The sequence below is a fragment of the Rhinichthys klamathensis genome, unplaced genomic scaffold, assembly GCF_029890125.1.
Source record: "Rhinichthys klamathensis goyatoka isolate OS25496 unplaced genomic scaffold, OSU_Roscu_1.1 h1tg000006l_1, whole genome shotgun sequence".
NCBI lineage: Eukaryota > Metazoa > Chordata > Actinopteri > Cypriniformes > Leuciscidae > Rhinichthys > Rhinichthys klamathensis.
Genome location: NW_026606559.1, coordinates 3,514,404 through 3,658,582, shown reverse-complemented (window position 1 = coordinate 3,658,582; position 144,179 = coordinate 3,514,404). Strand labels below are relative to the sequence as shown.

Genomic DNA, 144,179 nt, shown 5'->3' with positions numbered 1-144,179 from the left:
CACCGTGGAGACGGGTGTCGGATTGTCTCGAAGCCTCGGCACAATAAGGCACTTTTGATTCAACGGTTTCAGTGTCCCACGAAGCCTCGATCTGCCCACCACTGCGCTCACATGGGCAATTGCAAAATACTAACAACTGCGCAACTGATAAAAATAAAATAAGCTTAAGAGTAACCGGATATTAAACTGGCTTTAAACTCATGCCATGTTCAGCGGGTGCGCTCCTCATAACAGTCATATGATTAGTTTGATAATAACAAACTTATCACAGTGGATAAGACTCGAGTGACATTGTTTTACTCAACCGTATGATTATAGGTTCATGTATCTTTCTATTCAAGAGACTCGTTGTGGCCAGTGATCTCCCAGCTCGAATAAAACTATTTCTACAAAGAGCAACTTGGGAGCCACGTCAGGCATATGCTGCATATCTGAGGAATGGATTCTATGCTTAAAACAACGGATCATGAAGCATCATTGAGGGATCGATAGTATCTTCTTGACGGGACGCTGTCAAGCTTACTTCAGGTAAGCATCGCATTAAGTCAGTTCGTCTGTGATATTAGCATTAAGAAATTCCACGACATATGGTTATACGAAGGGTGTATGTCCGATCTCAGATTCGGATACCCGGATCAGTAAAGGCCAGATAAAATTATTAAGCTCACTCAAGCTTCATTTCATCTGCGCTTCACAAAGTTTTCTATAGCCGTCGCAGCGTCTTTCGGGGCTTGACGTGGTCTCTAAACACATGTTGCTCATGCAATGAAGCAAAGTTGCCATCATAAGACAGATCTTCTGTCAGACGATTATGCTAAATAAAAAAAATAAAAAATTTAAAAATAAAAGGGGGTGCCGGTACACTCTTGTATTGGCAATCATGACATTTGAGTTTTCTACAGTGGAAAACAAACAGTTACGGTCAGGCGGTAGCTGCAAGCATCAGACGAGAAGCGAATTCTGATATGGCGGGCCGACTGCTTGCTTCACGTGATTTGTGAAGATCTGAAGTCAGTCATGTTTTGAGAAATAACAGAAATTTAAAATTAGAAGATCTGCTCAATCCAGCTAGATCGTACTTCACGAAGGTACGGCTCCCTCCACCTTAAAAGCTTATACTTCTGCTTGGTTCAGTTTATAACGTTTTGCTTTTCTTCCAGATTCCTCTAATTCCCATCTCAATAATGGCCGGTGGTTCCTTCCTCGTCTTCAATTACGGAAATCGTAATAAAATATTCTCGCATTCGTAGATTGCTTGCAGGTGTTCGAGTAATAAGTGAATGAAAGTTTGCAGTGAAAAGACTCAGGAATTAGGATTGCTAACCTTACGTAAAATCGAAGGCATAGATAAATCCTCTAGCACCTCCAGATAAACACCTGTTATTACCTTGGTCTTTCTCGATGACTAATTTTCTCTACCTACTATAATCCCTATTTTTTATATACATATTCTGCTAAAAGCAGTGTTTTATCTGCTCTTACGGCTTCACGTGTCTGGGGATTTTAATTCATGAAATTTTATATTTCGATCCTGCTGTGCTTTTCTTCTATTATGCTTCTCACCTATTTTTTTTTTTTAATCTTCTTTAGCACTCTAAGAATGACGGCCAAGGCTCCGGCATCACCCTAACACTCCAAATCAGTAACAATTTTTTTTTCCCTTCACATCTAAATTTAAAATTCTTAAAATCCACCTAGAACTTCGGAGCACCTCTTTCTAAGGCCTGGCTCAGGACTCCTTTATCTATCGTCATTAAAGCTGCGGTTTATCCCCCTCTCCCTATACCGACCATTTCTCCAGAATCGGGGCAGCTACTACTGCAGCTGAACCAGGAATCTCTATACCAGCTATTAAGATCATGGGCAGATGTTCCGTCCTCTGCATCCAAATCATATCCATTCTTGAAGCTCAGCAAGCTCTCCAGTAATAAAGCAGGTAAATACCAATACAACTACTGGTGGTGGTGTAATGCTATTTCATTCTCATTACAGGCAATGAGTCATCGTGTATGCGCAGCTAGTGGACTGTCGTCTATGTCTGGCAGTGGCCTGTCCCAGTGAGGCCCTGTCTCTATGTGGCTATAAAAAAATAAAAAATAAATAAAATAAAAAGCGTACGATATACGTTCAGCGTGGTCTACTGTGACCATGTAGCCAAACGTGGCATTGTCCCGCGGCCTTGTGGCCAGTTATGGTAATGGTCTGTGTGGCCTAGTGGCCGTTGTCTTTGTGTGTCCTCGTCTCGGTGTGGGCTCACGATATCATGGCCCTCGTGGCCTCATTCTATGTTCAGTGTGGTCTATCGTGACCGTGTAGCCTAACGTGGCTTGTCTTGTGGCCAGTTATGGCATTGGTTCCATGTGGCCTAGGGCCTCGTCTATGTGTGTCTGTCTCTGTGTGGCTTTAGCAGCCCCGTGGCCCAGCGGGCCTAGTCTCTGTGTAGGTCTTTAGTCTCTGTGTATGCCTAGTGGCATATCAGTGACTTATCCTTAAAAAAGATGCCTATGGTTGGCCAGTGGCCCTTCGGGGTATACGTTCTGTGTGGTCTACCAAGGCATCGTAGCATGTATTGCTTATTAAAAAAAATAATAATAATAAAAAATAAATAAATAAATTATATAAAATAAAAATAAAAAAAAAAGGCTGGCTGGCCTTCGTTTTACATGTTTCGTCTAGTTTACCGCGTCTTCATGTGGGATTGGCGGCCGTTGTGGCCTATCGAGGCCTCGTCTATGTGGTCTATCAAAAAGTGGCCTAACGCGGCACTGTTCTGTTGGTCTAACGAGGCCTGCTATGTATGGCCTAACGTGGCACTGTTCTGTTGGTCTAACGTGACCTGTCTATGTATGGCCTATCGTGGCAGTGTTCTGTTGGTCTAACGTGACCTGTCTATGTATGGCCTATCGTGGCACTGTTCTGTTGGTCTATCGTGACCTGTCTATGTATGGCCTAACGTGGCACCGTCCTGTTGGTCTATCGTGACCTGTCTATGTATGGCCTATCGTGGCACTGTTCTGTTGGTCTATCGTGACCTGTCTATGTATGGCCTAACGTGGCACTGTTCTGTTGGTCTATCGTGACCTGTCTATGTATGGCCTATCGTGGCACTGTTCTGTTGGTCTAACGTGACCTGTCTATGTATGGCCTAACGTGGCACTGTTCTGTTGGTCTAACGAGGCCGTCTATGTACGGCCTAACGTTGCACCGCTCTGCATGGTCTTACGAGACCTGTCTATGCATGGCCTATTCGGCACTGTTCTGTTTGGCCTAACGTGGCTCCGTTCTGTTTGGTCTAACATGGCACTGTAAATGCATGACCCATGCGGCACTGTTCTGTTTGGTATAACGAGGCCTGTCTATGTATGGATCAATGTGGCACCATTATGTATGGCCGAACGCGGCACGGTTCTGTATGGTTCATGCGGCCTCGCCTTTGCGCGTCCTAGGAATGGAGCTGATAATCACGTAAAAAGTACATTGAATTCTACGTAAATCGCCGGATAATGCCCGGCTAAATGAAGAAATTTTTCCATGGCTCCACATTGTACCTTACAGGTCAACGTTTTACAAAACTTAAGCGGCTTCCTCGTCTAAAGGAATCCATGCACATTCAAGGTCCATCATGCTATTATGGTAACCCCCTTTTCTATTTTTCAGGAACCACAGGATTCACGACCGGTGGGTATACTTCCGTTACCATTTTTTGGGGGTTGGCTGGCCCCGTCCTGGTGGATCCATAATCCACCTACTTTTGGGGGGTCTGCTGCGCCCGAGTCTTTCTGGTAGAAATGAAAGCTTCAGCATAAAGTTCTGCCAGGAAGACTTAATTATTACGTCACTTATTACCTTCACATCTATCCAATCACGTCCTTATACTCGCTGTATAAAAGATTGGTACTTACACACGTTTGAGTTCGCAGATGCTGTCGCGACAACTACCTCCATCCTCCCCACCACCACCAGGATGGTCCCGTCCATAACTCCCAGGGGGGTCTGCTGCGCCCCTGCCTTCATCTTCAGGGAGGAAATGCAGATCCGCTACCCTCGGATCATGAACTACGGACGGGGCCTACGCCAAAGAACTTTATAAATAATTGCTTGCTGGGCTGTCAATAAATGTATGCTTTGTTATACCATTATATCTCCCGAGTCTTTCTGGTAGAAATGAAAGCTTCAGCATAAAGTTCTGCCAGGAAGACTTAATTATTACGTCACTTATTACCTTCACATCTATCCAATCACGTCCTTATACTCGCTGTATAAAAGATTGGTACTTACACACGTTTGAGTTCGCAGATGCTGTCGCGACAACTACCTCCATCCTCCCCACCACCACCAGGATGGTCCCGTCCATAACTCCCAGGGGGGTCTGCTGCGCCCCTGCCTTCATCTTCAGGGAGGAAATGCAGATCCGCTACCCTCGGATCATGAACTACGGACGGGGCCTACGCCAAAGAACTTTATAAATAATTGCTTGCTGGGCTGTCAATAAATGTATGCTTTGTTATACCATTATATCTCCCGAGTCTTTCTGGTAGAACTGTTGTTTTTGAAATCAAGCTGCGCGCTCGTTTTCCGCTGCTATCAGTGTCATGGATACAGTGTTCTCTGTGGCTCGCGCAGTCTTCAATCTATCGCCGTTGTGGAGACTCCAGTGAAATCACAAAATAAAATGCACACAAATGTGATGAACATATTGGGTTTTGATGAGAGAGAGAAAAAACTATACGAGTGCGGTTTAGAACCCGTAACCTCTGACACGCTTGGCAAAAGATCTACAGAACTCAAACATAAGATCTGCGGATCGATGCATTTATTTACGGGTTGAGCAGAGAGGCTGCAGTTTGACCAGCGGGCGGCAAGAACTTGCAATGTAGCTATTTATCAGACCGGCCCTCGCGGCCTCGAAACACTACCGGACCACCGGTAAAAGTCCCGACTCACCCGATTGCCACTCCGCCCGTGCACGCCATTAAAAAAAAAAATATGAATAGATTTTTGGAATTCTATGAATCGATTCTGAATCGGTAAAGATTGAATCGCGATTCAAATGTGAATCGATTTTTTTGCACACCAGTAGTATTAACATAAACCATGTGTCAAAAAAGGTGTTTTATGACTTTGATTTATGGTTCTGAGGTTCCCCTGTCTCTGATTTATGATGGGTCGCTGACAGGCTCCGGTATGTCTAGGCTGCGCGACGCCATGTGACATCCTCCTGCGTTGACATCCTGGCCAGAGTTGTAAAAGAAAGGTGTCTGGCCCATGGCCTTCCGGGTTTTATTGGCCGTCTACCTGCGCGATATAGGTGTTATGTCGTTGTGTATTCTGTCTGCTGGGGAGGCCCGTTCTCTTACGAGAGTATCTCTCGTACTGCGTAATAGCTTACGCTAGGGGAAAAACTCTTTTCCGCGAGATATTGAAGCCAAAAATTATCCTTAATTTTTTATTAATGTAAAACGCTTTGCAGCAGCAAGCAGACATAGGCGAAACAGCTCGCGCGCCTATTGGTTGCTCTGCAGCAAATGCAGCAGCCTATCGAGAGAGACTCTGCGTGACGTAATGACCAATGGGGGCAATTCGCGCCCATATCGTCACGTCCCGCCAGAAGGGGCGTGGTCTCACCCTATAAATATGCTCGTTAGGCTGATACAAGCTGATTTTTACCTCTTCAGCGAAGCACACGCATCGCTGGATCCGGAGTGAGAAGCCGCGCCGTCGAAGCAAGCCTTTCAGCGGGACGAGCTCTGGAGTCGCTGGCCTCGCCGCCTTCAACTGCCGTACCTGCTGCGCTTTCCGGCGTTCTATATCCTTTTCATACTCTGTGTGTATTTACTCTGTTGAGAGTGTGCGCTCGCTTACTTGACGCGACTCACACTTCTCTCACAAAAAGAGCTGCGTCTTTTTAAAGATGCCTTCCTGTGGCTCGTGCCGCGCCCCGCTCAGCGATGGAGACCGGCACGTCATCTGTGTTTCCTGCCTGGGTGAGAATCACGCGGCTCTCGCGCTCGCTGACGGCGGATGCCCTCATTGCGAGCTTTTGCCCATGGTGACTCTGAGGACTCGCCTGGCATCATTCTCCGAGCCTTCACCGCAGCCCGCCGTGGTGCCGCGCCGCAAGAAGCGCCGCGCCCAGCGCGCTCCCGAGCTTTCTCCAGCCCGCCAAAGCTCGCCGGTTCGCCCGCCAGCTTCGCCGGTTTCGCTCGAGTCGCTCACTGACGGACAACGGCCGCCGCCTGCCGCCACGTCCATCCACGAGTTTGACGAACCCACCGAGGCGTGTTCTCTTCTGGCATCCGATAGTGAGGATTGGGCGAGCTCCGTGGATCTCCCCTCCGCTAGCGTTTCCCGCCAGCCCACTGGTAAGAGAGCCGGCATTGAGACTGAGCTGATGCGTCTGCTCTCTCAGGCCGTGGAAAGCATCGGCCTCGATTGGGAGGCGCCCGCGCAGCCGCCGCGCAACAGAATGGACGGACGCTTTCTCGGAAATGACGAGGCTCCGACGAAATCGCGGCCCGCGCCCTTCCTCCCGGAACTTCACGAGGAAGTGACTAAATCGTGGAACGCCCCCTTCTCCGCCAGGCTGCGTACCTCTGCCTCTGCTGCTTTCTCCTCGGTGGATGGCGCGAAGGACAGAGGATACCTTTCTGTTCCTCCTGTGGAACCAGCTGTAGCGTCTCATCTCTGCCCGCCCTCCGCTGGACGGCGCGCTCACACGACGCTACCCTCTAAAGCCTGCCGAGTGACGTCAACCATGCACGGTCGCGCTTACACCGCCGCCGGGCAAGCAGTTTCAGCGCTGCACACTATGGCTATCCTGCAGATCTACCAAGCCGACCTTCTCCTTAAATTGGACGAGGAAGGACCCGGAGCGATCTGCGTGGCGGACCTGAGAAGCGCTACAGACCTCGCTCTTCGCGCTACTAAAGCCGCTGCACAGGCCATAGGACGGAACATGGCCTCTCTCACCGTGGCTGAGAGACATTTATGGCTGACGCTGTCCGAGATGACGGAAGCCGAGCGCTCTGTGTTCCTCGACGCGCCCATTTCACAAGCGGGCCTTTTCGGATCTGCCGTCAAAGATTTCGCGGACAGATTCATGGAGGTGCAAAAGACTTCGCAGGCCATGAAGCACTTCCTTCCGAAGCGCTCGAGCTCCGCTGCAGGTCGCTCAAAACAGCCGTCTGCTCGCAGTTCTCAGCCGCAGCCTGCACCGCCCGCCGCCGCCGCTTCACAGCGCCGCCACGCCCGAGACCAAAGACCGCGCTCTCGCTCTGCCGGACGCCGCCCCCCTCAGCGCGGGCCCCGGCCGAGGATTGAGATCAAGCCCGAGGCCTCAAAATCTTCCTAGCCATTCTAGGAAAGCGACGGTGTTCAGATCCCGCTGCGGCCGGATTTCCACCAAAACTTCTCGCTCGGTCAGTTCCAAACATCGTGACTGTCCCAGTGTATTTCGCAGTGAGCCAGCCGGTGTCTCAGCCTGTTTGCCTGCGCACAAAAGCCGTTTTTACGGCTACCCAGATAAATCCAATAAAGAGTGCATTTTCTGGTGTTCCGGCCTCGGCCGATGGTGTTATAAGTGTTGTAAGAATGCCCACCCAGTGCCCATTCACACACACAGACACAGCCCGCCACGGTGCAGGGCTAGCACAAATAAAATCGACTCCGGTCGATTGTGCAAACAATGTAGTAAACGCGCCCATGTCACCATGCCCGCTCACACTACATGCTGAGTGTCCCTTGGCTTCTGTAAAAACGAAACCAACACACATTCAGTCGGCCATGAACGACAGTGTTTTCAGTGTAATAAATGTGCCCGCAGCCCCGCGCCCACATTTAGTCACAGACACGCCGATTCCTACGGGATCTCCCCCGCTCGCTTTTTCTGCACAATCTGCCATAAAAAAGCTGAGCGCGGTCAGGCCGCCCGCTGTGATCAGCGCGCCCCCCGCCTCGAACGCTGTAAACACGGTGTTGTGTTCCCAGTATGCCCGGGCTCTCGAGCTGCCGTTTTGCCGCGACCAGAGCCCGGATTTCATTCTGCCCCTAGCTATTCATGCAGATGCGTGGTCAAAGCTTCCCGGGGTATCAGAATGGGTGCTGAACACTATAAAGAGAGGCTATTCGCTACAATTCGCTCGACGCCCGCGCCGTTATACGGCGCGCGTCGAAACTACGGTGAAAGACGAAGTGTCTCATCTACTTCGTGCCGAGATAGCGAAACTACTGAGCAAAGGGGCTATAGAACCTTTATCTCAGGCTCAGAGCGAAGGGGGCCTATACAGCAGATATTTTCTGGTACCGAAAAAGGATGGGGGTCTCAGACCCATTTTAGATCTACGACAGCTGAACAGAGTGCTTGTCAAACGCCAGTTCAGAATGCTTACGACCAGGAAAATCCTCGCGCAAGTGCGCCACGGGGACTGGTTTATGTCGATAGATCTGAAAGACGCCTATTTCCAAATACAAATAGCGTCCCATCACAGGCGATTTTTGAGATTCGCCTTCGAGGGCCAGGCATATCAATACACAGTCCTGCCGTTCGGCCTGTCCCTAGCACCTCGTACATTTACGAAGTGCATGGACGCGGCGCTCGCACCCCTGAGACTTCAGGGCATGCGAGTCCTGAACTACTTGGACGATTGGCTGATTCTAGCTCGATCACGATCGGAGCTCATAGAACACAGGGCCGCATTACTCGAGCACCTCGAGGAGCTGGGCCTCACAGTCAATTGGACGAAGAGCTCACTGTCTCCCAGTCAGAAAATTTCCTTTCTGGGAACCGTGTTGGACTCGCTGTCCATGACAGCACGCCTGTCACCAGAGCGCGTGCTAAATATTCAGCGCGGCGTGAAATCCTTCCGCCATGGCGCGATAGTTCCGCTCAAAAGGTTTCAGAAAATGCTGGGGCTGATGGCCTCAGCAGCCTCTGTACTCCAGTTGGGCTTGCTCCGCATGCGCCCACTGCGGATGTGGCTGAAAGCGCGGGTTCCACCCAGGGCATGGACAGCGGGTCTGTTTCGCCTCAGGGTCGACCTTCAGTGTGTTTCAGCTCTGGAACCTTGGAAAATAACCGACTGGTATCAGTCAGGTGTGAGTCTGGGGACCGCTTCGAGTGTGAAGGTGGTGTCTACGGACGCCTCCACCTCGGGGTGGGGAGCGCTGCTCGAGGGCAGACCGCTAGCTGGCCTGTGGTCAGAACGGGAAAAGCTCCTTCACATAAACTGCTTGGAGATGATAGCAGTCGACAAAGCGCTACGGCGTTTTTGTCCCCAGGTAACAGGCCACCACGTCTTGGTCCGGTCGGACAACATGTCAGTGGTGGCATACATAAATCGCCAGGGCGGCGTCAGGTCACGAAACCTTCACAGGCTGACGGAACGCCTTCTGGTCTGGGCTCAGCACAACCTGCTCTCACTGAGAGCGGCGCACGTGCCTGGTCACCTGAATGTGGGACCAGACAGACTGTCCAGGAACAATGTTCCAGCAGGGGAATGGTCGCTGCACCCGCAGACGGTCCAGCTGCTGTGGAAAACGTTCGGCAGAGCACAGGTGGACCTATTCGCGTCCCACGAAAACGCTCATTGCCCGGAGTTTTTCTCGAAAAGCAAGGACGCGCTGGCTCATGTTTGGCCCCGCTGCCCCCTATATGCTTTTCCTCCTGTCTCGCTCCTGCCTCAGGTGTTGGAACGAATCAGGGAGAACGGATGCCCAGTGCTGCTCGTAGCTCCGCTCTGGACAAACCAGACGTGGTTCCCTGCCCTGATGCAGCTGACCAGCACTGCCCCATGGCCTGTACCATTGAGGAGAGACCTCCTCTCTCAGGCGGAGGGCTCGATTTGGCACCCTCGCCCGGAGTTGTGGTCCCTGCACGCATGGGCCATCAACGGGTACCCGCTAGCCTCCCAGAAGGAGTGTTAAACACGATCGCGCAGGCTAGAGCTCCGTCTACCAGGCGGCTCTACTCCTCGAAATGGTCTGTTTTCTCTGCATGGTGTCAAGCCCAGAGCTTTTCACCTGTGGAATGCGGGGTTTCGGAAGTGCTTTCCTTCCTTCAAGAGCTACTGGATAAGGGCAGGACCCCATCCACGCTCAAAGTATATGTGGCGGCCATAGCAACGTTTGCAAAACCGGTGTCTGGCCAGTCGCTGGGGAAAAACGACTTAGTCGTGCGTTTCCTTAGGGGAGCTCGGAGGCTGAACCCTCCCAGGCCCCCTTCAGTCCCGACGTGGGACCTTTCCACGGTCCTGGAGGCCATGAAAGGCGCCCCGTTCGAGCCAATCCAGCTGGTGGACATGAAACACCTGTCGTTCAAAACAATGTTTCTCATGGCTCTCGCTTCAGTGAAGCGCATAGGGGACTTACAGGCGCTTTCAGTAAGTTTGGGCCTAATGACTCGAAGGTCATTCTCAAACCAAAGCACGGGTATGTCCCGAAATCCCTCAATACACTGTTCAGGGCCCAGGTAATTTCCCTGTCCGCCCTTCCGGTTCTCAGTGAGGAGGAGGATGCGAGTCTCCTTTGCCCCGTCAGGGCATTGAGAGCTTATGTGTCACGCTCGTCTGTTTTCAGACAGACGGAGCAGCTTTTTGTTTTGTTTGGCGGGCGTTCCAAGGGACTCGCCGCCTCAAAACAGAGCCTATCCAGATGGATAGTGGATGCCATTGCGCTCGCTTACTCTGCGAAGGGCCTACAGTGCCCCTTGGGTGTCAGGGCGCACTCCACGAGAGGCGTGGCCTCTTCGTGGGCATGGTCGAGCGGGGTTTCCCTGCAAGATATCTGTACGGCCGCGGGCTGGGCCTCGCCGTCTACATTTATAAAATACTATAACCTGGAGGTACCCGCCTTACAAGCTAAGCTTTTGGCGGTCTAAATTCAGTGCTATCTGCCCCGCTGTGCGGCCCAGATGCTGAGTTTACTGCAGCCCCATGAGTGTTGACACACGTATGGCCACCCAGATCAGGCTGAAAGCTTTCACCCTGGCTGCGCGTTTTATTGTCATATAATAGCCCCGCTGGGTGCTTTTTTATAGGGAATGACGCTTCCAGCCTCTCTTCCTCCACTCTATGTGAGTTTATGGTGATTATGCATTACATGAGCCCTGGGCTTCGGCCCCCGGGACTTTGGTGTTGGATCCCTGTACGCACGGCGTGTTGCATTGTGTTCCCCTAGCGTAAGCTATTACGCAGTACGAGAGATACTCTCGTAAGAGAACGTACTCGGTTACTAACGTAACCTCGGTTCTCTCTAGAGAGGGAACGAGTACTGCGTATCTTGCCGTGCTTGGAATACGCTCTGGTTCGCTTCAGTGATAAAAACCAGCTTGTATCAGCCTAACGAGCATATTTATAGGGTGAGACCACGCCCCTTTTGGCGGGACGTGACGATATGGGCGCGAATTGCCCCCATTGGTCATTACGTCACGCAGAGTCTCTCTCGATAGGCTGCTGCATTTGCTGCAGAGCAACCAATAGGCGTGCGAGCTGTTTCGCCTATGTCTGCTTGCTGCTGCAAAGCGTTTTACATTAATAAAAAATTAAGGATAATTTTTGGCTTCAATATCTCGCGGAAAAGAGTTTTTCCCCTAGCGTAAGCTATTACGCAGTACTCGTTCCCTCTCTAGAGAGAACCGAGGTTACGTTAGTAACCGAGTACGTTTTCACACTTCGCCAAAAGCTGCGTGTATAAATGTGTGTTGAACGCGAGCACAGTCACTGAAGCGTACTAGTGTGTCGTGTCTCGTGTCAAGCATCACCGCTGTTTATTCTCGTTCTCAAACTATTTTCCAAGCCATATTGTGTTGTTGGAATCGCGAGTGCAAGAAGATGGAATCCAGTCTTAACAGTAAGTATTTTTTATTATTTAGTAACATTGTTAAGGATGATTATTTATTTATATGAGTGTCGCTGTTCTATTGCGTTACTTAAGGTTTTATCTGCCCGCTTCAGATGGTGATAGTTTGAGTCTCTTCGATCTTGTTGAGGAGATTAATTTCCTAAATCAAGCCGGCGGTACGTATAATTATGTTTAAATGTTGCATACGTTGTGTGTGTGTGTGTGTGTGTGTGTGTTTGTGTGCGTGTGTGTGACGGATGATGTTTTTGTTTTGTTTTCGCCAGGAGGCGAAACTGGTGCTACGCACAACGCTGTTGCCTCTTCACGAGCGATCACGGAAGCACTTGTGCCAGGTATTGTTAAATGTTGTTACACCCGTGTTTAAACAGTGTTGTGGCTGTGTGAAAATATCTTATCTTCTCTGGGTTTTTTGTTTTTACCAGGGCCGAAACGCGTAACTATCAAGGCCTTAGTACACGGACCACAGCAATGCAGCGAGTCTGCTAACGTTGGAGTTATTCCCCTGGGTAAGTGCATTGTAATTTGGCTTTATCAAACAATGTTATGCTGCTATGGTTTGTTGATTTTGTTTTAAAACTTTAACACATGTATTTACAGATGGTTTATCAAACGTTGTGAGCAATGTCGGTGTGTCTGAATGTGTGAATGACCCAGATAAGGTTAGTTTGAAGGGGGTAGTGGCCAAACCGAAAAATAAGTTGAAACGTAAAGCTGCAGTGGTGTCCCATGCGGACGCAAAAGCTTCTGCTGATGGGTCATCGAGAGACGTACCACAGACATCTGTCCCAAAAAAGCCAAGACGATCAGCTGATAAAAGTAAGTAATGAACAAAAGCTGATGGATTGTTTTCTCTTCACACTAAATCAGAAAGATAAATATTGTTTATTTGAATGTGATAGTGAGAGGTCGAATGTGTTTGTGGATGTATAATGTGCCAATACGCTAGTTTAGAACTGTTGTTATCATACATTAGCATTAATTGTTGGAAAAAAAAACATAAAACCTGCATATCTCTTAGAGTAGGTGATTATTTATAATTTTAGGTGACACCATTGGAGAACTGTGTGTAAAAAAAAAAAAAGTGTAGACATGATGATTTTAGGCTGCTGCGCCATTCCATATTAGCATGGTCTTGTTTGATTGTTTGTTTATATATACGTATATATATATATATATATATATAGAGAGAGAGAGAGAGAGAGAGAGAGAGAGAGAGAGAGAGAGAGAGAGAGAGAGAGAGAGAGAGAGAATTTGACACTACGTATTGTTTTTTAATGTTACATTAGTACCAGACTGATTTTTATTTTATTTTTAGTCTTAGAAAACATAGTTAATATTAATATTACTGTTATCATTATAATATTAACACACATTTGTACTAACTTTTTTTGTTTGCACCCTTTTCTACTTCTTAACAGAGGTGGTCGTAGTTCCCGATATAAATGATGTTCAGAGCTGGAGTGAGGGTCTGATACAATCGTGGGACGGCTGCGTATTTACAAACGACCCTAAAGAAACACCGCAGTCTGTTCCAACCAGCGAACGGGTCGTGGTCGTGGAAGAATCCGACCCTGAACAGCTGCCTTCAAATCAGGAGGCTTACAAACAGGAATCACAACCCGTTATAGACAATCAGCACATAGCCGGACTGATACAGGACTCTGTCAAGACCGCATTGAATGCCTCCGAGGTACGTTTTGACAAACGCCTTAATGCCATTGAGAGACGTTTAGATGCTTATGAGTCAACACAACAACAACAGGGAATTTGGCTTAAACAATGCATAGCAGCGCAACGGTTGCATAGTGGTACTGTTCAAAAAGTTAGCCAGAGAACAAGGCCTGACTACAGAATTGTTAAAGCAACTGGTGCTCATGCTTAAAAAGAAACTTGGGTGAGTTGACAACATTTTATATATATATATTTTGCATACTATGTTTTTTTTTTTTTTTTTACATTTGTCACAGTTTTTCATTCTATCTTTTTTACTGTATGGACACAGGGTTTATTATCCATAGTTTTTAAGGTGTTGCTACATGTGATTTAAATAAATAAAATAAAAAAGATCTGATTTAAAAATGCCTAAACGTTGTCGGGAGCCAGATGGTTTTGATCAGGGTCCGGTAGCTAGGTTTAGACGAAACGATGGTAGCGTGGTGCCCCTCGAACAGTGCAGTAACACAGAAACATTGCTCTATTTAATACAGACTGTGGAGGATATGAATAGGTCTGAGTCTTCAACTGATACGTTGGTAGAATTATTAAACATCGTGAGATCAATGTCCGATGAGGATCCTGACCCAAATAATGATTTTGAACATGTTGTAAATACCCAACAAGCAGGAGAGGTGTTAGAACCTCGTCCAGAACCAAATTCTGCATTTGATCATCTTGTGTCTTTTCACCAGTCAGGCGAGGGCCCAGGTACACAGACACATCGCACACTCAACCCTGAAGCGCCCAATATGGGTCTCACAGATAGAGATATAGAATCACTTGTAACAGTAGGTGGTGATGTTAGTGGGTACACGGTACTGCCACGAGCACGGTTCAATGGTCTGGAAGTCCACAGGCTTATAAATTTGCGAGAGATATCTTCGACAGATTTAGCAGCCTACACAGTGTTTTTACATGACACACTTTCTGAAATTGTGGAGTTTTCCAAACTGTTAGGCGGAGACGGGTGTTTAATCAGCATCACGTTGAGGGGATCGAGTTTGACATCAGATGTTAGTACACTTTTGACGGGTAGCAATGGTTATAGTGTAGATCTATTTATAAACGACCTTGAAAAAATAATGCAGAGCAACTCTGACGTACAGTTTGATGAGAGATTGAATTTAAGACTGTCGATAGCGAGAAGTAAACACGGCGGTGTTTATCGAAAGATCCGTGATCTTGCCCACAATGAAGTGATTACCAAAAACAGACTTAATCTGTTCTGTCCCACGAACATTTCAAACAATCTTTGTTTTGCAATCTGTCTGGCACATTTCCTAAATCCACAGAAACCACACGTAGAGCTTGAGTCTGTAGCATCTTCAATACAGAAGTCAGCTGGCTATGGTGATCAATACAAGATAGCGTTTAATGACATCAGACGGTTTGAACAGATGCTGAGCGTTAAAATAGTTGTCTTCTATCGGTCTGATACGGGTGTTTTGGAGAAGTATACAAACACAGACGATCCGCATCCTAAAACAGTATTTTTGTACCTGCATGACAATCATTATTTTATGATTAAAAATCTACGTGCATTTATTGGCACCCCATACGTGTGTGAGTTCTGCCACCGAGGATTCACCTGTAGGAGAGATCACAGATGTCGGTACATCTGCGATGTCTGTAATGACCCGGAATGTCATAAACACCCCAAAAAGCCAAAACATTGCGGCGACTGCCTGCGCTACTGTAAGTCTGACTATTGTTTCGAGATGCATAAAAAACCACCTCGGGGTATGCAATACGCACAGTGCGACGTGACTAAATATTGCGGTAAATGTAATAGACGTTACCATGTCAGCGGTACTAAACCCAAACCCCATAAATGCCCTGCAGATCGTTGTGTGCACTGTGGTGAGAGTTTGGTCACCGATGGTATGCATCAGTGTTTTATCCAACCAGTTAAGCCGGAGATGCCGAACGATCGTTACATTTTCTACGATTTTGAGACCCGTTATGAAAATGGTAAACACGTTGCCAATTTTGTATGTGCTATCACGTTTAATGGCGAGGAATTCGTGGCTGAAGGGACCGATTGTGTGGATCGTCTCGTTAAAAAATTCAGACAACCACGTTACCTTAATTACACATGGCTTGCGCACAATGCAGCAGGATTTGACAATTTCATAATTTTGGAATTCTTTACTAAGATGGGGATTGCTCCTAAAATCACAATGCAAGGTTGCAGGCTAATCTTAATGTATGACACAGCTTTCAAGCAACGTTTTATTGATACATATTCCTTCATACCCATGCGTCTGGCCAAGACACCCGTTGCATTTAATCTGACTAATGCAGAGAAGGGGTATTTTCCGCACCACTTTAACCGCGTTGAAAATGACAACTACATAGGCCCGTACCCTGACAAGAAATTTTACGGGTATGCAACAATGTCGAACCAAGACAGGGCTGCGTTTGATGATTGGTACAATACCATATCTGACAAAGTGTTCGATTTTAAAAAAGAACTCGCGCTTTATGGTAAAAACGATGTCGTTTTGCTGAGGGAGGCATGCATGAAGTACCGCGACGAATTCATTTTGTGTACAGGCCTTGATCCATTTAATTACACCACTTTGGCAGCAACATGTATGGCCACATATAAAACACACTACATCCCAAAAGACACAATAGCTCTGACACGTAACAATGCGTACACCAACCAGAACAAAACATATTCGAACATTTCAATTGAATGGCTCGAATTCATCCGAAAATCACGGGGCATAGAAATTCAACATGCTTTAAACACCGGTGAGGCGTCATTTGGGAAATACTATGTGGATGGTTTCTACGACGATGGCTTTGTGAAAAAAGCATTCGAATTTCTCGGGTGTTTCTTTCATGGTTGTGAACGATGTTATAACCCCAACGACCTAAACCCTTTATCAAAAGTGCCTTATGGCGTTTTGAGAAGACAATGCGACGACAAGATTGAAATTTTGGAGCGTGCGTACGGTCTTCAGGTCGAGGTGATTTGGGAATGTGCATGGATGCGCGCTAAACAGAGTGATGTTGCAGTTATGGATTTCATGTCCACTTACAAACACACTGAAAGATTGAAACCCCGTGAAGCTCTATTCGGCGGCCGAACTAACGCATTAAAACTGTATCACAAAGTTGCGGAGGGCGAGCGGATTAGGTATGTTGACTTTACATCACTATATCCCTACTGTCAGGCTCGAAAATGTTACCCAATTGGGCATCCGGAAATAATACACAAGGATTTTCAAAACCTTGAAGATTATTACGGACTCGTCAAGGCAACAGTCCTTCCGCCACGGAAGTTGCTTCACCCCGTACTGCCTTATAGGACCGGGGGTAAGTTAATGTTCCCGCTTTGCAGCACGTGTGCTGAACAGCAGAACCAGACACACCCGTGTGTGCATACTAATGAGGAAAGATCAATTCATGGGTGCTGGGTTAGCATTGAACTGTTAAAAGCCGTTGAGAAGGGTTATGTAGTGACAAAAATCGATGAGGTCTGGCATTTTCCCCAACGCTCTGAAACATTGTTTTGTGGTTATGTTAAAACATTTTTACAGTTCAAACAGGAAAGTTCAGGTTTTCCAAAAGACGTTGTGACCGACGCCGACAAAGAATCGTATGTTAGAGATTACTTTGAGAAAGAAGGGATTAAGCTGAATCTGGACAAGATTGAGTTTAATGCTGCACGTAGATCCATCATGAAGCTACTGCTTAACTCTTTGTGGGGGAGGTTCAGTATGCGCGAGGAGTTACCGACAACCGAAATACTAACAGACCCCGAACAGTTTGCCCGATACATTTTTGGCACTGAGTATGACCTCAAGCATTTCTCATTTGTGTCAGACACTGTTGCAATCGTTCAGTGGGCTTACGCAAATGGGAAAGGGACCCAGACTCGTGACATTAACGTCTTTCTCGGGGCTTTTACAACGGCCCACGCGCGGTTAGAACTTTATGATCTTATGGACAGGTTGGGTGATAGACTGCTTTATTGCGACACAGATAGTGTTGTGTTCACGTCTAAAGAGGGTGAATATGAGCCCCCACTGGGGCCATATCTTGGTGACCTCACTGATGAAGTTGGGGATGGAGACCATATTGTGGAATTTTCGGCAAGTGGTCCGAAAAGTTACGGGTACAGAACTGCTAAGGGTAAGGTCTGTATGAAGGCCAAAGGCATCACACTGAATGCTGTAAACTCCGAGACCATTAGGTTAGACACATTAATTGGGCTTGTCGATCAATATGTGAGGGGGCGGGGTGACAGTAATCACATTCTCGCGTACACCGACAGTATAGTGAGGAACAAAAAGCAGTTCACATTGCACAACAAGTCAGTTGTGAAAAAATTTAAAGTCGTATACAACAAGCGTGTACTGCTACCCGACCTAACTACGCTACCATATGGCTACTGACAACGTTTTTGGGCACCGGGGTGTGGTAGACCCGGATGGTTTTGATTTTAGATTACAACATCCTTTTTCATGTGTGTTAAGCGGTCCTTCTAGCTCAGGAAAAACATTTTTTGTAAAAAAGTTGTTGGAAAATGCTAAAAGTGTAATTTCTAAAAAAATTGAAAACATTGTGTACATTTATGACTGCTGGCAACCTATGTATGATGAATTGTTGAAACTGTATGATATTAAATTTATTGAAGGTATACCGCAGACTCTGAATGATGATCGCTTGTTTCCCACCAACAAGACCAATTTTGTGATATTGGATGATGTTATGAAAGATGCTAGCAGCAATTCAGAAGTTGAACGTTTGTTTACTAGGGGTGGGAGAAAAAATCGATCCATCGATGCATCGCGATTCTCTCTCCAACGATTCTGGATCGATTCTGAGAATTCCAGAATCGATTCTGAGCTTAGTTTTTAACCAGATGTGCGATGACGTTGAGTTTGCTTTAGAAACACCCGTATTCTGGTTGCTTCCAATTCCTCACACACATACACCACTCGAACCTTCCGTAAATAATCTTTCATAAAGTTCGGAAAGGTTGAAGCTAATTACAAGGACATTCACAGGCTTCATTGCACAGGATACGCTGTGAGAGACGCGCGCTTTCTTTGATGTTACACTTGAAGTGTGCTGTCTCGCCCGTCGGTATTTTCCTTACAAATGCTCTACGAAGTCATCATTTATGTGGTTTGGAATGCAGTGGACTTTATATTTAAAATATGAACCTCACTAACAGAAGGCTGCTTTCAATTTCAAATGCTGACGCGCGCTTTGTTTGTGAGACTGCTCGCGCATGCGGCTGTGCGACTCCGCGACTCCGTGTAGTGGTTTAATGTAGCCTACTTGTGCAAAATTAACGTAAACACAGCCAGTTATGTCTTAAGGGATTAAACGGACAGGACACACCGCATTACTTCTTTTATTTCAAAAGAGATGCGTGCGTGAATGCAGCTTAATAGATCTCCCGCAGTCTATGATGTCATAGTAAAAAACAACAGTAAAGATGAAGAAAAATCACTCACAGTTCTTGAATGGAACGTTCAGATAATCTATAGGCTACTGAAAGCACTTTTTGTTTGTTGTTTGTTATATTTTTCTATGCTCCTCTTTATTATTTGTTATATTAGTTAGCCTATATTAGTTTAAAATTCTTAACATACAACTGTTTTAATAAAAAAAAAATTATTTTGTAATTATAAATGGGGGGGGGGGGTTGGGGGTTGGGGGGGGGGGGGGGGGGGGTAGATAAAGAATCGTTCTGGAATCGGATCGTGACTCCCAGAATCGGAATCGGATCGGATCGTGAGGTGACCAAAGATTCCCACCCCTATTGTTTACCAACTATGTGCACCATAGAAGCTTGAGTGCAATATATATATCGTACAAAACTTATTTTTTCAAGGTAAATCCAGTAGGACTATCAGTTTGAACACTAATTATTTGGTATTGTTTAAAAACCCTAGAGACAATACCCAAATTAATGTCTTAGCGCGGCAGATGTACCCCAGGAACACAAAATACTTTATGGAGTGTTATGAAAATGCTACCAGCACCCCTTTCGGGTATCTATTGATTAACTTTAAAGCGAAAACACCAGAACAGTACCGTCTCAGAACAGATATTCTGTCACAACATCCAGTTGTGTACATTCAGAAAAGAAAACATTGACAGAGAGATTTGAAAATGTCTGCAAGACTTTTAAGAAACCTACCTCTTTTAAAATTGTTATTAAAAGCCACGCCTAAACAAAGACGCGTTATTTTAGAGGCGGCTGCAGACGAACTCATTGTGACATTGTGTGAAGTAGCTCTTAACGTAGTCCACGGTAATATTCCGCTAACACCACAGCAATATCAGAAACTGAAGAGAAGAAGAAGTGAGATCAAAATTGTTGCAGATAAAAAGGTTGGAGTTAGACGTAAAAGACGATTAATCAACCAACAAGGAGGATTTCTACTACCTTTGCTAAGTGCGGCAATCCCGTTTATAACCAGTTTGGTTACATCTAAATAAGTTTGGTGATGGAGTATGCCGAGAAGATGTTTTTAGTACCGCAACACCAGTTGGATAAGCTGAAATCCTCTAACACCCGTGAGTCTATACAACAGGTTGTGGAGAATGACCTGGACATGACTATAAGAAATATTTTGCACAGGTCTGATCTGGATCACCATGAAAAAGCTAAGATGTACACAGGTGTTTTGCAGCGGTTTTTAACACTCACTAGACAAGGGGATAGAGAATCCGGTACATTAACATTAAGGCTACCACAGCCTAGTAATGTTGAAAAAGAAGACCCACCCGCACCAGGCCATGCGCGTGCCCATGACGATTTAGGTGATTTTGCAGATGAGATTTTAAAAAATATTCCACAGAGGAGTGTGAAAAATGTTCGTTACATTTTAGATAAAATGTCTAAAACTAAAGATGTTACTTCATGGACTGAGTCGGGAGAGTTTGTGTTTAAAGGCAGAACAATCCCTGGTTCACACATGCTTGACTTAGTTAAAAGCGTCACGGCTCCACAAAAGATTGTTGACGAGCGGAGACCTGGCGGGTGGCGTGAATTTCTGGAGGCTTTTGCTAGTTTAAATTTGCCATACTCTGTGGTACCAAACCACAATGTCAGACATGCAATTAACTCTTTCAAAACCAAATCGACCACGTCTATAACAGGATCATCTAAGAGGAGTAAGAAACAGAAAGACCCGAGTCGGTGGTTAAGTTTTTAAACTAACAGTTTGTATGTATTGTGTTCTGAATTTCTCTCTTTTTTTTTTTTGAGAACTTATGATGTGATGTATGTGTAATAAAAGTGGGGATAAAGAAACAAAATTCCATTCTTTAGTTGTTTTTATTAAAATATTAAGCATGAGACATGAACATTTCACCCATTTGTACACACTGAACACATTTGAAAACATTTTCACTACATGGTGCTTGTTTTAGTTTTCTCACAAATGCTGACACCTTTTTGTCATTTTTAATAAAATCGTTGGTATACAATTTCATCACATAATCATAATCAAATCCCTTTGCCATGTGGTAGAGAAAGAACACACAATGTTGTCCACATGTATCTGATGAAAAATCTTGGACTTGCACAGTTGAATGTAGTACTTGACTAGAGTTGAGCTTTAAAAAGTTTTTGATAATCGGCGGAAAACCATGATAATCTGGTTTATTACCGAAGCTGTCGAAAAAACATCCTACACCATCCTCATTTATGTAGATAGCCAACCAGTGTTCCCCTGGGAGTCCTGAAGGATGTGTATTGATCCTACCATTGCTGGTAGTTTTCTTAAAGGGGTTTTTGGTAGGTAGTCACATGGTAGAACTCAGAGAAAATAAGTATCGCATGAAACCTTATCCATGACAGCCGTAAGCTGTATAGTGTTCATTTGAATGTATTAGTAGTAATCAACCAGGACCTGTCGACGATTTGACACTTCAATCAAACTATCAAACAATGCATAAACAATTAAGTTAATCGTACGTGGTAGCAGCTGTCTAAAACGGGCTTCTAGTCTAATATTGCCACTTTTGATAAGCGATACGTGCTGGCTACACTCCTGATCCGGTGTGAAATTGAACGCATAGAGTGTATAGCCGTGCAGAAAATCCTCTCTATCGATACATAGAGGTTGGTTTTTAAGATGCCTTCCAGAAGCCAGCGCTAGCTGGTAAAACTCCCGCACTGCAGAACCATTTTCATATTCAGGTTGCAGGGGCTTCGCTGGGTACTGTTGCCCATCCAGATAAATGGCCAGAAATTCTAAATCATAGTTTTTAAACGCAAATGGGTTTTTATTATAGGCACCCACAAATGCATCATTATCAACCATAGCTAGAACCAGAGATTTTGGCAGAGTTCCTAAGAACAAGTTTTCTTGATTGCAGACACGTGAGCCTGCAGGTATTGAGAAGTTTTTCAGACACACTCTGTCGATGGGGTATTTGGCTGTGGTTGAGAGTAGAGCTTGTGCATGCCCCAGTCTCACAGCTGGCGACACAGACACTTTTTTCACAAATAGCGACGCAGACAGGATGTTTAGTTTATAGGCTGTAGCGTTGCTCCTCATCAGGCAGAATTCATCCTTACCTCTAGTCATTCTAATTTTAAGATCTAATCCATTAAGTAATAGTTTTTCCTGAAAGAAGATGTCACTGTGAACAGGTGCGAGTAGTTCGACCACATTACTAGCGTTGGTGAAGGCTGCTCTCTTTGTCAGCCCGCGATTTCCCCCAGCCGGGTCAGCCACATCCATATGGCCCGCAGTGTCCAGGTAAAAGAGCCCTGCTGAGAAAAGCGTTTCAAGGGCGTCTTTACCATAATTGGTAAGACATTCTATCATACAGCGGTATGGGTATGTGCTAGAACTCTGTGATATAAGCCGATCTCCAAGCGACACATCCACTTGTGAAAAAATCGTAGATCCAGGATAGTTCACAAGACCTACGGGATCTCCGTCTGCAATATCCGTCCCATCAGCATTGGTGATTTTGAGGCGCAAAAAAAGTAATGTGTTGTTTAGATCTATGTAATCCTCCCCATTCCCCGCAATAAAAAATTCCAGCGGAGATGTGTCGAATATCGCTGATAGTGGGGGAACTTCTATATAAGTGTTTTTTTCAATTGCTGTTTGAGTTAGTGGTACAGTAAACAGATCCAGTTCAGTCTTTAAACACTCTTCTGACATGTTGTGTAGTAACGCCATGATTTAAAATATTGTTTTAACAGAGCTCCTTGATCTTTTTGAAGCAGTACGCTTAGCTGTCTCCTTGCGCTTGCGTTTTACAACTGATGTTTTCTTGGGAGGTTGTTTTGTTTTCTTCTGCTTCTGGCCACTCCTCCGCACCCCTGGCGGCCTAGATGCTCTTTTGCGAGCCATTACCATTAGTCCGGATCCGTCTTGAGCATCATAGTTGTTGTTAAAAGATCTTGATAACGTATTACTAACAACGTCACTTAGTATGTTTTTTGCAGCTGATTTAAGATGCGGCTTGGCTATGCTAAATCCTCGTTTTAGTAGGGGTATAGCCATTCTAAAGAGCCCCCGAAAAATCCCCCCCAAACCGGCCCCATACATGACTCCACCTCCTGCATACCCGGGGAGCCCGCTGCCTGCCTGATTCTGGTAATAGGCAACGTAACGCATAGGGTCAACATTGTGATTGTTGAAATATGCCATTTTAAACAAAGTGTTTTACAGGCCTGAAGTGAAGTTTGATGCACACTTTCCCGTAAGAAAATGGGACGTGCTGGTTCTGATCGTCCTTCACTTCTATAACGATATCTGCGATGACTGATTTGTTGATAGACGCGTAGTGAGGTTTGTCGTATCGAACACTGACTGTGCTATTGTTGTCCCCTGTTATTTGTACACACTCCAGGAGCGGTACAAAAGCATCACCCACGGACTGGTAACGGATAATGTCCGTGTAGATATAAAGAGTATAGAAACCACCGTGTATGTCCGACTGATGCATTGAATATGTTATAATATCCTTTTCATAATTAGTTTTTTCAGGGTTTGTTTTTTGCAGAATATAATCTCCTATAGGGACGCCTGGTTTCAATCCTAAAATAATGGCTAGTTTTCCATGGAAGGTCATTGAAATGTTAGGTTTTGCTTTCAGAAATACTTTGTTTTTTACGCGGTCATAACCGAATTCCCCCTGAGGCGCTACTAAATCATTTATTACACTAACTAGGGATGGGACATTGTCGTAATACCCTGTTTTTATTGGTATGCGTAGTTTCGATAAGCTGGTCTTCTTCACATCTACACCATGGCGTAAGCTGTTAGTATACTTTTCACCATCGGTCGTGGTGGGTCCAATGTTTATCTCGAAAACGGCGTCGTTGCTGTTAAAGGTGTACCAGCTTCTAGGATATTCAATTTGAACAAGCCCCACCTCCCATTCTCCTTTTATATTTATAGTGGTAGCCAGTCTTGTTCTATAATTAGAGATTTTATTATTAGGGTATACAGACTGCGAAGCGTTGCAGGGTAGTGTGACATAAAATCCACCCTGTGTGGTTTGTATTTATGGCTTCTGTACATCAACTAATTCTTTCTGGTCGATCCATGACGCAAACTTCGCTGGCCATCCGAGCCACTGCACCAGCACTAATGTTTTGCGACCCTTCGTCTTCTTATCTAAAATTTTTTCAACTTTAAATGTCTTGTTTTTACTGACAAATATTTTTTGCAATTCTTCCGCATAAAAAACGCCGTCGATAACATCCCCGTCGTAATCACTCAATCTGTAAACAGGGGGTTCTCGTGGGATACACGCTGATATAGTAAAATACTCTTGTGTGTAGTTTTCCTCATACCCTTTTGCAAACGGTCCTCTGACTTTAGAAATTCGAACCACGTCACCAATCTTGTATTTAAATACGGGGTTAACACTATGAGGTCTGGTATCACCATATAGGTTATGCAGCACCACAGACTCGTTTTCTTTCCCCACATCAATCGGCCTCATCTTGATGCTTCTGTGATGGCTCGCATTATATCCTTGTGTAATGTCTTGAAGTATGTCGATGTAACGTTTGGAGTTTGTAGCAGTTAAATATCTCCACATTCTACCTTTTAAGGTTCTATTAAACCGCTCGACAACACATGCCTTTAATTCTGTGGCTGTTGCGAAATGGGCTATATTGTACTTTTTTTGTTACATTTTGAAAATGTTTGTTAAAAAACTCCTTTCCTTTATCTGTCTGTAATTTCTGTGGTACGCGTCCCTCTTTCAGTATGGATTCAAAAGCTTTAGAGACCTCTACACCACTCTTGTTTTTTAAAGCCCTTGTCCATGCATATTTACTAAAGAGATCGATGCATGTCAGCAAAAAATGGTTGTTGTCATTTACAGACATGCATATGCAGACATATCGACTAGATCGGCCTGGAACTCCATGTCGATACCGTAGACAAAAACCCGATTCCTTTTGTATTTTAGTGGGGCCGTTCTGTGTAGTGTATATGCATCCTCGCCAGCGAGCCAGTCTGAAACCTCTTTATCGGTTAAACGAACACCCGTTTCTTTTAAAACAGCTTCTTTTAAGCGTTTTTTCCCCCCTAAAGAACCAGGGTTAGAAGGTGTGTAATAAGTCTTTTTCATTTCTTCTGACATGTTTCCACTTCACGCTCCACAAAAAGAATAACACAGATGGTTTAAGTAATTTGGGTTTTTATTTCTTAAACAGTAAAAGGAAACAAAGGTATCATACAGCATCAATGTAGTGTAAAAAATTTATACACATCACTATGTTTTTTTCAAGAATGTAATCAACCAGGGTTTCAATAATTTCACAAACATCAGCATGATTGTTTCTTGTCAATATGTCTACACATAGATCAGTCACATATGTACACAAGCACAATATATCAGCTATTCTAATACAGCTGCCGCATTCAGTCATCAGGTCTAAAATCTTTCTGATAGTCACACAAATTGGTTCACCAGCATTAACGCATAAACGCATCAAATCTGTCCATTCATTTGACACAGTTCTTACAACAGACATTTGTTTCATGAGGTTTGTAAAACGATTGGTATCTACAGCACATCTGTTTACAGTAACAGATACATTGGCACATTCATTAATAATCTTATACAACAAGCCGGTCATCTCACATCTAATACGTTGTTTAAGTAGACACTTTGCCAGACCTGTTGCAAAACACGTATTCCCCATGTCGGTGTTACAGTCACTCAACTTGGACAATACCTTTCCAGCTGTCCACAGCGTCATAGACAATTTGTTCGCTGCTGACGTCCACAACTTTCTCTCTGACTTCACGAAGCTTTTCCACAATGAAAACTTCGTCACGCAGTTCATGTAAAATAGCCTCCACTGAACCTTGAATCCTCTGGGGGTGAACCCTTAAACCACAACGGCTCAATGCTTGAGCAACGATGTGCTTAAGGTCCGGTTTCACCAGATTACGTGTCAGTTCCTCAAAGTAGGCGTCAAAGAAATAGGGACCCGGTTCAAACAGGCAGGAATGTCTAATCTGACTGGGGTGATCCACTTCACAACCCAAACAGATTTCTTTCAGCTTTTTGTTGATGACGTGTTCCAGAAGGACCACAACAGTCGCTTTTATGATTTTGAATCCGTCCGAGCGGATACAACTGTCTGTGTTGTCGATTCCAGCAAGGGCCGCAGCTCCAGCTATTGCACCAGTGTTGCCGTATGGTGTTGTAAGGAAGGTCATGTTGTGATATCCAAGATCCATGCAAAATTTATCCAACCAACTGTTGTCGCAAGTTTGTGGGTGGGGCTCCAGCGGCGTAGCATTGTCATCAGGCATCGCTGGGGGAGCCTCAGGGTTGTTGGTGTAGCAGTAGACTGTTGTAGATTCTTGAGACATGGTGAATGAATGTAGCAATTGTACCGATCTGCAGGCGTTTTTAATGGCTGTAATACGTGGGTGGGGTTAAGAGGCGGTCTCCAGCGTTGGTAACGCCCTGCTCAGGGTGAAACAATTTAATCTTTACAGAACTGTAACGGTCATACATGTCGCACCATCTAAACATCTTGTCAATGCATGTAAATACGTTGTCAAGCGCACGAACATCTTTCCACTGAAACAAAAATTTCATGTCGTAGCACAAGTGATGCTCAGATTCACGAACAGGCCATGCACGTTCGCAGAGCTTTGTCTTGTCGTTGCAGCAGAAAATATAAACACAATCGTCTGGTAACTTTTTACTATGGTCCCCGACCACACGAAATCTTGTGTCAGGAATTGAGCCATCCCACTCGGCTACGTACAACGGATCATCACCACAGTCGTTCAAATCTCTCCAAACGTAGTTGAAAAACAGAAACCAGTCCTTCTTGTGGAAAATCACACATGGGGTCTGTGATGTATAATCGTCTTCAACATCTGTTGTGTAGAGTTTCACAGTACGCATCACCTTGTCAAACACATACCTCACCACACGACCACCAGACATTGAGAAATCCTGTTTCACAAGAGCACTGTCTTCATGAAGAAATCTTGTCAAGCTAACATTTAGCTTTTTCCTTGGAGCAAAAGTTAGATCTTCTCTCATTTCAACAGGTCCTCTTGTCGGCGAAATACACATAACCTTTCTAGGGGTTTTAGGAGTTCTCGGAGTAGCCATTGTATCAGGAAAGTCGTAGAATGTCTTCTGTGTTCAACAGTGTAACCCCTAACCTTATTTAAAACTGCAACAAAAGACGTAGGTAGTGACGTAGTTGTGAAAAAGGCACACCTCATACCATAAAAACTACAATGGCAAGTTACGAGGTGTGAGTTCATTAACCCAGTCGTAAAAACCAGTCAAAAATTTAACATCTGTTTGATCTGTTTGTTTGTCTTTTAAAAGTACCCGGACATCGGCACGGATGATGTCACATGGCGTCGCGCAGCCTAGACATACCGGAGCCTGTCAGCGACCCATCATAAATCAGAGACAGGGGAACCTCAGAACCATAAATCAAAGTCATAAAACACCTTTTTTGACACATGGTTTATGTTAATACTACTCACACCCCTAGTTGATATATCGAAATCGTCTTCCATTGCGATTTAACGTCTTCCATTGCGATCTAAAAATGTTTAGATCTTCATAGTGAAAGGTAACACTTCCGAAATCTCTGTGTAAACAATGAGTGACGTACACGCGCGAGAGATCACTTCCGGCGCTTGCGCAGACCGAAGCGCCCGCGCCCTCAGATCACTTGGACGTGGCTGTGGTTACAAGAGGAAAAAAAGATATAATTACTGTTCGTTTTCTCACACAAACCGCTCATTTCGTGTCTTAGGCCATCAATGTGTACTTACATTTACGAGTCATTAAATCATGTTTAATTTGGACTTCTCTGTGCATGCTCTTTGAGGTGGTGACCATAGACCTGCATTATATGATTGACAGACAAGAACGGTTTGACCTAAAAATATCAAAATTGAAACTACTGCGGAAACTAAGACACCTACATCTTGGATGCCCTTGAGGTAAGCTAAAACATACCAAAAATGTATTTCCAAGTGAACTATCCCTTTAAAATAATACAGTAAAAAGACAGTAATTATGTGATATAGATGTTTCCAACATGTTTTATTTTGTTACACTTATTGGTGTTCAACTAAATACTTAAGAAACATGCATTGAAAAAATTGCACGCATGCTCAGCTCATCGGTTCTCAGTAGGGATGTCCCGATCAGGTTTTTTTGCCCTCGAGTCCGAGTCCGAGTCATTTGATTTTGAGTATCTACCGATACCGAGTCCCGATCCGATACTTATATAATACTCAAAAAAAGAATAAAGAAGAGAGAAAAAACAGATCCAGGATGTTCCTTATTTTTTATTTAATTCACCTTATTTTAACATTTAACAACTCTGTTAACAAACAGAGCACTTCTGTGAGGTAGCTTGAACAATCAAGTAATAAATAACATAAAATCTTCACTTTTGGACTTTAGTGCAGAAGTAAATATAGAAAAAGTCTAATATAAAAACAAATAGCACCTCAACTTAAAATACCCGGCAGGCATGTAAACAAAAAATAAAAATGTTTTAAAAGTGTATAAAAAAATTATGAGACTATATATATACATTAGGGGTGTAACAGTTCACAAAATTTGCGGTTTGGTTCGATACGATACAGCAAAAAGAAAGAAATGCCAGAGAAATTTCCTATTCATTAAAAGAAAAACTATTTTTAAATAAGTTTGAGTTTTCCTACATCTTGAAACTTTCAGGTTTATAAATGGGGGTAATCTTTGAAGGATGAACAAATAATGTTTTGGTAATCACATTAAAAATAACATTTAAATATATATTTATATAATATTTGAGTTTTGAAGTGCAACATTAAATCCATGTTCATTCACGGCACAATGTTTCTCCTGGTTCCCACGTCAGCGCTGTTTGATCTAATAGAGATCTACGGTTAATAACGGAGAAATTTGAATGTTTCTCACTAGATCTCGCAGCGATGTTATTACTTCAGTGGCGAACTCAAATGTTTTCTTCACTGGATCTCTTAGCACAGTGTCGCTTGATCTCGCGCTGCACAGATGTTGCTGGTCCGAACTGATAAACGGTCCGTGAAGCACAATATAATGAGTAGCGCAGTTTCGTTCCGCTTTCATTACGTTTGCCATTTGATGTTGCGCAACGTTGTGGTGGTCGCGCCAGCGCGGATTTTGTCTGCAGGAAAAATGGTCCTAGGAATCGTTCGGTTTGTATGCGTACCGAACCGGAAGCCTCGTACCGAAACGGTTCAATAATTACGAATACATGTACCGTTACACCCCTAATTTACATATATCCGAGTCCTGATCGGGAGGTAACGTCCGATTCCGATCGAGTCTGAAACCACGTGATCGGGCCCGATTTCCGATCGCGTGATCGGATCGGGACATCCCTAGTTCTCAGTATGTCGAACGTGTCCGAAAGAAACAGTTCTCGGTTCTGTACTGGTGATTGAGAACGGCTGTACCCATGCGTTCGGTAGTATGTGTATGCTCAGTATCAGCTGCTTGTGCTCATCACTTCTCTCAGCACATGTCTCAGTTCAGTGAACTGTTGGAGTTACTGGAGTAACATATACTCCAGGATATTGGTTTATTTCAAGTCAGATGTGTCTGAAAGTGAGTAGTTGTGGATGCGCTGACGCAAGACGCAAACTGTTTTGCACGATTCAGTCCGATTTGGTGTACCGGTTCACTAAAGTGTGCCGACCCGTGTCCCAGATATTTGACACCGGAGGATTCACACGATCTGTGCGTTTTCTGCCTGGGAGAAGAGCACGCGAGGGAAGTTCTCGAGGGAGCTTCCTGCGCAAACTGTGAGCGTTTTTCTCTGAAAACTCTCCGTTCTCGTCTGTCCCACTTCTCGAGGGAAGTGGGCGCGGCATCTGAACCCCGCGGTTTCGGTCCCGCTCGGGCTGAGGCTCAGCGGCGCTTGAGCTCGTGGGGCTCTCAGATGGAGCTGGCAGATCAGCTGGAGAGCGGCGTTAATCTCGCGGATGATCTGCCAGCTGACGAGGATGAGGTCGATGTAGAAGAGGTTCTTTCTCTTTCTGATGGATCTGTAACTGGTTCTCTTCGGGCCGGGCAGGAGTCGGCTGCCGATGATATCAGTCTGGTTAGGACTGAACCATCTCAGCCCTCCTGCCCAGTGTACGCTGAGCTGGTGGATGTTATGGGGCGCGCCACCGACAGATTGCAGCTGCAGTGGAGGCGCGTCCGGGAGGAACCTGCTCGTGGTATTTTGGACGATCGGTTCCTCCCCACCCGTAAGCCACCGGCTCGGACGAGCCTTCCATTCCTTCCCGATCTCCACTCTGAGATCGAGAAGGCATGGAAGAACCTGTTCTCCGCGCGCCTTCATCTGCACCAGCGGGCTTGTTTCGTGGCTGTGGAGGGGGCCGCGGAGCACGGGTATGTGTCGATGCCACCAGTGGACGAGACATTGGCTAACTATCTCGCCTCTGGTCGGTCATCGTCACTGGGAGCTCCGACCCTGCCATCCAAGCCACTTAAGACGACATCACGCTTGAATGGCAGAGCGTACATGGCAGCAGGTCAGGCAGGTGCGGTTCTGCACACCCTCGCGGTCCTTCAGATGTACCAGGCTGACCTGCTGCGGGACCTCGATCAGGGGGCCAGCCTGTCCCCTGACGCGGTCACAGAGCTGCGCCGCACCACGGATTTGGCTCTCCGGGCCACCAAACAGTCCGCCGACGGAGAGGCATCTGTGGCTCAACCAGGCTGACATCAGGGAGAAAGAAAAAACCTTTCTCCTCGATTCGCCGGTTTCGCCTACCGTACTTTTCGGACCTTCCGTCGAGACGGTAGTCGAAAAGTTCAGGGAGGCGAGGGTGCGCTCTGCATACCGCGGAGGTCCTCCTCATAGAGCTGCATACCGTGGAGGTCCTCGGCCCAGCCCAGGCAGGCGGGAGGGCTTGGTCCGTCGTGGTCTGAGGATCACAGACAGACTCAGAAGGCCAGTGTCGCTTCCCGTGCACCCCCTCCTCCTAGCAGGGGGAGCAGGGTGCGCAGGAGGCGTAACTCCCGCTGGAGGCATGATCTTAGGGAGGTGATCCAGAGGAACTGTTCTCTCACTGAACGTTAGACATCACCTCCCTGGATCTTGTCTCCTAACCACCATCGCTCCCAGGCTCCTCCTACATCAGGCCTGGGGCGGGGCCCATGATGAGTTCAAGAATTCTCTGATGGCCCGCTTCAGCTTGGTTGATAGGAGCGCCTTCCCTTGGCTTGTGAAACAGTAGAACTCAGGTTTCTGAGTTCCTGAGTCCTGGTGTGCTTCATTCCGCACGCTGCAGGTTTTATGTTGAGTGAAAATGTTTTTTCTGCGCAAATAACATTTTTCTCTTCTTTTTCAGAACTCGTCTCCTGTACAGAGCCGGGGACATGTTTGGCAAGCAAAAGGTAATGTATTGTAAGGTGAGCTGAGCTCCCACATGTTGTGGTCGCCAGGTTACAGGCCTCACCAGGACTTCCAGGCTATGAGCTTCCATATGTCAGGTCACAGGCCTTATCCAGCCTTCCTGAATGTGAGCTCCCACATACTGTGGTTATCAGGTTACAGGCCCCACCCGGCCTTCCTGATATGAGCTCCCACATACTGTGGTCGCCAGGTTACAGGCCTCACCGGCCTTCCTGGTTATGAGCTCCCACAGACTGGGTTTCAGGTTACAGGCCTTACTAGGCCTTCCTGAATATGAGCTCCCACACACGGTGGTCGCCAGGTTACAGGCCTCGCCAGGCCTTCCTGGTTATGAGCTCCCACATACTGTGGTCGCCAGGTTACAGGCCTCACCGGCCTTCCTGATATGAGCTCCCACATACTGTGGTCGCCAGGTTACAGGCCTCACCTGGCCTTCCTGAGTATGAGCTTCCACATGCTGTGGTTGTCAGGTTTCAGGCCTCACCGGCCTTCCTGATATGAGCTCCCACCTTATATGCTCGCTAGGTTACAGGCCTCGCCAGCCCTTCCTGATATGAGCTCTCACCTTCTGTGCTCGCCAGGTTACAGGCCTCACCCGGCCTTCCTGGTTATGAGCTCCCACATGCTGTGGTCGCCAGGTTACAGGCCTCGCCAGGCCTTCCTGGTTATGAGCTCCCACATGCTGTGGTCGCCAGGTTACAGGCCTCACTGGCCTTCCTGATATGAGCTCCCATATACTGGGTATCAGGTTACAGGCTTTACCAGCCTTCCTGATATAAGCTCCCACATACTATGGTCGCCAGGTTACAGGCCTCACCCGGCCTTCCTGATATGAGCTCCCACATACTGTGGTCGCCAGGTTACAGGCCTCACCGGCCTTCCTGGTTATGAGCTCCCAAATACTGGGTATCAGGTTATAGGCTTTACTAGGCCTTCCTGAATATGAGCTCCCACACATGGTGGTCGCCAAGTTACAGGCCTCGCCAGGCCTTCCTAGTTATGAGCTCCCACATGCTGTGGTCGCCAGGTTACAGGCCTCACCGGCCTTCCTGATATGAGCTCCCATATACTGGGTATCAGGTTACAGGCCTTACCAGCCTTCCTGATATGAGCTCCCACCTTCTGTGGTCATCAGGTTTACAGGCCTCACCGGCCTTCCTGGTTATGAGCTCCCACATTCAGTGGTCACCAGGCTTCAGGCCTCCTCGGCCTTCCTGGTTATGAGTTGTCACATGTCAGGTTTTCAGGCCTCACCAGGCCTTCCTGAATGTGAACTCCCACTCACTGTGGTCGCTAGGGTGTGGTTGTGAGCTTTCACATGCCAGGTTGTAGGCCTCATCTGGCCTTCCTGATCATGTTAAAACCATACTTATGGTAAGTCACACGACGGAACGTCTTGTGTACTTTCTAAAATCCATTTTCATGGTAAGGGTCATGCGCTGTATGCTTCGGTCCCTTCCTATGTAACCCAGACCCCGGTCTTTCACCTCAGGTCCCACTCTAGATGTGTCCTGTCGTCAAAATTTGCTACGACAGACACCTTTTCTGATCCAGGCCTTTCTGGATTCGGAATGACTAAGTACACGCACTTTTGTTTCATGTACTTTCTAAAATCCATATTTATGGCCTTTCTGAAAGTAGCCCCCACATGGTGTGGTTGTCAGGTTACAGGCCTTGTCAGGCTTTCCTGATATGAGCTCCCTCCTACTGTGGTCGTCAGGTTACAGACCTCGCCGGCCTTCCTGGTTTTGAAGCTCCCACATTCAGTGGTCACCAGGCTTCAGGCCTCCTCGGCATTCCTGGTTATGAGTTGTCACATGTCAGGTTTCAGGCCTCACCAGGCCATCCCGAATGTGAACTCCCACTCACTGTGGTCGCTAGGGTGTGGTTGTGAGCTTTCACATGTCAGGTTACAGGCCTCATCTGGCCTTCCTGGTCATGTCAAAACCATATTTATGGTAAGTCACATGATGGAACATCTTGTGTACTTTCTAAAATCCATTTTTATGGTAAGGGTCATGCGCTGTACGCTTCGGTCCCTTTCTATGTGGCCCAGACCCAAGTCTTTCACCTCGGGTCCCACTCTAGATGCGTCTTGTCGTCAAAGTATGCTACGACAGACGCCTTTCTAGCTAACTTCCACATTCTAAACCAGGCCTTTTCTGGACTCAGAATGGCTAAGTACATGCACTTTTGTTTCATGTACTTTCTAATGTAGCCCCACGTGGTGTGGTTGTCAGGTTACAGGCCTTATCAGGCCTTCCTGGTTATGAGCTCCCATATTCTGGGTATCAGGTTACAGGTTTTTCCGGCCTTCCTGATATGAGCTCCCACATATTGTGGTCGCCAGGTTACAGGCCTCATAGGCCTTCCTGAGTATGAGTTTCCACATGCTGTGGTCGTCAGGTTTCAGGCCTCACCGGCCTTCCTGATATGAGCTCTCATGTACTGGAGCTCCCCACATAGGGGGTAATCAGGTCTTTGGTCTCAGCAGACCTTCCTGGTTTTGATCCCTCTCTTACTTCCTCAGTGTTCAGAACGAGCACTGGGTAGACCCATGGATTGAGTGGACGACTTCCGTCATTGCTTGAGGTTGAGTTACACTCTCCAGGTGGTCCCGTCTCTGTGATCCGGAACTGAATGGTTTCTGCCAGCGTTGCAGGCCTTCAGTTTTGGATGCCTTTTCCAGGGCAGTTTCCAGAGGCTCTGTCTCGGACAGACAGGCAATGGCCAGACTGTGCGTCTTAGTATAGATCACCAGGCCAGCCTGGTGGCATGTCAGGAGGCATGCTCTCCTGAATAGTGACTGGCTGGGAGTCCCTTGAGTCCCCTAGCCACACTCCCTAGAATGGACCCCTTCTATTAGGAAGTTGTGGTCCTAAGCCTTTGAGCTGGCCCAGATATACCTCCCATGAACTATGTTCTGGCAGTTTTATCTATGCGGAGTGCTGTCACTGACATCCCAACGTGACCTAGGGTGAGTGGTTTTAGTGTCATTTGTATTACTGGTTCTGACAGTTGTCACTGCCATTGGGCATGGACTCCCCTCAGTATGGCGGCGTGGGTATTTCATTCCCCATAACGTCGATGACGTATTGTTGAGTTCCCTTCGAAAGGGAACGTCTCAGGTTAGGACTGTAACCTATGTTCCCTGAGAACAGGGAACGAGACAATACGTCTCCTTGCCATACCTCGGGGCCTGCCTGCAACAGTCCCTTCAGACGATAGGATGTTGTCACGGTTTCAAGGCACCCTTTTTATACATCCAGGTTGCGCGCTCATCATTCGAGCTGATGATGCACGGGCTGTCGCCAGTAAACATGATTGCTGTGAGTTGATACTTGATTTCAGACACCTGTCAGGCCTGAGGCGTTCCCCATAACGTCGATGACGTATTGTCTCGTTCCCTGTTCTCAGGGAACATAGGTTACAGTCGTAACCTGAGACGTTTTCACTGTCTATGTGGATATATTTAATATATGTATATTTCATATGTGTACATATATTACATTTCTGTATGTTCCTTACACAAACGCATGACTTCACAATCACTTCAGAAGGCCGTTATTAACCCACTGGAGCCATATGGATTACTTTTATGGATGGATGCACTTTTTTGGGCTTCACATTTTCTCCAGTTATTTACTATCATTATAAAGGTTGGAGGAGACAGGGCATTTTTTAATATAACTCTGATTGTATTCGTTTCAAAGAAGAATGTCATATTCACCTTTATTCTATTATTAATAACTTTATTTTAGAGCTGCCATAAAGCCAAAACAATCTGTTACTTTAATTTCCTATTATCACTGTAAGCCGCTTTGGAACAATTTACATTGTTAAAAGCGCTATATACTGTAAATGAAGATGACTTGACTTGACTTGACCTAGGAGGGCTTCAGGGTGAGTAAATCATGGGCTAATTTTCATTTTTAGGTGAACTATCCATTTAAGCTGGACTATGACACTATTTTCTTCTAGATCTGCTGTACAGTCAAAACAAACTTTGTTGCATTAATTTCCTGTTATTACTGTAAAGCTGCTTTGAAACAATATTGTAAAAAGGGCTATATAAATAAAAGTGACGACTTGACTTGACGATGATGTTCCACAGAAATAAAGAAAGTCATGCATTTTGGAATGACATGAAAGAGCGTAAATTATGACAGAATTTTCATTTGGGTTAGTAAGCTTAAGTGGTTGTTCTGGTAATTTAAAATAAAATGCTTTAAAAATATATATTAAAAAAAATATAAATGTAGAGCGGCAAGCATTAGTTTGAACCCTTTGAAAATATCTGGATTTCTGCTGCATTTGGTTACTATATATAATATGTTATTATACCAAACCATATTATATAATATGGTTTGATCTTCATCTAAAGCTGGGTTCACACTCTACGGTTTTGGCCATGATTTGTCCGTCTGAGAATTGCTGAAATTGATGATACATGAAAGAAGCTCTTTCAGAAGTATTTTCTTACATTAATGCACCACTAGATGGCCCTCAAGTTTCTTTATTTAGTGATTAGTGTGAAGTAAGAAGAGGGAAGCTGTAGGAGGAGAGAGAATGCTGAGCATGTGGGTGCATGTAACCATGCTTGTTCAGGAGAGTTAATAAAGTTTCCTAAGTATGATGTCCACAAATAGAGGTTGGATAGTACCATATCACATCTGAGTTTATTGAGACACAGACAAACAAAGCGCTAATATACAAAATATTACTACTGTTTCCATACGGTTGATCCGCTGAGCTTCCCCCCAGTTTCCCAGTCGCAACTCTGACTTGAGGGGGTGTCCCAGTTAAAAGTTTCTACTGGGAACTAGGTATCTGAGGACAAATGCAACGCACCATGAAGTATTACGGAGCTAAACCATTTAGTGCTTTGTAAGTAATCAGCAATATTTTAAAATGTATAAGATGTTTAATAGTGAGCCAATGCAGTGTTGACAGAACCGGGCTAATATGGTCATACTTCCTGGTTCTGGTAAGAACTCTAGCTGCTGCGTTTTGGACCAGCTGTAATTTGTTTATTAAGCGTGCAGGGCAACCACCCAATATAGCATTACAATAATCTAGCCTTGATGTCATGAACGCATTAACTAATTGTTCCACATTTTTCAATGAGATCGTATGAGGTAATTTAGATATATTTTTAAGATGAAAAATGCGGTTTTACAGATACTATTCACGTGACTTTCAAATGAAAATTTGCTATCAAAGAGCACACCCAGGTTCCTAACCGGATGTGATCATCCTCACAGTTATCCACTGCATCACTGACGCTCATCGATGCATCTATGGAAATAATATAATCATAAACATTTTTACATTAGTACTTAAAATACATCATGAGAATTAATATATGATGGCACACATACTTAAACAGAACAGTGTGTGAGAGAGAGATGCATTAAAAACGAGACAGTATACACACAATCTCTATCCATGTAGGTCAATATCAATATCTGAATGAGAGATGTAACTAGGTGGCCTACAAGCATCGGCAATATCTGTTACTTACAGGAATAATGTTAACTATTGTAAGACTCTAATGTACCATAATATCGTGTAGTTTCATGAATATTCATTCATTCATTCATTCTTTATTTCAGACCCTTAGGTTCATATCACAAAGTAAAAGAAAAATAAGAAATATTAAATATATAGGTGGGCAATGGTAATCATGCAAGATTCGTTGTATTTTGTTCGTTTGTTCATCTGCTCGTTACTGATCTTAAATGTATTTATAGAATGCACTTCACAAATCTAACGTTAGGCTAACAAGCAATGAAGCCTGAATCTGACAACCTGTTCAGCACCTGGAGTGACTTCTTTACGGGAACATCGTAGCCGAACCATTTCTCGGGGTAAGGGTGTCCGTCAGTCGGCCATTGCCTCAGGTGCTCCTCGTCTTTAGGTGGTGGGTGTAAATTGTAAAGTGCACCACAACACTCCGCTTCAAATTATGTTCGTAACACCGTTGGTTCAATTGTTCTCTCCTCTTAATCCAATTGTTATGGCAGCCCCTAACTGAGCATATAATACTTGACATTTAGGTCCCTTTCAGCCGGAAGTAAGATGACAAAAACGAACACAATCGTCACCCTTGTTGTGGTGGAAAATAAGGTGAATACTTAACTAAGAACATTTTGGGAAACACGTATTAACGATAAGGGACAGCTTAAGGTATAACTTTAGGTATAAATTTCCTGATAATTTACTCACCCCAATGCCATCCAAGATGTTCATGTCTTTCTTTCTTCAGTGGAAAAGAAATTAAGTTTTTTGAGGAAAACATTTCACACATGAAAACATTTTTCTCCAAACAATGGACTTCAACGGTAAACAAATTGTTAAAGTCCAAATCAATGCAGTTTCAAAGGGCTTTGGATTGCTTCAAATGGCTCTGCACGATCCCAGCTGAGGAAGAGGGTCATTTTCTATTTTTTTTTTTTTTTAAATGTATATACTTTTTAACCACAGTTGTTCGTCTTGTGCTGGTCTGCAATGTGCCAGGCATTACATAATCACGTTGGAAAGGTCAAGCTGGACGTAGGCGGAAGTACCGCCCCATTGTTTTAAACATCCAGGATACGCACATGAAATGACCATTTTAAACAATAAACTAACACAAAGACATAAATATGTCATTGAACATACAATAAAATTTGAACGATCATCCTTCTCCACGCTTGTAAACAACATACTGGGCCTGAGGATAAAAACCCAACCTCCTTGAATGATCCAAGTTTTTTACAGCCCTGAAATTGACTTGCAACTGGGGTTACACCTACATGGGAATTTGAGCACATTCTGAGGAGTCCTCACTACCTACAGTCTAATTGCCTAGCAGAACATGCAGTGTGATCCACCAAACATCTGCTGGAGATGCTATTGGGAGCATGTTTACATACATGCAGCTTTACTCCATCTTCGTAATCTTATTCAATATAAGCCTGCCATCCCATGCCCAATACTCTCCAGGCTTACAAGAACCTTTATTACTGAGCTGAAGGGCAGGCTTTTGTATGTTTGCAACCAGGTCAGACAGTAAGGATGCAGACAGCTTGGGGTTTTGACCAACTGGCAGTTGTACTTTACTCTTCAATCCAACAGCTATGTGGTTGTCAGGTGTGGCTGTAATGATGCGCACGACAAAGGAGATAAAAACAAAAGAGTCTTTATTTAATAAATCCATAATGGAAAACTCAAGAGATCTCCGGAGAATAAACATAACCACATTAACTAAGAAGTTGACAATACCAGGCAGGGAACAAAGGAAAACTCAGGTCTTAAATACATGTGGGGTAATCAGGGAGAACAGAAACCGGCGCGATGAACTAATTAACAATCTAGGAGACTAACTAGGGAACAAAGGAAAATGGGAACCCAGAAACTAAACGGAAACAGAGGATAGTGGTAACCTCTCAACGAACACGGTACATTCTAATTTGATGTCTCCCTCTCTATGATCAAGACCCACTGAATGTTCAGAAGATGATTATAATCACCTCTTGCCATTTTAACCTGATACTACACCAGCTTCACTTGTATTAGCATCTCAGAGCCAAGTACCTGCCAGTGTTACCACTGCTGCTGCTTATAGTGACTTGCTCGGGGAGAGTGAGCTATCCTAACCTTGCCCGGGTGGGTTAATTATCAGGTGGATTAATTATCCTAACCCACCTGATCAGTACAAATTAAATAGTTTAAAGGTTATCCTTCTTAATGATTCAGTGTTTACATGTCATCCAACACATACCACAATCACTTTATATCCGCCTACAATATCACAACATTTTACCACATGGGGAAATCATGATATCATTTCAGTAATCTACTAATTTATTTATAGTATGTACAGGTGAAATTCACAGTCATAAGAGGTCATTTTAATAAAGGCTAATCGATATAGCTCTGGTGAAGAGAATGCAAAACAAGTATCTCCACAAAACCACACACAGTGAGAGCCATACAGAAGCCCTCAACTAATATAACATTGAGAAAAAGGTGAAAATAAAAAAGGGGTTTAAATTTACTAAGAAATGAGAAAAGATAGTTGGAGACACAGTTAAAAGCATACATTTCCGGTAACACTTTATTTTGATGGTCCCCTTTTGAAACATTCTGTTGACTATAAGGAACTTTGCAGCTACATGTCAACTAACTCTCATTCGAGTATTAGTTGACTCTCTACTTAATACCTGCTAACTCTTTATTGTGTTGGTCCCCCAACAGACATTCTACAAACTTTAATAACTTTGCAAGTACATGTCAACTTATTCTAACCCTAAAGGCTATTCTTGATATACTTGAGGTTATACTTGATATACTTCAAGCGAAATCGAAGAACTGATGTGACGTAATTTCGAACAAAATCCGGCCAAAACGAACTTCGTTTGGAGTTCGAAATGGGAGTTCGAAACAGCTTGACAAAGGTAAACACCTTAATACTACCATTGGTCCATGGCAATAAAAGGTAGGTGTGCACGAAGGCTCCGCCTTCTTTCACGTGGAAATATTTTCCTGTTAATTTCTCCTGTTCCAGTCTGTCGAGGAGATGTGACTCGCGAGTTAAAACATGAACATGCTGGAAAGCTGCTTTATAGTAGAAAATGAAGTTGTACTTCTGACGAAAAGAGACACTGACACTGTTTTTCATGTTTATGGTAAAGCTGCTTAATTTCAAGCAATCTATTGTATAAAGTGCTATAGCCAACTGAATTGCAGAACTCGTGCAAACAATTACCACGTTTTAATGGTCAGATGCTTTTCTCATGCTTTATTAAAAAAATTACTGTTTTCTCAATTTTATTGTGTGTTTATTTTGTTATTGAGAGAGGTAAGCCCGCAGCACATATTTACATATGCATCTAACCGTTGCTCTCAGCAGTGTTGGCGGCGTCAACTAACAGTATATCGCTGCCCACGTATTTTGAACTTCGTTTTAACCCAAAACTAAGAACGAAAAAGAACTTGCTCATGAGTATATCGGGGCCTCAACCCTGTCTACTAATACTCTACTAACACTCTAACGAGAGTTAGTAGACATGTAGCTGCAACGTTACTTATAGTCAACAGAATGTGTTAAAGGGACTATCAAAATAAAGTGAACATTTTCTCATGCACTTTCACAAGACAAAAAGGCTAAGATACACATGGAAGGTTAAGTATCAAGTTTTAGGCTGAGGGACATCTTCCTCTGGTTTTCCTGGGTTAGAAGTAATCTTTAAAGCCATATCCTGTTTGTGTTCTGTTGCCACATCTTGTGTTCTGGTAAAAAAAAAAATGATTTGAATGATTAGGTTGAACTGAATAAACAGAGTATATTGTTATTGCCTATAATAACAGTATAGAACGTCTCGGTTACGGATGTAACCCCCGTTCCCTGAGTAGGGAACGGAGACGTTACGTCGGATGACGGAGAATGGGGGTTTCGCCAGAAAGCCTATCACCTTCGAGTATTAAAAAACGAGCCTATGGCAATGAAATGCCATGGGTCTGCGGAATTTGCATAATGTATCTCCGCCCCACCGCGTGGGTATTTAAGGAGAGACACCTGCAACAGCAGATCATGTCTTCGCTGAGGAGCCGAGACTGAACTCAGGCGTCTACCCAGCGGTACAGCGGAAGTGGCAGGGAGACGTAACGTCTCCGTTCCCTACTCAGGGAACGAGGGTTACATCCGTAACCGAGACGTTCCCTTTCGTAGTCACTCCGAGTTACGTCGGATGACGGAGAATGGGGGTCCCCGTGTAATCACGCCACCTTCACAGCTGTCTTCCAGTGCCCTGCGAAGTCTGACCTCCCTGTCGTGATATAGGCACGGACGAAGGAGTCCTACTTAACACAGGAATACCAAGGTACACTGGGAAGCATATCTCAGGGGAGATATGCCGCAGCATGCCTACCCGTAGGGAGGACTTAAGAATACACATATGGCCCGAGGGGGCTACATATGGAGGAACACTGGAGTGACCAGCCCGTGGGGTGGCATCTACTTTCAACTCCAGGAGTGGCAAGGTGGCTTGCCGAGGGAAAGACACATGCTCAAAGAGGCTTACAGTGGAAATACACATGTGGGGGTTGCTCGGAGGAGGAACCATGCACACGGAGGCACCTAGCCGACGCACAGGCAATAGACACTGGCGGCAGCGTCAACAGTGCTGGAGGAACTCAGGGCTTCAGAGAGGAAGGCTACCTGAGGAAATATCGCACGTATACAGTCCGTGGAGTGGAGTGGCGAGCAAGCGAAGACACCTAACGGTTCACGTGTTAGCTTGAAAAAGACAGTACACAGGAGGAGCTGGCTCCACTCTGAGATTGAAAAATCTGGCGAATGTGTTAGGTGTCGCCCAGCCTGCAGCTCTGCAGATGTCTGTCAGCGAGGCGCCACGCGCTAAAGCCCAAGAGGACGCCACACTCCGGGTGGAGTGGGCGGTCACACCAAGGGGGCATGGTCGACCTTGCTGCTGGTATGCCAAAGCAATGGCGTCCACTATCCAGTGAGACAACCTTTGTTTGGAGAGAGCCTTTCCCTTCAGCTTCCCACCATAACAGACAAAGAGCTGGTCTGAGGTCCTGAAACACTGCGTCCTGTCTACGTAAGCACGGAGTGCGCGTACTGGACAGAGCAGTGCCAAGGCTGGGTCTGCCTCCTCCCGGGGCAGCGCTTGCAGGTTCACCACCTGGTCCCGGAAGGGAGTGGGAACCTTGGGCACATATCCAGGCCGGGGTCTCAGGATCACGTGAGAGTGACCGGGCCCGAACTCCAGGCACGCTTCGTCAACGGAGAATGCGTGCAGGTCCCCTACCCTCTTGATGGAGGCCAACGCAACCAGGAGCGCTGTCTTCATAGACAGGATCTTAAGCTCAGCTGATTGCAGAGGCTCAAAGGGAGCCCTCTGCAGGGCATTTAAGACCACTGAGAGGTCCCAAGAGGGAACGAGAGGAGGGCGAGGAGGATTCAATCTCCTTGCTCCTCTCAGGAACCTGATGATCAGGTCGTGCTTTCCAAGAGACTTACCTTCAACTGCTTCGTGATAAGCGGCGATAGCGGCCACATACACCTTCAGGGTGGAGGGAGACAGCCTACGCTCCAACCCGTCTTGCAGGAAAGAAAGCACGACACTGATCGAGCATCTCCTGGGGTCTTCTCGGCGAGAAGAGCACCAGTTGACGAAGAGGTTCCACTTCAACGCATAGACATGTCTCGTGGACGATGCTCTAGCGGAAATGATGGTAGCCGCCACCGCTGGTGGCAGGGTACTCAAACCTGCCTCGTCCCGTCCAGGAGCCACATGTGGAGTCTCCAAAGATCGGGACGAGGGTGCCATAGGGTGCCCCGTCTCTGAGAAAGGAGGTCCTTCCTCAGAGGAATTGGCCAAGGAGGTGCTGTCGCGAGGAGTATCAGTTCGGAGAACCAGGTCTTGGTGGGCCAGTATGGGGCGACCAAAATGACCTGCTCCTCGTCCTCCTTGATCTTGCACAGAGTACGTGCGAGAAGGCTCACTGGGGGAAACGCATACTTGCGTAGGCCCTGCGGCCAGCTGTGCGCCAGTGCATCCGTGCCGAGCGTGCCCTCGGTCAGGGAGTAATACAGGGCGCAATGGGATGAGTCGTGGGAGGCAAACAGATCTATCTGTGCGTCCCCGAACTGGTCCCATATCAGCTGGACCGACTGGGGATGGAGTCACCATTCGCCAGAGGTTGGCCGGAGCCGTGACAGCTCGTCGGCTGCAAGGTTCCGCTCTCCTGGAATGTAATTAGCACGAAGGGACCTCAGGTGCTTCTGACTCCATAAGAGGAGGTGGCGTGTGAGTTGCGACATACGCGAGAGCGTAGACCAGCCTGACGGTTGATGTACGCTACTGTCACAGTATTGTCCGAACGGACAAGTACGTGTTGACCCAGGAGCAGCGCGTGGAAGCGGTGCAGGGCAAGGCGTACTGCCAGCAACTCGAGGCATTTGACATGCATGAGGCGCTGGGGTCCTGTCCAGGAGCCCGCGGCTGCATGTCCATTGCACATGGCGCCCCAGCCCGTGGCAGAGGCATCTGTGGAGACGACAACATGCCTGGAAACTCGTTCTAGGGGAACTCCGGCCCGTAGAAAGCTGAGGTTCCGCCACGGGGTGAAGGTCTGACGGCAGGTCGGAGTTATTGGAACTCTGAGCGTACCGCGATGCCATGCCCACCTCGGGACCCGATCGCGAAGCCACAGCTGAAGCGGTCTCATATGAAGCAATCCGAGTGGCGTTGCCGCGGCTGCGGATGCCATATGCCCCAGGAGCCTCTGAAAAAGTTTCAGTGGGACCGCACTCTTGCCCTCGAACTGTCGAAGACAAGTCAGCAGTGAGTGTGCGCGCTCGCTCGTAAGCTGCGCGGACATGGCGACCGAGTCTATCTCCATACCGAGAAAAGAGATCCTCTGCACGGGGCAAAGTTTGCTCTTCTCCCAGTTGACCCGAAGGCCCAGACGGGCTAGGTGCCGGAGCACTAGGTCTCTGTGTCAATGAGTGAGAGTCCGCTCATCCACACCCCGATCTATATACGACATGCACGAGGGTAGGGCTGATTCAGGGCTCATCCTTGAGCTGCCTGCCGTCACCGACCTTGCTCTCCGAGCGAGGTAGGTGACCGCACGCTCCCTGAGTCAGGTGATGTCCACATAGGTGGTCAGACACCTCTGGCTAACCTGGTTGATGTGCGCGAGGCTGAGTGATTTCGCAGGAAGGCGCCCCTGCCCGTACCGGTCCCGCAGCCCCGCCAAGGCCAGGCTTGCGGAAGCCTGGCCTTGGCGGGGCTGCGGGACCGGTACGGGCAGGGGCGCCTTCCTGCGACCACCTCCACGGTGCGGCCCGGTGCTGCTGGGGGCCGGGCGGGAGGGGGCGGAAGTCGCAGGAGGGCGCATTCGGCAGCAAGCGGACTGGGGCGTCTGAGCCGGCAGCTGGAGGCAGCAAAGCCGCGGGGTCAGACAAAATAGCCACAGTCCACTTCTGAGAACTGTTGGGCAGAGTCCTCGACCGCGCCGCCGAAGAGGCCAGCCTGGGATATGGGGGAGTTGAGGAAACGAAATCACTCAGCCTCGCGCACATCAATCAGGTTAGCCAGAGGTGTCTGACCACCTATGTGGACATCACCTGACTCAGGGAGCGTGCGGTCACCTACGTCGCTCGGAGAGCAAGGTCGGTGACGGCAGGCAGCTCAAGGATGAGCCCTGAATCAGCCCTACCCTCGTGCATGTCGTTGAACACCCAGGAGGATGGCAATAACACGCAGTGAGGTGGCAGCCTGCCCCGCAGCTCTATAGGTCCCCGCCACCGGAGTAGACAAGAACCTACAGGCATTGGAGGGGTGCTTAAGAGTCGCCACGCCAGGTGGAGGCGCTGTGGGGACACATAAGTGTTGCCACAGAACACTCCACAGGGGGAACCCCAGTGCACCCTAGGCCGCGGCCTCTACAAGGGCAGAGAAGGCGGAAGAGGCCACTGAGCAGTCGCGAAAAGTCAAGGAGACTTCCACGATCTCATGATCTCTTCATGCACGTCCGTGTAGAAAGGATTTGGGTTCGCCACCCCCAAAAACCAATCACCCGGGAAGCATAGCTGTGCACTCTGGATCAAACTCGTTATGCTAGCACATCCAAGGACGGCAGCACAGACGAGCCATCATCTCTAGAGGACTCCAGCTCACCTTGTGATGCGGTGATACATGATTTCATCAGCCGGGGTACCGAATGAGACCGCGGGCCCGCGGGCGGGCCGGCGAACTCACCTGGGACCACGCAGGTTGCAATGTGAAAGACGGGGTGTGGACCGAGGAATTTTTCGTCGGTTTAGTTCCAGACCTGCCGTCTTAGGTCACCCTGGCCACCAGCCGAAGTATTATCTCACGTGGAGAAAAATAGATCGGGGTGTGGATGAGGGGACTCTCACTCATTGAGCTCATCGAGTCTCGACCGTTACATTGCGATGGTCACGTTCCCAGTGAGAGAACGTGACACACCCACGAGCGCTGTCTGAGCGCGATCAAAGCCCAAACACTCAAAACAGCGCTCGCGCCCATCAGCTGAATCTATCAGAATACCACACTCAGAAAAACACGGGCAGATCGTCTTTAGAAAGACGCGTCTTTAAAAAGACGTACCGCGTGCAGCTCTTTAGTGAGAGGAAAAACTCCGCGGATGTTGAAGCGACCAGGGAGAACACACAGACTGGCAGACCACTGCTCAGCTCGCAGGCAATGTGAAACTCGCTGGATACCGCCGTCACACCAACACCGGAGAGTTCGCTCGTCTCGAAGAGATGTAGTCACTGAGAAAACTCAGGATTTGGCTTGTGGAGTGAAGAGATGCTCTTGGCTCCGAAGCGAAAACATGATCTGCTGTTGCAGGTGTCTCTCCTTAAATACCCACGCGGTGGGGCGGAGATACATTATGCAAATTCCGCAGACCCATGGCATTTCATTGCCATAGGCTCGTTTTTTAATACTCGAAGGTGATAGGCTTTCTGGCGAAAACCCCCATTCTCCGTCATCCGACGTAACTCGGAGTGACTACGAAAGGGAACTAAATAGCTTGCCTTTGTTACATAGGCCCCCACACACACACACACACAGAGAGAGAGAGATACACATATAAATACATATATACATGTATGTAGTGTGTATATATATATATATATATATATATATATATATATATGTATACACCCACCCACACACACATACACACACACAGTGTTGATCTTCACTGACATAGTCCACATTATACATGTGTATTATTTGAAACACAAAGTTAATCTGAAGTTAAACCTATGGGGTTAGGATTGTTGGATTATTCCAAATAAATAGATTGAGATTCATAAACAAACGAAAAGAGATACACAAAAATGTATAAAATTCACAAATAAATAGATTAAGATCCACAAATAAATGTAACGAGTTTCACAAAAAATTATAAAATTTACAAATAAATAAAATGAGATTTGCAAATAAAAATATATATTTGTCTGCACATCTACGCTAGAAGTGTTTCAAAATGCACAAATGCGTGAGAGGATTTACAAATGCACAAGAAGAGTTTCACAAATGTGTGCAGTGATTTACAAACGCACAGAAAGCGGTTCACAAATAAATGCCAGGCAGAGTTGTGTTTGTGACATAAAACACATTTGCAAATCTCATTTTATTTATTTGTGAGTTTTATAAATTTTTGTGAAACTCTTTACATTTATTTGTGGATCTTAATCTATTTATTTGTGAATTTGATACATTTTTGTGAATCTCTTTACATATGTTTGTGAATCTCAATATATTTATTTGGAATAATGCAACAATCCTAACCCCATTTAAACCTGCCTCCTGGTAGGTTTAATTTAAGCTTCAATTTATATCAGGAGTAGCTCTAGTCTAGTTACCCTAGTGTGGAACAACTGATTAGTGCAAATTTTTTTTATTTTTTTTTATTCAATGCTCATGTGTGAGCTGAGAGTACAGTGTACTATGCTGATGATTCAATTTTCCTAACCCACACTGCACGCATCCCTTACCATACACATGTGCATATAAAGTACATTGAGCTCATAAATTGTGGTAAATGGAAGCTCAAACACGCTTGCTTGTTAACCATAAGGTTTGTTCTCACATGTCACAAGCAAGTTTAAGCTTCCACAAGAATCAACGAGATTTGTTCTCACATGTCAAGTACAGGTGAGCTTCCTTTTTTCTATACCTCATGTGCTCAATGTAATAAATAATTCATAAAAAAAGAGTATGGTTTTGGTCAACTGTTCTTTTTTTTCATGAGCAAAAATATATTTCCTGACTTTTTAAAGTGATTTAATTTATCCTTGTAGAGTTGATTTTAGAGGTTACTGGGATTAAGGGTTAGGGGTTAGAGGTCATGAATCAAAGGTTATTGAAAAAGTTGACCTGGGCTCAGGAGCAGGTCGGATACTTGGCAGGACATCCCAGCTTGAAGTTAAGCTGTCATGTTATGAGGAGAAACAATCATATCACCAATCACAATCCATCAAAGTAATCACAGACAAACATTATAAAAGAATGTTAATGCTAAAGAAGAAAAGTTTGAGTTGATAAATCCCATCACATAGAGCCTCTTTCACCTAGATATCATCATATAGAGACTGTGTCTGTTCCCCGAATTTGGAAATCCAAAAAACGTCAGGTTAAAAATTTAATTGATGTTCAACAAATAAAAAACAGATATAATACAGATGAGCAAATGATAAAGCTTGGGTTGCTGAATATTCGATCCCTTACTTCAAAATCTCTCATAGTTAATGATATGATTTCAGATTATAATCTAGATGTGCTGTGTTTGACAGAAACCTGGCTAAAACCAAACGATTACATTATTTTAAATGAGTCAACCCCACAAGATTACAGTTATAAACATGAACCTCATCTGAAAGGCAAAGGGGGAGGTGTTGCTGTGATTTATAGTAATATTTTCAAAACCACTAAGAAATCTAGTTTTAAATATACTTCTTTTGAAGTATTGGTGCTTAATGTAAAAATGTATAGTGTAAACGATAAATCACATTTGAGAATTATGCTGGCTACTGTATACAGGCCACCAGGGCACCATAAAGATTTTATCAAAGAATTCGCGGACTTTCTATCAGAATTAGTATTGGCTGCAGATAAAGTACTAATTGTTGGTGATTTTAATATGCATGTAGATAATGAAAAAGATGCATTGGGATTGGCATTTAAAGACATTGTAAACTCAATTGGAGTTAGACAACACGTGTCAGGACCTACTCATTGTCGTAATCATACTCTAGATCTAATATTATCACATGGAATAGATGTTGATGCCGTTGAAATTCTGCAGCAGAGCGATGACATCTCAGATCATTATCTCTCATGTAAATTACATTTAGCCAAGGCTGCAAAGCGGACTCCGTGTTATAAATATGTTAGACCTATAACTTCTGCCACTAAAGATTGCTTTATCAATAATCTTCCTAATCAGTTTCATCATCTCAGCATCCCGGATAGCTTAGAAGAACTTGATATTGCAACAGAAACTTTTAACTCTCTCTTTTCCAGCACTTTAGACGCAGTTGCTCCGTTGCGCTTAAAGAAGATTAAAGAAAATAGTCCAACGCCGTGGTACAACGAGCACACTCAGGCCCTTAAGAGAGCAGCCAGAAAAATGGAGCGCAACTGGAAGAAAACTAAACTAGAGGTATTTCGGATTTCATGGAAAGAGAGCTCGATTGCTTACAGAGAGGCTTTAAAAGCTGCTAGATCTGCTTATTTTTCAACCCTATTAGAAGAAAATAAACATAATCCAAGGTATTTATTTGAAACAGTGGCTAAACTAACGAAAAAGAAAGCTTCAAGCTCAGAAGTGTCCAAGCAACACAGCAGTGATGACTTTATGAACTTGTTTACTTATAAGATTGATAATATCAGGGACAAAATTATAACTATGCAACCGTCTACAGAATATCGCATCAGTATCGCAGTCAGGGAGTGCATTGTAGTCTCCCTGAGGAAAAATTTGATTCATTTGTTGCTATAGGAGAGGAAGAATTCTGCAAACTCGTTAATTCATCTAAATCAACAACTTGTATGTTAGATCCTATACCGACTAAGCTACTGAAAGAGATGATTCCAGAGGTCATATATCCTCTTCTTACGGAGCCCCCCTAGTCCCACTTTGTCAAAAAAAATTATTATAACTATCTCGTGGCCTCAAGATAAGTAACTCGTGGCCTCAAGATACTATCTCGTGGCCTCAAGATAGTAACTCGTGGCCTCAAGATAAGTAACTCGTGGCCTCAAGATAGTATCTCGTGGCCTCAAGATAGTAACTCGTGGCCTCAAGATATTAACTCGTGGCCTCAAGATAGTATCTCGTGGCCTCAAGATAGTATCTCGTGGCCTCAAGATACTATCTTGAGGCCACGAGATACTATCTTGACGCCACGAGATACTATCTTGAGGCCACGAGATAGTATATTGAGGCCACGAGATAGTATCTTGAGGCCACGAGTTACTTATCTTGAGGCCACGAGATAGTTAAAATAATTTTTTTTGACAAAGTGGGACTAGAGGGGCTCCGTATCTTCTTAATATCATTAATTCATCTTTGTCTCTAGGATACGTACCAAAAACCTTTAAACTGGCTATGATAAAACCGCTTGTTAAAAAACCACAACTTGATCCTACAGAATTAGTCAATTCCAGGCCGATCTCGAAACTGCCTTTTCTGTCAAAGATATTAGAAAAAGCAGTATCCTCACAACTGTGTTCCTTTCTAGAAAGAAATGATATCTGCGAGGATTTTCAGTCCGGATTTAGACCGTACCATAGCACTGAGACTGCTCTCATTAGAGTCACAAATGATTTGCTCCTATCATCCTTTCGTGGTTGTATCTCTCTATTAGTGTTACTCGATCTTAGTGCTGCATTTGACACAATTGACCACAACATTCTTTTAAATAGACTAGAAAACTATGTTGGCATTAGTGGAATTGCACTTGCATGGTTTAAATCATACTTAACTGACCGTTATCAGTTTGTAGCAGTAAATGAAGAGATGTCTTATCGATCACAAGTTCAGTATGGCGTACCACAAGGCTCAGTATTAGGACCGTTGCTGTTCACTCTGTACATGCTACCATTAGGAGATATCATTAGGAAACATGGAGTTAGTTTTCACTGTTATGCCGATGATACTTAGCTGTATATTTCTTCAAAACCTAACGAAACTTACCAATTCACAAAATTAACGGAATGCATAGCTGATATAAAAAATTGGATGACTAGTAATTTTCTACTACTGAATTCTAGACTTGTAGTCGAGACCGCCTAAACCGAGACCAAGACACTACCAAGACCAGATGGTATCGAGACCAAGACAAGACCAAGACCAAGACCAAGACCAAGACAGACCAAGTCGAGACCAAGACCAAGTCGAGACTAAGACCGAGACCAAGTCGAGACCGGAGGGGAAAAAAACATTAGTGTTGAAGCTAAGCAATAACTTGTCAAATGTTGTTTTGCATTTGCCTGCCTATCTCTGCTGATTTTGAAGTCTCCAAATGAACCCATTCTGCAACTTTTAAATACATAATTATATTTTTAAAAACGAAATTATAGGCTTAAGTGCAGGATCCGAAAGTTGGTCGTTTTTGTCGCTATGGTTACACACACACACACACACACACACACACACACCATTGGCGGTGCGCTCAAAGTCATCTGTCAGTTGTGCAGTTACCCAAAATCTCCTGAAGGTAAAACCCATCATGTCACTGATATGTGTTTTACTAAATATTAATATATCAAAAACTGTACATGATATGTGTTTTTTAAATCAAGTGATCAAAGTGCTCGTTGCCGCTGCGATCAGTGGCGCGGATACAGTGTTTTCTCGCGTGGCTCGCGCGCACCGCACTGTCTTCACTCGGACGCGCGCTTCAATACGTTGCGGATATCGTCGTGGATATTGTAGTATTGTATTGCTCAATCCCCTGACCACTATGTCGGTCTGAGACAGCGAGACCTAGACAAGACCGGGAGGTCCGAGACCAAGACAAGACCGAGACCAAAGACCGTCAAGGCCGTGACAAGACCGAGACCACGTAAAAGTGGTCTCGAGACCGGTCTCGAGACATACATCACTACTGAATTCTGAAAAGACAGAGATTCTAATTATTGGACAAAAAACTTCCACACGTAATAACCTAGAATACTGTCTAACACTTGATGGCTGCTCTGTTAAGTCTTTGTCGTCGGTTAGGAACCTGGGTGTGCTCTTTGATAGCAACCTTTCTTTTGAAAGCCACGTGTTTAGTATCTGTAAAACTGCATTTTTCCATCTTAAAAATATATCTAAAATACGCCATATGCTCTCATTGGGAAATGCGGAACAATTAGTTCATGCGTTCATGACCTCAAGGCTAGACTATTGTAATGCTCTACTGGGTGGTTGCCCTGCACGCTTAATAAATAAACTACAGCTAGTTCAAAACGCAGCAGCTCGAGTTCTTACCAGAACCAGGAAATATGACCATATTAGCCCGGTTCTGTCAACACTGCATTGGCTCCCTATTAAACATCGTATAAATTTTAAAATATTGTTGATTACTTACAAAGCACTAAATGGTTTAGCTCCGCAGTACTTGAGCGAGCTCTTAACGCATTATATTCCTTCACGCCTATTGCGATCTCAAAATTCCGGCCAGTTGATAATACCTAGAATATCTAAATCGACTGCTGGCGGTAGATCCTTTTCCTATTTAGCACCAAAACTTTGGAACAGTCTTCCTACCATTGTCCGGGAAGCAGACACACTCTGTCAGTTCAAAGCTAGACTAAAAACACATCTCTTTGACCTAGCATACACATAATACATTATAGACTTCTATAATTCAATGTTAGGCTGCATAGATTAGGTCAGTCGGAACTGGGAACACTTCCCTTAAATCTTGATGTACTCGTTACATCATAAGAATGGCATCTACGCTAATATTAGTGTCTTTGTTTATCCCGAGGTTTTCCCGCAGCCTGCCGGATCCAGGCCGTATCCAGATCTGACGAAGGAGATTCGCCTGGACCCGATGACAATGCAGTGATGAAGTGTCAACTATCCTCTCCCAATGGAGGATCCCTTTCCCACTCTACAGATAAAGCGTTGTGAATTTCGGTTTGCGTACCCCGAAGTGATCAAATAAAACAAAATTCTGTATCAAAATTTATAGGCAAGACAAGTAGTTTGTTTAGGCATGGGTTGTATGGAATTACAAACCTGCGCACATATTTTCAAAAGCACATAACTATAGAATCAATTCTGAATGTGCATGTGAACGCCGTCAGCGTTAATCACAGGTTCGCGTTTAAAGTCTGATCATTTCGACGGAGGTGAATCAATCAAAATTAACTTTAGCTGGAAATAACATTATTCAAGAACCGCTATAAAACCAAAACAATCTCTGTTACCTTAAATTATATGTTTATCTCTGTAAAGCTGCTTTGAAACAATCCATTGTTAAAAGCGCTATATAAATGAAGATGACTTGACTTGACTTGACATGTATGTCCTGTGTTTTCCCCCTGCTTTGTGTTTTTGGTTCAGTCCTGTTTCCCAGTTTTCCCGCTGCTCGTTAGTCTTCAGTTATAGCACCTGTGTCTTGTCATCATCATTTCTCTCACCTGTGTCTTCATCATGTTCCTTTGTTCACCCTTGTATTTATACCCTGTTGTTACGGTTGTGTGGTAACCAGGAAGCCCGAGGAATAACTGGAAACAGGAATTTAATCTTCAAAAACATAGGAGACACAAAAACCACGTTATACATAAACGAGAACTGACAAAGAATGTCAGTTCTCGCCCCCCAAGCAAGAGACTGTACATGTGATGCCCGCCGAGCTAGAGCCTTCACTGCTGCTCCCGTCCAGCCTAGAGCCTTCATCGCTGGTCCCGTCCAGCCTAGAGCCTTCATCGCTGGTCCCGTCAAGCCTAGAGCCTTCATCGCTGGTCCCGTCCAGCCTAGAGCCTTCATCGCTGGTCCCGTCCAGCCCAGAACCTTCTCCGCTGGTCCCGTCCAGCCCAGAGCCTTCTCCGCTGGTCCCGTCCAGCCCAGAGCCTTCACCGCTGGTTCCGTCCAGCCCCGAGCCTTCACCGCTGGTCCCGTCCAGCCCAGAGCCTTCACCGCTGGTTCCGTCCAGCCCCGGGCCTTCACCGCTGGTCCCGTCCAGTCCCGAGCCTACACCGCTGGTCCCGTCCAGTCCCGAGCCTACACCACTGGTCCCGTCCAGCCCCGAGCCTTCACCGCTGGTTCCGTCCAGCCCCGGGCCTTCACCGCTGGTCCCGTCCAGTCCCGAGCCTACACCGCTGGTCCCGTCCAGTCCCGAGCCTACACCACTGGTCCCGTCCAGCCCCGAGCCTTCACCGCTGGTCCCGTCCAGCCCCGAGCCTTCACCGCTGGTCCAGCCCAGCCCGGAGCCAGCGTCTCCGCCACGGCCACCCAAAGGGCGGGACGACAGCGGTAATGGCCGTGGCCACCCGAAGGGGGGTCTCCTGGTTAACCTGAGACATTTTCATTTAAACCATCATTTTGTTTGAGAATGACATTTCACTGTTTAAAGTTTGTTGTATCAGCATTGAAATTTTACTGCAGCTTTCTTAAAGATTTTTTACCTTAAAATAATGTTTCCAAAATCGTTTCAGTGGTTCATCAAGTCGTAACAGGGTGAAAGGCACTTATGCCTCCGCTTTGCAGTCCTTTGTCTGGTATAACCACACTATGCAAGTTTGCCAGACCGGGTCGCGTTTCTGTAGTTCGAATGAGACATAAGAAAACTACAAATTTGACTTGCTTTGCGTCAAGCTTTACAATAGTCATTATTTAGTTTTTCTTCGTTTCTGATGTCGCAATACATCATACTTTCATAAAATCATGCATCATACTCTACCTTGTCTGTGGATATTGTTCATTTCAAAGCCGGTGCTGGATAAACAGCGAGCGTACCTGCGACAGTAGGCTGCGGTAGGCTAAATTATTTACAACAGCGGTAATGGACAATTCCGCTTCCAACCAGTAGGGCAACTGCAGAGGAAAAGTTCCTTAGTGTTGCTTTAAGGTCTTTATCACTTTATTAAAATTAAGCAAAAGAGACGGACAAATGTTTACTTTTAAGAGCGGTCACATATTTCGACCGATCTTCTGGGATTTGAACGATTCGATTATCTCAAGTCTGCATTCGATGCATCATTGATATCAAGAACACATCCGGGTACTTTCATGCGTCCTCTGTACTTGCGTTCTTGAGTATTGGAATTGAACTTCGACGTTTGATGATGACGTAGTACGAGAACACAAGGACGCAAGATCGCTGAAGAACGCATAATGAGAAACTGTCTTGTTTGTTACCAAAGTGATTAATCATTTTCAGGTGTACCTTGTTAACTTCTTGCTATCCTGTGTATATTCCCCTGTGCTTTAGTCTTGGTTTGTTGGTTGTTGTCTTTACAAGTTGTGTGAAGCTGTTATGCTCCTGCACTTTGGATTATGTTCCTGTTTTTGCTCATGTTCCTGTTTTTGACCCTTTGTTTGGATTATCTTTGTTTTTGTTTTCAATAAATACTGCTACAACTGGATTCTCATTTCTCCGCTTCGTCTCTGCCACTACGTAACAGCAACCTAACTGAGATTCTGCGTTAGGGTATGTAAGAGTTATTAAAGGGATTGTGCACACAGAAAAAATAATAATTCTATCATCATTTACTGATGCTCAAGTTCAAACCTGTAGGAATTTCTGCTGCAGAGCACTACAGAAGAAAAGCTGTTCTTTCCATACAATGAAAGTGAAAGGGGTCCAAAAACAACACTGAACCCCAGTGTCTTTCATTGTATTGACCAGAAATCCATCAGAATATTTGTTTTTAGATGTATGCATTTCTTTAATGGAAAATAAATGAATATATGTTGGGAACAACATATGGGTAGGTAAATATAAGTTTTGAGTAAACTGTCCCTTTAACTCAAGAGCTGAACGATTCAAATGAGTGTCTTACTACAAATGTGCAGTAATCCACAAAACAACAAACCAGTTTAACAAATTGAAAGTAACCGAACTGATCAAAAGATTCCTTTGCGAACTGGATATCGCTATGACTGATCATAAAATATTGCTTTCTGTTATTTTTTTGCTCTTTGCAGCTGCAAATGTAACAAAAGTGTTTGGACAAATGTATTGGAGTAAAAGTATAATTTTTTCTTTAATATGTAGCAAAAGTAGAACTCGAGTAAAGTACAAATATACAAAAACTGTACTTGACAGAATTTTCATTTTGAAGTGAACTATTCTTTTATTTACTCACCCTCAAGTTGTTTCAAACCTGTATAAATTTCTTTATTTCAACTGTCTGGTTACCGACATTCTTCAAAATAACATCTTTTGTGTTCAGCAGAAGAAAGAAATTCATACAGCTTTGTACTTAAAATTGTACTTCATTATTATACACCACTGCCATATTCAAACCACGATGGGCATATTCAACCACTTTACCTGATTTTCTTTTCTAATTCACTGGGGGTATGGTTTTGTGGTGGATCTTCGGGTAAAGCAGTTGAAAAACACATTGTAGTTTGAAAATGCCCACTGATAAAAACACCTGTAATGGTTGCATGTACACTTCTCAGCAGTGCTGAAGCTGGGTTATCCTGCATGGGCCACGGTGCAGGTTGTTTCTGTAGGCCTCCTTGAAATCACGTTTCGGGGGTGGGTGGGTTTTCCCCTTGAATGAAATCGTGTTCATCACCACAATTCTCAGTAATTGATGCTTCCTCAGAGAGAAAACATAGGTGCATCCTATACAAAAGTCTTGTTTGTTGAACCACCTGACATATTCACACAACTTCTCTGGCACAATTTCAAACAACGGTGCTGTCACAAAACGAAGACAAAGATAGACGGAATCCAATATGAAGTGATTTTTAAATTAACATATTAATATTTCTGAACGTAATTGAATGTATGACTTGCTCTAAATGACATCCTGCTTTCTTTTTCAGATTTCAGAGAACCCAAAGTAAAAAGGCAGTTGTAAGCCAGATTTTTTTAAACTTGAACTAATGACATCAGACTCTTGAAACTGTTTTAGGTTTTTAGTGCTTTTGTCCTTTTTGTCATATTTCTACTTTTTAAGAATGATCTTTTGTATCTTTTTGTCATTGATTGCGTTAAAAAGGTGTACTTTTAAAATATTTTAAAGGTTTTTTCCCCAAACTTTGAAATGGCCTGGAATTTGTTGATTGACCATTGAATGTTGTTTCAACACTAACTTTGGGTACATCAGATGGCAACATTGTTTTATGTTGACAGTACATTTCAGTTGTATTTTCAATGTTTGAACAAACATGATTTAGAATGAACACCACAATGTAACATTGATCCAACAATATTACCAAGGATTCTTTTAGTTCATTTAAATGTTGATTCAACAGCAATGATGTAGAATCAGCATCATAGTGTAACGTTGATCCAATGACATTACCATTGATTTTTTGTTGAAATCTCACTATTGTTTCAACATTAATTGTGGGTGCAAAAGTGATACTGAATCAACATTACTCTATAACATTAATTAAATGCAATTAGCGTTGACACATCAACATTGACTTATTGTTTCAATGGTTGCTTGCTATCTGGGAAGCTTATAATAGTATAATCTATGTAGTTTGTATTATATCATTTCTTTCTTTTAAACGTCTGATGTAATTTCTTGTGTTTATATTTATTTATTCCTGATTGTCCCCCCTTCATGAAGACACTCTTGCCAGCTAGCACTGGAAAACAATAATCTTGTTGTTTAGGGACTTACACCCAATTATGAACGTAAACTGAATTTAAGATAAGACTAAAAGAAAATGGAATTATTTGAGGAATTACAGAGGAAATACACATTCTTGGCAAGTTTTAAGCAGAACACATGCAGTATGATTGTGTGTAACTAAGAATGTACAAAAAATATACACTCACCTAAAGGATTATTAGGAACACCTGTTCAATTTCTCATTAATGCAGTTATCTAATCAACCAATCACATGGCAGTTGCTTCAATGCATTTAGGGGTGTGGTCCTGGTCAAGACAATCTCCTGAACTCCAAACTGAATGTCAGAATGGGAAAGAAAGGTGATTTAAGCAATTTTGAGCGTGGCATGGTTGTTGGTGCCAGACGGGCCGGTCTGAGTATTTCACAATCTGCTCAGTTACTGGGATTTTCACGCACAACCATTTCTAGGGTTTACAAAGAATGGTGTGAAAAGGGAAAAACATCCAGTATGCGGCAGTCCTGTGGGCGAAAATGCCTTTTTGATACTAGAGGTCAGAGGAGAATGGGCCGACTGATTCAAGCTGATAGAAGAGCAACTTTGACTGAAATAACCACTCGTTACAACCGAGGTATGCAGCAAAGCATTTGTGAAGCCACAACACGCACAACCTTGAGGCGGATGGGCTACAACAGCAGAAGACCCCACCGGGTACCACTCATCTCCACTACAAATTGGAAAAAGAGGCTACAATTTGCAAGAGCTCACCAAAATTGGACAGTTGAAGACTGGAAAAATGTTGCCTGGTCTGATGAGTCTCGATTTCTGTTGAGACATTCAGATGGTAGAGTCAGAATTTGGCGTAAACAGAATGAGAACATGGATCCATCATGCCTTGTTACCACTGTGCGGCTGGTGGTGGTGGTGTAATGGTGTGGGGGATGTTTTCTTGGCACACTTTAGGCCCCTTAGTGCCAATTGGGCATTGTTTAAATGCCACGGCCTACCTGAGCATTGTTTCTGACCATGTCCATCCCTTTATGGCCACCATGTACCCATCCTCTGATGGCTACTTCCAGCAGGATAATGCACCATGTCACAAAGCTCGAATCATTTCAAATTGGTTTCTTGAACATGACAATGAGTTCACTGTACTAAAATGGCCCCCACAGTCACCAGATCTCAACCCAATAGAGCATCTTTGGGATGTGGTGGAACGGGAGCTTCGTGCCCTGGATGTGCATCCCACAAATCTCCATCAACTGCAAGATGCTATCCTATCAATATGGGCCAACATTTCTAAAGAATGCTTTCAGCACCTTGTTGAATCAATGCCACGTAGAATTAAGGCAGTTCTGAAGGCGAAAGGGGGTCAAACACAGTATTAGTATGGTGTTCCCAATAATCCTTTAGGTGAGTGTATAACATCTCTAACCAGCTCACGAGACATGTGGATTGTAAAAAATTCTTACCGAATAGTTTTCACAATGAAGTAGATGATAACAGCCAAACCTATACATCCACACAGAGACCCAATCACAATCGCTGTGATTTCACCTGAGACAGAGACAAAATATTACATTTCTCAAGAGAACTGTAATAATTGAGCAATAATTAGCATATATATATATTCTAAGAGAGCTGATTGAAAAGATAAAAACTATTTAACAAATAATACTGAATGTTTAGACCGTAAAATGATTAATATAATAATTGGTATAATATAAAATGTTTCTCACCTGCAGTATAAATTTGAACTGAGACTGGGGAGAGAAACAGTGAAACAAAGAAGAATTAGTCAAAGCAACATTCATATCTTTTCAATGACAAACCGATTCACCCAAAAAAGACCATTCTGTCATCATTTACTCATCCTTATGTTATTCCAAAATGGTGTGCTGTTATTTTGGTGGAACACAAAAGGCAAAAATTTTGAAGAATCATTCAGTTGCTCTTTTCTATGCAATGAAAGTTTATAGTATGTCAGGTTTAAAAAGGAAAATACTCAAGATTCAATATGTAATATAAAAATAGTTTTGTGTGTGAAACAGGCTGAAATTTTTGTTATAAATTCACTTATAATCTTCCCTTTTGCCAAAGCATGTCCATGTCAGATTAAACAATGTCACATAGTAGTTTGACATTGTTGAAACCAAACGGGATAGGTTCCTGCATGTGCTATAGCAGAATGTGGTACTCCAGTACACATATGCAGAATAGTGTCACAGATTGCTGCTGTATAGTATTTCTAACAAAGAGATGCGTGATGCAGAATGAACGAAGGGATACAATGTTTAATAATCACAGAGAGCGGTAGCACACTACACATAACATTAACGCAAGACCTTGAACTGAGGAAAACTGAAGGCTTAAGAAAATTTAAAAATATCAAGAGTGTTGGATGAAGTGGCCGTGGACCTACAGTCAATTAAAAGCAAATCAGCAAATGCATCCTATTGTTTGTCAGCGATAAAGATCTTTATTAACATCTGCATATGCTGTCTGTGAATGATTGTTACATTCAATATCAATTCATTCAGGTAATACGTTTTACAACCAAATAGATTATTATGCCACGATACCACTACTACAAACTATAACATTACCAGTAGTTTTTTTTTACATAAACCTTAATTTATAGATTTAATGAATGAACACCGGCCAACAGTGATTTTTGAGTATTGCGCAGAAGAAGATCCGTTAATGTGCATTTGATGATCGTTTGTGTTCAGATATTCAGTAGCGGTTATTTGTGCGAGCACATGTGAAGAGTTTTCACTGTCAGTGGTTCCTGCTGTGTTTTGATACTGTTCAAATAACACAAATAAGAGTCGGAACAACAGTGTTCTTCTTTTGGTTTATTGCGCAATATGAATTACCAAACTCTGTGAACACAGGTATTTTGGACAATGAACTAGCCAACCAAAATCTAACCCAGAGTTAATCTCTAGACTGGCCAAATACAATTCAATACACTACAGTTCCCTTTACATGCGTTTGAACGCAAAACCAACATTGTCTAATAATTCAAATGTAGCTGTATACATTATTATTATACAAAGCAAAGGGCATGCAATGATATTTGGGCTACAGATGCCTATAGTCTCTTCTGTGTTTGTTGCAAAGATATCTAATTATGATAATAATAATAATCATTTAAATTCAATCTCTATCTAAATATTAACATGTTATTGTATTGTTATATAGGCTATATATGATCCGAAGTAACTAGTAAATTGCTACTTGAATAGATTTTTCATTGGATACTTTAAGTCAAGTCAAGTAACTAAAGTCCTCATGAAATCAAAATTGACCCTATTTACTTTGTCAGCACACATTACTGGTCTTAAGGTGAACAATTTATCCGTGCACATTAATACACAGAAAAAATAGTTTATCATGGTAATCTTTCATCAAAATCTGAAGTTACTTCCGGTCTGGAATGGCGTTCCATCTCCGATGATGTCATTTTGACGGCATGGCATAAAAGTAGCATAAGGTGATAAAAATGTATACTAAAATGTATTTGAAATACATTTATGTTGTGCTATATATACTACAAATACATTTACATAATGTACTTTTTGGTATACTAAACTGGTATACTTAAAGTCTACTAAATTGGAACAACTAATTTTGTACTGAATGCACTTTAATTGTGCAGAAGTAGTGCTGTAGTCCAACTAAAAATATACTTAAGTATACTTGATTGTGCTAAAGTGGAACTATTGCAAGTATACTTTAGGTACATTTTAAATATCTTGCATTTAAAGACTGATATAGAGATCATACAATCATTCTTTATAAACATATTAAAACACATTTTATGCTTAATAGGGGATAGTTTCCATTATAAACTATTATTTATATTGGAAACATTTGAAACCATCCTAAATTACTTCCTCAAGTACTATTACATTTCCTTGCTCTTTTTACTGCTTTGTGTTGCTCATCCCACTCAGGCACACACACACTCACACAGGCTCACGTGCTTACAATAAACTCTGTGTTCACAGGCGTTTTTGAAAAACGAATCAGCCATCATGTAAACAAAGAGCACAGCTCCATAATCCCCCACCCCCAACCCTATTCTCTCTCCCCCTCCCTCTTTAATGCTTTCTATCTTTCTCCTACCAGCTATGAAAGAGGACAGGACAGTTCTGTTGTTAAGTGGCTGGGTGGCACGATAGTTATCCTGGAGAACCATGGGCTCTGCTTCTTCCGCTTTGCTGGAGTACAACAGTGTCTCTAATTTCATTAGCTGAAGAGAAAAGCAGAGAAGAGAAGAGAAGAGAAGAGAAGAGAAGAGAAGAGAAGAGAAGAGAAGAGAAGAGAAGAGAAGAGTTTAACACATCTTTATTAAATACAATTCCTCTTCAATACATCACTGTTCACAAATTCCTCATTACCTTATCTGGTAACACTTTACAATACGGGTGCACTAATATGCATTAATTCATATTTAACTAATGCATAGATAATCATGAGTAAATGTATGATTCATGAAGAACTAAACCATTAATTAATGATTACTGCATCAGCAACTAATAAAGAGTCTATATGATTAATAGATTAAGTAATACATGAATTGCTATTAATTCAATGTGTCATTGTATATTAATTCCTTAATAACCTATTTTATTAACTAATAGTGTAAATTAATGTGTTAATTACCACAATTAGTCAAAGCTATGCACTTCAACTTCCAGTTGTCTGCTTTAATTAATCATTAGCTAATGATTTGCAAAGGTATCATTATGTTATGACTTTACTTGTTGAGGCACATCATTATTAACTAGTCATTTAGTAATTGTAGTAATTTACACATGAATTTGCACTAACAATGAAGTAATTAATCATGTATTAATGCATATTAGTGTATTATCTGGAAGTTGAAATACAAGGCTTTGGCTCATTCTGGTAATTAACATATTAATTAACACTATTAGTTAAAAAAATGAGTTATTAGGGAATTAATTCACAATTACATATTTAATTAATAACAATTCATGTATGAACTAATACATTAACCATACAGACTCTTAATTAGTTCCTAATGTGGTAATCATTAATGAATAGCTTAGATAATCATTAGTTACACATTAATTCAGTATTATCTGTGCATTAGTTAAGCATGAATTAATGCTTATTAGTGCACCCGTATTGTAAAGTGTTACCCTTTGGGATGAACTGGTTTAATGTGTGACGTCTCATTGCATCTGAACTCCCGCTTCCAATTTGCCAATTTTTCAATACCCATAACATAGTTCAGGATACAAAATATTGTCTTTTTGACATTCTATACTTTACACCTCCTAAGTACATACACAAAAAGCTTCACCAAATCTTCTAAACCGTTCAGTCAAAACTCTAAAAAGCCCCTCCAATCATTTGTTATTCAGAAATAAATGTTCCACAGTCTCTTCTTGGCTACAGAACCCACACTTCCATTTACTGCTGGGTTGAGGTGAGCCACATATCTGTTTGTAGCTATTGCCCTGTGAATAAGTCTCCACTGCAAATCTGTAGTTTGCTTCTAATGGAAACTTATACAGGGACCTCCACTGATCTCTCAAGGGGAAAGGTGGCCCAACCCATCTCGTCCACCTCAATGGCTGCCGTTCCTTCAGTGCCTCTTTATGAACAGTCTTGACACATAGGTTATAGTAAACCTTTTTAGACATAATCAATTGTCCATGTCTCAGAAGTTTCAGAAACCTCTCAATGATGGTCTTCCAACAGACTGTTGTCATAAGTAGAACAAATGAACAGTTTCTGAGGGATAGCATCAGTCTGTTCATTCGTATAACATCTCAGTAATATCCCGTCAAAAATGAGCTTATTTCTTCTAAAAACCGCATGGCGAGACGTGGAGATCGCAGTCCGGTCAAGTACATTATATCCTCCACTGACTTCCAGCCATGATTGACCAAATCCTTTAGCTTTGTGCAGTTTTTTCTTAAAATATTCTCATGTACACTCCTAGAAGACATCAGTCTACCATGAACCACTGGATTATGAAAGAGTGGTTCCTCCAATGCCCAGTTTTTAGGTATCTCGAAAAGTCTTTTAATCTTGAAAGTTTTAGCCCATGCTTGTAACACTGATTTATAAAAGGATGTAGTCTCTGTTTGGTCCATCTCTTGAGTTTGTATCCAGAAAATATGTATATCATAGACCCCTCTACTCTTCTCAGGATTGCACCTGCGTACGTCCATGTCAATTCTTTTCTACACACAATTCTTTTTCAGAAATAAGTCTGAAAGCTTAAATCCTGCCCTTAATGTCTATCAAGCCTTGTCCTTGTTCACAAGGAGGCAATTAAAGTTGTGCAGCACGAATCCAGTATTTACCGTTCCAGAAGAAATCTACTAGTGTCTTTTGTATAAAATCACCAATTATTCTGGCTTTAAAACCTTCTCTGCCCCACTTTAATCCTCCTTGTAACTCTGGAAGCCATTGACCTACTGCATATCATTCACTCTTACTCCAATTTACTTTAGCAGTGGATGCTTTTTCCAACCCGATCTCACGACCAATTCGTCCGAATTTGACGAGTGATTAAAAGATGGCTAATTCGTAACAATTCGTACGACCTCACTCGTACGAATTAGTACGATTTTTGCTAAAACGTACATATTTGACGAGTTGCCCAATTCGTATGAATTCGTACGAATGACCTACCCCTGACCCCGCCCCTAAACCTACCCATCACGTGGGTTTAGACAAATCGTACAAATTCGTACGAATGAGGTCGTACGAATTCGTACGAATTAGCCATCTTTTAATCACTCGTCAAATTCGGACGAATTGGTCGTGAGATAGCGTTGGCTTTTTCATATGCCTCTTTGCTTTTTATAAGATTATTGACATCTACAGTATTTGTCCACTTAGAAATACTAATAGCTCAATTCTATTACAATTAGAATCATTCGGTTTTAAAAACCCTTTAAGATCTTTTCTCATTCTTCTTAATAATGGTTCAATGGTGTATAATTGACCAGAGAGTGGTCACCCTTGCCTACTTCCTCTTTTTTTTTACAGGGATTGAGGCACTCAACCCCCCTCCCACCTTCAAAATACAGAAACATCACAATATCCAATAATTTGTTTTGGTTTTATCCAAGAAATAAACCTATCACCAAAAGCACTCAAAACTTTGAAAAGATATCCATGGTCCACCCTATCAAAAAAATTGTGATCTATTTATATAAAAAAACATGTTAATATTCTCTCTGAAACTCAAATCAATAGCATCTCTTAAAATAAAAATATTATCCATAATACAGGTACACAATAAGTCTGGTCACTATGAATCATTTTTTTCAGATAGCGTTTCAACCGGTTCTGGGGTCGCACACCGAACGAGAAGTGCAGCGCCATGTCTTTAAAATTCGAACACATTATTCTCTATGAGTGTACACACACCGGCGGCGCCATTCGGCATCTGTCCGCGGCGCCCAGCTACGGCTCAGGACCTTGTTCAAAACCCTGCCGCGCCACAGAGCGCCATTTACATAGTTGTATATTAAATTAACATTTATTTGTCTCAAATCGCCGTTAATGTACATACTGACTTCACCCTGTGCTGCAATTTACATTTAGTTTTACATTCGTTTACAGAAATCATTTACAGCAGCTAGAATTAAAATTGCTTATGTTCGCGGATTTTCAGTTGATATTCTCATAACGAACGCTCTGAGGTAAAAGTGTGTTCAGACTGAAGACATAGCAACGATTGTATTAAACTGTTCAGTACAATCATAACATAGCACAGACATTATCTTAATTCCATAATGTCTTTAAACATATTGCTGGCCATAAACTGAGAAAGTGCGCGTCGAGTTGTCCTAGACACGATGTGGCGCGGCGCTGTGCTTCTCGTCCGGTAAGCGACCCCCTTAAATATTTGGTTTAAATTGTGTAATAATCCATACATAAAAGAGAAACGTGTCTCCAATTATTCAAAAATCCTGAATCCCCTTTTTTAGGTAACAGGGATAATCCTGCTCATCCACAGCTGCTTGAAAATTAATAATCTTCAAAGCAAACACTCTGTAACAGTTCCACTATTACAGGGTGTAATTTTCATCCTGGCCACTAGGGGTCACCAGGGAGAATGTTGTCGCTAGGACGTGGTTTCTTTAATAGAGGGAGAGAAGAAGAAGGGGTTGGGGAGGTCACAGGTGCTAAGGGGAGATGGTGATTTAATTGAGATGGAGATGGACTAATTATTAATAACATGTTTTACATGATAGCCACAGCATTTCTGTGGGTGTCTTTCTACTTGCTTTGCAGCAGCAGCAGCCTAAGAGGATATATTACACCCAGGCCACTACTACTGTCACTTCCAGTAATATGAATATGACAGTTTATCTCAAGAAATGTCATGACTGAACTAATGAATATGAAAAGTTAGCATTGCTTGAGCTTTCACACAGTGTCTTTGTACCTGTGAATGAGATATTTTCACCCTTTCATTGAAGATGGTCCAGAGGACACTCTGGCGGCAGGGTGGAGTGGTGAGTGAGCCATTGTAGCGGAAATATTCGCTGAGGTTGTTAGGCAGCAGTGACTGTATGTCAAATGCAGGGATAGCCACCTTCTGGCCTGAAATAAATCAAACAAATATTAAAAGTTGTAAACATTTTAATGAAATTGTATGTCTTGTATGTTGATTTACAAATAACCCAAAAGGCTGAAGCACGGTAATCACACACGTATACAGTAGACATACTCGCACATGCACACAATTACATGCCTGCATATCTGATGCGGCCCAGATAGTTGAGAATACTACCATATGCCTGATTAATCTCTTCACCTGCCTGAAAAAGCAAACAACTGAATGAGATAAAGTTTGAGTGGTAATTTATATATATATATATATATATATACTACATGAATATAGGGTTTGATTAAATAGAAATCACCTCAATTAGAATCCCTAACACAGCCAGGCCATTTTCTTGGGTCGCAGCTTCGGTCATATTAGCATAAACCTCTGTATTGTAATGGACAATATGGAGCTGAGAGAAAAGAGAGAGTGCATGTTCAGGTTATAATATTTTGGGATCTTACATAAGACATGTTTTCTTTCATAGTTTCGCTCAACGTTGTGAAGTAACTGACACTATAGAGTGGTGCAGGTATGACTTCACTTTGTAGGCCAAAACTCAGAAGCAAGTTAGCATTTTAGTAACATTCGGTTCCATCGTCCTATGAAAGTGATCTTCTCTGTTACATATGTAACCTTGGTTCACTTAATGGGGAACAAGACACTGCGTAGCTGACCATGCTATATAGCCCTAGTGTTTCCTGTGTTTATTGTTTGTTGTTGTTGTCAGATCAGGACAAGGAGTCAGTCAGCAGGCACCAAAAAAAAACGGGTTTAAACTGAGATAATTTCAAAAAGGCAACAAAAAGGCTGTCAATAATTCAGACCAGAACTCAACAATCCAGACAGGAACAATCTCAGTGGAACATACGGGGTAGCGTTCATCTAGCGTAGATGAAAGTAACGGCTGAAGAGCCAGAACAAGGCGGTGTAATGCAGCGGGGGGCGCTGTTGAGGCAGGGGACTGGCGGCACTCAGGCGGCACGTGAAGCAGAGTGGAGACAAAGACAATCCGCGATCAGAGATCGAGAGCGCAACCAGGGCTGAATACAGTGGGGAACAAAAACAAAACTGGCAAAGTATCCCACAGGACATGGCAGAACACAAGACAATGAGGCTGGAATCCAACAAGACACGGCAGAATAGACACAATAAGGCTGGAACATACGCTTGCACAAACAACGATCTGGCACAAGACAGCACACTAGAGGGAACTAAATAGGGGACTAAAAGATTAAATTGATACAGAACAGGTGGAAGGAGTGAAACAATAACGAGGTAATGGATGGAATAACAAGGGGGTTGGATAAGATGCCACGATAACAGAGAAGAGAAGATGTAGTCCAAACCAACACAAACACAACAGAGACAGGGAAAAAAACGGACAGATCAGCCCAGGGACATGAGAGTTGTTAGTTTGTGTTTCTGTGCTCAGTTTGTTCTCCTTGTGTTGTTTTTTGGTCTTTAAGTTAATTGTATTTTTTGTTACTTTAATAAAACTCTGCATTTAGATCCTGCTCTCCTTGTATCTGAGTTTCACCCACATTACAGAACAGCAGACCAAGAAATGGATACAGCAGAGGAGCTCTTGTACCTTTGTCATGACATCCCCAAACCCTCAAGTTCAGTGGTTCTCCCCCTGTCGTTATTGCTTCCCATGGTGGTTTCCACTATCCTGTGTGTGTGGGCCAAGCACACATAACCGTTGGACACCCATGCCCTGAGAAGGTGGTATCTGCACCTGGACTCTCTACCACAGTCATGGAGGCCCTTCATGCTTGTTCTGTTACGGTCACACAGCCTGTCTCTGAGTTCCCAGTGTTTCCTGTGTTTCCTGACTGTTTTGTCACAGCTAGCCCTGCTTGCTCCACTGTCTCCAGCTTTGCTGTAGTCTCCTGCTCCGCCTGCACTGCACCATCTTCTACGGCACTCTGGTGGTCTCCTGTAGCACTCTGGTGGTCTCCTGTAGCACTCTGGTGGTCTTCTGCTCCATCTGCGCTGCCCTGGTGATCTTCTGCTCTACATGTGCCACCCTGGTGGTCTCCTGCGCCCCTCTAGTGTTCCCTAATTCCTTTAATTGATCTAGGAGCTTATCTTCTATTAATATCCCAGAATGGAACTACTTATGTCGTAAAAATGGTTGTTATGATTCTTTTTAATCTAATTTTGATTTAAAAAAAAAAAAGTACATTCCTGTTGTCTCTCAACAATCCTCTACCATCACACACAGAAGGCAGCACAATACTGATAATCTGCATCCTATTTGCTCCTCTTCTAATGCACCTCTCTATGTATCTGTGGGTCTCTGGAATTGTCAGTCAGCAGTCAACAAAGCTGACTTCATTCCAGCCTTTGCAACTTAATCTACTCTCAATATCTTGGGCTTGACCGAGACCTGGATTCGTCCAGAGGACTGCAGCAGTCCCCGCTGCTCTCTCTAACAACTTCTCTTTCTCTCACACCCCTCATCAGTCTGGGAGGGATGGGGGCACAGGTCTTCTCATTTCTAACAATTATAAGTACTCAACTCACTCTTCTCTTTGCAATAACATGTCGTTTGCATTTCATGCTATTATAGTAACACTTCCTGTTAAAATCCATAGTAAATTATCGCTCCGCAGGTCAACTGAGTACCTTTATAGAGGAGTTGGATGTCTCCCACTTGTAGTCTTTGGTGATTTCAACATCCATCTGGAAAAGCCTTATGCTAAAGACTTCCACTCTCTCCTAGCCTCATTTGATCTAAAATGGCTCATCACCACAGGTACTCACAAATCAGGCAACCAACTTGACCTAATTTACACGCGCAACTGCATCACAGAGAGTTTTAGGTAAAACCTCTGCACATTTCTGATCATTTCTTCATTACTTTGAATCTAGAACTTACTACTTGTGCACCACCAACCCCTCTACCAGTTGCTTTCAGACAAAACCCGTGCTCACTTTCTCGCTCCCATCTTTCCTAAGTTGTGCCATCGTCTCTTCCCTAATTATCATCATCTCTGGATGTAAATACTGCAACAGACACTTTATATTCCACTTTAACTTCTTGTCTAGTCAATATCTGTCCTCTCCCTTTCAGGCCAGCGTGTGCTACCAGTGTTGGAGAAGCTAGTCTCAAACCTTGACAAGCTACAAGCTACTCATAAGTTAAAGTAGTTAAGATACAGCCAAGCTACCCTTCTGAAAAAGTAGTTAGCTACATAAGTTACAATCAAAAAGTAGAAACTTTTTAAAAATGAGTACATTGAAACTATAAATTATGATTTCAAAGAGTATTGCTTTATTTTGTAAACTATCCAATAATACACATAATGCTCAAATATAGCATATATCTTAAACTGACTGACAAAGTGCAAAATTAAATGTAACATCAATGCAAGAACAAAATGTATGCAAATAAAATTGGATACAAAGAAGTAGTCAAAAATGCATGTTAAACTTAAAGCACATGCTAACGGAGCTTGCAGCATTCTGAGACCAGCCGCAAACTTAATTTAATTAGATCACAGCCTTTGTCGTGTGATAAGCGCAGTAATATCGTGATTTTGTTTTCAAAGCAATGGAGCAAAAAACAATGTTGGTTATCTTTTAGGTTCATACTAAAACTATGGCGGGACATCATTCTAATTATTAACCAGAAACAGACATTTGATATAGAGTGTGAAAAAGCAGGATAATTAATCAATTTAAAAAAGGCTATAATTCACCTGAATGTGCTTTAAGTCTTCGACGCAGACAGCATTTTAATATTTTGTTTTCATAAATTACAGTGGATTCATGTGAAATAACCTGCTCCTGTATGTCCTTACATAAAGCCGCAAGATGTGTGATAAAACAATAGATGGCAGTAATGGACAATTTTAGTTTGTGATCTAATAAGAAGAAAACGCTGCACTGCTTCAATGCTTGGCAGGCTCGTCAAAACTCAAAATGGAATGTAGCTTTTGGTCTTGCTACAACGCCACTTGTTGGAAAACGTAGTTAGCTACTGGAAAAGCTACACTGTTTTAAAAGCAACTGAGCTACTGTCAATCTACTGAAAAATTTTGGGTAACACTTTATATTACGACCCGCAAACAACTGCGTAAGTAAACCGAAATTACGGTGTACATTTATGTAATTATAGTGTACTTCCGTGTAGGTACCGTATAAGGGAACAATATGTTAAGTTTTGGGTAATAAAGGGGTACAACCAGATATACAAGCAAATTATTTATAATGTAATTATTTTAAAACTAACAGGTACCTATTCTGTTAATATATTCCAGGCAAAAATTGTACGTCTGTTGTATATAAAAGTTTTTATCACATTTCTGGCAAAATATGTTCTTGTGCAATGTAGTTACAGGGTAATTTTGACATCTGTGGGTTGTAAATTAAATATATATATATATATATATATGGCTGTATGTAAGCACAGTATGACAAAAAATGAATTTATTGGCTTTTCTAACTAAACTACTTAACGTTAGGCCAAAAAAATTATATCTGTTTGTACCCCTTTATTACCCAAAACTTAACATATTGTTCCCTTACCTACACGGAAGTACACTATAATTACAGAAACGTACACCGTAATTTCGGTTTACTTACGAAGTTCTTTGCAGGTTGTATATCTGCTTGTTACCCCTTTATTACCCAAAACTTATATACCCTTATACCTACACGGAAGTACACTATAATTACGTAAACGTACACTGTAATTTCGGTTTACTTACGCAGTTGTTTGCGGGTCGTAATATAAAGTGTTACCAAATTTTGTTAAGTTAGTAGTGTTGCTACTTGTAGTAAACTACTCCCTAACACTGCGTGCTACTCCCTCTAACCCATGGTTATCTGATGTTCTTCGTGAACACCGGACCAAACTCAGGGCATCAGAGAGAAAATGGCACAAATAAAAAAAAAAACTCTGACCTGAGTATGTATCAATCTCTGCTCTCATCCTTCTCTGTTGAAGTCCATGCTGCAAAATCTTCATATTTAGACAAAAAGATCAACAGCACTTTGAACACATGCAAGCTTTTCAAAACTTTCAACTCTCTCTTCTGTCCCCCTCCACCACCTCTTTAACTGCTAATGATTTTGCTCATTTCTTCACTGACAAAACTACAACCATAAGCACACATTAAACACATCACTTGTAGATAGTTACAGACCTGTCTCTCTTCTACCATTCATAGAGAAAACACTTGAACGAGTTGTATTCAACCAGGTATCATCTTTCTTTTCACATAATAACCAGCTGGACGTTAACCAATCTGGTTTCAAGAACAGCCATTCAACCGAGACTGCATTACAACCGGTCACTGAAGCCTTGCCGATTGTGAAAGCTGATTCCAAATCATCAGTTCTCATTCTCCTGGATCTATCTGCTACGTTTGACACTGTGAATCAATCATCAGATCCTTCTGTCCACCCTCTCATCACGGGGCATCATAGAAACTCCACTTCACTGGTTTGAATCCTATCTCACAGGTAGATCTTTCACGGTTGCCTGGAGAAGGGAGGTATCCAAAGCACATTAACTGATCACGGGGGTTCCTCAGGGTTCAGTTCTTGGACCCATCCTCCTCTCCATATACACTACATCACTGGGACCCATCATACAGGCACATGGTTTCTCCTACCATTGCTATGCTGATGACACGCAGCTCTACATTTCATTTCAATCTGTTACTTTAATTTATTATTTACCTATTATCACTGTAAAGCCGCTTTGGAACAATCTACATTGTTAAAAGCGCTATATAAATTAAGATGACTTGACTTGATTTCAACCAGATGATTCCACAGTAGCTGCACGTATCTCAAGCTGTCTGGCGGACATCTTGGCATGGATGAAAGAACATCACCTGCAGCTCAACCTGGCAAAGACTGAGTTTCTCTTCTTCCCTGCCAATCCGACTCTACAGCACGATTTCACTATCCAGATAGGTTCATCATCAATTACCCCATCAAGGTCGGTCAGAAATCTTGGAGTAATCTTTGAGGACCATGCAGCTGACTTTCAAACACCACATTGCAAATGCAAAGATAGCTTGGTCATGCAGGTAAGGGTTACACTACACAACCTCAGGAAGATCAGGCCTTTCCTAACTGCCCTTACGAAAAAGAAGTTTATTCAAGTGTGCTATTATTAGTATACTTCTTTTAAACTAAAAATAAGAAAGTATACTTTCAGTCTACTTTTTATGTACTTCTCAGAAATATACTTTATGTACTTCTCAGAAATATACTTCAAATTGCACTTAAAGCCCATCTTTCAAGTTGAAGATCCCTGTGAATAGATGTGTAGATAAATGGTGTAGGAACTCGATTTGCGTGAAGAAATTAATCATAAATGTGCATTAAAAAAGTTTTTTAAAAGAAATTGTGAGTAAAATTACTTCCGCTGTCAAAAACGCTCTGATCGGACGTGACGCAACGGCCGGTAAATCTCATCTCTTCGTAATGGAGTCAGCCATTGAAGAGGTTGCAGTAGGAGTTCATGTCAACTCTTCCGATGGGCTATTGCCGTATAATTATGAGCCACCTAGGCGAGAGAGGGGTCAGATACGAAACGTATCCAAGCACGGAAATCTTTGTGTTTCTTGTTTGGAAATCGGTGGACCCGATGACCAGACAAGTTGGAGTGGTTGCATCCAAAACAAACACAAGAATTCACCATTGTGACAATTCAAACCAACTCAACTAACGTTATAACGATAACTACAAGCTCTATTTTCTGTACCACCTCTCAGACTACGTAAACCCACACTGAGAACCAGGGCAGCAACGCCTATTTGTTTGCCTGTCGTTGCGTCATATGACGCGTTCTCTGGAAAAGGGCGGTTTTTTGAGCCTGGCTTAGAATAGGTACACTTTTTCCTGAATTTCTGCCTGTGGGTGTTGTAAAACATATGTATTCTTATGTATGTCTTTTTAAATTGACATTTTCATACAAGATTCTGTATAAATTAAGTTATACAATTAAATTGAAAGATGGCCTTTAAGTATACTTGACTTATACTGACAGAAAAGTCTCAGCATATTTGGCCTATACTTGTTGATCGAGATATACTTAAAAGTATAATTAAGTATTGTAAGTATTCTTGGCTTGTACTTCTGTTTACTATTTTGATTGAGTAGCTTATTAAATACTTTTAAAAAAACATAATATTACACACTGTCTTATAAACTAACATGTTCAAGTTTATATAAAGCTTTCGGGTAGAATAGCTTATAGAGTAAATAAAATAAGCATGGAACTGAACCTGATCTTGTACACAACGATAATAATGCAACACAACTTCTCGTCCAGGCCCTGGTCATTTCTAGGCTTGATTACTGCAATGCTATTCTGGTTGGACTTCTATTATATGCAATCAAACCTCTACAAATGGTTCAGAATGCTGCAGCACATCTTGTCTTCAACTAGCCCAAAAGGGCCCACATCACACCTCTCTTTATCTCTCTGCACTTGCTGCTCGGATCAAGTTCAAGGCATTGATGCTTGCTTACAGATCTATCACAGGCTCAGCACCCTCCTACTTTCACTCGCTCTTACCAGTCTACATCCCTACCAGAAGCCTGCGATCGGTAAATGAGTGACGGCTTGTGGTATCATCTTGTGCCCAAAGAGAGGCACAAAATCACTCTCCAGAACTTTTTCGTTCCTTGCTGGTGGAATGATCTCCCCACCCTCATCCAGAATGCAGAATCCCTAACAATATTCAAAAGACTGCTGAAAACTCGTCTCTTCCATTAGCACTTTACCTCACCATAAAAAAAATTCTATGCTTTCATTTTTAATTGAATCCCTCCCTATTCTAGCTTATTCTACTCCAAGCAATGTCTGAAACTTTGTATTATGAGCACTTCTTGTGTTTATTTGCCACTTTACGATGAATCGCTTGCTGTACCTCATTTGTAAGTCGCTTTGGATTAAAGCGTCTGCAAAATGAATAAATGTAAATGATCACATAATGAAAAGGATTTTAAAAAGCACAGCTGATATTATTTCAGGTTCACACTGGAAATGGCCACACACAGTTTGGTCTGTTATGTACTGCACGTTTTGGCAAATGTAGATATTCCATGCTTACATAAAATTTACATATATGCACATTATATATACACTATCTACTCCTGAAATCGTGAGAGTAGAATGGTAGTATGTAGTGATGTCGCTAGGTTTGGGCACCTTTTACAGTTTATTGCATTGGGCCCACTTGAAATTGCTTTTCCGGGGCTGAAGGCCCCCTGTACTCATTCCCACCTTTCCCCCTACTACTGACACCCCTAGTAGTATTCTGTTCTGAGCATACAGTCTATATAAAGACATAAGTAATCTACTAATGAGAAAAACATTTGAGCAATGCAGCGGTCAGTGTATTGATCTCTGTCTAGAGATATGTTTAAGCTGTATTTAAAACATATTTACACTGATACACATGCACACACCTCTGCGGAAGTGCTCTGTCCATTAATGGTGTGTTCACTTCCTGTAGCTACGCCCACTCCATTACCCCAGTGCAGGTGCAGCTGTACAGCACTATAATACCATGGCAACCCAGCCAAGCCCATCCAATGTGGCAATGTCATCAGCACTGTGTGAGAAAACAAGAGGAAGTTCGAGGTAAAGAAGAGGGTCATGTTTAACAAACTGCATTTGGTCACACTTTATATTAGCTGTCTTTACCTACTATGTACTTACATAAAAATTTATTGTTGAGTACAATGTACTTATTGTGTTCATGTTGTATTGCAAAATACTTGCTGCTATTAAGGAAGGATACTGTTCAGGTCAGGCACATGATTTATGATATTTTTGGGTTTAAGGGTGGGTTAAGGGGTAAAGGAAGGATCAACAGTGTAATTATAGATGTAAATACAGAAATTAATTAGGCTACAGATCTAACTACATGCAGGATTTTTTAAATATATGTACAACATAAAAATGTATGTACACAATAAGTTCATTGTATCAAATGATTAATTTAAATGTTAGTACATAGTAGACACTTAATATAAAGAGGGAACCAGTATTTCACTGTCACACAGTTTTATGCTCAAATGTTGTTACAGTGACACCTAAAAGTAACAGTAGTGGCCACTATTAAAAATTTATGAATTTCATTGCAATATGCAAAGGCATTTATGAATTTTTAAGAGGGAATTTATCTTCCAAGTACCTTTTCAAAAAGTATCACTTTATCTAAAGTACATTTTTTAAATAATGCTAAATCTTAAAGGGGATATCTAATGCTATTTCATGCATTGTGACTTATTTACATTGTGAAAGGGTTAAAGAGTTTAGGATTCTCATCCTAAACATAAAATCGTCCTAGCGATAAAAGATCCCGGTCATGAGTAGGAACTGCAGGTGGTAAGTAAAACTGCATCAAATGTCAGTGTTTTGTTGGCAATCGGCGCGTAAACTCTTTAGCTCTGCCCACAGCACGCCTCCAGGAGCTCGACTGTTCCCGGAAAGAAGCGGTACAGCGGTACAGCTGTATCTGTCTTTTACAAATCTGATAAAACTAAAGACTCTTCGGAGATATGAAGGATGCACTAGTCTATAGGTACTCCAGATTAACAATGAGATTGGCAGAAACTGTGTGGATTATGTGCCCTTAAAGGCACACTATGCAGGAATTCCGTTTTGTCAAACAGCGACCTCTAGAGTCGCTGTGGAGTACTTGTATTTAACGTTACAGTCGTAAATATCACTCACGCAGAGCGTCTCTGCCATAGACTGGTCTCTGCACTCACGGCCTGATACCCCTTTGAAGCTGTTATATTAAGGTACAAATCTTGCATAGTGTTAATTTTTTTACATTAAATAAGAGATCTAGCGCTAAAATGTGTTTTTGAACTCAAGCTGAGCGCTCGTGTCCGCTGCTATCAGTGTCATGGATACAGTGTTCTCTGTGGCGTGCAGTCTTCACTCGGACGCGCTCTTCAATCTATCGCCGTTACGGAGACTCTCTATTCATTCCGGTGAAATCACAAAATAAAATGCACAAAAACGTGTCCCTGCTTGATAGGCTAGACTGTAACCACTGATGAACATATTCAGTTTTGATGAGAGAGAAAAAACTTAGAACCTGTAACCTCTGACACGCTTGGCAAAAGATTTACCACTAGACCATTAAAGAACTCAAACAAAACTTGCGGATTGATGCATTTATTTACGGGTTGAGCAGAGAGGCTCATTTGCTTTTCCTAGTCTCTTCCGACCGCGTTTTCTTTGCTTTTTCCATCGTCGAGTATCACGTCTGAAATGCGCGCAAGTGTCTTCGTGCTTCATATGTTGTTGTTGATGTGTGTGACGTCGTTGCCGTAAAGTATGTTGTGATTCTCGCGAGATTTGTCGGGGGCGCTCCTCTCAAACTTGCATTGCTGGTTTTTCCAGCGGCGTCCCCCCCCCCAAGCTTTACTACCAGGATGATTCGCCCTACTATGAGTTTGTTTACCACCGAGATGACTTTGAAGCTGTAATATTAAGGTACAATTCTTGCATATTGTGCCTTTTAATGCCTTTTAGTTCGAATTTAGTTTGAATTTGCTAATAAAATTAAGATATTAAGAAATGTTAAACATAAACATCATGATTGAAACCATATGTATTGTGAAAAGAACTATAGTAGTAAAATTGACTTGAGTTGACTTGACTTGACAAAATTATCACCAAACGGGTGAACATAATCCACTCTGTTGTGGATGGCAGAGTTTTTGTTTTAAATCTCTAGGAGTAGCTTAAGTGTGTGACCATTTTGAATGGGTGAAAAATATCAATTTACCTGAATGGCCATTATTGGAGAGGATGAATGGTCTGTTACCAGGCTGGTTGTATCCCAGGGGCTGCACAGGGATTAGCGTTGGGTCATGTAGTGTTTGCAATGTGTCCACATTTATGGGTGACTGGCTGGAACCACCACAGTCAGGAAAAAACTCTGCCCATTCTGGCTGTCCCACAGCACCTAACACAACCAGAAAATGGTGCCACAGCGAGGTGAATGTTGGTGTGGGAATCAGTCAATGAAAATGTGTGTGGAATTATAAATGATATAAATGCTAGTAAGTTAAAAATAAATCAAAGCATTTAGGGAGAATGTGTGTGTGAGTGTTTACATTATGTTCTGAAAGCTCATAGTGATTAGTGAAGTACTAGCTAAGTGTTAAGTCATGCAAAGTTAATGAGGAAACACATGGTTACAAACCCACAGACTACACACACATTATAAGTGCTGAAACATTCTGAAGTGAAATTAGCTATTGAAAAAAGGGGGGACAGAGCAACCAAAAAAAAAAAAAAAAAGAAAGAAAGAAAGAAAAGGCAGAAAAAAAGTAGTTTTATTGGATAACAAAAGAAAACTTTGCATATGAGTCTGGGTCTTTCAGCTTGGTGCCAAGTCAGTTCTGTGTACACAGGGATTAGAGGCCCACTCAGTCTCACTGTTCACCACGAATATCCCCCAAACCCCTGTTCCACTCCAAAATGTGGGGAGGGGAGGCAGGGTTGCTCTCATTGATCTGTGGTTGCCAAGGAGATCTCTATGACAACTGCAAGACACATATTCCATGCCTCTGTCAGTTTACCTCTTGCATGCTGTCCCAAACATGGACAGGGAACAAAGCATCACTCAACAAAGTAACTGTTTTATTCAGAAATAATGAGTTGGATCACAACAATGGCACACACATTGTACAGGCCTGAAAATGTGTCCTGGAATGTGTGTGTAGAAGGTATAACAGTAGAAATCATTCCAACAGAAATCTTGTATAAGAAAAATAAAGGAAAATTAATTTTTGTTCAAAGAAAAGAACAATATACATCATGTCATTGTGACTTTATTTGTCATATGTCAGTGAAGCACATTTTGACAACCCCTCATTTCTCTCAGTAATTTACTGTAAATAAAAACGCAGAATACAGTGTTTTTCTTCATTATATCTGCATAAATTCAATGGATTGCACCAAATACAAGCATGCCTTATAAATACTTAAATATTATATTACAGTACAATAATGAGAATTTGCATATTAAATAGGCTTAATTGTCATAAAATTGTCATCACTATCTAAACAGTTTTAAAATAGGCTTAATTTTAACTAAGCAAAATATAATTAATTTGATTTATTTATTTAATTTAGACAAATTATTGATGGGTTGTATGAGATTCACCCGGACATTATTTTGCATTTCAGCATACTGTTATTCTTTTTACAGTATTGCTGTTATGTATTTAGTTCTGGACACTCATTAGCACAGATTATGTACCAGTTTAGCGCATGCAATGCAAAATATGGCTAAATAAGCTTTTCCAAAAGCCTTATTATGACAAGAATGTCACAAGATTACATTGGGTTGTTCCAAAATGGCATTGCTGTTCAAGCAGAGCAGCCTCCTATTCTTCATCATGCCATTCTTTTGTATCAAATTAAGCTACTTAAATGCAACCTCTTGCACCTGTGGACATCTCTCTCTCTCTCTCTCTCTCTCTCTCTCTCTCTCTCTCTCTCTCTCTCTCTCTCTCTCTCTCTCTCTCTCTCTCTCTCTCTCTCTCTCTCTCTCTCTCTCTCTCTCTCTCTCTCTCTCTCTCTCTCTCTCTGTGTGTGTGTCCATGTGAGTATGTGATGCTACTATGGAAGAGATTAAATGGAAGTAACAGAGTTTGAAAAGAAAAAGAAATAGAAGAACATAATTGAGGGAAAAGGTAAGCTTGGTTCAAATATGGAAATATTATTTTCCAGAAAAACAACCAAATAGCTAAATCTTCAAAAGGCTTTTTTTCACAGAAGCTTTGACCCAAAGTAATTCATAAGTATTTTCCATTATGCATTATCTATGTCTATAGATAACATTATCTAGTTATCTATGATATCCTAATTGCAACTACATAACACATTGAAAGTGAAAGAAAATCTGTCACAAAATCATGGAGAGAGGGAAAAAATAAAGAACTGTATTACCTGCATATGTCCATTCTTTTGCTTAAAAAAGAGGAAGAATATAATAAAGGTTACAACGGATTCGCTGCGTATTTTAGCACTTTTTATTTTTTTTTACTCAAACAGTTAGTGTCTACACATCAGAGCAGTTTAATTATTACACAATTAAATGTTACTGAAGCATCAAAACTATATATATAACTTATAACCTATAACTTGTTCTCTTTTCATCTGTGTTTAGCAATGATCATTGTTACAAAATGCTATTGTATTAATAATACATTACTAATCAAAGTCTCACCTGTTCCTGAGCACTCCACACACTTCAAAAAGAGAGAAAGAGACACTGTTATCCAGAAAAGGTCCATGCTTTCACCCTCCTCTCCACAGGCCTCACACACTCACAAAATGTAAAAATGTAGAAATGTTGGAAATCCAAGTATTAAAAGGTCAACAGCAGAACGGCTTGAAAAATGTATGTATCGAAAAACATTCACAAAGAAAAAGTAATTCTTGGTCCTTTTTTGTATCTGAATGATTTGGTCCAGCAAGCTGAATTGTGGAAGAGAGAGGCCATTGCATGCCACAGAAGAAGATTAAGAGTTACACCATGAAGAGAGAGAGAGAACCGGAAGGAGAAAAGGACAAATGAACGAGAAAATCACTTGCTGCTGGACACTGAAAAATGTGCATGACACAACTAGCTGAGAGGGGGGAGGTGGGGGGGACTGAGGCAAAGCCTGATTGAAGGGGTACTGAGGTGATAATAAAGAGAGAATGAATAGAGACAGTCAGAGAGAGAGAGAGAGAGAGAGAGAGAGAGAGAGAGAGAGAGAGAGAGAGAGAGAGAACAGAGAATAGAAAGTTCAGAATCCATTTAGTACTGTAAACTGCAAACAATGTTTTACGAAGTTTTTTGGCATGCAAATCTACCAAATTGTCAATTTCACGGTGCTGTTAAAAAATCTACAGTAAATAAAAAGATATGCTATACATGATAATGCAGACATTGATTAAAACATCATAATTTACAGATACATGACATTTGGCTCTTTTTATTTCTCAAACGGAATGTAACTGAAGTAAACTTATGTAAATACATTTTGTGTTGAATGTAAAACATAATGTTTCTAGAAACTTTAGAACATCTGTTTCTAAAGCCCAAAGGTACTTTAAAGGGGTTCTTGATTATGATTTCACTTTTTTAACTTTAGTTAGTATGTAATGTTGATATTTGAGCATAAACAACATCTGCTCAAAGTTCAATGTAAAGGGAGATATTTTCTTTTAAAGAAATAGATTTTTAAGGACTACAACAAAAGGCTGGTGGGGACTACAATGAGCTTCTTCCCGGGTTGGTGACATCACGAACACTAAAGTTCAGTAGCCCTGCCCACTGATTTGAGCACAACAAGTAGTAAATAACAGACGTGATAACACTGGATCGAGCAACTAAGCGATAAACATGCCTCTGAAGAATGCAAAATGTTGTGCAGTGCCAGGTCGTGGAAAAACACAGTAGCTGCATTGGATTTGCAGAGAGCCTGAAATAAAAAAATATGTATCAATTGCATTCATAATCGGCCTTACAGTCGTTAAGTGTGTCCCTGGCTTAAGTGTGTTCAGTTCAGTCTTAGAATGTTTCAGCTAGTCAAGTGTGTCCCCAGCTTTTTCTATTTCCATATGCAAAGATGTTAGCCAATCACAGCAGTGGGCATTTATACTGAAGTCTCACAGCAGACATGCCCCTTAAAGCAGCACTAAGTAGGAATTCCGTTTTTGTCAAACAGCGACCCTTAGAGTCGCTGTGGAGTACTTGTACTGTCGTGAATAGCACTCACGCAGAGATGGCTCGCACTCACGGCCAGATCCCCTCCCCCTGTACACCGGTACCTGTTCAGTAGGATGGACGCTGTAACGAGTGGAAATAAGGTATGGCCCCTTTAAGAGCTGCGCGCGCCCAACACAACATGTATACGGCGCCGGGTTGTTTCTGTTTGATGCTCATTTTATCAGAATTTTATCAGATCTGTTTTTTGCCGTAAAGCAATTCGTTACCTCGCGAGACCTGATATCACACGATACTTCCTAACACTGAGGCCTGCGGCTCGCCGGCCCAAAGTTGCAAGGGTGGTTTTGCGGCTCACAGGCACCAGGGGGGTGCGAGACGACCACCATTCAACACGAAATCAGTAATATAAACATTACAATGACTCCAAAGCTGTTCGGTTAAGGTAAAAAAGTTACTTAGTTCACCTTTAACTGTCGGCAGTTTGTATTGTATGTGCGCCTCGAACACCACATGTATACGGCGTCGGGTTATTTCTGTTTGATGCTTATTTTATCAGATCTTTTATGCCGTAAAGCAATTCGTTACATCGCGAGACCTGATATCACGCGACACTTCCTGATGCTGCGGCCGGCGGCCTGCCGGCTCAAAGTTGCAAGTGTGTTTTTTCCGCTCACATGTGATAGGGGTGTGCGAAACGACCACCATTCAACTCGAAAAGAGTAATATAACCATTCCAATGACTCCCGAAGCTGTTCGGTTGAGGTAAAAAAAAAAACCTGCATAGTTCACCTTTAACTGAAGTAAACATTTGTAATTGACCACTGACATTTATTATTATTATTATTAACACATTACTGCTAGTACTAACTAAATATTCCATCCTCAGGCCGCTCCAGACCCAGGAGAGATGCTTTCTCTCAGACGGCTGGTCAGGAGGTTTAGAGACCCGGTTCTGATGATCGTGATCAGGATCCGCTGCCAGACCCGATACAGAGGCAGGATCTTCCTGGATATTTAACATCTCTGTCTTCTGAGTTTTCTGTTTCTGTGTCCACAGGTCAGGCTCACGGGACGAGGGCGAAGCAGAACCCAGATGATGGACGTCCGTCCACTTCATCTAAACACTCTCGCAGAGGTCAGAATAGGCTTTTAATAATGAAGTAATGGCTTAGTTTCTATTTCTATTTTCAATGGCTGATTTGTCATTGAAAATAGAAAGCCAACCAAAAATTGAAAAAAAATTGAAAATTGAACCAACAAAAGTAACGGTAACACTTTATTTTGATGGTCCCTTTTGAACATTCTGTTGACTAAAAGTAACTTTGCAACTACATGTCAACTAACTCTCATTAGAGTATCAGTAGACTCTGCTTAATATCTGCTAACTTTTTATTGTGATGCTGCTACAACAGACACTCTACTGACTATAAGTAACTTTACAACTATTCATGTCAACTTATTCTAACCCTACCAGTCTACTAATACTCTAATGAGAGTTAGTAGACATGTAGGTGCAATGTTACTTATAGACAACTGAATGTCTTAAAGGGACCAAAATAAAGTGAAACCAAAGTAACAATATGATGTGACCACTGACATTGATTATTAATATTATAAAAAATATATTAAACAAAAGAGTTTTTGATGTCTGAAATGTTCCATCCTCAGACGGCTCCAGATCCTGGAGAACTGCTTCCACAGATTCTTCTCCGGGCATCACGTCGTCCTCAGCTTTGTCCCTCTCTGAGGTCCATGTGGAGAGGAGGTGTAGAGAGTCGTTGAGTCTGAGCATCCGAGGCTCCTACAGCGTCGAGTGGAGGTGGAGTGGCGATGGATCGGAGAGCCCAAACCAACAGGGTTTGTCCAGGTCCGACAGCCTCGAAGCGTTTCTGTGTCCTCCGCTGCCGGGTCAAGTTCCTGTCGAGCCACCAGAGACTTCAACTGGCCGAACTGCTCAGGGTGCCGTGGAGGCTTCTCCAGCGAACAAGAGCTCAACAGGTGAGACTGAAATAAGGCTGGGCAGTGTAAAGTCTACAGATACAGATTTTGCTATTTCATGCATAACTGAGTCAAGTTTTTAACATGTTAATGTCCGGTCACATTTACTGTTGCTCAGCAAAATTTTCTTTCTGATTTTTTATTTATTTTATTTTTTAGCTTTATTTTGATGGTCCCTTTTGAACATTCTGTTGACTATAAGTAACTTTGCAACTACATGTCAACTAACATTAGAGTATCAGTAGACTCTGCTTTATATCGGTAACACTTTACAATACGGGTGCACTAATATGCATTAACTCATGTTTAACTAATGCATAGATAATCATGACTTAATGTATGATTCATGAAGAACTAAACCATTAATTAATGATTACTGCATCAGCAACTAATAAATAGTCTATATGATTAATAGATTAAGTAATACATGAATTGCTATTAATTCAATGTGTCATTGTGTATTAATTCCTTAATAACATATTTTATTAACTAATAGTGTAAATTAATGTGTTAATTTCCTCAATTAGTCAAAGCTATGCACTTCAACTTCCAGTTTTTTGCTTTAATTAATCATTAGCTAATGATTTGCAAAGGTATCATTATGTTATGACTTTACTTGTTGAGGCACATCATTATTAAATAGTCATTTAGTAATTGTAGTAATTTACACATGAATTTGCACTAACAATGAAGTAATTAATCATGTATTAATGCATATTAGTGTACCTGTATTATCTGGAAGTTGAAATACAAGGCTTTGGCTCATTCTGGTAATTAACATATTAATTAACACTATTAGTTAAAAAAAATAATTATTAGGTAATTAATTCCCAATTACATATTTAATTAATAACAATTCATGTATGAACTAATACATTAACCATACAGACTCTTAATTAGTTCCTAATGTGGTAATCATTAATGAATAACTTAGATAATCATTAGTTACACATGAATTCAGTATTATCTGTGCATTAGTTAAGCATGAATTAATGCTTATTAGTGCACCCGTATTGTAAAGTGTTACCTTAATATCTGCTAACTCTTTATTGTGATGCTCCTCCAACAGACACTACTGACTTTAAGTAACTTTACAACTACATGTGAACTTATTCTAACCTACCACTCTACTAATACTCTACTAATAGTCTAATGAGAGATAGTAGACATGTAGGTGCAATGTTACTTATAGACAACTGAATGTGGGGGACCATCAAAATAAAGTGAAACCAAATATGTTTGTTTTTTATATTTTAATTGGAGGTTCATCTAACATTTTCAGAACATTCCGAGAACATTCGAAATTAACGTTCCCATAATGCAAAATGATCAAAATAGAATGTTCCTTTAACCAAGATAAAACATTTTTGAAACGTTGAAAAAACGGGACGTTTTGAACATTCAGGGAACATTTAGAAATAATGTTTTCCTAATTTAATGGGAATGTTAGCAAAACGTTCTCAATAAGACATGAACTCGATGGTACTTGCGCTGTCTGACACACACCAGAAACACGCGCACAGAAAGCCGCTTCTCAGACAGCATACGATCCAGAAAATAATTTAATTTCACCACTTATTTCTAATTATTATTTTTTTAAATAAGAATTTAACAGTAAAATGTAAGTTATGTCATTATATCATTGGTTAATTTGACGTCAGAGATGTGTCTAATAGTTGTTTTCAATCGTTTTTTCTTCACTTCAGAAAAAGCTCCAGACCGCAGGAAGAGGAGAAGAGCTGGTGGTTTCAAGCTCTGGAAGGCTATGAAGTGTATTTTCTGCTGCTGTTCCTGCAGTGCTGTGAATGTTGTGGAGCCTTTTATTCCTCCAGCAGATCCTGATCCTGAACCATCATCACCTGCTCCAGATCACTCCTGCGTCAAGCCAAATAATGGTAAATCGGCACTCATTATTTCTCCAAAACATTTTTTTTAACAGTATTATCTTGTTTTCCACTAAAAATAAGGCCTGTCTTTAGAGAATATTTATATTATTTCCCCCATTATAATATTATTTTCTCAACCAGCACTGATATTTTTTAAATAAAACAATGGATCTAGCAAGCTAATACTTTTCTCATATTTTTCTGTTTGTTTTTCAGAGTCCTTTGAGTCTCTCTATAACGTGGATAGGATGATTGGATCCGGAGGATTTGGCAGGGTGTTCCTGGGAACACGCAAATTTGATGGCAAAAAGGTAAATCTTACTGAATTGTACAAACATTTTGCTCTTGCAAAACACATTTAAAACAATTTACAGATGGTTTAATACTTAGTGCAAGGTCAGGGGCTTGAATACTGTTACTGTTATTGAAACTGTTTTTTGTTTGTTTTGCAGGTTGCCATCAAGCGGATGAGCAAGATTGACAACGATCGTTATCTTAATATTGTAAGTTGGCCAAAACCTGAGTGTGTATTGAGTTGTCTAAGTGCAGATGACAGTAGTTAATACACCCATTGGAAGCATTAGGTGTTAATGTGATCAACTAATAAGCCTAGAGGCACCAAATAACTTTGAGCTGAAAAGGCTCTTTTGGACGCATCTAAAAATATCAAAGAAAAGTACATTTCAAAATGAAATGTTTTCTTCAGATTTTTCCCCAGCTAACCTTCTGTCTGCTACTCCTCTCTAGCCTGGGAATCCAGAACCTCTCATTACAGAAGTGGCGCTGCTGATGATGATGAGGCGAGAACCCATAAGCCCCTTCGTCATACGACTATACGAGTGGTTTGAACATCCTAGAGAATTCACTCTGGTTATGGAGTATCCTGAACCCTGCGAGAGCTTGCTGGACTTCATCACTCGTAATCATCAAGTGTCTGAACCAACAGCACGGGTCATCATGAGACAGGCTGTGCTGGCAGTGCAACACTGCATCCATCGTGGTGTTTTTCACAATGACATTCATGCGCAGAATTTCCTGTTGAAGAAAACCCCGGTACAGCTCAAGCTGATAGACTTTGGCTGCGGTCAGCTGTTTAGTAGCGATGGCTACGAGAGCAAAATATACATTGGTGAGCATTCTGGGAGTGTGGAAACCTGAATGCAGTGATTTAATAATTATTTGATGCTTTAAACAAAAAAAGCTCAACAATGTGCAAATGTCTTGCTTACAGGAGTACCGAATTACCGCCCACCTGAAGTCTTGACAGAACCTCGATTCCACGCCGTCCTAGCAAATGTCTGGGCTCTAGGAGTGTTGCTGTACCAGATGGTGAACGCATGTTCTCCTTTTCACAGTTCACGAGTTCACACTTACATACAATTAAAGGGAATAAAGTATAATGCGTATTTGGCGTGCTGTCCGGGGGAGGGCTCCGAGCTCGGAATTCGGTCCGAACCCAGAGTACTCCCCCCAAAAGCAAAAGAGCAGAGGACAGCCGCCGGACTAAAGACCCCCCCAAATGAGTGCAGAGTTTGGCGGGCTGGCCTGTTAGACAAAGTTTGCTGGGAAAGAGGAAAATGAGTACTCAACCGGGAGATTTTCTCACACTGCGTCGGAGGACGAAAGAGAAAACGTAAGTCCTCTACCGGAAAAGTTCTCACTGCGTCCGCTGTGGGACTGAAGCCCGCTGGGCAGAAAGAGGAAACTGGAAAGAGGAAAATGAGTACTCAACCGGGAGATTTTCTCACTGCGTCGCTGGACGAAAGAGAAAACATAAGTGCTCTACCGGAAAAGTTCTCACTGCGTCCGCTGTGGGACTGAAGCCCGCTGGGCAGAAAGAGGAAACTGGAAAGAGGAAAATTAGTACTCAACCGGGAGATTTTCTCACACTGCGTCGCTGGACGAAAGAGAAAACATAAGTGCTCTACCGGAAGAGTTCTCACTGCATCTGCTGTGGGACCAAAGCCTGCTGGGCAGAAAGAAAAAACAGGAAAAGAAAAAATGGGTACTTGGCCGGTAGATTTTCTCACACTGCGTCGCTGGACGAAAGAGAAAACATAGGCCAATTACTATACCCACGGACGCAGGAAGGTATTGCAGTAATATGAGTGATTAAAATCGTCGTTTAAACAACCGAAGCGGTCCGAAAACAATTTATGCGAGTCACAGGGCACGGCCAACTTGGATTCCGTATCAGAATTCTAGCTCTGTGTCCTCACGTTTGTCTGACTTTCGAGCTGGGAAATCCGAGGAAGGGGGTGTGTTGCTAGGCAACGTCTGTCTTTTTAGTCGGACTCCGACACGCATAAATAATAGAACATCCACTGGGAGACCAATGCTCGCTGGATGGAGAAAGAGGAGAGATAGATGCATGCTACGTCCGCTGGGGGACCAATGCTTGCTGGACAGAGAAAGAAGAAACATAGATGCATGCAACATCTGCTTGGAGATCATGCTTACTGGATGGAGAAGGAGGAAACATGCATGCTATGTCCGGTGCGAGACCAATGCTCGCTGGACAGAGAAAGAAGAAACCGATGAAACCAGAGAAACAGAGCTCCTGCGGCACCAGAGGAAACATCAGTGCTGCTGCAGTGGAGAAAATTAGCTAGAGAAAAAGAGCTCCTGCGGGAGCAGAGGACACATACTGCTGTGGCAGTGGAGAAAATTAGCAAGAGAAACAGAGCTTCTGCGGGAGCAGAGTAGACATCACTGCTGTGGCAGAGGAGAAAATTAGCCAGAGAAACAGCTTCTGCGGGAGCAGAGGAGACATCACTGCTGTGGCAGTGGAGAAAATTAGCCAGAAAAACAGAGCTTCTGCGGAAGCAGAGGAGACATCACTGCTGTGGCAGTGGAGAAAATTAGCCAGAGAAAAAGAGCTCCTGTGGGAGCAGAGGAGACATCACTGCTGTGGCAGTGGAGAAAATTAGCCAGAAAAACAGAGCTTCTGCGGAAGCAGAGGAGACATCACTGCTGTGGCAGTGGAGAAAATTAGCCAGAGAAAAAGAGCTCCTGTGGGAGCAGAGGAGACATCACTGCTGTGGCAGTGGAGAAAATTGGCCAGAGAAAAAGAGCTTCTGCGGGAGCAGAGTAGACATTACTGCTGTGGCAGTGCAGAAAATTACGGTAGCCAGAAAAACAGAGCTTCTGTGGGAGCAGAGTAGACCTCACTGCTGTGGCAGTGCAGAAAATTAGCCAGAAAACAGAGCTTCTATGGAAGCAGAGGAGACATCACTGCTGTGGCAGTGCAGAAAATTAGCCAGAAAAACAGAGCTTCTGTGGGAGCAGAGTAGACATCACTGCTGTGGCAGTGGAGAAAACTAGCCAGAAAAACAGAGCTTCTGCGGAAGCAGAGGAGACATCACTGCTGTGGCAGTGGAGAAAATTACCTGGAGAAATTGCGCTCCTGCGGGAGCAGAGGAGACGTCACTGCTGTGGCGGCAGAAAATTACCTGGAGAAATTGCGAAGATAGCAGTTCGCGTTTAGAACAGTTTAGACTGTCTTGGAAGGTGGATGAGTTTTGTGCAGTGAAGCCTGGAAATCACCTGTATCCAAGTTAATGCCCAAAATTCAAATGGACGTGGCTGAACCCATGGTTTTAACCTGTGCAGTTGGAATGCCGAACTCAGCAGAACTGTGCGGGGCTGAGGGATCGATAATTAAACGTTTTGAAAATGATCTTATTTCTCTGTTTATTTTCATCATTTTTTATGGGTCATATTATATTCCATGCTGATTTGTTCTGAATCAGAAAACACAATAGTGTGGAGCTGTGTGTTTAAAATGACCTACTTCAAAAATAAAAAATACATTTATGCTATAACTAAGTTTCTAAGCGATTTTGTAAATAAATTGCAGGACAGTGTCAACAAGAGGTTCTTAATGATTCTGTGTTCAATCTGCACGTAATATGAGACCTACTGTTTACGTGTGAGTTTACCATAGGAAGTATTGCGTTAATGAACGGCAGATCCTTTGTACAGAAACTATTTAATACACATGTTCCCCCGGTCAAAAATGTGTATCCAGATAGCATGACTTGCTCGTGATTCAACAACTGAAGCGATGCGAAGTTCAAATCAGGGACAGAAAACGAAAAGGTTTTGAGCTAAGCACTCATGGAGTTGACCCGGCAGATGTTGAGAGTGTGGACTGGCCGGGACTGAATCTGCAGCGCGGCTTACTTAGGGCCTGTTGCGGTGGCCTGACGCTGGAGGAAGGCCCGTTCCTTTGCGTTAAGAGGGCAGCATTGCCTTAAGCCCAATTTATACTTCTGCGTCAACCTCCCGCTGTAGCTACGTCGTAGGCTGTGTGTAGCGCGCGTACCCTTCGGCGTACCCTGAAGCCTGTTTTATGCTTCTGCGTCGAATCGACGGCTTACCCCCGCAGACCCCTCTGCGTCGCCGCGAACCCCTCTCCGACCCCTCCGCCGTAGCTCGACGTGCACCTCCAAAAATTTTTAACTACGCGTCGAGGCGACGCAGACAGCAAGGGCTGTGATTGGTCAGATTATACATCATTTCCGGAGTGTAGCTTTTCCGGTTTCCCCCTCCCGCTATAGCGCCATTTTTAAAGTGACCTGTTTGTTTCATCGATGGATCAAGTTGAGGAACGTTTGATCGAGGAAGTACGAAAGTACGACCATCTGTACAATTCCTCTTCAGCGCACTACAAAGACTGCCAAATGGCAAACAACTCATGGAAAGAGATTGCCCAAAATGTTGGCTTGGACGTCACCGACTGCATAAAGCGGTGGAAAAACCTGCGGGACAAATTTGTTTGTCTCCGCAAAAAGCTGGCGCCAAGAAGCGGTGATCCAGGCGGCAAAAAGGTCCCTGCATTTTACCATTTTCTGTCCTGGCTGGCACCCCATGTCAAGCACCGTGAAACTGAGTCGAATTTCGAACCTAAGGTAAATATAAGTTCGTTGTTGTACCTCTTTTTGTGTGTGCTACTAAGCTAGCTAACTAACAATGCTATCAGGTTGTCCGAATGCATGTCGTCATGTATAGTCTAACTTCTGTGCAAACAAAATGTAACATAACATGCTGAAAATGTTGTTTTGCTTTGCTGGTTTCATGGCGCTGCTAATTCCATATCTTATACCAGACCTCTGGTCGTAAATCAGACTGCATATGTGATGCCCAGTAAATTGTTATCACATTTGTGGTAGTTTTTTTTGTAATTTTATAAAGAAATGTTTTTGAATTTTGTGCAGGGGTAATTAACCTGTTTCGACCATTCATTTGCACTAATATATTTTATATAGAGGGCAGGAGTAATTTTGGAGTTCGTCAGCAGTGGGCAGTGTAGCGCTTATTGTGTATCCGGGGCGTTACATCAGTTTGTCCGGCTTTGCGATCTTTCTCTTTCTGCTGAGCGAGATGAAAGACGGACGTAGACTTTGCCCTGTCTCATTTATTTCTCCTGTTTCAGGTTGGTAGATTTGTAAATTAAGTTAAATAACTGAAATCTAATGTGTTTACATGTCACTGAATGTTTGAAGGGCCGTGTAACAAGGCTGTGTTATGAAAATGTGTACATACAGGTCCTTCTCAAAAAATTAGCATATTGTGATAAAGTTCATTATTTTCCATAATGTAATGATACAAATTAAACTTTTATATATTTTAGATTCATTGCACACCAACTGAAATATTTCAGGTCTTTTATTGTTTTAATACTGATGATTTTGGCATACAGCTCATGAAAACCCAAAATTCCTATCTAAAAAAATTAGCATATTTCATCCGACCAATAAAAGAAGTGTTTTAATACAAAAAAAAGTCAACCTTCAAATAATTATGTTCAGTTATGCACTCAATACTTGGTCGGGAATTCTTTTGCAGAAATGACTGCTTCAATGCGGCGTGGCATGGAGGCAATCAGCCTGTGGCACTGCTGAGGTGTTATGGAGGCCCAGGATGCTTCGATAGCGGCCTTAAGCTCATCCAAAGTGTTGGGTCTTGCGTCTCTCAACTTTCTCTTCACAATATCCCACAGATTCTCTATGGGGTTCAGGTCAGGAGAGTTGGCAGGCCAATTGAGCACAGTAATACCATGGTCAGTAAACCATTTACCAGTGGTTTTGGCACTGTGAGCAGGTGCCAGGTCTTGCTGAAAAATGAAATCTTCATCTCCATAAAGCTTTTCAGCAGATGGAAGCATGAAGTGCTCCAAAATCTCCTGATAGCTAGCTGCATTGACCCTGCCCTTGATAAAACACAGTGGAACAACACCAGCAGCTGACATGGCACCCCAGACCATCACTGACTGTGGGTACTTGACACTGGACTTCAGGCATTTTGGCATTTCCTTCTCCCCAGTCTTCCTCCAGACTCTGGCACCTTGATTTCCGAATGACATGCAAAATTTGCTTGCATCCGAAAAAAGTACTTTGGACCACTGAGCAACAGTCCAGTGCTGCTTCTCTGTAGCCCAGGTCAGGCGCTTCTGCCGCTCTTTCTGGTTCAAAAGTGGCTTGACCTGGGGAATGCGGCACCTGTAGCCCATTTCCTGCACACGCCTGTGCACGGTGGCTCTGGATGTTTCTACTCCAGACTCAGTCCACTGCTTCCGCAGGTCCCCCAAGGTCTGGAATCGGTCCTTCTCCACAATCTTCCTCAGGGTCCGGTCACCTCTTCTCGTTGTGCAGCGTTTTTTGCCACACTTTTTCCTTCCCACAGACTTCCCACTGAGGTGCCTTGATACAGCACTCTGGGAACAGCCTATTTGTTCAGAAATTTCTTTCTGTGTCTTACCCTCTTGCTTGAGGGTGTCAATGATGGCCTTCTGGACAGCAGTCAGGTCGGCAGTCTTACCCATGATTGCGGTTTTGAGTAATGAAACAGGCTGGGAGTTTTTAAAAGCCTCAGGAATCTTTTGCAGGTGTTTAGAGTTAATTAGTTGATTCAGATGATTAGGTTAATAGCTCGTTTAGAGACCCTTTTCATGATATGCTAATTTTTAGGGGCCAAGCACCGAAGGTGCAGAGGCACCTATTGTATCTGTTGGTTTTCTTATTAGGGGCCAAGCACCGAAGGTGCAGAGGCACCTATTGTATCTGTTAGTTTTCTTATTATTATTCTTCTTCTTCTTCTTCCGCAAATGGAAGTCTATGGCAGCCCTATGAACCGTACATAGGAAAATGATGAAATTTGGCACACTTGTAGTGATGCTAGTGAATAGTAATTGGACCAATTTTTGACCCTCTAGGACCAACTCTATAGCGCCACCACCAGTTCAAAAATTCAACATTGAAATGGTTATAACTTTTGAACCCTTTGATCTAGAGACATGAAACTTAGTACACCTGATTCCACTCATCATGCTGATCACAACCAATACCTTACATTAAGACCCCGCCCATTACAGTAGTGGCCATTTTGAAATGTACAGTATTCAGTTTTTTCGCTACTCCTCCTTCAAATTTTGTCCAATTTTCTCCAAACATGCACTCAAATGATCTTCAGACTGAGCCGCATAAAAGTACTGTTCCCGATTTTTTTGTTATACTGGAAAAAAAAAGTTATAATGTCGCAAACTTAACGAGGTCCACCCAAAATAGGCTAAGAGGCTGTATCTCGGCCAAAGTTTGATCAATCAAAACGAAAATTGGTACACTTCATCAGAAGCATGTGTTGAGGTTCCAATGCAAAGTTGGGAATAGCGCCACCTATGGGTCATGAGATATGAACAATTGCTATTTTGACCAATAACTTTTGAACAGTTTGTCAGAAAATCATAATTGTGGTATCTATGGATTCCTTGCATCATGCCGAATCCGTGGATATCGATTTTGCCATGATGGGATGTACCACGTGTCCGCCATTTTGAATTTTGTCATAAATTGCAATATCTTTTAAACTATTTGACATATCAGCACACAATTTGGTAGGGATGACCGACACCATGTCCTAAAGCGACATGAGAAGTTTGATCACAGCGCCACCTAGTGTTCCAGATATATCATTGTTTTTTGAAAAAACGCTTATAACATTTGAAAATATTGTTCAAATTTTGAGTTCTTTATGACAGTATGTTCCTTGGTTTATGCCGATTTAGACGATATCTCATTTGTCATTTTCCAACAATGTGACTGGCCGCCATATTGGAGCGAATGTAAAACAGTTTTTTCGCTACTCCTCCTTCAAAATTTGTCCAAAATTGTCCAAAATTTGCTCAAATGATCTTCGGACCGAGCCGCATAAAAGTACTGTTCCCGATTTTTTTGCTATACTGTAATAAAAAAGTTATGATGTCACAAATTTAACAAGGTCAACCCAAAATTGGCTAAGAGGCTGTAACTTGTGAACAGTTTATCACAAAATCATAAAATTGGTGTCTATCGATTCCTTGCATCATGTCGAATCCGATGATATCTATTTTGCCAGGATTGGATGTACCACGTCATAAGCTAAATTAGCAATAAGCTAGCTTAGCATGCTAATCTGGTTAACATGTCATGGAACTTTTTTGTGAACTCATTCTCACACTGAACCCTCTCCTCTGCTGGTTTGAAATTCACGTCCTCTGAGTGGCGCAATCGGCTAAACCATGCTTCTCGAATCCCAAACCATTGTGGTTGTGGGTTCGAGTCCCATGTGAGACGACTTTAAAATTGTGTATAAAGTTGTCATTTCAATTCCTTCCGGCTCTGCTCTGCTGTTGGTGCTTAAATGCTCGCTGTGCTTCATTTACATGTATATTCAATTTGTTCTCTTTTTGTTCTTGCGGCTCTGCACTGCTATTGGTGCTTAAATGCTTGATGCGCTGCTGTACTTGCAGTACTTGCTGTGCTTGCTGTGCTTGCAGTACTTGCTGTACTTGCTGTGTTTGCAGTACTTGCTGTACTTGCTGTGTTTGCTGTACTTGCAGTACTTGCTGTACTTGCAGCTTGCTGTACTTGCAGTTTGCAGTACTTGTTCTGCTAAGCCTTTGAACTTTGCTGTACTTGTTCTAATTGCGGTGCCTTGCAGGGCTTGGCCCCGTGTTGCTGCTTGCAGCTATATTTATTATTATTATTCTTCTTCTTCTTCTTCTTCCGCAAATGGAAGTCTATGGCAGCCCTATGAACCGTACATAGGAAAATGATGAAATTTGGCACACTTGTAGTGATGCTAATGAATAGTAATTGGACCAATTTTTGACCCTCTAGGACCAACTCTATAGCGCCACCACCAGTTCAAAAATTCAACATTGAAATGGTTATAACTTTTGAACCCTTTGATCTAGAGACATGAAACTTAGTACACCTGATTCCACTCATCATGCTGATCACAACCAATACCTTACATTAAGACCCCGCCCATTACAGTAGTGGCCATTTTGAAATGTACAGTATTCAGTTATTTCGCTACTCCTCCTTCAAATTTTGTCCAATTTTCTCCAAACATGCACTCAAATGATCTTCAGACTGAGCCGCATAAAAGTACTGTTCCCGATTTTTTTGTTATACTGGAAAAAAAAAGTTATAATGTCACAAACTTAACGAGGTCCACCCAAAATTGGCTAAGAGGCTGTATCTCGGCCAAAGTTTGATCAATGGAAACGAAAATTGGTACACTTCATCGGAAGCATGTTCTGAGGTCCCATGCCAAAGTTGGGAATAGCGCCACCTACGGGTCATGAGATATGACAAATTGCTATTTTGGCCAATAACTTTTCAACAGTTTGTCAGAAATTCATAATTGTGGTATCTATGGATTCCTTGCGTCATGCCGAATCCGTGGATATCGATTTTGCCATGATGGGATGTACCACGTGTCCGCCATTTTGAATTTTGTCATAAATTGCAATATCTTTTAAACTATTTGACATATCAGCACACAATTTGGTAGGGATGACCGACACCATGTCCTAAAGCGACATGAGAAGTTTGATCACAGCGCCACCTAGTGTTCCAGATATATCATTGTTTTTTGAAAAAACGCTTATAACATTTGAAAATATTGTTCAAATTTTGAGTTCTTTATGACATTATGTTCCTTGGTTTATGCCGATTTAGACGATATCTCATTTGTCATTTTCCAACAATGTGACTGGCCGCCATATTGGAGCGAATGTAAAACAGTTTTTTCGCTACTCCTCCTTCAAAATTTGTCCAAAATTGTCCAAAATTTGCTCAAATGATCTTCGGACCGAGCCGCATAAAAGTACTGTTCCCGATTTTTTTGCTATACTGTAATAAAAAAGTTATGATGTCACAAATTTAACAAGGTCAACCCAAAATTGGCTAAGAGGCTGTAACTTGTGAACAATTTGTCACAAAATCATAAAATTGGTGTCTATCGATTCCTTGCATCATGTCGAATCCGACGATATCTATTTTGCCAGGATTGGATGTACCACGTTATAAGCTAAATTAGCATTAAGCTAGCTTAGCATGCTTATCTGGTTAACATGTCATGGAACTTTTTGTGAACTCATTCTCACACTGAAACCTCTACTCAGCAGGCTGGTGAACGTGCATGAGTGATTAGCTCAACGTGTTACACCACGGATCCCGATGTTCAGCGTCGTGGGTTCGCCACTCAGTGTGACATGTGCCCAGACCGCATGAGGTACTGTGGCAGGAAAAGATGCAGAAGTTGCATCTGTTCCAGGCATTGTGCATAAGAATGATCTCATCTGAAGCTGCCACACACAACATGCAGTGCTTTTACGTCCAATTCATTGTTGTTCTTCTTCCAGAAGGGTAGTCAATGGCAGCCCTATGAACCACAAGTTAGAAAATTGGCACACTTGTAGTGATGGTAATGAGTAGTAATCTGACCAATTTTGGATGATTTAATCTAAACTTTTTAAATACAAAATGTTCTCCATTTACTTCAAAATTCTTAATTTTGACTTGATTCTCTCTTGAAAATATTGAATTTCGGCAGCTGTGTAGATGCATGTCTGGCAAGTGGCTCAACGAGATGAGTGACAGGCATCTAACCCATAGATAGTGGGTTCGAGTCCCGTGTGGGACAACTTTAAAATTGTGTATTATGAAATTAATTGATTATGAAACACTTGTAGTGAGTAGTCCAACGTGTGATCAGATGATCTTTGGACCGAGCTGCACAGAAATGATGAACAGGTTTTTGATAGTAGCCCCCATACCAAAGATCTTCCTCTCTGCAGTTGACCTAGCCTGTGTTTGTTGCCTTATCTTAGTTAGCTTAGCATACTAATTGGTTAGCATGCTAGCCAGATGCCATTCTTTCTAATGTGGCTCTTCAGTTATCAGGCTAAACCATAAGGCTTTAAGTGGTGGACAAGTTGCTTCTGTTCCAGGTGAAGGAGCTAGTAGAATAGAACACACAGATAATTTATTTAAAAATTCTTCATTTTGAGTTGCTTCTCACTTGAACTATGGATCTTCTGCATCTTGGCCAAAACACAACTTCCAAGTGGTGCAATGAGATGAGTGACAGAAATCTGACCCAGAGATAGTGGGTTCAAGCCCCATGTGGGACAACTTTAATTTAAAAAAAAAATGTGTTAAGTTGTCATTTCAATTCCTTTATTATCCAGATAAGCATTGTTGTAATCTTTCTTTTGGGATTAGAAATGTGTTTTTGTTCATTCTATGTTGATTCTTACCTGAAGTCTTAAATATCCAGAAAGGTTTGTGAACAAATGAGCAGTCATTGACTTTCAACTATTCTAATTGCATTGTAAGCAGTTACATAAATTGGTTGTTTTCTTCCTATGTATAGTCGTATCCTCTTTTTTTTTTTGCCTCCATGTGTTAATTCTCAACTTCATATATGTGTTTGTGCATTGTGTGTAAAGTAGTGAACTGGAGAGCAGAAGGGTATGATAAGATGTTTGTGGTGGTCTAGGTAAACCTCTATTTTTTTAAATTGTGCTGCCTTTTTTACATTTCAAGTTAAATACATAAAGCTTCAAACAGAACACAAATGCCTATTCAATTGATCAACCACTGGCAACATTTTATTGCAAAGTATATAGTAAAGAATACTTTCAATTCCATACAAGAAATGGTTTGACCAACTCCACAATATTAACTGATCTGACATTAAACATTTGAATGTGTACATATGCATATCTTTTAATTATTTTAAGTCCCATAAACATTAGACTTACTTAGTGACTTGAATATCAGTTTTTCCTTCTCGTCATGTGGACAATAAATAAAAGTAATTTTATCATAATAGTAAACCATAAAATCACATTAAAATACATGAACATTTTTGTATTATCTAACATTAAGAATTGTTTTAAAAAATAAATTGTAATTGTAAATAGAAGTTAATTAGTTACTACATGAATGTTAAATTACAAATAGTTACTATTCTAACAGTACATTATTTGGATCAACATCAATTAGTTGAGGTATATTGCCAAAAAGACTACTAAAAGCTAACCTAAAGAATTTACATAATGTATACAATTATTTATTCTCAAATAAGCAACAAAATATCATTACACATCAAACAATACACTATCATTATACACAGAGCTGCACTCCAGGTTTATTGCTGCTCCTGATGCTTTGAATATTTTCCCAAAACAATCAGAGTAAAGCTTAATTAAGTTCAAGAGGCTTCATTTCTCCATCCCTAAAAGGCATTATACAAGTAAATTTACCTTTCAATTATTTCCAGCAGACTTTCAGATCCATTTCTTGCCTCCACTAAACCAAGCTTCCCAATTCTAAAATGATTAACTCAGCAATTTGATGAATGTATTACTAATTCCTGCAATCACCCTAATTGAATCGTTTGTTAATTGCATACCAAGCATTGTCAATTTCTGTTCTAGTAGGCCTAATCTACTATAAATCACACCACTTGCAAACCTCTTTTTTCATGCAACAGCAAAAATGAACAAATATTTAAATAGACCAGAGACCAGTGAATCTGACAACTGCATTTATGTTTACATTCATGCAGTTTCCAGAGTGCAACTGTCTAGAACAAACTCAAAGTTTTTTAATGCAACTTTGCAAACAGGTCGCAGTGAATATCACCAAGCTGTCATCTTTGCGCACGAAAAACATCAAACTTGGACAACATTAGCATTAAATCGGACAGCGGTTAAACTGTCAAACATAACAAAAAAGCCAAGTAAGTGGTAGTCTAGCTATTTAATCCTGTTTTCTATCTGATAAACTTTCAGTAATCGTATTCCTTTCAAATTCATTGTACAAACAAGCCCATATCAATTCTCACTTTTTTCATTCTTTAGGCCTCAATAATTCTGAATATTTCATTCAGTGTGATCGGAGTACTGCTGTGGAAGTCGCAACATCTACATTTCCCCACAAACCACCAAAAGAGATAGAAAAACTCACTGTAGAAGAAGCAAAAACTCTGGGATCACGACAATTGGTAAGCTGTTTTTTTTTCAACCTTCTCACTGTGTAAATAGCCTACAGGGTTGTTTACTTGTTGTAGTAATGCTCTGGAGAGTAGTACAATCACATATATTAGCCCTCTGTAGATTGTGCAAAATCGTTTTTATGGGGAGAAAAACATTTTAAAGTAGCCTGACGTTCAAAAAAATGCTAAAATGTGAAAGATTTTTCAGATGCACAGGCAAAGATTACTCTGCTTCTCAGTTATCTTTGCTAGATGCTTTACAAACATGATTAATGCGTTTCAAATTGGTTAATGTGTGGAAAAGTTTGGCTATTTCCTCTTCTTATGACCACAACAGCAGTTGTATACATTTCCCTTGTAATCATGTTTATTGATGTATATTTTTGATTGTACATGTACGATTTTCTTTAAATTTTCAGATCACTAAAATATCTGCAACAGTATGCAAGCTAAACAACGCAACTACTGTAAAGGCCTGGGGTACAGACTGTGAGATCCAAGAATGTTCCTTGCAAGATCCATCTGGAGAAATTCAACTTACTCTTTGGGAAAACCAAGTTTCAAAACTGCAACTAGGTAACTCCTACACCTTTACCAATCTTAAAACTAGACTGTACAACAGCCTTAAGAGCCTCACAACAACCCTGAAAACAACCATGGAACCTATTGCACAGGACCAAGTTTTCCCACCTGGTCAAGGCCCTAAAATCAGTAAAGAACCCTCTCTACCTAATACAGTGGTGAAACAAAAGCCAATAGGGGTGCAAATAAACATTAAAAAACAATGTCCAAAATGCCACAAATCACAAGAACAATTCAACATCAAACAGCAATTTCACCGTTGCCCGACTTGCAAAATTCTACGGAACACAAAAAGCTATATAACAAAATGCAATGGAATAATTGAGATAAATCAAGACAGTCAAATAACTTCTCTTACGGTTTCGAACTCAACTTTGTCAAAATTCATAGCACCAGAACTTGAACTGTCAACTTGTGATTCACAAGATATAGAAGAACTCTTTCTATCCTCCGATGAACTGACTTTAACATATAATAACTGTTTGGAAGTCACCAATATTGAAAACGCTTCATCCGCTCATCCCAGTGATGAGGATTTATTTGAAGTGAATATCGATGAAATCAACCCTGTCCTCTGTGTCACAGAGACACAAAGCACTCCAGAACCCAAGTCTCCAGTTAAAAGACCATCTGAGCCAACAACGCCTCCTATTACACCAGCTAAAAAACCTTTGACTAAGAAGAGTGCTGTAAAAATAATACAAAAATGACTTTGTATTGAAATGCACAACTAAGATGGTTGTGTGTGTGTGTGTATATATATTGAAATGATGGTATTGGTGTTTTTTTTTTTTTTTTTTTTTTTTTTAATGAATGGCAAATATTGATTTAAGTCATGTTTTCTATTGAAATTAGGTTAATTTTGTCCATTATGTTCTGAAATGCTACTGATTGATTTTTATTTCATTTTTATGGCAAAGCTTTGTTAAATGTTGTTTAATGTATTTTTTTTTTTTTATTAAAACAAATGTGTGTCAATTCTTGGAATATGTGACCTTTATTGCATGGGCTTATCTTACATTTGGAAAGTTGCGTGCATTCTTCTAGCCATTCTTAACTAGGCACTAAGTTTAGTTTCACAAACCATACTGGGAAAAGCAAGTAGTGTAACCATAAGTGTCATTGTGAATAACTAAAGAAACGGTTGGTATTCTGTTCTGTAAAGATTTAAATATGCAACAATGGTGCTTTAAAATCACTTCAAAGGCCCCCTCTAATTTGCTTACTTTATCCAATGTGCTAAATGGTATTTAAACTAAAAATAATAGTTATTTTTAATTCACATTTTTATCACCTCTCACAATATTGTTTCTAGGCAGCATAAAAAAAAAAACTTAATTGTACAAGACATTATCAAAGATGACTGTCAAAGTAATGTACTTGTAGCAAAAATATAGGTTACAGTTGCATATGGCAGTTAACCCATGTAATTCCAATTTCTTTTCCCTGAGATAACATGTATGAATACATAAGGATATTAAACAATCTTTAACAATTACGTCAAAAATATATCTCAAAATCCATACAAAAAACTTGATTATTCGTCAGGTCACAATTGTGACCATTAGTAGAACAAAGGGAGGCTAGGTATATGGTGTTAATGGATTTATAAACTGACAAACTTCTACAGTTTAAAGACCAGGTTCAATAATTGTTTTAAGCTTTAGTTAATAGTGTTGTATTACATCAAAGACACACCATGCAAAATTTCCATTTGTCAAACAGTGACCCCTAGAGTTGCTGTGGAGTACTTGTATTTTTTCTGAATATTAACTTAATGAACTAATATCTAATATGCCCATGACAATTTAGAAACTGAAAATAGAACATAAAAATATGTATTAGATCTAATATAACAAAATTACAAGATTATAAAATGCATTGCGTGAATTCTTGTTTAAAGAGAAGTGTTTAATCTACAATTAAACTAGGAATGTTTGACAGAATAGTGAATATTATCAGGAAACCTGCTCCAGACTTTAGGACCCACATGCAAAAACAAAACATTCTCTCCTTTAGTGCAGTTCAATATCCTAAGTAGTACCAAAAGTCCAGAATTGTAAGATTCTTACAAGAACCTGTTAATCTTAATGTTGTAAAATAATATTTTATTGATCTATATACTGCATCTTGGACTAACTTTATTTGTTAAAGGTGCAGGACAACCACCTAACAGTGAATCACAATAATATCAACTAAACTCATTAAACGTAACATGCTGTCCATTTAAATACTAAATCTTCATTTTGAGTTGATTCTCATTTGAACTATGGAACTTCTACATCTATGGAAACACATGACTTCCCAGGGGCTCAATGAGTGACAGGCATATGACCCAGAGATTGTGGGTTCAAGTCCTTTGTCTTACAACTTTATAAAGTTGTGTCATTTCAATTTCTTTATCATACTGAAAAGCATTGTACTATTCTTTCTTCCTATTAAATACAACGTGTGTTTCATTTATATGCAAAGTCTTTATTTTGAGTTCATTCTCTTTTTTACTACTGAACCTCGGCAGCTGGATGATCTCATTTCTTTTGTGAGGTAAGAAGTTAATGAGTAAGAACACTTTGGTTATTAAAGTTTCTTTTAAAGTTTTGAAAGCAAAGTATTTTTAAGTACCTTTTGAACCCATGGAACCATTGAAGGCTTGGCCCCGTAAGGCTGCTTGCAGCTTTAATTTTAGATAGGAATTTTGGGTTTTCATGAGCTGTATGCCAAAATCATCAGTATTAAAACAATAAAAGACCTGAAATATTTCAGTTGGTGTGCAATGAATCTAAAATATATGAAAGTTTCATTTTTATCATTACATTATGGAAAGTAATGAACTTTATCACAATATGCTAACTTTTTTAGAAGGACCTGTATAGGACCTGCAGTCCACAGCGCTTTGCAGACCTCCGATACTATGCGGGACACCGTGGTCGCACCCATTTTGTAGCCCAACCCGGTGATCTGTTGGTTTGCAACTGAAGATAAAATCTTTAAAGTCACTGCCAGTCTCTGAGCGAGGTCAATAGGCATACTGTGTGTACTCTGATGCTGTATTAACGGGTTTAAACGATGAGCAAGATCGTCAAATCGACCTTTCGACATCCGAAAATACTTAAAGTGCATTTCTTCGTCCAAGTCCCTCAGCGGTCGAACAACCGTAACAAATTCGCCAATCCTTTCCCTGTCTTCGTGCACTGGTCGTACAGACCACCTTCACTGACGTCTTCTTTTTCTTCTACGATTAAACATTTGCAATAAAATAATTTGTTGTTCAACATCTATTAGCTCCAGCTGCAACAACATTCTCTCTCTTTCGCTCGCCATTGTCGGAAATGAAAAAGCGGAACCGGCGCACGGAACCAAAACAAACTAGCAAAGAGATTCGCGAACCACACACCCCCCTAGCGTTCTGGTGGTGAAATGCACCGCGATGCAACGCAACCTGACGCAGAACCATAAAACGGCCATGACGCCGTAGGAGTGACGGCGTATTAAAAATGATTTTTTAAAAACTATATATTTATTATAATTACATTTTCTGATACATAAATATTATTACTCTGAATGACATTTTAGTGGGTGTCTTCTGTAAACCATGGTAAAAAATGTATGATAGTCAGTATTTTTTGCCAAGAAAAATATCAAATTAAACATTTTTTTAAAGCTGTATTACACATTTATTTGTTGATGCTTGAAACCCCCTTTTCGTCTTTGACCCATATATAACCCCTTTGAATAAATGCTTTTAAACAGTCTCTACCTATGAGAAACCTTTGAAGTGAAAAAGCAAAGAACTATTTTTGTGCTTCCCGAAATAAAACTGCTGTATCAGTAGCCAATGAGCTTGTGTGCTCAACCTTCAAATAGTTTGTTCGCATTTGCTGTAGCTTTCAGAAACCCTCCACCTTCCCCGGCTCCACCAGTATAGATCTGCTATGGGGAATTCATGTACGCTATATTGTATAGCAGCAGCATGTCTTACTTGCTCACAGCAGTGTGTCTGTGTATGTATTGGCAGTAGCAAGTCCCGTACTTGTTAATAGATACGTTTCAGTACTAGCACTTACCATTGATTAATTACATTTGATTTCCACACATAATATTTTGGTAACACCCATTAGCTCCCATTAGGTAACCTAAGCACAATCACATTTTTTGTACCTTTTTCAAAGATTTAGGCAATTTAATTAATAGTAAAATTCCATCAAATTGAATTGTATTTGTAGGGCTGAGCAAATATGGGCAGAACTCTTTACCTGAGTACTATACCATAGTATATGGAATGATATTCCGGACATTATTCAAAAGGAATTGCAAATTGTGTTTGCAATTGCGTTTTCAAATGGCCTTCATCACAGTATGCTAATGCTGTCATGAGGGTGCAGATAAACGAACCCAAAAGCAGACTGAATGCTCTACACACAATTTATTAAAGACAAAACAGAGAAAACAAAACCCACGAGGTGGCAAAACAAGACTAGAGGCAACAAGCAAGACAAAGACTAGATAATAAATGAAGACTAGATACTGACTGAAGACTAGAACAAAAGAAACAAACAGGTACACAAACTCACAATACTTTTCACGAGATTCAGACAAAGTACTCACAAAGAGTTACACGCATTAGTTGACAATGTACCGACACAGGACAGCAAACACAAGGGGATTAAATAGGGAACACTAATGACGAGGACAGGTGAAACTGACTAGACAATAATGACAAGACGAGGATAACAAGGGGGCGGGGTTACGTAACGAGACAACACAAGCACATGGCCCAAACAACAGGCCATGCGCTTGTACACAAAACATGGTTCTGCCATGATCCTGCCACAAGACTAAGAAAATCAAGAACATGATGGCAGAATCATGACAAATGCCTATCTAGTGACAAGGATTTCATCAATATGCTGATCGAGGACTGTTGGGACACTCCAGGTACGGGACGGTTCTGTCGGGAGTTGTTTGCACCTCAATGACATGTCTGTACCATTTGCTTCACAGGACATAGCTTTCAACTACATGTTTATTTACTAGTGTGTTCTAATATGTAACTATGTCATGTTTGGTCTCATCTGACAGCTTATAAGAAATGAATGGTGGAGAATTTAATAGAGATATTAAAGTATCCTAATGTACAATCTAGGTACAAATGGTTAAACATGCAGTGTTGGGCAGTAGCGTCGCTACAAGTAGTGACGCTACTAGTTTAACTACATTTCTCAGTAGCGTGGTGGTAGCGTCGCTGTTTTCTGAATCAAATAGCTTTCCAGTAGCGAAGCTCTTTTTTTGATTAAGTAGTGCGGTAGCGTCCACACAAGCTACATTTCCCCAAGCATTTCTAAAGCTCAAGCTCAAATCGGAAATACAACTACTAAGTATCATCACTGATGCATAAAGACGATTTAAAAAGGAATCATGCATGTTCTGCGTGTCTCTGTGAATGAATGGCTCAGACGCGCGGATTCATTTACCACACACACACACACACACACTGAAGCACGCTCGCGATGTTTTCAGCCTATATGAGGACATTCATACGTGCACTTCAGAGCCATAGAGAGAAAGAGTTGCAACACTCCCATAGACCGCCATAGGAACTTTGGAATGCGGAAGTAACGCGTGTCGTGGAGCGGCCAATAGTTCCAAACATTGATAGTTTCTCCATTGAACCCCATTCATTTTCAGTGCTTCCGAAGTACGCTCGCTGGTAAATTAATCAAATTACTGTATTTTTTTACTTTTACACACATTAGCCGACCTCTCGTGAATCTAGTCTGTAGTTATATTTTATGTAGCCAGTTTTAGTAAATGTTTATTGGAAGATAATAGGTTAATTGCAGCGATAGCTTACGTGACCAACACTTCACTAACGTTAGCTAACTGGTAACCTGATGTATATAATATATAATATTTTTAATAATATTTTATATGTATATATATATATATATATATATAGCCTATATATAATATTATATACATACACACACAATTCATTTATTTAAATGGGTAAGGGTTATGCATATATGTGCTTATATGTATTTAGGAACATAGTTAATTCACTCATTAACTATCTCTCCGGTTTAATTTTATGAAGAATATTTTTCGGTTGAATATTTACCGAACATGTATATAGTCGTTGCTTTCTACGTTATGGGAGCAGTCTATTTCCCTCCTAAATCATTCATTTGTACATGCACAGCGTAATAGGCCTATTTCACAAGATGGCCCCCGAGACCGGAAGTAGGGTAAACTATTTTCCGGTGAAAGCGCTAGCAGTTACAGTCGGAGGACAAATGCGGAAACTATAAGCGGTTTAGTCCTGTTGCTTACCTTTTTTTATGGTGTTTATGTCAACCCAAAGAAGAAACAACCCTATTTATCACTTCACAGCTTTCCGTGTCTTACGGGTTTTCTTCATGGAACAACTGGGGAGACGTTAAATCACGCCAGACACAGACGGTAAAAAGACTTCTGGTCGCGCCGCCCGCCCGAATCGCTATTCATTTTCAAAATGGACTTTGAACAGCTTGTTTTCTCTCCCAGTCATTCATATAACGTTATCTGACAAAAGTAAGAATATCAGATGTTGTCTGTTTTGTTGATAGTTTTCAGGGAGTTGTGAAAAGATCGAAATTGGACAAATTCTTGACGTTTGCTTAGTGCTTACATAAAAAAAGTTCCATTCATTTTTGGCATGACACTTGATGACTAAGCTCACATTTACCGTTAATATATCGAAAAACAATAAATAAATAAATTGAAATGATGTCTGATTGTAGGCTATGAGTTAAATCTAGTGGCTTTTGTTAAAAAAAAATCATGTAATTAAGTGTTAGTCCAGGAGATTGCAGCAATCTTCCACTGCTAGATTATGGCTCCTTTTTCATGTTACCATGAATGAAACTAAGAATTGTACATCTTTACAGTGAATTTGACCTAACGTTGCTAGTATGTCTAATAATGAAATTAAGGCAAATAAAAAAATATTTAGACTAAAAACATAAATGAAGTGATTGATTTTACATGTTTAAAAAAAATCATGTTACAAAATAATATTTAACTGTCTGGGGTCCCCTTATGAAAAGAAAATATTCCCTATATGAATGATCAATATATGAAATGGTTTAACAGTATATTTGAAAACATACAGAATAATATATGGTGATAATATATTACAATATATTGAATGAAACATGTCATTCAAGTCACTTTTTGCATAGAAACAAGTCATTTTCATATATTTAAAAATGTGAGAATATATTTACTAATATATAATGTAATTTTATATTCAGTAATACACTAAAAAATATATACAGGGATTAAAGTTATCCGTCGCTACGACGGACTTCCGTTAATATCAGGTTTCCCCCTGTCCTTATGTCTTAAATCACCCTTTTCATTATTTTAAGGCCGTAAATATGCTTATATTTCTCAAATAGTGTAATAAATGTCTTAATTTTAGTTCGAATGGGTCGGAAGGACGAGGTGTTCACCCGCTTAGGGAGATGTGATCAAAGCCTGGACTGGAGCAAAAGCCCGTTCCTCTCTGCACAGAAGCGTTCTATTATCACTCCGCTCTCGATCCACTCCGGGTTTTCCAGTCCCACTCACGGGAAAAACTGCTCCGTGTTCAAACAACTTTAAAAAGGATTCCAATATGTTTATTTTTTTAAACCACAAACGTCTGAATTTATAAGACTATATGTAACGGTTTGGAAAGTATTTTACACGTTTAATAAATGTCCCAGCTGCCCTTGCTTGCACAAGTAAACAGCAGGCCTGGCATAGCGCACCCAGGTAAAAAGGAAAGAAAGTTACAGAAAACAACTTCTACAAACAATTTTAATTTGCCAACAGGTAATAATAATAAATAAAAGTGCATGACGTGCAAATCGGGTAACAATCAAGTGCAATATAAACATGTTTTGTCAGGGCATCAGTCCCGAACCGGCATCAACACTCCATTTCAACATCTGCTTCCTCCTTCACACGCGCCTGGCGTGATTTAACTTCTCCCCGGTTGTTCCATGAAAACCCGCAAAACACGAAAAGCTGTGAAGTGATCAATAGGGTTGTTTCTTCTTTGGGTTGAAACATAAAAAGGTAAGCAACCGCTTTTAGTCTCCGCATTTGTCCTCCGACTGTAACCGCTAGCGCTTTCACCGGAAAAGAGTTTACCCTACTTCCGGTCTCGGCGGCCATTTTTGTGAAATAGGCCTATTATTTATATTTTATGTTGGTTGGAATTCTGAATGGACTGCAGACTAGAGATGCACGGATGGGCTATTATTTCATCCGCAACCGCATCACAAAACTCATCATCCGTCCGCCATCCATCCGCATCAACGTTTTTGACCAATTTTCAAAACCGCACCCGCCCGCCATCCGCTGATTGGGCGATACAAGGCGCTGCTGATGACAGCCGCGAGACTAGAAAGCTCTCAGAATATCAGCAGTGAACTCGTCTCCGATCGGCGCGCAGGGACAAAAATAAATAAATAGCCTAAATTAAACGCACTTCGGCAAACCTGACCTTATCTGATACGCTACTGTACAATATTTCCATTGTAGCCTAATAGAAAACGCATTTTGGCACATAATTTCAACATGCTGCTATTGTATGGGGCGCCAACAATGTTACGTGACAGTTCTCCATTACGGACGCGAACACTCAGAAAGCGGCACTAAAAGACTTTCAAACTTTCACAGAGGCCTCAAAAAAGCCCAAAACCTGCCTTTAAAGCGAATTTCGTTTTGTATTAATTGTATCTTCATTTTAATCCATGTTTCATTAACCACTTTCCTGGATTTAATAAATTGGCTAAAAAGTAAATAGTCTATCTTGATTGTGTAGGCTATTTTTCATTAAAAAATATTAGGCTGTGTATACCGACATGGATCAATTATTAATATTGTCTTTTGTAGGCATAGCTGATGGCGCACCAACGAAAAAGCCTAGGAGTGACTTCGGCATTTCTTTAATATCGAGGCTCTATAGTTTATTATATGATTGTTGGCCTGTTGATGGTATAAGATGAATTGCACTGTCACTGTGCCTGAAAAAGACGCGCTCTCCGCTCTCTTCCCGTGCATTCAAAATTAACGGGAGTCTTCAGAACAGGCTCGTCCAGCGTCAACAGCACCGAACTTAGTCGATCAACGTCTGGGCCACTTGGTGGAATCCTTTACCAGAAACAATATCGAACGGGCGCATATCAAGAGAGCGCACAACTTATTCCAGACAACACTTTTCTGACCTTCTATTTCCTTTGTTTTTAATTCTCCTTTTTTTGAGTTTGTCACGTACCTCCTTCGCCGGCGTTGCCATCTCTGATAACAACAAGCAGTCTCTGCATAGACTCGACTAGCTGATGAAAATTTGACCATTTCAAAGTGTGCTCGATTTTTTTATTTTTTTTGGATGTAGGTATATAGTCAGATAACAATATTTAACAATGTATATTTTTTCATTTGATTGGTTCAACCGCCCGCCACCCGCCCGAATTTAATTAAAATATTTTTTTTCGTCCTGTCATCCACCCGATCCGCGGTTTATCCGCGGAGTCCGCGGCTGTAACCGCCAACCGCGCATCTCTACTGCAGACCTCTTTGCGTGATCACGAAGGTAAGCTAATGGCTGAATCGGAATTTATAAGCAAGATCACGGGAATCAATAGCCTAATACAGCCCAGTTGTGCTAAAATAAATATCATGAGACGTCCATCATCAGATGAATGACATGGAAAAGTTAAGTTAGAGCCGCTAAAGCCAGTGCTATTACTACCCATGCGAACATGACACTAAGCTTTTCCCTCCAAAAATATAGCCTAAAACTTATCTAAGTTGTCACCCTGCCTCTCCAAATGCAAAACTGACATTAACAAAATGCAATAACAGCTTTAAAAGTACTTGGGTGTGTGTTTTATTTTATATTTACCGTTTAATAATGCAATCGCTGCTGTCTGTCCATAGAAGGACATGACAGCCCGCGTATGTTTTGGAACTATTGGGGCTTACATGAACCATGTGACAGCCGTCACGGCGACATCAAAGCGTGTCGCAACTCTTTCTCTCTATGGCTCTGGTGCACTTCATCTACACAGCCGCTCTGAGAGTCACTTTAGAAGCATTTTAGCTTGATTTGAGAAAAACTATCGTCATATAAAAAAAACACAGAGAGACTCAAAGGTCTACATGGCAACCTGTCAAAATAAAAGGTTGGTTTAACCTTTGAAGAAAGTTTTGCTTAAATCATTAGGCCTACATTTTAAATAAATTGGTCATTACAATTTAAACCATTAAAAAAAACATTTCATAGCTCTCTTAAAATGTAATTTATTTAAAAATTGTAATACATTAGTATTAAATTGTATACGTTTCATGATTTCAATTAATTACACGTTTTTGATTACTAAAATTTTATTTAACCATTAAAATGGGAGTCCAGAAAAATGAAAACAAAATAAAACTGAATTTGGAATGTGGAAAAAAATTTTTTTATTATTATTTTTTTTTTTTTATTTAAAAAAATTGAAAATTTCATAGGGCTCTACAAACCAGCTTTTTGGTGCATTACCACCACCTTCTGCTCCGTATGGTGTGACATCACGTACCAATATCAATCCTTGGGCTGACACGTGAGAAATGTACTTAATGGAAAAAGATGCACACGCTCTTGACACCTGGTTTTGTTATAGTTTTATATAGTTATATGGTTTTATATAGTTATGTTATGTTTTTGTTTTTTTTGTGTGCCAAATTGGTTTGGAACAGTTGTTGAATAAACAATTGAACTGACAAATTCTGCCTGTCTATATGTGATTGACAGTTTTATTGATCACTGAGATCACACATTGACTTGGAATGAAGTATAAAAATAAAACATTTTATAAAATAAAAAAAAAAGCTTAGATGTAGTAAACTACTTTTGCCATATCGCTGTAGCTTAGCTTGGCTTGCTACATTTCCCAGGGTGGTAGCTTCAGTGTAGTGAAGCTACATTTAATGTAGAGTAACTGCTAGCTTAGCTCACTACATTTTCTAAGTAGCTTGCCCAACACTGTAAACATGCATTGAGGAGAATTTGTTATACAGGTGAAACTAAAAAAATTAGAATATCGTGCAAAAGTTCATTTATTTCAGTAATTCAACTTAAAAGGTGAAACTAATATATTATATAGACTCGCTACATGCAAAGTGAGATATTTTAAGCCTTTATTTGTTATAATTTGGATGATTATTTGTGAAAAGGTTTTCATAGCTGTAAGCCATAATCATCAAAATTATAACAAATAAATACTATACCGTATTGTTCCATTCTACTGTCTGTATATTTAAACATGTAACTTAATAAATAGCTTTGCCTGTTTTAAAGTTTTAACATTACCAGTGTGTGCTGCGTTTCTTTAATAGTGACATATGTGACATATGTGCATATACATATATGCTGTAACTTTCAGTTTCTAAGCAATTTTGTTGATAAATCGAAGGACAGCGTTAACAATACATTTTTAAAGATTCTTTGTGCACTTGTGCGTGCAATCTACATGTAATGTGCGAGCTACTGTTTGCACGTGTGTGTTTAAGTCACAAGGAAGCAGCGCTTTAGTTTAGAATGGCAAATCGCTTGTACAGAAGCAGTTTAAAACACGGAAGAAAAAAGGAAGAAGTGTCTGTCCTCCCTAATCCGTTGTATGACCTGAGGGAGAAGCGTGACCAGGGGAAAAGCATAAAGGGGGAGGCTGGGCCATTCGTGGGCAAGCAAATCCCTGCTCTTCATAAAGAATAGAAGCAGAATCATAGGAGTCGAAGCGGTCAACCTCTGTTTTGCCGAAGATACTCGAAATCGTTTGAACCGTCTGGGGATGGAGGGTCCATTCCCCTGGGACCACGTTGCCCCGGGACAGCATGTCTGCTCCCTGGTTCAGTCTACCCGGCACATGCACCACTCTCAGCGAGTGCAGGTTGCGTTTTGCCCATATGAGGAGGCAGCTGTTACAGCACTGAGATTAAATAAGTAGCGTTTGGCCGGGTGAAGGTGTGGCTTGCGGCTCCGCTTCGGTGAGTGACACGCTCATTGGCGCGGAGTTGTAAAACAACCGCTTTAGAAAGGGATATGCTCAATGAGTATCACCTGATAGCCACAGGGGAGAGACATAATTTTTATTTGCAGAGCTGTGCTTGCTCTAGCAGTAGAGGCAGCACTGGGGAATCCCCATGCTGCAGGGAGAGTGAGTCGAGGCGAGTTCTCATTCTCTCATTCGAGGCGACTACTAGCGCATCGAGGCGAGTTCTCATTCTTCCTATCTCGAGCCGTTACAGCTCAGTCTTCCTTTTTCCCCATGTTGAGTGGCGTGACAGAGATAATATCTCAGTGTTCACATCTCTGTTATGGCAACCGTGAACCCACCCAGCAGTGCAGCTAAGAGTAAAGATCCCTCTCACCCGTGCGCTTGCGGGTCTATGATTTCTTCCTAAGACTTTCATCCTCTATGCATTGTGTTTATGGGAGTTAGACATGCGCAGGCCATGCTCGTTAATCCCAAGGGGGTAATCCACCAGCCGGAAACTAAAGCCTCCCTGAGGGCCAGAATTGGCTAGCAAGCCTTCACCGACTGTTAGCATTCCATTGACTCCCATTCATTTTAACGTCACTTCGACACCGAATAACTTTACATCTGAGACGTTTAAAGACTCCATTTGTCCATTGTTTAATTCTAAAGAAACACGACAATGTATAAAAGGATCCATTACCTTGTATCTTACGTTATGGCCCCGTAGAAGCAGTTTTTGTAAAAATAGGCTAACGATTGCGTCATAACCACGCGACTCTCTGTCGCACAGTAGAGAAATTACAGCATAGACAGGAGGAGAAGCTCGCGGGCAATCGGGTGGACGTGGAGGCATAACGTCCGATAAAGTCGAGGGAGAGGCTTATAGAGAGTCATAAAGGGACTCCTGCTGCTAGCTCATGGAGAGCTCCTACTCACGCTCTCCGTCTCTGCAAGATTCGGAAGGGAATGATTCAGATTCCTCTTGGCACAGCTACTAGAAGACTTACAACTGTCAGAACGGTTGCTCACGTCACATCTCCGTCGTCAAGCTCAGTTTGAGCCTGCGCAGTCGCTCAGCCATCAGGAAGTGAGTGCTTCTAATTGACTTCACTTTTCTCAGTTGAAGTCTATGGGGTTGCTGTTCCCAAGTTCTGCCCGCTATGCTCTCTTTTTCCCATTAAAGGGAGAGTTCACCCAAAAATGAAAATTCTGTCAGTAATTATTCACCCTCATGTTGTTCCAACCCCGTAAGGCTTTCGTTCATCTTTGGAACACAAATTAAGATATTTTTGATTAAATCTGAGAGCTGGAGCACTTCTCCATAGGCTTCTACGGGATTGAAACTTGCCGGCCCAGAAAAGTTATTAAAGACATCGTTAAAATAGTCCAAGTGACTACAGTGGTTCAATCTTAAGTTTATCAAGCGACGAAAATACTTTTTGTGTGAAAAACAAAACAAAAATAATGACTTTATTCCACTATTCATTTCCTTCTGTGTGGGCCTCTGAAGTGAGTTCACATAGTGTAACAGCGCAGCGCTTCTGTGTTGTACACTTATTGAATAAAAGAGCAATCCGGGTTGTGCCACCGGAAGACAGCCATCGCAGCTTTTACTCCCAGTACTTATGAGGGAGGTCTCTGTCCTATTCTGGAATTATGGAACCTCAACAAGCACCTTAGATAATACAAGTTCAAATGTTGACTTTAAAAATGTTATCACAATTTATTCATTTAAGTCTTACACTTATGTAAGTCGATCTCTAGGATGCATATTTTCACATTAGCATCTACCCGGCCCACAAAAAAAAATCCTCAGGTTTGCCTTTTGGGACACAGCCTACGAGTTTTTGTCAGTTCATTCGGGCTATCACTAGCTCCAAGGCTGTTCAGCAAGGGTTTCGAAGCAGCGCTCACACCGCTGAGAATAATGGGTCTAAGAGAGTGAGCATATTTGGACGATCTATTGCTTTGTGCGCCGTCACGGCAGCAGGCGGAGAGAGAAAAAAAATGCTTGTGTCTTATTTGGAAAGCTTAGGCTTCTAGATAAACGAGACAAAAAGCTGCTTGCTACCTGCAAAGGAGATAATTTACCTGGGTCTCAGACTGATCTCAGACCTGTATTAAGCATTTCTGTCGGAGGAGCGCATCAGGTCATTTTGCCGTCTATCCCTTTTTCCGAAGGGAAACTTCCATTCAGACTGTGTTTACGTCTTCTGGGGCTGATGGTCTCGACCGTTTCTGTCATTCCACTGGGACTGTTGTGAATGAGGGAGTTTCAGCACTTGACAGCGGTGCAGTGCTTGTGTCCAAAACGCCACCTACACCGTAAAGTGATATTGACGTCACTCTGCATGCACACTCTCTGTCAGTGGAGTGATCTTTGATTAATTGTGCAGCCCTAATGTTAGATCCAAAATTATTCACTTGTGTAATGCTGGTATACCACCATCTAGGAAGGACCACGTCCAACAGGAATAACTGTCGGCTCAAGAGGAAGCTGTCCGAAAGGGATGTCCAGGTACTATTGTATTCGGATTGTATCCAAAAGCTGCCCAACTCACTGCAGAATTGAATGCGCACCTCAACTCTCCTGTTTCCACCAAAACAGTTCACCGGGAGATTCACAGAGTCAATATTCATGATCCGGCTGCTATAGCCAAACCTTTGGTCACTCGTGCCAATGCCAAATGAAGGTTTCATTGGTGACAACAGTGCAAATCTTGAGCTGTAGATGATGTGAAACCTGTATTGTTCTCTGATGAGTCCACCTCCACTGTCTTTCCCGCATCTGTGGGAGTTACGGTGAGGAGAAGAACTAAAGAGGCTTAACACCCAGACTGTTGTGTTCATGGTTCAGATCAGTGATGGTTTGGGCTGCAATATCATGGCATTCTCTACTGTGCTTGATGGACACGTCTCTGCTAAAGCCCAGGACACACCAAGCCGACGTTTGGCATCGGGCAACGTCGGGCCGTCTTTGAGAGTTGCCTGACATAGTTTTTCCGGTGTGTTCCGCACCATTGGCTCTAGTCGGACACCACTGTTTTTTTTTTAATCGGGCCATCTGTGAAAGAGAGAACTCTGATTGGCTGTTCAGCTTAGTGAACGAGTCAGTGCACGAGAATAATAGCAAAACAGTGAGCACAGAAGTCAAAACGGTACAGATAGAAGGCTTTTCTAATGTTACGTCATCTTACCTGAGTGTTCCTTGGCGAATATTTCAATATTAACATGAGCGAAGTGGAATAAAGAAAGTGTTTAGCAGTATTGATATTCAAAACGGTAAGCACGCACTGCTTTGTTTACGGTTTGTGTATCTGCAGCTGGCAGCGTCGGTTTACCTTTTTGAATGACGAATATATCAGCAGAAATAAAGAGTTGTATCATTCACACGCAGGCGCAGAACACACATTCTAGCTGACAGTCGGCTGCAGTTCTCTCTGTGTTCAAGTGCAGCTTTTTCCCCCGTCGCAGAAGACGCGAGGCGAGGCGACAACACAGTCGGCTTACATCAGCACTAGTTATTTGGCGTCGGTTTGGTGTGTCCCGGGCTTAAAGGGTTAGTTCACCCAAAAATGAAAATTCTGTCAGTAATTACTCACCCTCATGTTGTTACACCCCGTAAGACTTTCGTTCATCTTCGGAACTCAAATTAAGATATTTTTGATGAAATCTGAGAGCTGTCTCACTTCTTCATAGGCTGCTAGGTAATTTCATCTGCTGGCCCAGAAAAGTTAGTAAAGACATTGTTAAAATATTCCAAGTGACTACAGTGGCTCAACCTTAAGTTTATCAAGCGATGAGAGTACTTTTTGTGTGCAAAAAAAACAAAACAAAAGTAACGACTTTATTCTACTATTCATTTTCTTCTGTGTGGGCCTCTGACGTGAGCAGGGCCGGCGCTAGCCATTTGGGTGCCCTAAGCACAAATGCACAAATATGAAAATAAATAAATAATATAAAGGTTAAAATTATAAATACCAAAAACCACCACAATTACTAAAAACACAGATTTGGAACTGAACAATGTAAACAGAAAGTTAAAAGTGCAAAAAAAGTTTAAAGAGGAAATAACAGTACAAGTATGAATTTTAAAGTGCACATTTTAAACTGCAAATAACTATACATAACTGCACAGTAGAATTTACTCAACAGAGGGACTACATCTCTATAATAGAGACCATTCTGCTATTCTATAGAACTACACACACATATATCATGTAGACACAAACTTTTATTTTGGATGCGATTAATCTTTTCCCAGCCCTAATAATTTGACAACTCTGTGAATATGAAAATATACAAACACTGAGATTGTGGGTTTTTTTTTAAATTGCAGTTTCACCAACAGATGTCGCCCTTGGGTCTTGGCCTATGAACCTCTTGAAAATGACCGCACTATCCGCATAGAACGGATATCTAAGCGGTCTTCCTTTTCTTCTCAAACAAACTAACTGCATCTTAAACAGCCCAAGTTAAAAAATTTCCCGGGGGAGAAACCCCCGGACCACCGTTAAAATAAAAGATTCAACATGCAGGGCTAAAAAAGCCCCGGATCATTTGCACTACTAGCAACGCCCCCCTGGACATGCATACACGACGCAAGGGCGCTCGCGCTACAAAACTAACATTTTTATTTAAAACATTGTCTTACCTGCAAGCGACGCGCGAGTATCATCCCGCTGTCTCTTCTTTTTCCTTTTTTCCGCCCCCGACTATTGGTGCCTTTTCGAGGCCATGTCTGAGGTCGGTGTCTGCAAAATTGGACATTGATTGAGGCTTAATCGAACAGACCACTGGGAGGTGGGGAAGGGGGGGGCACCAGAGGGAGACTGGTACAGGAGATTCACCTTTTTCTCGACTAATTTGGTCTAGGCCTATATTACTTTTGTATTGCTTTTGTATATTAACATGCTTTAGACATATTTTATTTGTTATTTATACTAGTAGCCTATTGTGATGATTTTTCACGACCCAGATTTTTTGGTTCCGATACGGAATCCAAGATGGCTGCACCCTGTGTGACTTGGTATGAATTGTTTTCATTGTTTTTGGACTGCTTTGGTTGTTTAAAGGACATGGTGTCGGACAAAGTGTCCCAAGTCGGACAAAAACTACGATAAAACCTGTTGGAAAGCATATTTTGCAGCGATTTTTGTGTGAGCATATCAGTGAACACCACAGACCACTCGGTGAGTTTCACGTCTTTGTAAACTAAAGTTTAATGTGTTTTATGAAGGATTGTTCCAGCGCACCTATGCAACCATTGTGGAGGTGGGGGGGTGCAACCACAGAAACCGAAAATTCTCGGGCCAGCAGCATGTGTCCAAATTTTAATCTTAACCGTTCTATTTCATCAGAAACGATCTTAAAACAGGGCTTTAAGTGTAAAATACCGAACTTGTCCTTTAAATGACGATTTTACTCGATCACTCGAGTACCCTACTGCGTCCGTATCACTGCCTGTAGGTATGGGAATCGGTCTTGTTGTGAGTGCAATATTGAATGAAGCCTTGTTTCAAACGGGTGTTACTAACGTGACTAACAGAAGATAAAGTGCCTGGTACTCAGCCAGTGCTACCATAGCAACAGATGTCTTCAGATGTATGCCGATGACACTGTGGTTTATGTGTCCGGCAAAAGCCCTGCTGTTATCGGCAGTAGCTACACTGACCAAAAGTCTTGAGAAAGTGTTTAATTGGCTAAACAAATCCTGTTTAACACTTAATCTGAGGAAAACTAAGTCTATGTGTTTTTCGATAAGAACTCGGACAATAAATGACCTTAACATTAAAATGAATGGCGAAATAATCGATCAGGTAGAACAAGAAAAATATGTAGGAGTGATTTTAGATTCTCAGTTAAACTTTAAAAGTCATATCAAAAACATCTCAAGAAAAATGAAGGCCAGTATGAACTGTTTCAGAATGATCAGGAGCTGTCTAACATTTGAATGTGCTCCTGTCTTTCTGAACACTATGATCCTGTCCCACCTGTCGTACTGCACCACTGTTTGGTCCCAGACCAGCCAAACTACCCTAAAGCCTATTGAGAGGCTTTATAACCTTGCCCTAAAAATTTTAGATAAAAAGCCCATTCGATTCCATCACTGTTATATTTTAAGTAAACATAAAATCTTAAATTTTGTTAATCTCAGAAACATTAAGTTGTTTTTTAAATGTTTAACTGGACTTGCACCTGAGCCACTTTGTAAATTTGTGAACAGGCTGGAACCCTCCAGATCAACAAGAGCTGCTACACGTGGAGATGGTAAAGTTCCATTTTTTAAAACATCTTTTGCCCAAAATGCTTTTTCTGTGAGAGGAGCCAATCTGTGGACCAGGCTTCCTACAAATAAAAAGACTTTAACTAAACTGTCCACCATCAAAAAACTAACAAAAGCCTGGTTCATACAGCAGCAGCAGTGTGATCATGCCATATGAAATGTATATACCATAGCAAGTGCTTGGGAGCACTTCGACTCGGCGCATATATACCTATGGACTCGGCACAGTAATATCATCACTCTGGAGAGGGAGAGGGGGGAGAGGATTTTTCACGAGTGATGATATTACTCCCAAGCACTTGGTATGGTATTCCGCCATACATTATAGTTATCCACTTTACACGCTTAGAAAAGCGGAACGTTTTATTTTGTGTCACCATTCTTGGTCGAGTTACACTACTCGTGTAACTATATTTAAATAGGGAAAACATGGAGGTGTTTGGTCATTTCTCTGCTTGGATCCTAATGAATGAACTGGGCTAAGCTAAGTGCTATCAAAGTTTCGCCGCAAGACAGAGCGATTTAGTGCACGCACTGAGACGAGAGAGGTATGTATCAACTCGTCTTAGTTAAAGGAATAACATAGTTTAATATGAAAAAATGGTGGAGTATCCCTTTAAGAGCTCGCTCAAGTACTGCGGAGCTAAACCATTTAGTGCTTTGTAAGTAATCAGCAATATTTAAAAATGTGTACGATGTTTAATAGGGAGCCAATGCAGTGTTGACAGAATCGGGCTAATATGGTCATAATTCCTGGTTCTGGTAAGAACTCGAGCTGCTGCGTTTCGGACCAGCTGTAGTTTGTTTATTAAGCGTGAAGGGAAACCACCCAGTAGAGCATTACAATAATCTAGCCTTGATGTCATGAACGCATGAACTCATTTTTCCGCATTTGTCAATGAGAGGATATGACGTCATTTAGATATATTTTTAAGATGGAAAAATGCGGTTTTACAGATACTATTCACGTGACTTTCAAATGAAAGATTGCTAGCAAAGAGCACACCAAGGTTCCTAACCGACGACGAAGACTTGACAGAGCAGCCATCAAGTGTTAGACAGTATTCTAGGTTATTACGTGAGGACGTTTTTTGTCCAATATTAGAATCTCTGTTTTTTCAGAATTAAGTTGTAGGAAATTACTAGTCATCCAATTTTTTATATCAGCTATGCATTCCGTTAATTTTGTGAATTGGTAAGTTTCGTTAGGGCGTGAAGAAATATAGAGCTGAGTATCATCAGCATAACAGTGAAAACTAATGCCGTGCTTCCTAATGATATCTCCTAAGGGTAGCATGTACAGAGTGAACATCAACGGTCATAGTACTGAGCCTTGTGGTAGGCCTTACTGAACTTGTGATCGATAAGACATCTCTTCATTTACTGCTACAAACTGATAACGGTCAGATAAGTATGATTTAAACCATGCTAATGCAATTCCACTAATGCCAACTGTAACGAATTACAGTTTAAAATACATGTTTATAAATATAATTAATTCTAACAAATTATAATTGATTATAAATATTTAAATGTTTTAGAATTGACTGTAGCAGAATTAATAGTACAATCATTTAATCAGTTCATCCAATGAACAGAAAGCATAATCAATTATTCATTCTAGGAAATATAGTATCTTCTTGGCCAAGACAGAATAACCTTTTCCCGCTAAAGTAAATCAAGTACTAGCAGGGTAATCGCATAGGTACCTAGATCAATATGTTTAAGTGACTGATATTTTTGTGAGTGTCAAACACAGAGACAATAAAGTGTGAATATAATGGTTTAATAAACGAAACTACAGTAGGCTACACACACAACTAAACTAAGCAAAGATTGTATACAGAATCTTCTTGATAAAGTAAAGAAAATTGAAGAAAGAGAGAGAGAGAAGAAAAGAGAATGGCAAGATTACAATCAGTTAACCACAACCTACGAGAAACATCAGAGAATCAGGGTCAATAACTTAACGCGTCTAAAGGCTGCAAACGGGTACTTGCATTGGTTTTGGTTGCTGAACAAGTCCAGATGCAGGATATCCTTGAGATTCTTGATGATTCAGGAGTGCGCTGAAGCGTTCGTTTGGGTTCTTGGGGTGGTCCACATTGAATCCAAAGAAGTTAACTTGAAGATGAAGTTGCCGGAAGAAGACAGGAAAATGTTGTCTCAAAGAGGTTGAGCAAAGGATCTGACCTAATCAGATACCTTTAAGGGTCCTATCAGTTCACACCCATTTGGTGAGGTGACCAATCTAAGATGACCTGGAGAAAGTCATTGCTCCATCTTATCTCCATTTGCATGTTCATGGTGGCATGGAGAATTTGTGCAGTTTTTACACAAAAGTGTGGTAAAAATATTCTGAGGCAATTTATCATAACATATTGTACACAATTGATTATAAAATCAAAAGAGGATTATTTTGATACCAAGAAAGAGGGGATTCGAAGACATTAAAGCAGTGATACATACATCATCTTTGGATATGAACCTCGGAAGTTACTCTAACATAACTAAAGAATCATAACTAGTCATAACTAATAAAACATAGGAGCATGCATAAAACACAGGAGAAATACTATAAACATTTGGGAAAGTTTGTGTGTATGAATGGAGTAAGTGTCCTTGTGTATTGGAAGTTTATCTCTATAGTCTTTGACCAAATGGCTAGTGCCGTCTGGTCTCCTGTGCTGTCTTTGAGGGTTGCAGACACAGTCTCTTGGTGAGATTGTTCAGGGGAGCAGAGGTGATAACGGCCTTTGAAGAAAACTGGTTTTAGGGCCGATGACAACAGGGGAGAGGGGGAATGTTTTCTGAGGACTAGGGCATTTGATTAAGGCCATTCGTTACACAACATAATTTTCGAGTCTATTTAAAAGAATGTTGTGGTCAATAGTATCAAATGCAGCACTAAGATCGAGTGATACCAATAGCGAGATACAACCACGAACGGAGAGCCAATTATTTGTAACTTTAATGAGAGCTGTCTCAGTACTATGGTACGGTCTAAATCCTGACTGGAAATCCTCGCAGATATCATTTCTTTCTAAAAGGAACATAGTTGTGAGGATACTGCCTTTTCTAGTATCTTTGACAGAAAAGGTAGATTTGAGATCGGCCTGTAATTGACTGATTCTGTACGATCAAGTTGCGTTTTTTTAACAAGTGGTTTAATTATAGCCAGCTTAAAAGTTTTGGTTACGTATCCTAGTGACAAAGATGAATTAATGATATTGAGAAGATGATCTATGACCTCTGGAAGCATCTCAATAGCTTAGTCGGTATAGGGTCTAACATACATGTTGTCGATTTAGATGATTTAACGAGTTTAGAAAATTCTTCCTCTCCCATAGCAATGAATTAATCAAAATTTTCCTTTGGGAGACTACAATGCACCCCCTGATGCGATGCTGTACTTTACAGTTGTTATAATTTTCTCCCTGATATTTTCAATCTTATAAGTGAAGAAGGTCATAAAGTCATTACTGTTGTGCAGCTTGGAAACTTCTGGGCTTGAAACTTTATTTTTCGTCAGTTTAGCAACTGTTTCAAATAAATACCTCGGTTTTTTTTTTAATTTTCTTCTAATAGAGTTGAAAAATAAGGAGATCTAGCAGCTTTTAAGGCCTCTCTGTATGCAACCGAGCTCTCCTTCCATGAAATGCGAAATACCTCTAGTTTTCTTCCAGTTTTGCTCCATTTTTCTGGCTGCTCTCTTAAGGGCCTGAGTGTGCTCGTTGTACCACGGCATTGTACTATTTTTTTTTTATCTTCTTTAAGCGCAACGGAGCAATTGTGTCTAAAGTGCCGGAAAAGAGAGAGTTAAAATTTTCTGTCGCAATATCGAGTTCTTCTAATCTAAGCTATCTGGGATTCTGAGATGATGAAACTGATCAGGAAGATTAATAATAAAGCAATCTTTAGTGGCAGTGTTACGGCGTCTAGCCCTGGTGATTCCCTGCACTCTCAGTCCCGTGCTCTCTCTCCTGAATACTAAGGGTCTCATACTTCAGCTTAGTAGGGATCGTTACGCTCTGATTGCATTACACCTGTTCTGTATCTACTCTGGTCCCTAAGCTGTATCTGCCTCGTTAACTCGGCACCCTGTGCAAAGTATTGTTTCACCCCGTGTTTCATGTCCGAGCGCTCTCCAGTGTCCTTGACTATCTGTGTTACTGAACCTAGCCTGTTACTAACCTCTCTGACTGTCTGCAGCCTGCCAAGTGACCGTTGCCTGTACCTGGATTCTGATTCTCGCCGCCAGCCCTGAACCTTGCCCGTCTCCGGTTATCCTGTTGTCTGCTGCCTGCTCCGAACCAAGCCTGTTTCTGACCCTGAGTTTTGGCCACAGCCCCGGACTCCAGTCCGGTCCTTACGAGCATACCTGCCTTGTGTTATCCTTCTACTGGAAGCTTTATGTTTGTTTGAGACTGCTTATTAAATTGTTGCAAATGGATCTGCCTCACATGTCTGATTCGTCACACGCAGAAGTGATAGGTCTAACATATTTGTAATACGGAGTCGGCTTTGCAGCCTTGGCTAAATTAAGTTTACACAAGACTAGATAATGATCTGAGATGTAATCGCTCTGCTGCAGAATTTCAACAGCATCAACATTGATTCCATGTGATAATATTAGATCTAGAGTATGATTACGACAATGAGTAGGTCCTGACACGTGTTGTCTAACTCCAATAGAGTTAAGAATGTCTTTAAATGCCAATCCCAATGCATCTTTTTCATTATCTACATGTATATTAAAATCACCAACAATTAGGACTTTATCTGCAGCCAATACTCTGATAGAAAGTCAGCACAATTCTTTGATAAAGTCTGTATGGTGCCCTGGTGGCCTGTATACAGTAGCCAGCACAAATCTCAAACGTGATTTATCATTTACTATATATTGTTACATTAAAGGGGACCTATTATGCAAAATTCACTTTTGCATGGAGTTTGGACATAAATGTGTGTTGGCAGTATATGTACACAACCACCCTACAGTGATAAAAATCCACCCACTCCTTTTTTTTAAATCCCCATAAATCATAGGCAGTGTCTCCCAATGACCTGTTTTCAGAATGCGGCTTTAGTGACGTCACTACAGCCACAGGCCCCGCCCACGAGTGTTGACAGACACTGCCGTTTTAACATAGAACCGCCCTGATCGAGTTCACAGCGAGTTGAGAGTTGTACACATCCGCCATTGCTGCACTGACGAGAATGTCTCCCAAGCGTTGTCGGTGTTGTGTAGCTGGATGTATTAATCCACATAGCTCTATCTATTTACTCCCGAAATCTGAGCCGCTGAAGACGAGGTGGATTAATTTTGTTTTTGAAGAAAATGCTCCCTCAACTCTACCAAAATTCGTTTATGTCTGCTCGAATCATTTTACACCGGACAGCTTTTTGAATGAGGCTCAGTATAAAGCAGGTTTTGCAAAAAAGTTGCTCCTGAAGGATGTAGCAGTGCCAACTGTTCGTCATCCAGCTACACATCTAGAAGTAAGTATTACGCGTTTGTTTTCCAAATTGCCTTTGAATTTGTCAAGCTCATAATAACATGTTAGACTTCTAAAGTTTGTGATAGCATGTGATAGCACCATGAGTCCAGCTATGTTGTTATTTTTTTTATCGCGCTGATAGTGGAATCTTTATTTGTAAAGGACAGCACATCAGAACAGAGCAGCCAAACAAGAGATAATGAGAATGTGACATCACGCGCGTTAGGGGTGGGACGATACAGGTACCTCACGATTCAATTCTGTGGCGATATGTGGTCCACGATATGATAATATCACGATTCGCGATATCTACGATATCTCAATATATATTGGAAGAAATTTCATCAACGATATATCACGATAAATGTGACTGAAAAGAAAGATTAACAATGCATGTGTACATATTGAGAATTAATATACCGTAAAACTTCCCGGGTTTTTATTTTCCCAAATCGTCGAACTGCACCGGCTTGTATTCGAGACAGGCGTCTATATGAGACAGGCCTTTATAATTTAGTGTTGAGATGTTGTTCATTGAGTTTAGGCGAGTCTCTAATCTCTAAAAATCTCCAAATGCTCCACGTGAAACTGCGGTCTTCCGACCTTTTACTATCGTGTCAATTGATTTTGATTAATATGCGCGAGGGAGAGAGCAAGACAGCGCTCGTGTTGTTTGAAGACGTGAGAGTGCGCGCGCGCGGCCGTTGCGCTCTCTCTGCTCGTAAAACCCGAAGTGTCTCCACACTTTAGAGTGGAAACTAGCGGGTGGGTCTTTGATTCGTTTTTTATTGTTTTCCGCCATTCTTCTCGTTTCTCTCTGTTGTTGTTAGTTAACTTGTGTTCTTCACCGGCCGCTGTTTGCGCCACTTTACCCCTATTTACTCGAACAGCGCCCCCCGCAAAAAGAATGGTAGATATTGGGTAGTGACAGTGACACTGACAACGGGTAAATTAATCATTTTGTGTTGTAATAAAATATCGATATTGGGCGTTAGTGTACCGATTATTTATTGCGACAGAGAGCACAACAATATATTGCAATATCGATTTTTTTTCCCACCCCTAACACGCGTTGCATTGTGGGAAGGCGTCGCCATCTTGGAAGGATACGCTATCCGTTGTCATGGTTACTTCGACAGTGAGACCGAGAGAAATAGCGACAGAGAGAGAGAGCAGCTTGATATTTGTTTGCATTTTTGCGATAAGGCACAGTTTCTTGGGAATAAATGAAGAAGGGGAAGCAAAAGGAAAGGGGCTCTATCGGGAGAGACTAAATAACAACACCAAGCAGCGTTATTTAGAGAAACTACTTGAGATCAACAACATGGACCCGTACGCCCTGCTACAGAATGGACGAAAGACCCAAAGCACTACCACCTTTCACATGCCCCCCTGACATAGTCAATTACCTGGTTTATGGTATCAGTGCCTAACGTTACTACCTACACAATGCAAGAGTTCAGAAGCTTTAAGTCATTAGAAGCTTATGAACAATTCTGCTGCGGCTGGGTGCAAGACTTAGAAACCCGTAAACCTGTAACGTTAAACTGCGAGAGTTCAGTCATACTTGATGTTTAAGGCCTCATTCATATGTGGAAATAAATCTGATATGAATCAGATGCGTGCATTTGCACCTGGCGTGCAACGTTAAGCGGACAGATCGGACATTCCCCTGTCAATGCGAGTCGTACGTCATTAAAAAAAGTGTCTTTTTAAAACATTTCGCGGTACAGATATATCTATAACAAATTAAACAACTCTAGTTGAATAACAGAGTATTAATTTCGTTCGTTTGTGTTAAATAAAAGACGAACTGTGCTGAAATGTGTTGCTTTTGAAATCATGCTTTGCTCGCTGTTGCTGCTGTCAGTTTATTGACAAGCAGTTTCTCTAAATAAAGCTGGCTAGCATTGTTATTTAGTCTCTCCCGATAGAACCCCTTTCATTTCTCTTCCTTCTCCATATCTTCCAAAGAAACTGCGGCGTATCGCTAAAATGTAAACAAATACTAAGCTGTGCTGTCTCTCTTTCGCTATTTCTGGAATGTTTAGTCGTGCCTCTGTGAAGTTCTGAAGGCGTTGCCCCTGGCAACCGATAGGGTCTCCTACCAACATGGCCGACCAGCGCCAAATCGGCACGCGCCTCCTCACTCTCAATTGCTTGCAAAAAAGTCTGAAAAGTGGGGCGGGAGCAGCAGCTCATTAGCATTTAAAGGGAAACACTACAACGGTGCATTTTTGCACCAGCCCAAATTTGGCAATTTTAAAATGCTATAAAAAAAATTCTGTGGGGTATTTTGAGCTAAGACTTCACATACACACCCTGGGGACATCAAATAATTGTTTTACATCTTGTGAAAATGGGCATTATAATAGGTCCCCCTTAACACTTCAAAAGAATTATATTTGAAACTAGACTTCTTAGTAATTTTGAAATTATTATTATAAATTACAGCAACACCTCCCCCTTTGCCTTTCAGATGAGGTTCATGTTTATAATAGTAATCTTGGGGGGTGGACTCATTTAAAGTAATGTAATCGTTTGGTTTTAGCCAGGTTTCTGTCATACACAGCACATCTTGGTTATAATCTGTAATATCATTAACAATAAGTGCTTTTGAAGTAAGGGATCGAATATTCAGCAACCCAAGCTTTATCATTTGTTCATTTGTATTAAATCTGTTTTTTATTTGTTGAACATCAATTAAATTTTTAACCTTAGATGGGTTTGGAAGTTTTTTGTATTTCCTAATTCGGGGAACCGACACAGTCTCTATATGATGATATCTAGGTGAAAGAGCCTCTATGTGATGGGATTTATCTGACCTCAGTGACGTGATACAGTTGGCAGACAGTCTGTCTGCTTCCTGACCTGAGCCTCAGATTGTCATGTTTCAGCTCTAAGACTATGTGTCATATTATTAGAGAGAAGAGCAGCACCATCCCAGGAGGGATGAATACCATCTCTTTTCGTCAGGTCTGCCCCAAAAACTTTTCCAATTGTCTATGAATTCTATATTATTTTGCGGACACCACTTAGACAACTAGCCATTGAGTGATGACAATCTGCTAACTATATCATCACTCCTGCGAACAGGAAGGGGGCCAGAGCAAATGACAGTGCCTGACATCATCCTTGCGATTTTACTCACCTCTTTAACATTAATTTTAGTGATCTCCGACTGGCGAAGTTGAACATAATTTGTGCCGATGTGAATAATAATCTTAGAGAATTTACGATTAGCATTAGCCAGCACTTTTAAATTTGCTTTGATGTCAGGCGCTCTGGCTCCCGGCAATGTGACATGTGACTATGGTGGCTGGTGTCTCTATTTTCACGTTACGTGTAATAGAATCGCCAATAACTACGGCACATTCAACAGGATTCTCAGTGGGTGTTTCACTGAGTGGGGAGAATCTATTTGTTATGGTAATCGGAACGGAAGAGCGATGTTTTGTCCCGCGACTACAGCCCCTCACCGTCACCCAATTGCCCTGCTGCACAGGCTCTACTTCAGCCGGAACCGAACAATGTACAGTGTTCACTAAGGTAGTCGCATCCAAAGCAGTATCTAAGGCCCTTGCACTCTTACAATTAACCTCAATTAAAGTTTGGATACGTGTATGTAGTTCTGAAATCTTCTCCGTCAGCCTGACTATCTCCCGGCATTCATCACATGTAAATCCTATGCTGACAGAGAAGGCTATGCTATACATGTTACATGAAGTGCAAGTCACAATAAGAGGAGAAGATGACATGACTCACCGTGTTTGTTGACTGATTCTACTCACCACAGCTTTGATGGATTTGTAAAAGGCGCGAGCGCAAGCTAAATAAATAAATAAATAAAGAGCGCACGGATGGCATGCTAACAGGCTAGCGAATTAGTAGCTTGTTGTGCTAGCAACGGTTTAGATTGAAGCTAGCGATGTCAGGTTAATATGTGATGTTGAGTAAGTTGTATTTAGCAGTATAAACCACAGGGAATGGTAGTAAATAATGATTCAAAACAGAAAGATATCCGAAGCTACAGACACAAACCAACAGCAAGGCAGCAAGGTAGACAGGAGCAATCCTGTCCTTAAAGGGGCATTATGCAGAAATCCCGTTTTTGTCAAACAGCGACCCCTAGAGTTACTGTGGAGTACTTAAATTTAACGTTACTGTCGTAAATACCACTCACAGTATACAATAGTACATTGTGTTTAATTTGTCGTTCAATGAGATATAATATATGTTGTTAGTGGTGAGAATTTTCACGTGATTAAATACATAGATCCGACAATTTTAATGGTCCAGAGGCAGAACTTTTGCCAAGTGTGTCAGAGGTTCTGGGTTCTAATCGGTACTAGTAGTATAGTTTATTTTCCTCATCAAAACCGATTGTTTATTAGTGGTTGTATTTCAAGCAGGGATATGTTTTTTGTGCATTAGATTTTGTGATTTCACCATAACAAAATATAGAGAGTCTCTCAGTCCCCGCAACGGATTCAGGCGCGCGTCACAACAGAACACTGTAACTTATCTGCACCACTGATCGCAGAGGCAACGAGCACTTTGGTCACTTGATTTAAAAAATAACACATTTCAGATCGCCTCTTATTTAACAAACGAACGAAATGAATGCTCTACTAGAGTTACCTGGAGATGTTTTATTTGTTTGTAATGGTACATCCGTGCCGCGAGAAGTTTCAATGGGGACATAACACACCTGCAAATTATGCCTATGCTCGTGCCCGACTCCTCGCTCGGTCAGTCTGCCGTTTCCTCTTTCTCTGTTCCTCCGACAATGCTTTCCTAGCTTTCTGCATCTTATATGCCGGCTCAGCCATGACGATAGTGTGACAAACTCCATCCATCTATACCTTGTTCCTGTGTGTATGTGTGAGTTGCCGTAAAGGAATATGTTACATCGCGAGAGCTGATATCACGCGATACTTCCTGACGCGGCCCGCCGCACCGAAGTTGCAAGTGAGATTTTTGCGCTCACAGGCACCAGGGGGGGTCGAGACGCCCACCATTCAACCCGAAAGAAGTTATATAACCATTTCAATAACTCTGAAGCTGTTCAGTTAAGCTAAAAAAGCTGCATAGTGTCCCTTTAACAGGACGTTTCTCCGAGACGCAGAGGCGCGCGAAAGCGATGAGCCACGCGATGCCCCGTCGCTCGCTCCAGCCCTCGTTGAGATCACGCTCTTCCTCTGCGCTTTGCCCTGCTCAGGGACCGGCTAGACTGCCCGCCACGGCACCCCGCCCCGAACCGGATGTTCACCGCAAGCAGTGGACGGGGCCTGGGAGAAAGCGTCAGGGTCAGAGGAGAAGCCCGCGCCGCGAGAAAGTTAGCGCGCCATCCTCGGCTACCAAGCCTTCATCCTGACGGATCGGTCAAGAGGAGGAGAGAGTTCACTGGAGGCTCAAGCACCGTGTTCTGCATCGTGTCCCCTGTGTTCCTGCAGGCGACAAATGCAATGTTTGTGTAAATGCTGTCTGTTTGTGAGTTCCACAATAAAAACATGTATCCCTTCACAAAAATTACTTTTTCCTTCTCTTACACCCAACACTGTGTCACTCGCCCTGCTCCAGAGCAGTGCAGTCACAGCCCAGAACTATAATGGCCTCTCGAGGGCGCGAGAGTGCCAATAGTCCCCCGCCACGAGCCGTTTCCCCGCCAGTGCTTCTAGCGTCGCTGGGGTGGGGCTCCAATCAAAACATGTCGCCAATGGCAACGGCGGCCGTAGAACTAACGCAACCGCTGTGTCATTTCGTAGACGCGTGGAGGGCTATTCCGGGCATTTCACCGTGGCTACTGGGAATAATTCAACACGGATATTCTCTTCAGTTAAGACGCAGACCACCCCGCTTCAATGGCGTGGTCCCGTCACTGACATTGCCCCAAAACGCCCCCTTCTGAGACAGGAAATTCTCAGTCTGCACGAGAGAGGAGCGATAGACCGTGTCCCTCTGAGCGAGCAGGAGAGCGGATTTTACAGCCGCTATTTCGTGGTGCCAAAGAAGGATGGAGGACTCCGTCCGATTCTGGACCTGAGACCCATCAACCGAGCACTTCACAAGCGCACGTTCAGGATGACAACACTGAAGCAGATGCTGGCACAAATCCGTCCCGGGGACTGGTTCGCTTCAGTGGATTTAAAGGACGCGTACTTCCATATTCAAATAGTGACGCGCCACAGGCGCTTCCTGAGATTTGCTTTTGAAGGCACGGCATACCAGTATTCAGTGCTTCCGTTCAGGCTGGCCCTACTTTTTCCAAGTGTGTGGACGCAGCGCTTTCTCCCCTCAGAACGAGCGGAATGCGCATTTTGAGTTATCTGGACGATTGGCTGATTTTAGCTCACTCAAGGGATGTGCTAATCAGTCACGTGGAAAAACTGCTTCGCCATTTGGATACACTGGGACTGCGTGTGAATGTGCAGAAGAGCGTGTCTATCCTGAGTCAGACTATAACATATCTGGGCGTGTGTTTCGACTTGGTGGCGATGCGAGCCCACCTCTCTCAAGAGCGCATAGAGACAATTTCATTGACTCTGCGCTGTTTCAGACCGGGCATGTACTGTCCTTAGCCCTGGAAGCTTTTCGGTCGAGGTTGGAGCAGCAGCATGTACTGATTCGAGCCGACAACATGTCTGTGGTTTCGTACATAAATTGCCAGGGCGGTGTGCGCTCCAGAGCTCTTTTCAAACAGGCAGCGAGTCTCCTGTTGTGGGCGGATCGACACTTCCTCACCATCAGAGCGGCGCATATCCCCGGTCTCCTAAACCACGGAGCGGACATGCTTTCGAGGAACAGGATTCCTCAAGGAGAGTGGAGGCTTCATCCCGGATTGGTGTGAATGATTTGGGATCGATTCGGGAGGGCGGACTTGGATCTGTTTGCCACAAGCGAGAACCCGCTCTTTCAGACGTTCTTCTCGCTATCTCACTCCCCGTTGACGGGAGATGCTCTGACATCGCGTTGGCTGAAAGCCAGGCTTTACATGTTCCCTCCGGTGAAGATGCGGTAAGCGTCAGTGATCCTCGTGGCCTCGAACTGGCTGAACCAGTCCTGGTTTGCGGACCTGAGAGAGATAATGGTGGCTCCCTCACGGCAAATCCCCCTCAGGAAGGACCTGCCTTCTCAGGTGAACGGCACGATATGGCACCCCAGCCCCGAGCTGTGGAACCTTCATGTGTGGCCGCTTCAGGGACCTTAAATGAGCAAGACACTCTGCATTCACGAGTGCTGGGCACACTCGCGGAGGCGCGCGCACCTTCTATTAGGCGCGTTTACACTCTAAAAGGGGGAGTTTTTGCAAAATGGTGCCAGGACATCGAAATCGACCCGGTGATCTGTTCCGTGTCGGATGTTTTGCGCTTCCTAAAGCACAGACTGGATAGCGGGAGTTTGCCATCCACGCTGAAGGTGTATGTGGCCGCTATTGCTTCCTTTCGTTACCTGGTTGACGGGCAATCGATCGGTAAGCACACACTGGTGACCAGATTTTTCAGGAGAGTGAGGAGATTGTGTCCTTCACGGCCGCCATCTGTGCCGTGGGATCTAGCTCTAGTTTTGAGGACTCTCTCTTTACCGCCGTTCGAGCCCCTAGCTTCAATTGCGGTTAAGGAGCTCTCCCTGAAAACAGATTTACTCCTTGCTCTCGCCTCTGCGAAGCGCATTGGAGACTTACGCGTTCTCGGTGAATGACGATTGTATCTGTTTCAGACCCGGCGACTGCAGCGTCACTCTCCGGCCGAGACAGGGCTACGTGCCGAAGTCACTCTCTACACCATTCAAAGCACAGGTTGTTTCCCTGCCCGCTTTATCTGCTGAGCCGTCATCCTCGCGTGATGCTGACACTCAGAGCGTCAGATGCTGTTTGCCCTGTCAGGGCTTTGCGGATGTATGTGAATTGCTCGACCACCTTTCGTCAGTCGGACCAGCTTTTTGTGTGCTTTGGTGGATGTACTAAGGGATGTGCTGTTTCAAAACAGAGACTTTCTCACTGGATTGTGGACGCTATCTCATTGGCTTACGAATGCCAAGGGAAAGATTGTCCCCTTAACATCAGAGCTCATTCGACAAGCTCAGCTCGTCCCTCTTCGTGGGCCTGGTCTAGAGGGATGTCTATCCAGGATTTATGTCTTGCTGCTGGCTGGTCTTCTCAGAACACCTTCGCCAGATTTTACAAATGGATGTACCGTCTGTGGCGTCGCAAGTGCTTTCGGTGAGTTAAGTTTCTTACTCATGTATTGTGATTTATTGTAACCAACTATGCAGTGGTTACCGCATGTTAACTCTGTGTATATGGCTACTAGTGTTAATACAGCTGATAGGGTCGGAGCTGATGTCTCATTGGTCTAGTTTCGCATTTCAGATGCGAGCACTCCTAGCGGCGCGGCTATTGGCTAACTGTCTGTCTCTTCCGTGGCTGGTGCAGCTTGACCCCGTTTCTCAAGGCTTATCTTCACTACTCTCACGGTGGGATTTAATACAGTCCCCGCAGCGTTGCTACGCAATGTAGAGTTACCGCTCTCAAAAGGGAACATCTCCGGTTACTATCGTAACCTCGGTTTCCTGAGAGGTGGGAACGAGACATTGCGTCCCGCCTCTCAGGGAACCGAGGTTACGATAGTAACCGGAGACGTTTTCTCCAGAGTGGCTATAGTCAAGTCAAGTCATCTTCATTTATATAGCGCTTTTAACAATGGATTGTTTCAAAGCAGCTTTACAGAGATAAACATATAATTTAAGGTAACAGAGATTGTTTTGGCTTTATAGCGGTTCTTGAATAATGTTATTTCCAGCTAAAGTTAATTTTGATTGATTCACCTCCATCAAAATGATAATTTGTTATTAAATTAGGGGCCGCTAAGACGACGCCGTTCTCTCTAAACAGACTTTAAACGCGGACCTGTGATTAACGCTGACGCCGTTCACATGCACATTAAGATTTTATTCTATAGTTATGTGCTTTTGAAAATATGTGCGCAGGTTTGTAATTCCATACAACCCATGCCTAAACAAACTACTTGTCTTGCCTATAAATTTTGATACAGAATTTTGTTTTATTTTATCACTTCGGGGTACGCGAACCGAAATTCACAACGCTTTATCTGTAGAGTGGGAAATGAACTAACTTTTCTTTTCTTTTTCTTTTTTTACAACAAAATAAATCATCACTGAATTTACTTAAAGCTGGACTGTGACGCTATTTTCTTCTGCAAACAACTTTGTTGCATTATTTTCCTGTTATCTCTGTAAAGCTCCTTTGAAACAATCTGTATTGTAAAAAGCGCTATATAAATAAAGGTGACTTGACTTGACTGACATGACATGCATGTGCATATTTATAGCCTATACAAAATAATTATACACAGATTGATTTCAGTGGGTGTAGTGGCTGTATGAAAAGATATTTACAATAATGTAATGCATTTATTGGAAACAATTAAAAACAATCTAAAATGTTGTGCATTATTTTTTCATACATTAAAATCCAAAACAAAAACATCAACGAAAAACTTCTACATCTATTGTGCAAACGAAATTTTGTTCGAATATGAACAACATGAGATTGAAGACTTCACGTGTGTCGGGTGACTGGTCTGTCATGGGTCTGTAGATTAGCTGGCTTTCGGTGCTCGCTTACCACGTGATTAATGAGAATGAAGTTGTGGTTTTATGATGCCTTGCGTAATGATCTTCTCTCCCATCATAAGTGTGAATGTACATTACGCACACACACACTCAGCACGTACTGTATCTTTTCGACCTGCGTGTTTACACTTCGGGTCCGCTGCTCCCCATGCCAATTTTGCCACAGCCACACACACACAACACGCATGGGCGGAGCTACGAGTCATTCACTGGCCAGTAGCAGAAGAGCTGAGCAATTACTGGCTATAGTGTAGACCAATAAGATGGTTACTATCTGACGGCAGCGGCCAACGAGAGCCTGTGCGTGGATGGCACTAAATTGGGCACGTGTGTCTATGCACATGTTGACACTCGGGAAGTGAGGAGGAGAGAGAGAGAGAGAGTGAACCTAGAGAGGGAGCTGGTCTGTGGGATAGGGATAGAGTAGAAGGGATCGTCCGGAAGGGTTTGCGTTGCTTTTACAGGCGCGCCTGAAGGTGAGGTATGTTTTCAAAACAATTCGTTATTAGGTAGTGTCATTACACAGGAATAGAATGAGAATTCTATTTGCATTGCTCACTTTTGATTGTTAAACTGTTGTTAAACTGTTATTTGATATATTCCGCATGTATCCAAAATTGTCCTATTCCTGCAACTTGGCGTGTGTATAGTGTGTGTGTGTGTGTGTGTGTATGTGTGTATGTGTGTGTGTGCAACTTGAGTCACGTGCAATAATTTGTGTGTGTGAAGAAGGATACTGTTTATCATTTGTATAACATGTATATGTATTCATGTAACATGTATACATGTATGTAAGAATACATAAAATTGTATGTACAAATGATAATGTCGGGGTTGCGATTACATTTAAAATAGAATCACATCCCAGACATTATCGTATCTCACACAAACAGCAATACATGTAAACGTTTGTTTGTTTGTTTGGTTTTTTTTATGTATATAAAGTTGAAAATGATTTAGATTTCGTCAAGAAGTGCATAACAATGCAGAGGAATTTAAGGAGTTAGTGCTGACATATACTGTATGTGTGTGTGTGTGTGTGTGTGTGTGTGTGTGTGTGTGTGTGTGTGTGTGTGTGCAGAACAGAAGTGGAGCCATAAGTGACCCTAACTGTCATTTTCATTGCTGCTGACTGTCTGAGCAGCACAGAGTGAGAGAGTACAGTCTGAATGAGAAACAAGAAGGGTAGACAGAGAAACAGATTGGAGGAATACAGGAGGAGAGACTTTGTTTTTACTATGGATTTGCAATGAACAGAGGCACTCTTGAAGAGAAAGAGCAAGGGAGAAAAAGAGAGATGTTAAAAATGGTTGGGGGATGGGCGGGCGACATGAGCAAGTGAAAAGTGAGTGTGTGTGTGTGTGTGTGTCTCCGGGTGTTTTTATGCCCCAGCCCCTTTCCTTGTGTGTGTGTGTGTGTGTGTGTGTGTGTTTGCCAGAGGGAGGAGAGGAGTCAGAAAATAAAAAAAGAAATGGAGAGACCCTAGCTGCCCTCTTTAACCACTAGTGTTACTGTTAAAGCATCCCACTGCACCCCTCCCCCTATTTTCCTGCTCTAGACAGCACACACTTACACAACCGTGCACACACTTACACACTTGCACAGGCTTGCATGCTCCTCGCATCTCTGATCTCAGAGGGTCTACTCTAGACAGACCCCATGTATTCTGTAATGGCTCAGACCAAACATTATGGATGAAATAAATTTAATATTGACATTGGTTTTATTTGGTTTTATCGAAATTGGGTTTATTTTGGAATATGCAGTAGGGTCTGAAAAACCACACTGAAAACCTTGGTTTTCAAATCTAATTTGAATCTCGAAATCAATAGTTTTAGCATTTAATAAATTATAGCATTTGATAAATGAAAAAGACATATTTACAATTTGAAGGTCACTAATCAAATGTAATCAAATTTGTGACATTGCCAATGGGAAGTCTGTGGTACAAAAGGTCAGATTTCCTTGCTTGCATTAAAGCACACAAGATGGTCTTTGAAACATTTATGGCATAAAGTGTTATTGTCATTAAAGCAAAACCATATAGCCTAGACATACAGACAATCTGAAATGCATGTAAGTGTCTCAATTTAATTTTCCACAATTTGTGCAAATTTGCTTTTTGCCTACTTCCATTTTTTTTTGTTCTAGATATATTTTTTTCCATCTCTTTCCCACAGTCATGCAGTCCTCAGAACCTCCTTCCTCTCAACCGGATTCACTATGCTCCAACAACAGTTTCTTGTTCAGTGATGATGAGACAAAAGTTTACCTGTTGGAGGACAGGGACAGGCCGCATGGGGCCCATTCGTCTCAGTCCAGTCTCTCTAACAGAAGTGTTTACAGTATGAATGGAGAGCAGGAGCGTCCTGGATCTCAGTGGGCGTGTGATGGATTCAGTGACGCTGAGAGGACGCAGGGCAACAGTCACGCTAGGTCAGCATCTTCGTCCATCTCATCATTTCTCTCCCTGTCCTCCTCGTCTTCATCTGGATTAGGGTGTAGCATCTCTGAGAGTGTGCGAGGGAAGAATGGAGGAACTGAAAGAGACCTGCGGTTTGCTCGTAAGGTGAGAATCTTTCCACCAATTCTCAATAGTTTACACCTGGTATTAACATCTGTCTCGAGTGTTCCAATCAAATGTAGTCAGTTGAGACCTGTTACTTTTTACCACTAGTACTGGTTGAAACTCTTTACATCCTGAAAGCAATCAATAATAGAAGTGGTCTAAATATTAAACATGTACATGTATCTTCTGTGGAAGTCTCAGGACCAAAAAAATGTTAGTCCAATCATTGCATTCGGACCGAATATGATGTCCTATCTGCTTGTCAACATATGTTACCCGTGCTTGGCAAAATGAGTCGGAATGCGCACGGGCTAGTAACGAGCTACAGGCAAAACAAGTGAAAAATTTCAATAATGTAAACTTTGTGAATATTCATAGCAAATTCTCAATGGCATGAGTCTGAAACATAAACTGTAAAAAAAGATGGACGACGCCCCTTCACTCTCTTCCATTGGTGAAAAGTAAAGCCGCCAAAGTCCTAATATGGCTGAAAAGAACCTGATTCTGCGCAGTACTGAACGTGAAGTTGAGCCGCGATTTCAAGGTCCCGCCCACACTCTCGCAGAAACGGTTAATACAAAGTTTACTGTGTGAAATAAACAGTTATGGACATCTAGAAATTAAAGTTGAAGCTCCAATCTCCTCCCGAAAATCCCCAAAAAAGTCTGTTGGTGCCTTAGTGACTACTTCGTTTAGAGAAGCTGTCAATCACAGCTGTCAATCATGACGTCACATTCCCGTTTGTATAGCATCAAATAACTAAGACCAAACTTGTTTTAAAAAACAAACACTTAAACTTAAATCAGCATGATAAAAACTACCTAAAATGACAGAAAACCACCTGGGGGCGATCGAGACGTTTTGGCTTCACTTTTCAGGACTTGTGCGGCACGCTTGGTCTGAACCAATGAAATGTGATTTTACTCATGCTGATGTAAACAAAACGATCTTACTGACTGACAGATCCGAAGCGTGCACACAAAGTGCGCTCAATCCCGACATGCACAAAAACATTTTGAAAATTTGCTCATTGCGACTCATTTTGCCAGCACAGATCACATATGAATTTCCTCCCTGCTTGCACAGACATCACACATCATCAGCGCGTTGTAGACACAGTCACCGGGCGCTGTAAACAAACAGCAGTCATCTGTTACAGTTCTGCATTCACGCTATGTCGTAACTGTAATTACGAGATGGCAACCCATGACGTTCATCCTCAGACTCTTTAAATTATGCGCTTCTATGTCAACGCCGAAATGAATCTGCAGCAGTCAGGTGGTACAAGTAAGAGCTCTGTAAGTTGTTTACGTTCACTATTATTGTAGTGCTTTGAGACATGAGGTAATTTAACGCCATCTCTCGTCTCGTGACGCTTTGCAGACTCTGCTGTGTGCGTTCATGTGTTTTGGAGGAGGCGTGGCTTTGGAGAAGCTCTGAAAGGAGGGTATCTCATGTTTTCAAAGCTAGCTTGCTATTGCTAACCTTTCCGAAATTGCCTACCCTACCTTTAACAGTTTACTTATACCATTGTATTGTTGTGCATCGTGTCGGCACAGTGATTATCACAGATACCTGAATTTTGATTTTGCAAACAATGTTTTGAGCTGAAGACTCACAGTTATGTAGTCAAGTAACTGTATTAAATGAACTTAAAGGTACAATATGTAGGAATTTTTCGCCACAAGAGGGCTGAGTTACCAACAATAACAAAGGCGAAGCTTGATGACGCTATGAGGGAGAGTTGAACGATGGCAGATATTGTTTTCACCATCCAGAGATGTTATGGAATTAATGAATCATGATCACGGATGAGGTAATTTATTTGTTTTTGTATTACATGTACGTGTGATCGCAACATTTTATGTCACCATAATGAATTAACTGCAAGGAACATGAAATGTTATGCTATATTATCCTGTTACAGCTATTTATCAAATGATTTGTTGGGTTAATGCTGCGCAGTTTTACGTGTTTATGGTTAATGCCGTGTTATTTTACGCGTTCAAACCAATCGTACTCAAAGTAAATTTGAACGAACATTTGCAAGTAATGGCTAAATATTGTTTAACAACACATATCCGATTGTATTTAATTGCACTGCCATAATCTCGGTCAAAACACAAGTGATAAAAAGCATTACCAAAGTACAAAGAGCAATATAACTGTTGAGTTTTCATCAGCATAACGATCACTTGATAGTTTTTGAGGTGAATCAACATATGCATAATGATTGATCTGTCACGTCATATAGGCCTATGTATCTCGCATTGTTTATAAGTGATATTATTGACAGTTGCATGTGTTGCAAGGAAACACAGATACCGTACATCATTTTGTTTTATGTACATTTGCTCACGTGTTTAATAAAGTATATGCAAGAGCGGTGATGCTCCAAGTTAGTCGTGGACGTGGAGCTCTCGGCATCTCGAAAACACCACGCTGATATTGATCCTCATTTTTTGTCCCAAAGTCTGCCTGCCATGGTCCATAATGATTGAACGAAACAACAACAGCGTGCAGCTAAACGTTACGCACTACGCAGTTGTCCACGTCTGTCGCCATGGTTACGTCAGGGCTATGGCAGTACGAGCGGAAACCGAGGAAAGCGCGGATATTGCATCATTGACAGGCGACATTTTTTTCCGGGACGGCCACTTATTAAAAATTGGAATTTCTCTGAAATAAAAAATCTTTGGAGACTTTTGGGATATTGTAAGTACACAACTGCAGGAAATATATCACACTGTGCAAGTGAGTTTGGGATATTTTATTACAAAATTCCTACATATTGTACCTTTAAGATGAGCATGCTTCACACGACATGGTCCTACTTTTATTCCTTTCCATTTATTCATTTAGCAGATGCTTATATCTGCTTGGCAAACAGACGATGTTCTGAGAACAGATGGTTCTTATTTCTACAAGACACACATGGCCAGCAATGTTTAAAACCTTTGTTTTTGCACAGATGTTGATTGCCAGGTGAGTTGGTGGTCCTTCACTCTCTTCCAGGACACATCAGGATGCATTAGTGTTTTCACCAGAACCTTTTGACCCCATTTACATTTGAATTTAGTGCTGTCTACTTATGCTGGGATTGCCTGAAACGGAAATTAATATCAGATGCAAACAGGATTTTAGAGAGTTAGTTTGAATATCACATGATGGTGGCTTTCTCTCCTCCTCAGTGTTCAGAGCTCCAGGGTTTTGTTCGGCCTCTGCTGGAGCTTCTAAACGGACTGAAGAAAGGAAGATTTGACAAAGGTGAGATAAAAGCACACTGTCTCTGTGTCCAGTCTTAAAGGAGAACTCCGGCGCAAAATGAACCTTTGGTCTAATTACACATTGTTACCTAGTCAACCGTTATCTGAGATTTGTTTTCATGATTATCGAATGTAAATAGTTTTATCTCTACAAACAGTTTAGCCTATAAAGCTAGTATAACGCTAGTATATTGGGCATAGTGTAATGACAAATAAAAATCGCTTGTTAATACCACTAACCAGGCTCAAAATAGCCCCACACTAGCACGGTAGCATAATGAGGGTCCCTACCTTCAAACCGAAGCATTGAGAACTTTGTCAGTGTCCAGACAGTTTAATAAGAAGATATTTTAAACATACAGTCAACTTCGCGTATACAGGCAGAATCCATCTTTGAAATACAGCCTTTACCAGTCGATCTACGAACGCCGATCCAAGCCTGCTGTTCGCGCTCACCTTATCACAACTTATAGCTCGTTCACATCTCACCAGCGCACTTGGATCGGCGTTCGTAGATCGACTGGTAAAGGCTGTATTTCAAAGATGGATTCTGCCTGTATACGCGAAGTTGACTGTATGTTTAAAATATCTTCTTATTAAACTGTCTGTACACTTACAAAGTTCTCAATGCGTCGGTTTGAAGGTAGGGACCCTCATTATGCTACCGTGTTAGTGTGGGTCTATTTTCAGCCTTGTTAGTGGTATTAACAAGCGATTTTTATTTGTCATTACACTATGCCCAATATACTAGCGTTATACTAGCTTTATAGGCTAAACTGTTTTTAGAGATAAAACTATTTACATTCGATAATCATGAAAACAAATCTCAGATAACGGTTGACTAGGTAACAATGTGTAATTAGACCAAAGGTTCATTTTGCGCCGGAGTTCTCCTTTAAACATCTCTTTATTTGAAGTTATACCACTGTAATGGGCCTGTAATAATCTGTGTAGTTTAGAGTGTATCAGCCTTTTTATGTGTGTAGTAATTTATCTGCATCTGTTCTCGTTTTCTGACTCTTCTGCAGTCCACTGCTTTTTTTTAATTAAAACCAAAAGTCAATTTACGTTCTGTTTTCATATTTTGCACTTTTCATTACATAAGTAGAAAACATAAACCTGTGCAGGAAGTGATTTAATCTGACTCTTTCTGATTTCATCAACACGTTTACTGCTTGTGATTGGCAGGTCTGAGCAGTTTTCAGCAGAGTGTTGCAATGGACAGAATTCAGAGGATTGTGGGAGTGCTGCAGAAACCACATACTGGGTGAGAGAGTTAGTTGAATTGAATTGAATTGCAATATTTTAGAGTTGTTATATATAATCTCACCTTTTTGTTTGCAAGTATTTATGACATTATTAGAGACTCCATCTTCTGAGCAAAGTCTTATTATGTATAGACATCAGGACATACTAAGGAAATAGACCAAACTTTTGTAAAAAATCTGCAGATGGTGCTATAAAAAGCCATACTAACTACAGAACAGTTTTGCTTTCTGGCATTGCTTTTTGGCAAGTGCAAACATATCTTAATATATCTTAAAAAATAAACAACAATGGAAACCAACAGGAAGAAATTAAGAAGTAATTTAATTTGTAAATAGACAATCTGTGGAAATTTGTATTATATTTCCAGATTAACTACCTTTTTATAAGAAGTTAATACAATTCAGCAATGACACATGAAAAATCTATTTAAAATAAATGTAGTTATTTTAGTGACTTCCTTGTCACTAAGGAATCCTGAAAAAAAAAATGTATCACGGTTTCCACAAAAATATTAAAGGGACACTATGCAGCTTTTTTAGCTTAACTGAACAGCTTCAGAGTTATTGAAATGGTTATATAACTTCTTTCGGGTTGAATGGTGGGCGTCTCGACCCCCCCTGGTGCCTGTGAGCGCAAAAATCTCACTTGCAACTTCGGTGCGGCGGGCCGCGTCAGGAAGTATCGCGTGATATCAGCTCTCGCGATGTAACATATTCCTTTACGGCAACTCACACATACACACAGGAACAAGGTATAGATGGATGGAGTTTGTCACACTATCGTCATGGCTGAGCCGGCATATAAGATGCAGAAAGCTAGGAAAGCATTGTCGGAGGAACAGAGAAAGAGGAAACGGCAGACTGACCGAGCGAGGAGTCGGGCACGAGCATAGGCATAATTTGCAGGTGTGTTATGTCCCCATTGAAACTTCTCGCGGCACGGATGTACCATTACAAACAAATAAAACATCTCCAGGTAACTCTAGTAGAGCATTCATTTCGTTCGTTTGTTAAATAAGAGGCGATCTGAAATGTGTTATTTTTTAAATCAAGTGACCAAAGTGCTCGTTGCCTCTGCGATCAGTGGTGCAGATAAGTTACAGTGTTCTGTTGTGACGCGCGCCTGAATCCGTTGTGGGGACTGAGAGACTCTCTATATTTTGTTATGGTGAAATCACAAAATCTAATGCACAAAAAACATATCCCTGCTTGAAATACAACCACTAATAAACAATCGGTTTTGATGAGGAAAATAAACTATACTACTAGTACCGATTAGAACCCAGAACCTCTGACACACTTGGCAAAAGTTCTGCCTCTGGACCATTAAAATTGTCGGATCTATGTATTTAATCACGTGAAAATTCTCACCACTAACAACATATATTATATCTCATTGAACGACAAATTAAACACAATGTACTATTGTATACTGTGAGTGGTATTTACGACAGTAACGTTAAATTTAAGTACTCCACAGTAACTCTAGGGGTCGCTGTTTGACAAAAACGGGATTTCTGCATAATGCCCCTTTAAACAATGTTTTCAACATTAATAATAATACATTCTTGAGCAAAATGTATTAAAATAGAAAACAGTTATTTTAAATTGTTATAATATTTCACATGACTGTTTTTTACTGTAGTTTTGATCAAATAAATGCAGACTTCGTGAGCAAAAAATTATGTTTATAGTGGGTTTTCTTTAAAAAAAACTATTTACAACATATTTAATTTTCTGGAAATCCTGCATTTTAACTTTATCAGTTGTTCGACTTATATTTTTGCCACTAAAACAAATATTCATAGGATCTATTCTTTCAAATTTGACAGTTTGTTGATTGAATTTCAACTCAGTAATTTGTTAAGGTCATTATGGATTCATTATTTTTGGGAAATAATGTAATTTTCTTTGTATTCATTATTTTAAAGTTAAAGAAACTTTTCTTTAAATTCAGTCTAAAGTGAATGGTGAGACCATTGTGCCTCCTGCTGCGTTGATTGCTCGTATCACTGCTATTATCCCATTGCAAACCTCCTAAATGCACATAGACAGATTTATCTCCTCTTGCCTCAAACTCTTTCTCATAATCAGATGAGAGAGAGGGCGAAAATCAGAACACGAGGTCACTGGTCTGAGTCAAGCTTGATATTTGTGCATGTTGCTCTCATTTTGGATTTCTAACCTAAATAATTGAAAAAGCTTTGAAATTTATTGGTTTAAAAAAGTCACAGAAAAAAAAGAATTATTAGTCTTTCTGTTTGAAAGTATTAAGTATATTTTGTGTATGGGTAATACTGAGGGTGTTATTTTTTACACATGGAACTCTTTTGAAAACTTTTACTATGCTTTTAGTATTATAGCTGCCAAAAATAACTAATCGTAGAAATTGTTAATTATACCATTATATTTAGATCTACTCCCATTTCATAAAAGGTTGCAGCTCTGAGCATTGTAGTCGATCACAGTCTGTTGAGCCATTGTAACTCGACTTCTAAACTCTCACGAATACTTTCATTTTAGCACAGTGCAAACACAATGTAAATAGGAGATTCGTTGTGCAGTGTAGACAGTATCATTGATTATAACTAATTGAGTTAATCCCCATTGAGTTTTGGGGACAAGTCACTGATAGACTCGCAGACAACTTGACAGACAACACTTATTGACAGCTATGTATATTTCAGTCAGGACCACTATCGTCAAATACGATTGGCAATTAGCATACAGTTTGGATTGGCAGTATGGTTCTGTTCTGGGCAAGAACTCCCTATGCATCCATGCAGCCTAGCATGGATAAGAGCAGGGAGAGCAGCAATAACCCCCCTTAGGGTAAACAGAACAGAACCAACATGAATGTATTGCAGATATCATTAATTCAAGATTTTAAAAGTACAACATAATTCGAGAATTTATTCTGATTCAAGGGGAATCAGAATGCCAAATCCTGACTGGGCGAGAGGAGGAGCTGGGGATGGAGGAGGGTAATTAGCTCCTGAGAAACGCCATAGCTGCTGATAATACTTGAAGGAGCTTATATATGTATACAGTGATAGACGTCGTATTCCTGTGGATCAGCTCAGAGTCAGCTGATGCGAGCTTGACTAACGTGACCTGCCAGAACTGACGCTACGCTTAATAATTGAATCATCATTTAAATGATTTTCATGTTCAAGTTGACCATTTAGACACTGACTTGATTTACTGATGCATAAACAGCAATAAACAGTTTTGCCTCAAAAACCATCTGCTGTACATGACTCATCACATCAAAAAGCACTGATCATAGATTAGCACAGCTGTTGCAGAATCGGTTAGCCTGAATTGAATTGTAACTAGTTTACCAAAGAATACTTAGTGAAATCCTGAGTTGAAACCTTTCACATAGTTATATATATATATATATAAAAACAGCCACTTTCCTAACATTACAGGTTAATTTGGAAGGTAATGCAATTTTAGTCCAACTATCCTGTTTTATACTTTCTCCTGCATATTGCTTCTAACATGCCAGTGAAGAATAAGTGTTAATCTGTCTCTGTGCAGGCAGTCTTGTGCTGATGTTTTCATCTCTATTATGTACGTTAATAATAACCTGGAAGTAGAAAATTTGTCATTTTGTTTAGTTTTAGTTTTAATAAAAGCTGTTTTTGGACTAGCAGAGTTCTGAAACTTAAAGCATAGTATAATGACTGCTTGTTTATCAAAATAATTTAATTTCTCAATTCATACCCCTTTAATTGGATATAATCTAATGGAAGACACTGAATTAATGGAAACTGGGAATGGGGTTTCATATTAGTATTATTGTAGTTTTTAGAAATTGTTCAAGATGAACACTCAAGTAAGCCAGATGTATGTTGTAGGTTAATGATTAATTAAGATGCTCTAAAGTTATATTGTTGTATTACCTGTTCACTTATTGATCAAAATATTGTTATTGTTCATATTATGGGCAGTCTTGGCCTAATGGTTAGAGAGTCAGACTGGTAACTCAAAGGTTGCGGTTTCTATTCTCAATACCAGCAGGAAATGACTGAGGTGCCCTTGAGCAAGGCACCAAACCCCCAATCAATCCCCGGGCGCCACAGCAAAAGTGGCTTCCCACTGATTTGGGTGAGTGTTCACGGTTGGGAGTGTGTGTTCACTACTCCTAATGTGTGTGCACTAACTTGGATGGGTTAAATGCAAAGGACAAATTCTGAGTATGGGTTACCATACTTGGCAGTCACTTTCACTTTTTTACTAATATTCATAATGTAAAAAGTTATTGTTAAGTGTATGTTTTACCCTCAAGTTCTCACAGACATCCTAGCACATTAACCACAGGTTAATGTACTTCATCATTTACTATGGACATGTTTCACTCATGTTTGTCCAAATACGTTTTACATAATGTAAAACCTAAAAAACAAAAATGTATTTCAGATATATTTTATTCTGCTTATTGTCTTTTGTGTGTGTGTGTGTGTGTGTGTGTGTGTGTGTGTGTGTGTGTGTGTGTGTGTGTGTGTGTGTGTGTGTGTGTGTGTGTGTGTGTGTGTGTACAGAGAGAAGTACTTGCCTACTTTGCTGCAGATAGAGGGAATGCTAAAGCTTTGGTTCCCTCAAGTGACTCCTCAAGTTTCCGTGACACCTAACCTTGCTGACTTTTCACTTCGAAACATTTCCACCCATGGCAAAAGCAATACCACTCCCCCAAACAAGCACAAAGACCAATTACATATTCCAGTCAAGGTTTGTGATGCACACAAGAGGCACATATCAGTTGGTGTACTCCATTTACACTATGTGAATTTGTAGACATTGATGCCCTTTTTTATTTTCTTGGCTCTTGCAGAAGCGAAGATTGAGCTGGTCAGACACAGACTCACCCTCCTCTTCTCCTCCCGTGGTGTGTAAGTGCACCAAATGTTGTGAAGAGCAACATCAGTGGCCATATGTTGATAAAGGGGAGGGCTCTTCAGGGACCCCTTCCCTTTCCTCACACATGAACCAATCAGACAAGCGAGTTAGTGAAACCCTGGAGCACAAGATCATCCGGTGGTCAGGTTCAAGACTGACATGGGTGCACATTGCTCCCATCTTCTCCCCACCTAAATCTGGTCCCTCTCATAAAGGCGGAATGGCTAATGATAGAGGGAGCGGCAGCGTCCTCCTTCCAGTTTCCCCTCTCACCAGCAGGAGCAGTCCAGCCACGCAGGACAGCTTCATCTCTTCCACCACACCTTTTTCAGAGCCAGCTGGATGCCAATGCCAGTCTGTGAGTTTAGGGACAACAAGTCCATTGCAGGAATACACCCAGATCCCACAAATCACAACGAAGCCTTCAAACTTAGAAGAGCAAAGCCCTTTGCAAACCTGATGCAGAAAAACCAAGCACAACCAACCGAAAGTCTTCTCTGTGTCAAGTATGGGATGTTGAAGTGGTTGTCTATTACAGTGATTGAAAAAGTATTTGTAAAGAAGAAGTAGTTTAAACTCAACATATAAGACTTTTTTGGTATTGATTGGGTTGAAAATTGGCTGTTTTTGAACTAGAAATGAGAGTACCTAAATTAAAGGTGAAGTGTGTGAGTTTGGTGTCACTGCCATCACCAAATGGAATTGCAAAAA

The 144,179-nt window shown here is 41.8% G+C and overlaps 2 protein-coding genes across 2 annotated transcripts; one reads left to right on the top strand and one right to left on the bottom strand.

Annotated features, from left to right (window-relative positions):
* Positions 1–40,300: 40,300 nt before the first annotated feature.
* ca14 (carbonic anhydrase XIV) lies at positions 40,301–78,910 on the bottom strand. The gene is made up of 12 exons (XM_056257708.1): positions 78,675–78,910; positions 78,395–78,415; positions 76,221–76,400; positions 73,879–74,024; positions 65,750–65,845; positions 65,578–65,644; positions 65,269–65,426; positions 60,951–61,077; positions 58,556–58,579; positions 58,289–58,373; positions 47,431–47,484; positions 40,301–40,771 (listed from the first exon to the last, which is right to left on the bottom strand). Exons 1-12 carry the CDS (start codon positions 78,739–78,741, stop codon positions 40,672–40,674), a joined length of 1,125 nt encoding a protein of 374 aa, XP_056113683.1. The 5' UTR covers positions 78,742–78,910; the 3' UTR covers positions 40,301–40,671.
* Positions 78,911–81,057: 2,147 nt separating this feature from the next.
* Positions 81,058–113,011, top strand: LOC130091045 (serine/threonine-protein kinase pim-3-like). The gene is made up of 8 exons (XM_056258732.1): positions 81,058–81,300; positions 81,834–82,163; positions 83,870–84,058; positions 84,266–84,360; positions 84,502–84,552; positions 84,797–85,178; positions 85,281–85,411; positions 112,877–113,011. Exons 3-8 carry the CDS (start codon positions 83,929–83,931, stop codon positions 113,009–113,011), a joined length of 924 nt encoding a protein of 307 aa, XP_056114707.1. The 5' UTR covers positions 81,058–81,300; positions 81,834–82,163; positions 83,870–83,928.
* Positions 113,012–144,179: the final 31,168 nt, after the last annotated feature.

What these genes read in the sequence shown, in the direction of transcription:
- ca14 (XM_056257708.1), bottom strand. Translation starts at nt 78,741, where the DNA reads ATGGACCTTTTCTGGATAACAGTGTCTCTTTCTCTCTTTTTGAAGTGT. An exon ending in GGGCCGCATCAGATATGCAG is followed by an intron (nt 65,427 to 65,577) that starts GCATGTAATTGT and finishes GATTTATTTCAG; the next exon opens with GCCAGAAGGTGGCTATCCCT. An exon ending in CGACCTGCTCCTGAGCCCAG is followed by an intron (nt 40,772 to 47,430) that starts GTCAACTTTTTC and finishes TTTTTTTACCAG; the next exon opens with AACACAAGATGTGGCAACAG.
- LOC130091045 (XM_056258732.1), top strand. Translation starts at nt 83,929, where the DNA reads ATGAAGTGTATTTTCTGCTGCTGTTCCTGCAGTGCTGTGAATGTTGTG. An exon ending in GCAAATTTGATGGCAAAAAG is followed by an intron (nt 84,361 to 84,501) that starts GTAAATCTTACT and finishes TTTGTTTTGCAG; the next exon opens with GTTGCCATCAAGCGGATGAG. An exon ending in CTCCTTTTCACAGTTCACGA is followed by an intron (nt 85,412 to 112,876) that starts GTTCACACTTAC and finishes TTCATGGTTCAG; the next exon opens with ATCAGTGATGGTTTGGGCTG.